We start from the raw sequence: 144,179 nt of genomic DNA on the forward strand, positions 1-144,179 counted from the left end.
CCTCTGCAGAAACCCATCAGGCTGCTGTGCAGAGCACTGCACACCCTGCTCTCCCTCTGCATAGTTTATTGCTTTCTTAAAGAGAAAAAGTAAATGGGCCAGATCTGCAGCTGACGTAAATCAGCATCTCCCTCCTGAAGTCAATGAAGCTACACCAGCGGGCACTAGCTAAAGATCTGGCCCAGTGAGTTTAGTGCCGTGAGGTTATGAATCACTGTTATTATGTGGCGCTGCATGTAATTGCCTGATCCCTTCTCCCCATCTCCCCAAGGGGTCCAGAGCAGCCCTCCTCTTAATGCTGCCAGCAGCAGGGGGAGATGAGAGTGTAATGTTCAATTATCTTTTGCATGTTTTTCAATAGTAAATCACAGCAGGGGATGTGACCCCCTGCTAATTGGAAGTCATGTCCTGTGGGGTTCTCTTCTTCCCTTTTGCTCCAATGTATGTATTTGTATTAAACACTGATAAATGCAGAGGTGGTAAATTCTGTGCAGTTGTGGCTCTAATGAAGATTTCTCTCACAGATCTCTTTTACTCTAGTTTTAGAAATGTTCAATCCCATTCATGTTAAGTTTTAGCATTAGAAGCTAAAGCTGACAGAGATTCCTTAAGCGAAATCTAACTTAAATCAGCTGAGCTGTTCCTGTGTTATAGGAGGATAATGTTTCTTTCACTACAAACTACCACAAGGTCTGAAACCCCTCCATGACCGCTTTGTGTTTCAGAAAGGGTGAAACCTGGAGATGGTAATGCAGTAGACAGGAAGTATTTCTGTGTAGCTCATCAGCAACCCAGTTTAGGTTTTCAAAGGGATTTAATCCAGGTGAAATTCAACCCTGTGGTCAATGGAGCACTTACATTCCTCCCGAAGCTCAGCAATAAGGCATAGGCACAGAGGGGTGAGACTGACAGTCAGAGATTTCCGGGGGTGGGATATACAGGCTGTAACACCCTGTGCCACTGCAGGGTGATGGGTGTGCTCTCTCGTGTCACTCAGGCTTGACAACACATCTCCCACTGCTTTGGTCGAGGTCTTCTAGTGGTGTGTCCCAGGGTGGAGCTGCTGCTTCAGGCACTGTGCAGAGAGACCACTGCTCTCCCTGTGCTCCCTTCACCCCTTTGGTCTCTGTCCCTTACAGCCTTGTAAGCCCATGGGACAGAAGTACCCAGTCAACGTGTTCTGCACCCTGTCCCCAGCAGTGAAAAGGCTACTTTGGAAAGAGCACTGGACCATAACCAAGCATGACCTCCCAGCAACATTACCACTAACCTCTTCCTCCACCCAGTGCCAACATATCAAATATGCTTTCATCCCATAAACCAACCCAGCCCTGTCTAATGCATGGAAGGATGATACCTGAGAAGCCTGTTACATCACGATGCTGTGAGACACAATTACGCACCTTTGAAATGTACCCAGCACCTATTGCATCATGAGAGATGTACCAAGAATATGATTAGAGAAGGATAAAAGGTGTTTCTTTAATAACGCATTAGCCAACATGCTTAATGAACGTATTTTAAATGCCAACTGCAGACAGAACAAGGTGTATTTCGACACACATTAGCTGATCAAGGGAAACCTCAGGAGGAAGTCTAAAGGCAACAAATGAACTTGGCAAACTGGAGAATCCAGCCAACAGAGAATTTAATGGGAATTAAGGCCCTAATTCAGCAACATATTTAAAGACAGATTTTTAAAGGTACTTAGTGAGTTAAACATTTAAATGCATTTTAAAATCTCACCAGCATGTAATGATCTCTAAGTCGGTGTTCAGATCCATCCCTGTTCATTTCAGCAAAGTAAGCAGCACTAAAAGGCTCTGCTGAGTCAGGACCTAAATCAAATTTAACAGGGTAATCCAGAAATTATCTAAATCCTATGCAAGCTACTAATGGAAGATTTCTCCCCCCATTTTCAGGTTCTGGAGCTCTCCTGTGAAAACACTTCTCAATATTTTATTAAATTCTGTGGGTTAGTTACAAAAAAGCAATCTGTAGCTAAGTAATCATTTTGTGTCAAATTCTGTCAGACCTGAGGAGAACAAAGGTTTGAATTTCAAACAGCAGAATCAATAATCAACCGCTGTCCAATAATCTGGAGCTCCGCAACACAGAATTATCCATGTGACACATAGAAACCAGGTTTTATAAACAGCTCTTCTCCCATTTTATGGCTTATCAGGAAAACCAGGGACTGTTGCCTCTGACCGCTAACTCAGCAGGAATCTTACAGGAAGAGGCAGTGAGAGGTAGCTCAGATACTACAGGGATGGGCAGTGTAAGAGCACAAATCAAATGTAGTAAGTCCTATCCTCAGTGAGTGAAAGTGACAGATAATTAAGGCAAGTCAGAGGCTTAAACATCTGTCTCAACTGGATGGGCAAAGAGTGAAGGAGACCCTGCACTGGGATTTCCCCACTCCAACTGGCTGCTCATAAGAGAAGTTTGTGTTTTAAGGACTGTGAGGGACTGATAAGGTGAATAAGAGATCCTTGACACTCTCTACTTCCTCCATGCCTGCAGTGAAAGCAAAAGCAATCTTGGACAGATGATGAGAGAGTGAGAAGATCAGATGCTGGTGATACGACTTTAAAGTGTCTCCAGACAAAGTGGCTGACACCCCATTCTGCAGTGAAAACCTGATAAGCATCAACTACTTGAGAAAGCTTCAGACATGAAAGCTTGAAGTGCAATGTGCTTCTTTTCACCCCAAGGAGCCTCTGCCCACATCTCCAGACCATGAAGTGCCCTGGCTGCTGCTCATGCTGCACAAGCATCACAGCTTTGCCAGGTCCTGGATCCACTCTCAGGAGAAAGACTCTGTGTGTACACAGCTACTGCAGCAAGAAGGTGTGATGGCATCCTGTTCCTGTCACCTTGCTAGCAAGCTCCACTGCTGACCTGTCCCCCTTTGCAGCCCTCACCCTGTCACAGGCAAGTGTTACCCTCAAAACTGAGAGCACTTCTTCAATAGAACAATACAGGAAATGCTTTGGTGTGTACTGAAAAAATAACCACTTTGCAAAGAAGAGCCCCCTCGTGCTTTTCAATTGGCCCAAAGGCGCTACTCTCAGTATGCTCAAGCGTAAGAAATCAGACTACACATGGTTTTTACACACATTATTGTGGTGTGGAAGTTCTGGGGAGTGGTAGGGTTTTAGTGAAGATACTACTGCTTTTGAAAAGGTATTCTAAACTACTTTTATTTCTTAGGGCAAATTTCCCTGTGCTTTGGGCTCAACCTGGACTACAGTCAACAAGTACAGCTATTTGATCAGATGTGTGAAGACATCATGCTCCTGAACAAAATGTGCTGCTAAAATGAACCTGCAGTAGTGTGAATTATGCTGACAAAACCCACTTACCAGCTAGAAGGAGGGCTGTTGGTGTGATTTTGCTCCTGGTTTTTTCACAGAACAGTGGCTGATATTGGTGGTATAATGGGTATTACAAAACATTTCAGGCTGAGGTGAGATCAGTGGCTCACGAAATGACTGCAGCACCATAAGATGCAGTTTAAATGCCATTGCCTTTACACAACACATTCCTGGCCAGCAGGTCCCCTGGCAGAATGCTTTCTGTGCTCGCATATACTGCCTAATTCCCTTCAAGAGAAAACAGCCACTCCTGCAGTGGGCCAGAGTGTGGAGTAGGGGAAATTGGACACAGGATGCTCAGCTGCAAGATCAGTAACATCCTGATGGGCAAGACAATCTCTTCAGCCCACTCAGCTGCCCCTGGAAGAAGGCAATTACTTGTAACTTCTTTTAGAACTTAGCTTGGACCAGGAAAACTTTGCTTTTGCTGCCCAGCCTTTCTCACCAGCCAAGCAAAATCAGGCAGGCATCACCTGAGTTTTCATCATATCCCTTATCATATTTTCAGCCACCATGACAAATGTCTGGAGTGTGTTTGTGCTCTCATTCTGCATTCATATGGGGAGTTCTATAATATTATATATATATGAGCATAATTTTTAATGTGAATTTTACTGTGCAGGCAGCAAAGTTTGAGGTTTGTGTCTACACTGTTGTCTCAACAGATTTCTTGTGGCTTAACTCCACTATCCTTCGCGGTGGCAAGAAATCCAATGTAGCCAAGACTGCCAGTGACATCCATGCCCTATAGAATCACAGAAAGGTTAGGGTTGGAAAGAACATCATGCTCATCTAATTCCAACCCCCCTGCCAAGGGCAGGGATGCCTCACACTAAATCATGTCACCAAGGCTCTGTCAAACCTGGCCTTGAACACTGGGATGGAGCATGTGTGCAGCATGACATGGACTGCCTGCTGATAGTCCTTCATGGAATCTGGCTCTGCTGATGTCTCTTGATCGAGAGCTTCAGGTGACTATTCCTCAGCTCCACTGCTGTAGCAGAGCACATTAATTCTCCCTTTTGCAATTCAAGACCATCAGCAGGTCTGTTTCAAACCAAGCATTTAGACTGTTTTGAATAAACTGGTACAAACCAGACAGCATCTTTCCTATAGACCCCTCCACCAGCAGTCCTTGCTCAAGGTTGTATGGCAGAGGGTTAATAACAAACAGGCAGAGGGCATTCATGAGTTAAACCAGGTACTTGCAGACAGCAACTGCTGTAGCTGGAAGGATGCTGGCAGCTCCCCTCTGTGCTTAGTGGCAACATGGAAAATCTGTGGAAAATCATTAAAGCAGCACTTGCCCTGGTCTTCACTTCAGTGATCAGCATCAGAGGTCTCTCCCCTGCACTGCCTACTGGGACTGTTTCCAAATGGGTATGAGTAAAATAACAGTAAGGGCAGAAATGTTAGTAGCTTAGCTGGTCAGGGTCCAGTGGTACAGTTACAGTGGGCTCAGACCTAATAAAATCTGGGGAAATCTCAAAATTTCAGGGAATCAATCACAAAGTTCCATTTCAGAAGAGAAGTGAAAAACTAAAAAATGTACTTGGGGCACAGAAATGGGGGAAGAAAAAGAGGAAACACTGAAATAAGTAAATGTTTGAGTATTGCCACTACAGTGGGTGCCAGTGCTTCTCCATATAGCAGTTCTATGATCTTTGAAGGCTTGACCAAATCCAGACTTTCAGCATTTGAGCAAAGCAGCTGCTGACTTCTGAGAGCCTGGAAGAGAAGCCTGGAAGTGGTCATACCCCAGCATAAGCTGAGATGGTCAGATTTTCCAGATTCCCAAGAGTATAGTGGTGGGATAAGCAGTGGCTCTAAAGCCCTGTGGCACATCAACTCCTTCACATTGCATCTGTGGTGGTGTAGAAGCATGGTGTCAAAGACTTTATAGGTTCTAGAAACCACAGCCCTTTAGACTGCCTGTATATGTGTTCTAGGACTGTATTTTCTGGAAGCCTGGGCTCCTCACTGCCATTCAGCAAGCAGAGAAGAGACTGCACAGGTTTTTATAGAAGCTTCCTTGATCAAAGCCTGTCAAGCGAGTACCTAACTGCAGCTGACCATTTTCCTGAGTTTCTTCCTGAGGAGCCTGTTAAGACCTGGAGGGAGGAAGGAGTCCCACATTGTAACACATTTGATAAGTCCAAAGGAAACCCCAGGCCCATGCTGGGAATACCAGGGTCAAACCCTGCCTCCCCTATTGACTTTCCCTACGGTTTTGAGCTGATAATACCACTGAGTGCCTAAGTTTCTGCACAGCATGAGTTAGAGTTTCTAAAGCTCTTAGGTGGTATAAACTACCGCATAAGGAGTTACTCCCACAAGTAAAGCTTTGCAGAGCTGGGCTTACAGGTGATAGATTGTTGCCAACTTCATTTGTTAAGTGAGTTTCATGTGTATACTTTGCCACATGTATGTTTTAGTGGCTACGTGTGAATCAAGATCGTCAGGTTTGATTTCATGTATTGCGCAGAAAGTAACAGTAGGTTGCGTGAGGTCTACAAATCTTACACGGGATCTCCACAACTGCCCATTGGCAAAGTGTATGAAATTGCATACACTAGATTGGGCATTTCTTCTGGTTTTCTATTGAGAAACTGGGAGGAAAATACCTTTTGTGCTCTGTCAAGGGTTTAATTAACATGTTAATGTTCTTCGGGCTTCATGTGAATGGGAAACCAAATATGGTGAGAGGAAAAAAACCAACAGACCCTCTCCTTCCCCCCTCCCCCCCCAAAAAAAACCCAATATAAAATACCTGCTGGCACATAAAAGAAACATGAACTTTGATTTTTATCAATATATCTCACAGTTCTGAGATTTTCAGCAGCACGTATTTGATAAAATATCTCAGCAAAGGGGAATTAAAAAGCAAATGAAATAAAGCAAGCAGGTCACAAAAATACACTGCAACTAGAACAAGCCTGCAGGAAGGATTGAAAAACAGAGTCACTAGTATGGGCCTAAAGGTTTGTAAGTAACTACTAATTTTGGTTCATTAGGAGGAGATGCCTGAAAGGCTTTCATTTCCAGAAAGCAGTAAATTGTAAAGAATTTCTGGAAGATGAGCCACTTTCAAAGGCAGATATGCAGGAAAGCAAAAGGTAAGCTAAAGCCCATGGCAATTATTTACGTAAATAATATTGAGGATTTAAGTGCTCCGGCTCTCAGTGTCCCAGTGCTTTGGGGACAAAACTTCGACCTGCTTCCCACAGAAAAGGTTTCTGGAAGTACAGCCAGGGGGCTCTGGGTGCATCATGACACTTCTGTCACTGGAACAAATATCTGGGAGTGGATGGATGTTCTCTTCAGTACCAAGATGATTTAAAAAACAATTGTTGTGGTTTAAGTCCAGTTGTCAACTAAATATCACACAGCCACTTGCTCATTCCTCTTCCCTCTGCTGCCCTGTGGGATAGGATGGAGAAATGGAAAAAAGTAAAACCTGTGGGTTGAGACAAGTTTAATAATTTAAATAAAGCAATATGTAATAGTAACAGTAGTAATGAAAAGGAAGATAACAAAAAGAGAAAGAGGAACGGAACCCTAGAAAATTAGATGATGCACAATACAACCGCTCACCATAGACTGACCAATGCCTAGCCTGACCTGAGCAGTGATCTGCTTTTCTGGGTGACTCCCCCCAGTTTATATACTGGGCATGACTTGGTGTGGTATAGAATACCCTTTTGGCTAGTTCGGGTCAGGTGTCCTGTCTTTGCTCCCTTCCATCTTCTTGTGCCTCTCCTCAGTGGCAGAGCTTGTGAGACTGAAGAGTCCTTGATCAGGACTGTGCTACTGAGCAACAGCTAAAACATTGGTGTGTTATCAGCATTGTTCCCAGACTAAAGCCAAAACACAGCACAGCACCAGCTACTAGGGAGAAAATTAACTCTATCCCAGCCAAAACCAGGATGACAATCCAAGCTTTGTTGTAGTGAATAAAAATTCCTAGTTAATGAATCTCAGCAGATATTTGTTACATTTTGAGCCTCTTGAGTTAATGATTTATTTGCCATATGATGGCTTTAACAGCTGTGAATTGTGTTTTTTTCTATAAAGTTTTCATGCAATCTGAGAATGAATTTTACTTGCTTTCAAAGCTAATAAAAAAATAGGAAATTAACATTTTCAAACCTTCCATGCTTAAAATCCTTAGCAACCCTAGGTCACTTGTTTCTCACCAATCCTTGCCTTGGTTAAAGGCCATCTAATATCTATATATTTGTGTGCATCAGAGCTGCATGTGTCAAGCATACATTTGCTACACTAACATTGACTAAGGTAGTGGAAAGGCTGACCATGGCCCCATGTCTTCCTCTGTGTGAGCAACAACCTTGGAGTCCAGTCAGTGGAAAGAGTAATTTGTGGGTAGGTTTCAAGATTTTAGATCTCATTTTTTCCTCTAGTATCCCCTCCTTATCAGTGTGGTTGCAAAGAGGGCAGGCTTTCTTGCAGCTACTGCCATGTGTGTCTATAAGAAACAGGGCGTGCTTGATTCCCTTAATTTAGTATTTCGGGATCATTTCTAGGGTTTTGGCCCTTTTAGGCATCCTTTGTGTCTTGTATCCTGTGGCAGGCACAATGAAGCAGTAAACTTGGGAGATGATAAAAAGTTAAATACGCAGGGATGCAACATCACATTACACGTACCCCAATGACAGAGCAAGCAGCCACTAAAAGATGCCTGGGTCTAGCCTGTTCCCACCCACGGCCTCCCCTTCTATCAGATCTAACAATCACCTTGAAGACACGGGTTTGTTTGCTAAATCAGGAGAAAACAAATCGTTTTCTTCATGTTTGTGGTTAGTTTCCATGTCAACTCATCTCACCCTTGCATTATCAGCAGATGCTATGTGAGGCAAGGGCAGAAATGTGTGAGTTGGGGCAGAGAGGGGAAAGGAGGTTACATGAGATTAAATTGAACATAAAACTGCACCCAAATCCCCAGTGGCACATTTAAATCTACCAATGTGGTCATCAGAAGTAGGAATGGGATGCTGAACTATATGAGAAACCACGAAGGCTTTTCACCATATGAAGAGAAACCTGAAGGTTTGAGGAGTTTTAGCTTAAAGTTTCAAACTGTATCAGACACCAGGCTAGAAGAACAATGTGAAAATAACATCTTGTGGTTTATTTTACTGTAACAAAGATCATTTATTTCCAAGAATAACAGCAATTAACCTGCACTATATTAATGTTTAAAGACTGAAACTGTATTCAAATGGTGAGTAAGGATGTTTTATCATCAGTGGTCCTTGTAAGTTATCCCTATCATTAGGATTCGGTTTTCATTAAAGTTGTAAAGTTAACGCTTGGCAACTCCATGATACTGTAATAAAGTCCTATTTTTACCAGCTACATGAAAGGTGCCAAATGTTACATAGGGTACTTACTTAGCTTATAGGCGTATTTCATGCAGCACATATAATTTGGATGATTTGGGGATTTCGAAGAAAATTAATATTTTTTTTTTTCTGTTAGAGGAAAATTTTTTAAAAAATCTTTAAAAACTGTTATTAAAGATCTTGCTTTTCATTGTATGATAATAAACTCTTAAAATCTCCATGTATGAAGATTGAAGTGAAGAGTAATTAATGGTGTTTATCGTGTAACTTGTCTTTTGTGCTAGATAAGCAAACAATACTTTTACAGTCATCTGAAAACCTTTTATACAATTGCAGAAAGCTGATCCTTATTAAAGAATGTGTTTTTAAATGGCTTAGATTTAGTCTCATCTCCATGTAAAGTAGAACTTGAAAAGTATTTTAGTAATATATACAGTATTACTGATAACTTCGTTATAATATAAGGTCCAGTCATCATAAGCATTTTCCAAACAGATTTTGGTAAATGTAAGTTCAGAGAATAGGTGAGAGGATAATGTGCTTTATCAGCTAGATCTGTCAGGAACACAGTTGTAGCATACACAGAGAATTTGAACTAATTTTAGCAATCAGTTCAGGTATTGATGTTGAAGCTTTACTGAAACATGCTACTAAAGACAGCTTGAGTGTCTCTGCAGATACCCACAGCTGTGCTCTAGACTAAGCCAGAATGACTTTTGAAGCCAAGGTGAGGAAGAGATCCAGAAGCATGACCTCAGCTCAATAGTAAACACTGAAAACGCTGAATTGAATGGGATGGGAACAAAAGTGCAAAGTTAAAGATGGTTTTTGCAGAATCACAACCCACAGCACTATCAAAGGCCCCACAGACAACTGGAAGACCATCAATATTTTTGGCAATTGACTGTTGAGCCTCAACCTGCATTTGCAGCTTCATGGCCAAAGAATGTCCAGTCACATCATACATTTTTTGAGTTTTGCATCTGCCAGGAGGGAATCACATTGCCCCAAATGTTTGTATTACAAAACTACTTTCCCTTTCCCAGACACTCACACTGATGTCAGACATAAGCTCACCATACTTATGCCATTAGTCAGACAGGACCTTGATGTCTGAACCAAGAGTTCCCTTACTGAAAACTGGGCTACTTTTGCTGAATCTGAACAATAAATTATTTATGAAAGGTGTGAGAAGCTCATTTGTTAAGATATGACTGGTGTTAGCAGAGCGTCTCTGACTGACATGAGTAATTAATTAGAAATGCACTGAACTGCCTCAGACAGAATACAGATTTAAGGGGGGAGGTCCATGCTAAACCCATGTATCTCCTACCAGCAGATGGTACTGGAATCCTGTTGTTGGAAGACCCTATTCCCTCCCCACTAATTCTCAGCCTTGGTAGCTCTGCTCTGGGAAACGCAGAACTGCCATGGTATGAAAAAAAAGAAGCATTTATCCTTTGGCAATAGACTCATTATGAAGTGCTGGCTCAGCAGAGCAGGAGAAGAAACAGAGGACCTGACTACAGCTACACAGTATTCCCTCCTGGTTTTCCAGTAAAAGTTTGACATTAGAAACCATTACCCACCTAGTGTAGTTGTTTAATTTAGCTGAACTATGAATGTGTAAAAGAGAAAACATTTATCAAAGCTTCTAAAAGTTAAGGAATTCCAATGAGGATAAAAAGCTGTCTATAAACTGCGTATTTGTCTGTGTTTAGAGCAACGATGAGGTCCATAGCTGTCCTTCTTGTCACAGTTGCATCTGCTGACCTTGAGGGTGTTTATAGCCTTTATTCAATAAGTCTACCAAAGGAATGGAGAGATTAAGAGATTTGGCTGGGGGAAATAAGATTTTGGCAGCTGTGCTGACCTGTAGGTGAAGTCTACACAAGAGACCTGCACTGTTCCATGCTAACTAGCAGTACAACTCTTTGTTACCAGCCCTATGCTCTACATCAGCATGTACACCCTTTCCCTATCCCAGTTTCCCCTATCGACTAAGCTTATTTCTTTGGTGTGAAAAAAAGCACACTTTGAAACCTGCCAACAACATCTCTAGTGGGAGAAGCTACTCCTGTATCCAGTCCAAAAATCCTGTCTACATTATAGGGATATTTTGGTGTGAATCTCAACAAGTATTTATAATCTTGACTGCTTTTAGGCATAATTCCCACCAAGTTCTGAGGATTTGGTTCTATGCACCTTAGCTTACCGACACGTAAAGCAGAAATCACAGCCTTTTCCTTCCTTACTTGAGCACTACAATTTGTTCCTTACTGTGACATTATTAATAATGTAGCACCAAGAACTCACTGGGAAATTTTCATGGAATACTTGTTCCAATAAGATAATGCCAGACTCATTCCCAGGCAAGGGAGCTTGATCATCTCTACTGCTGATGGTCCCTACCACAGTTTGTGTCTGTGCCAGGTAGCATTCTCCAAAATAATATCCCCAAGCAGAATTTAGAAGCTTGCACAGACCAAAGACCATTCCCAACAGGCGGTTTGGGTGCAGCCAGCCCATCTGGTATGATAAAACAGATTAGCTATAGGAGATGGGGCATTTGGGCCCAGTGCCAGAGAATGGCTCTGGGTACAATTACTTTCCTGGACATATATATTCAAGTCATGAGAGAGAGAAGAACAAAGCAATTTGTCAGTGGTTTTAAAACCATATTTATCATTGTCATAGGCAGACACATAAATAAATGCACAGGATGTTGCTATCATTAGGTATCCTGGGTTCCAAATCTCGGTGGTTATGTCTGTACTAAGTAAAAAAGGCCAAAGCATGTGCCTGTATGGGACTGCTGATGCCCAAACAAACTGCCCCTTCCCTCTTTGGTCAGATTTCCAGTTGCTGAGCCATCACCCCAGGCTGCCCCCAGACCATGATATAAAACTGTGCAGGAGAGCTATCCATGGACAGTGGTGTGACTGAGCTTTATGCCTTGCTCTGACCCTCGTGTTGCCAGCTTATATGTAGCTTTGTGCTCTGGAGCCCTTTGCACATATAGACAGTACAGCAGGATGAGCACTTCCTGAATACTTATAGCAGTCTACATTTTTCCCTATTTTCTTTACCCTCAAGCCATCAGTTCAGTGATGTCCCTTGAGGTCCTTACATCTCCACCTCATCTTGAAACTCCTCAGCCAGCGAATGATGCAGGAGGAAGCAGTCCAGGGCTCCAAAAGGAAAATCCTTTTTGTGGGAAGCAGGAGGCAGATGTCCATAGCCAGGGACTGGTTTTATGCTTATTCATCACTGTGAAAACAATTTCTGCCCTCATTCAAGAGGCACAGAAATCTTTTTAACATCTTTAGGTGCAGAGCTGGAAAGTAGGTCAGGTAGAATAAGTGTGACAAGACAGGCCACTCTCGGGAAAGTGGGAAGTTCAGCTATTATAAGTACAGTTGTGACAAGTTTAGGTTTGGCATTCGCTGATCAGGATGTCTCAAATGTCTAACAGCTTCAACCTTCTCCTGAAAGGACAGTGTGCCTGTGTTTGTCCTTAAAACAGTTTGTGAACGTAATAGTAGAAAATGAAGGATTTATTTTAGGGGCTGAATATTTCATTAACTAAGCAGTTCCAAAGTACTTAGGATAACATAATACAGTAGTTTCAAAAATTACACTTAACATTACATAGCCAGTTTTAGGGCACTTCATTTTTAACTACAGTGTGTTAATGAGAAAGATCTGATTAACAATAAAGCTAACAACTGTTTGCAACATGATCCATGCCTATTAAGAAGTATCATTGTAATGTAATGAAACATTTTCAAATCATAACATTATTTATTATGTATGAACTACCAGAACTTAATTTTGTACAGAAATGAGCAGTAGTGGTGTTATTTGTTATTTTACTTATAAAATAGCCCCCAGCTTTCAGAAAGATCTCAATAAAAAATAATTATATCCACAATTTTATAAGCAGCTCCTTAATATCCATACCAGTAAAGCTGGAAATCTTGTATAATCTGTAATACAAGAATATCTACAAAAGCCAAGTAAAACTCCAAATTCCAATCAAGGCAATTGCCAGCCTGATCACTTACAAGCTAACCAATGTTAATGTGCAGGTCATACATTTCTGCAGTCTTTGTATCAGACCCTGTCACACATGCACAGAGCCACACGCATCCAGTTCAGCTATTGCTCACCTCATTGGTCATCTCCAAGAAGGCAGACCCAATCTGATGTTCCCATTGCGTTAGAGATTTGTAGCTCCGTTGTCATTAATATTGACAATAAGAAGAAGGTTGATTCAGCAGAACACTAACACAGGATTTTAGAGTTGTCAGTTCTAGCTCCTATCGCTCGCAGGCTTTGTATCATGAATCATCTATGTTTAAAAAACCCAAAAGTTTATTGTTCCACTTCCCATTGGGGTGTAAAAGAAGGAGCAAGTGATGGTCCACAGTGTGCAGGTACACAGTGATGAGGGTTAAGCAAGCACCCTCAGTGATTCAGTACTTTCTGTTCTTCTCAACACAAGTCCCTTTTATAATTCACACACTTAAGATTTACCCCAGTGCTAAGAAGAGTGTTCATCTACAAGTCTGGGTGGCCTCAGGGTAATCTGAAAATTCATTTGAAAAGCATTAATTTTCATACTTTATGTACTAGAAGTCTAGCAGCTCCCAACAATTCCTGTTTTCCTCTTTCCCAGAAATGTCAAAAGCCTGGTGTGGTTAATGAAGATCACACCACATGCTCAGAGATTTTCTTCCTTAACATGTGGACTCTCTGCTAGTGCTCCCATACCACAGAATACTCTTCTCCAGCTTCCTACTGTTAGGCCCAGCTCTAACATTGAAACTCTTGCTTCCCTGAAGCACAAAGGCATCATAGGACCAGCAACACTTTGTTTTGGTCATGCCCAGGCCAGGCTGAGCTTCAGAGATCTAACAGACTTTCAATCTCATATGCCCACAGGCAGCTTGCTGTGATTCTCAGAGCCATGAGTCTCTCTTGGGAATAGACTTCTGGTATCAATTTCCCCATGTGTGCGCTGCTTACAGGAAACACAGGATTACGGTAAATGTGTAATTAAAAAATACTTTTTAATAAAATAAAGAGAAATATATTTAATAACATAAAAAAAGAAAACAAACGATTCTACAAATCATCAGTTTGCAGAGGTTTTGACCAAGGCAAGTAATTGATAACTGAGTAAAGTGCATATAAAATACTTTTCATATTAGAAAAGCTACATTTTGCACTTCACAATCACTTTCTTGCACTTCATATTCTTCATATTTTATGGTGTACATTAATAGCAATAATTACATATTCTGAGTTACTTTTTACAAGGAAAAACTGATATATCTCTCCTACAGCCATGAAAACTTTTGTGCTATATCGTAACTTCTGGGGTTTCCTAGCTTCTCAATGCTTCATCTCACATCCATCAGACTGTGAAAGTGCTGCAGAATTTTAAGGGTGATAGGAGGTGAGGGGGTTCTGGGTTTGTTTTTTTCTCATGATTTGGGGATTTGTTAATTCTCATTTTGCATGTAATTTCATGAGTATTTTTAAACACAAAATAAGGAAACAGGAAAATTTGGTGCAATGCTTAAATTTTACCTATTCTCAGACTTTTCAAAATCTTTATTCCATACCCACTCTGTGGGTAACTTTGTTGCTGTGAGTCTCCTCAGCTGACATCACTTGTACATAGTGTATTTCTTCCCTTAAAGCTATATGTATCTCACAGCCTATAATCTTATTTGACTCTCCCAGAGTTTGGCTCCTCTTTGAAATGACCAGAATATCCATTAGTCATGCACACAAGGTGCTACAGACATATTGTAGGTTTAGTGAGGTTCTTCTATGAAATACAGGTAAAGCTCACGTGATATGAATATGCAACACACTCTAATTCAGTGGGGCATCACATGCACAGGTCATTTATCCATCTAAGCATGTGTTTAAGCATCACATAATACCTGGTTCTTTCCCAGCAAAATGGAAATACTTCCTTTTTCTGTTTACTGTCACTTAATTACCATTCCTTCATCCATCAGTTCTTCAGAAGGCACCATTTGAATGGGCCAGGCTTGAACATGAGTGAAAACAGAGCTAAGGCAGAGCGAAGTGAAGGTCTATAAAGAGACTTCAGAAATGTCAAGGGTCTTGTGGCTAGTTCCTGGCTCCCACATTTTGGTATCTAATGGTGGGAATGATTTTATAAAGAACCTGCCATTCCTTGCCACATTCACAAAATGAGTTGAGCAACAATACAGAGACACCTGAACTAGTAAAGACACCATGCATTATTTACCTATTTGTAGATAAAATCAGTTCCCAAGAACTGGCTTGATATAGAAGGCATTTGCAACCAGAACTAGAGGTATTTATGTTTAATCCATTCTTGGGCTGCTGAGGCCACCACAGAGTTGTACCTCACTAAGCGGATACACTAGTTTAATCTGCACACATTCTCTTCTCACCCCAAGGGCAAACATATCCAGGGGCATATGACCATAGCTTGCCAAAGTAAGTTTACTACTGGTGGGTTGTGAATTATTTTGAGATGCCACAAGCAGCATCATATACACCAGGCAGCAGGAGTTTGGAAACCTCTCGCTTACAAATCATAGAATCATAAATGGTTTGGGTGGGAAAGGACCTTACGATCATCTGCTTCCAGCCCCCAAATACTGTCATTAAGCTCATCTTCTGGTCAAGATAATTTCCCATCCCAGTAAATTTTATTTCCAGAGAGAAATATCCTGGGTAGCTGCATGCTCACAAACAGAAGAGAACCTTTCTGAAGCATCTCTCAGTAGTGTCTTGAGCAGCTGTTTAAACCTGTTCTTTTAAGCAAGATTGTGGGTTGGGTTTGCTTTTATTGTTTGAGCCACTGACAGCACGTGATTTCATTAGACATTTGAGTAAAATTGTGAGTTTTGTGTCTTCCTTGGGTGAAATCCCCTCCCACCTACCCCGTTGCTTCCGAGAAAGAGAAGCTGGAAATGGCTGTTCAAGATTTTCCTTTCTGTCGAACTGAAAATGAGAGCAAAGAGAAGACTTTTCTGAGCTCAGCTGTACTTTCCCAATCAATAAAAGCTGATCGAGAGCCCAAAATGCTCTGCACACACACAGCCCTGCATTTACTGTCACTGCCTGAGGTGAAACCTTCCATTGCCTGCTGCGATGATGATTCATTTCCAAAATTTCAGTTAAGTTATCACAACGGCAGGTAACCTCTGATTTTCACCAGTGTCTTTTCCCCACCCTTGCTTTCTTTTATTCTTTTTCAATTAAAATGTGACTCACTGTGATAGAAATTTGTCAGAGTCCATCAACCCTGATGCTCTTCCTCCCAAAACCCCGCTCCTAATGCACCCATCACAGATTTCATTTTCAACCTTGATATTTGGCGCTGTCATTTCACTGGATATGCCTTCAGCTTCCAGCAACTGAATTCAGAAGGTCTCTGTTGAGCCACGTGCTGTACAAACATAATGAGACCTTTGCCCAGGAGCTACACTTTAAAAAGGTCTCTCAGTCCTTTAGAGATACTCTATCTTATGTTTCTCTTACTGGTGCTCTCTCATCAAAGCAGTAGCCTGGCTGCAAATTTGCCTTTTGCTACCTTCGCAGCAAACTGGCTTCTCTTACTAGAGAACTACTGTGGATTTATACTTAGGGTCACTGACAGCTGGATATCCTCCCCTCTTCCACTCATTAAAAAATTAGTTGTGATGAAATGCAGTGATAGGTGCAATAAAAAAATCCTGTGAGGTTAGAGATCCAATAAACCTTCCTCCTTTGTGTGATACTACCTGCTTTAAGGGACTTTAATTACTAATTAGCTATGCTGTGCATTTGTTTTGTTATATTTGTCCCTGCTTTCTGCTGGGATTTCAGCATCTGCTGGGGAGGAAACTTTGGAAGAAAGCCAAAAAGCTGTAGTAAGAGGTGTCAGCAATGCTCTTTTTAAGGCAGAACCGGAACACTGCTACCATTTGATGGTAGTTACCCCACTGTGATACTGCCTTGGACCACATCCTGGGAATGTGACATCCCATGTAGTCATCAGAGCTTGGAAGTCCTAACAATGAACTGCAGAATTAAGCAAAATTTCAACAGCGTAATGAAACCAAAACGTTTTTATTTAAAAAAAAATAAAAAATAAACCTTCTTATAAATTGCTTTATCTGATTAAGAGACTACCAAGGAGCCCTTAACTTGAGCACCCTTGGGTGAATTCTTTCTCATAAGCAAAAGCACGCCTCTTTCCCTATCAAAAGTGATATTTACTTTAAGAGATAGTAGGCAACAGCCTAGCTTGCAGGCAGCCACATACTGGTGATGGAACTAATTGATGCAAATGGCTCCAGGGTATCTTGCAGAGGATGTCCCAAGGATCTTCACTGCCCTCATCATCCACATTGCAGCATAGCTTTGTTAAAGAAATAGGTTACCTTACAAGATTTTCCTTAAGGAGAGCTTAAAGACTAAGAAGTCAGCACCAAACTCTAGTGCTCAATATTTGAAAGCTGAAGTTAGTATCTTAAAGGTTTCAGTCAAGCTCTAATAATAGGTTTTCCCACATAAAAGGATAAATGATACTGTGTGTCAGAGATTATGTCTTCACTTCAGAATTAACTCAGCTGAAGCTGTTGTCTCTTCATCCTTCTGGTTCATAGACAAAAAACAAATCAGGTGGTATGTTTTCCATTCAGAGTGGGATTACAAATTAAAGCTCAGGATGTGTTTTCACAAGGGCTGACACCCTCAGTGTTGAAGATGTGGCCACAGTATTTGAATGCTGAGTTCCCCAGTGTTTTCCCACACCTTTCTGTGCCCAGAAAATCACTCCAATTTACATACACTCACATGGATGGGGCTATGTCTACACCACCATCTCACTCCCTGTGTCACCCATGATCTTGATTCACTGATCCTCTGTGTCACATGAACATTGGTTCACTCCCATGCCATTTTTGGTAAGATCTAGGTAACTCCTTTGAAGGAAAAAGCAAAGTATTTTGTCTTAGATATTCTACTGTGGGAATATCTCCCAGCAGACACTATGGGCAAGAATGCATCTGTCTTGTTTTCTTCTGTTCTGCAGAGTCCTCTAGCATCTTCCCTGCACACTTTGCAAACTCAAGCACCCCATTCTTGACATATCATGCATACAAGACCCAAATGTAGAATCTTAGGTTCATTCCATGAAAATATAAAGCAGCAAGACTACAGCACAACTCACATTTTGAACTGAAAGGAACAGACCAAAAATGACAGCTATGTCTTAGGGGGAAAAGGACATAGGGCTAAGTGTAGTAAGGAGAGGAGAGAGCTACCTTGCTGTCAAGGAAGCCAGCCTGCCTAGTGTGGATGCTGCCACTACTGGATGCATCAGGGTAGATATAGCCGGAGCAACACCATTTAATGCAGTAAAAAGAATTACATGATATTATTTTGATTGGTTCTGAGATGGACACAGGTGCATGCAATCCTTCTGTCAAAATAATGAGTATGGAATATGGCCACAGTCTGGTAACTTGAGTTTAGACACACATGGAATTCAACCACATTTTTACAACAAAGATCTTCCTATGTGACTGAAAGTGGTCCTCTTAAAGGATTCAAATGCTCCCAGATTGGAACTTCGTCATGAATAAAAATATGACAGATTCCTTAGATAATGATTTTCCTTAGGGGAAAGGCCATTGGTACCCCCACATGAATCAGAGCTTTTGTGACACTGTTCTTCACCTGTGAAGTTTTTTTCTGGTCCATTATATAGACCATCAATCTTGCAGACAGAAGAAGCCAGGGAGGTCTGTTATGTGGAGAAGTGACTCTAGTCTTGTTTTGAATGTGAGTTTTCTTCCATGGTGGTCTAATATTCAGGAAGGAGTATATGCATTGTGGCTCAATCAACTTTGAAAAATTAACCTTAATTTGATGCCTCCTACCTGCACTGAAAACATAAACAACAACAGTTGTCAATCTACCTACAGCTAACATGTAGGTTAACAGCATGTGATAACCAGCTTCCATACACAGGAGCTCCTCAGCTGCTGCTGAGGACCTGACTCAAGAAGAACCATGAGATTCAAATCTGGGTAAAATATGATTAGTTGGCTGCATGTCATGAGAGAGGGCAAGCAATCTGCTGCAAGCTAAGATAAAGATGTTGTAGTCACTGCACTTGCTTAAGAGTGCAGAGTAGTCTTGTGTATGTCTACAGAGGTGGGAAGGAGTGAAAGAACTTCTTCATGCTCATCCCAGTTGAGGATTATGTAGGCAGAAGGTGTGCACATTCAGTGCAAGACAGTTACAGTGGCTGCACCATTTCTGAGGACTTTCTACAGTCTGGGTTTTGTCTGTGGACACATTGGAGGGATAAGATGGGAAAGTTTCTCAAGATTTGAGTAAAAGAACTCACCGTACTTATAACTGCTTAATCTGAACCCCTTAGATCTGCACATTTGGCTTGGATGTATCAGAAGGACAAACATTTGCATGAGATTTCTTCTGATTTTTACTTCCAGAAGAGCCAGAAATAGTATGAGAATGTCAAGAATGACCTCTTTACTTCTGCTTTGGGTTCCCTGTAGGAGGAAGTACAAATCTCCCAATATGCTCAGTTCGACTTCAGTTTTTTCTGAGTCTCTGTCAAAGCAGTTTCTCCCACTTTAACTGTGGAGAAGCTACAAACCCTGAAATGGAACAGCAAAGACAGCAGAAGTGTTGGGTAGAAGAAGAATAATTCAACTATCCCACCATAATGCAGAGGGAGCATGATAATGGTGGAAGATTCAAGACTTCCTTGAACTCTGGAGTCACTGCATCGTAATAATGCACAGAACTATTCACTACATGGTTTGTATTCCTGGAGACAGAAAAGAGGTATGAAGAATCTTTTCCTAAGCATTCCCAGAGCCTTGTTCAATAACAAAATGTTGACAGTTTTTCAATCTATGCAATCATCTTGTAAAGGTTCTTCTAGACCGCTTCAAGTGATGTGGAACAAAATATCAATGTAATTGGCAGCTCTAACCTCCACTGTGCCTGACCCACCAGCATGTTCCCTGACTGAGCACACACAGAAGAGCAGTCAGGCATCTTCATTTAGGACAAAGAAACATTTACAGCTGCTTTCCTCGGTAGTGTGGTTCTGCTCTCTGATGTCAGTGGCATCTTGACTGAGTTTTCTCTGTCTTTTCATCAGGAAAGCAGTTAAATCTGCCTCAGGAACAGCATTACAGGAATGTGACTTTTCAGTGTCAGAGGTGTTGTAACACGAGTAGCTGGAAGTCTGCACAGCAAATAGGATGAGAGATAAGGAACTTCTTCACATCTGGGGTGGCCTGCATATCTCCTTCACACTGGCAAAGTAAGCAAACGGCTTTGCTAAATGGCAGCTGTTGGATCCAACAAACCATTGGCTCTGCCCCCTTTCACATACTGTAAATATCCATATCAGAAGGCCCACAACTAACCCATACTGAAACCCTGGCAGATAAAAATCAAAGGAGAGATACTGATGTCTGATGTCTTCATTCAAAGCTGATTGAAGTAAATCTCTTAAATGATTTGACATATACAGCTATCCCTAAATTACCCTTTCATTCTTGGGGATGTTAGCAGAGACAGAAATCTCTCCAAAGGATGTTTGAGGAGCATTAGTATGACACTGTATAAAGCTGGTGTTGCCTTTCTCAGACTTCGCCCACAGAATACAAGGACAAGCTGAAACTTAGGCATCCTTTGTCATCCCTAAAAATACAGGCTTTTTATAAAATTAATAAATAGAAATAAAAGCCTCCTTAGATAAATGGCCCCTTTCAAATTCACACTGGTGACAGAAACCTTATTACCAACCACTAAGCATGCTGATGTGAGCACTGCAGATCATTTCTAACATGAGTTACTGCCCATTTTCAATGGCTTGTACAATCAGTGGGTTTCTAATTGCTTTGGGGATTAATAACACAATAGGAGGCCATTTCACATTGGTTGACAATTATTTTATCCAACTGTATAAAGAACAGGTGATAAATTAATAAATTATAATCCGTCAGTTATTAAAGCTTAATGACAGATGGCTGTAACAAGAATAAAGAGAGCCTGAGCTTCGCAAAATGGTATTTTGATAGTATTTTTCAATGCATTTTTAATGAGAGGCATATAAAATGCATAAAACTTATAAATCATTTATAGAAGAACAAACTAGAGAGTTGAATGGTCCAGTTATAATGCTATCATTATATTATTAATATCACAAGATCACACAGCAGCTTGCAAATCTGACTGCAGCTTATTGTGTCAAGTGCTGTACAAACAGTGATTGCTGACCTGGCGCCAAGGAGCTGCATGGCCACGGCCGGGTGCTGGGGGCTGTACACTTGGAAGATGACCTGCCAGTGTCATGGGAAGGTCCCAGGGTTAAAGCTCACTCATAAGCACAAGCTCTGCACTCCAGTCCTCACTGACTTGAATGCAGTCTAGGGCTTGAGGATTTTAACCCAGATATGCATTTATTTCTTATGCATTTTGGTGTTATGAGACCGAAAAGCACTCCAAATGCAGGTGTGAGAACGAATCTGCAGTGCCTTTGTTTGTTTGTTTGTAGATGCAAGGTATTTCACAGCACAAGTGCATGCGCATGTATGTATTTTCTGACTGCCTTTTTTTTGCTATAATAGTCTGAAAGCATAGTCAATCAGATCAGTCTATGAAACCTATTGTTTTCCTGCCTCCTTTTGATTCCTCTGAGGCACTGAATAGCCTATTGTACGTATTTTATTCATTCTGTATACTTAGATGAAGTTCTCACCCTTTTTAGGCCACTAGTAAAATTCTTTTTGACTATCACTGTGCCAGAATGTCAAAGTTTGTCTTTATTTTCCAAGTTATAGGTCTACAGAACACTATTTCTTCCCTCATACAGCACCCAGCCAAATAACACCTTGGAGTCCTAGTCCAAATGCAGAACAGCTAATTAAGACCTAGTTTCTGAAGCCTTTTGCTGGTTGCTGACTGGCTCAAACTGACTTCGGTCAATTATAAGTTAAAGTTTTCCCCATGGGCAATTTGGTGTTAGAAGGACACTGCTCAGGGGCATTGATACACATCTGTCAGCGCACACAAAAATTCAAGTTCCTCCACCTCAAAACTCACCTCAGACAAAGCTTTCCTTAATTCCTCCCTGCTGAAGGTTAGGCAGTGATTTAGGCAAAATGAATTGAATATTCCAGTTCCCTAAATCCATATGCGCTCCTCACGAAACAGTCACCATGGGTAATATCTTCTCTGGCTGTACTAAGCCAGAGATCAAGAGCTGAATAACCTCTGGAAGCTACACTATGCTTCTTATCCCAGAGGTAAATGCTTTGACAAGGTAAGACTTTAAAAACATATTTGATAGCCAAAATAGTCATCCCCAAACAAGGTCTGTCGCTGTGAACAGCATGGTCTCTTAGTTTCCCCCCTCTTCTCCCTCCCTAACATCGCTGGTTGCTTGCTTCTATCTTCATCCCACATCAGAGGCTCCGTAGGAGGAGTGTCTTTGTTTTCAGTGCTTGCACAGCCCTTAGAGTCATGGGGAGAGGCTGGTTCTTGAAATAGAGACCTTCCTACAGCACAGATCAGAAAACAAGGACAAATACTCAGGAAATGCCATGGAAGCATCTTCCTTTCACTGCATTTGCTATAGCTAGTCTGTGGCTGAACATGGGAACACCAGTCTGGCACCTTTTGCAAGCAGTGACACTCATGCTGTCTTTTCTTCGGGCAAAGATGAAAAAGAGTGTCTCTTCTACACAGATGGTTCTGGGGAGTAGCAGAGCAGAGAGAAGCTGTTACCAGGTCTTGAGGGGCAGGGGAAGCCCCCAGGGATGTGCGCCCAGTGTCATGCCCAATTGCAAAGGAGTGTCATTGACAGAGGCATGTAGGTGAGACTCTCCCAAAACTCTTAAAACTTCATAGGTATTAAAAGAAGCACAAGGATTTCCCCATTTCCTTCCCCTCTAACACCTGCTTTCCTTCTTATAATAAAGGTCCCTGTGCTCAACAGGGAACAAAACCTTCCCTGAGTCACAGGACTGTTTCTCAACCCCCTCATATGAGCTTTCATGGTCCAGTTGTTTCTTGCAACCACAAGAAAGTATCTGACTTTTACAGGAAATCAACAGGGAACGGCAGGTTATGTAGAAAATCAAGGGGATTGTTCTTTTGCAAACTCTGAAGAGTTCATTTACGTCAAAACCATGCAGTTTCCCTAGCTCCGAAGGAATATCTATGTGGTGGAAATCTTATGAGGACAGCATCCATCCTCCCAACGGATGGGCATGTAACAGGGTTCAAAGGGATTACAAGTGTATAGTGCTGCACTCAGCTGGTTCTGCATCCCTTGGGATGGTCAAGTAGCCAGGTGGGTGGCCAAACTGGTCCCATACCCCGAATGAGAGGAGCTCCAGGAACTTCTGTGCCTCCACATTCCCACCAACCTCAGCCTCACATCCCAGCTATACTCTCCCTCCACCATGTCCTCTTGCTCTCCTGCGACTACAAGCCCCATTTCTGCTGCACGGAGCAGGTTCATATGAAACTTTACTTTTCCCCAGTCAAAATGTGCCTTTTTGAGTCTCTTATCTCTCTCAAGGGTAACTTGAAGAATTTTAGATTCCGTTTCTGCAAAGATCTGGGGAAACTGCATCTCTCTCAATTCCCACATTAAAGATGGCAATATACAGAGAAACTGTATATTCCATCCACCCCATCTTTTCCCTCTCCTGATTCTAGGGCTTTTGGCTTATTATCATGATGCTACATTTATTTGACCTCTATTGGATATGCCATCTGCCATGCTAGAAACTTTAAACAGCATTTAATTCTGTCTGAACCTAATTGCAATTTTCCGCATTGCCCTCCAAATTTAGCACAATATCATCTGGAAACTGTGCCTTTTGATTTAGCTGAATCACAAAAGCCAATTATATTAATAATAATATTTTTATATTTTTTAAGAAAATATTAAAGGCAAGAACGTACCAAGGATTTCAAGAACTAAGAAATAGTTCCACTCCCTGCAGGTTTAAATACCGGTTAATTTCGTATTATATCTTTACCCACTCTATAACGTAGGTATCAGCTCCAGACTTTCCTGACTGTGTTTCATTCTTCTCCAGCCCACCAAGGTACACAATGCTCACAGTGAGTTGCCTTTTTTCCTGGTCTCCCTCAGCAGCAATATCCTCAAAGAATTCCAGCCAGTTAATGAGGCATGCCCTTCCCTTCCTGAAACCATATTAGATATCCTTAATTAGGCCATGCTTTTCTAACTGTTCCTCCCTTAGTATCTCAAAAGAGGAGCTGAAGACTTTCAACTGCACAGATCTGTAGCTTCCCAGTGCATCCCCAGGCCCTTTATAAAAATAGAAAAAGAGATCACATTACCTCCCCCTCAGCCCTAAGATATCTCTCCCCTGAAGGAAGCAAACCTGTAAAAATAGCAACTACGGCTTCTCCAGTTTCTCAATCAGAGCAATAGCTGCCTAAATAGATGTGTATTTTTCTTTCCTGAGCAAGGATGAGCCTCAGAAAGACTGGAAATGTGTTGCAGATGAGCATGAGAAAGAAAGCGAGCGCATTCCCCTGCTCATCCTGAGCTCGAGTTTCCATTGTTTATTCTGTTCACCTGAAACTTTACAAGACAATTTTATGGTTTTCTAAGATAGAATTTTCTTCTCTTTTTCTTGGTTAGGGTTCTCAGTGCTGACCAGATCCGAAACATACCCTTTCAGGTCATGCAAAACTGTGGTCTTGTACTGGAAATACCAGAAGCTTCTGGAATTTCTCCTTTCCATTTTTCTAAAGATAAGCCTAACACAGATGCTTGAAATTATCTTGATCTGGAGAAGCTGAATTAAGAACTGAGGTTTGCAAATCATTGCCTAGCTGTTAAATTCTACCAAAACAAAACCATCACAATTTACTCTCTCAATCCTCCCCCGGAATAAACCCAAATACGGCCCTTCTCTACCTGCATTTACAGTACTGCTTGATCCCTCCCATCACTTCTGAAAACAAAATAAAACAAAACAACCTTGATTTTCATGTTTAATTTAGGGAGAAAATGTTTCCTATAAAGATGATTTTCTTGCCTCACCCCACCACTACACATTTTAATAGTAAGGGGCAACTTTTTCAACAGACATAGTTATCTCCTCTTATTTACTTGATGCAGGTATATATTATTCTCACTTGGTGGGACTAAAGATGAATATAACATTGATTCCATACACGACAGCCCAAAAGGGAGAAAAGGCTGAGCTCCAAAATCAGGCAACAAGTGGTAGATGTCTGTGGGTCCTAAACAGAGCCCAAGTCTCTCACAGATGTCAGACACAGGATGAGCTCAATGTCCCCTAAGTTGTGAGAGCTATTTCATCTGATTGCAAAGCCTTTTGGGCTCCTCAGCAGTTGCAGAAATGAACATCTGGTACCCAGAGAAGGCCACACAGATGTGTGGGACTGGGGATTAGGAGGTGTGAAAGCGATATCAACTTGAACAAGGTGCTGCAGATAGGGAAAGCTAAACTCAATTCTGAGACTGATACTCAGAGGAGAGGTGGAAGCAGGACAGTGGCTTCAGGGGCAGGGCAGGGTTTCTGCCAAAATTAACTTCCTGTTTACTGATGACTAACATTGCCTTATGCAAATTACACCAGTAAGGCCGAAAGAGTAGTATCTTTGACCAATATCTGCACCATAATAATTATTGTCCCAGAGGGCTCCAGATTTTACCATCCCTCAATATATGGGTGACAATATTGATCTGGGAAAAATCTTGGATATGGGATTGTTAGATCTCAGGGAGAGAAGTTACTTCCAGTACCCTGAAAAATGTAAAAAAGAACTGATTTACCCTAAAAAAAACCTTGCAAATACCCTTGATCTCATTCAGCACTAGTGATTGTCCTGATTCAAGTGGGAGGTGAGGTGGGAAATATCCAGAGGTTTCAGCCTTTCAGCATTTCTGTGAACATCTGAAGTACACACGGATATCTAAAATCCCAGAGAATCACTGGGTACTCTTAAAACATATTTAAAATAATAGTTAGCAATGGATAATATAAGATAGTCCACTGAAAAAGACATTATTTGTAACCTTTGAGAAATAGTGTGTCAAAAGCACTGAATACACATTACAGTTAAAGACAGTCAAAACCGTAGTGACTACTTTTACGGGAGACATTCACATTTAATCTTATTTCTTGCAAGGATTGCCATCAAAAGTGTCTTTCAACTATGTCTGCACATCAAGAATAATGCTTTCCCCCGCTTCTCAGATTTTCAGATGAGTGTGAGAGAAATTTAACACTTATCTCTAAACAAAACATAGCTCTTGTCTCAAACACGCTCATTTATATGTTGTTTCTTTTGTTGAGGACAACACTTAGCTTCTTATCTCTGTGGCTAATAAGAATTTGTGCTTTTCTTTAGGGAAACAAAGACAATGCATCCTGATGTAAAAACACAGCACAGTCAAAGCATTTCAGTTTTACCTCAAGGTAAATTCATAAAGGTCAACATCAAATGTGGGTATGAACCTCACCCTGGGTAAGTCAATCTTATACTTAAGGTGAAGTGCCTTTAATGTGCATACATCTTGCGTGCATGACTGGTGCAGGGTACGCATCTCTGCCGTTCTGTCTGCTCTCCAGCTCATTATTCAATACAATGAACCCTTTGCAAAGGAATTTCCCCATGTTGCATGTCAAAGAAAGGCCCCCTGCCAATGTCTGGAGGTTTTAGGTACGTGCACACAGTTGAGGGTAAAACTTGGCCCCAGCAGCTGTATTCCCACCTGTCTTGGTGGGGTTTCACCACTGTTTCTAGGTGGATGAGTGCAAACAGCCACCTCTTTACTGCTCGGGTTTGGTTGTGTTTTGGGGGAGGTTTTTCACTCACATTTCCTGTGCTATACCTTAACTTTTGTCATTGTTCATTCTCTTTTCATTACCATGGAAGGACACTTCTTTCAGTTCAGCATTTGGTCACATCAGAAGCAGATAACGCTGTGGGAGGTGGCGGGAAGCGTGACTCATCCTCGAGGTCACCCCGTTTTGCAGAGAGGGGGCATTATTGTCTCACCTTCCTCCTTGAATTCAGCATTCCTGCTGTGCTGAGTAGTGCTGCCTGTCAGTCCTGCCTGCCCTTCCCCTCTTCTCCCTGCCATTGCTGCTCTTGCTCCTTGCTTTCCTCCTCCTGAGGAGGACATCAGAGGTCAAAGGGACCTTCAAGCCCAAATTCAAAGCATGGCTCACTTTGGTGCATCACCATTGGGTTAGCTACCCATCCCTGTGCTTGCTACAGGCATAAAGCCTGATGACCCTGTCCATTCACATATTAAGTCAAAGCACCTGGAGCTCCCTCATCATCTCAGTACCTGTGGATTTACCATCACAAGACTTCACAACATTAAGGAAAAACTGTATCCCCTTTTTCACTGATGAAAACTGAGAGTAACAGTTAAAACACCTCAAAAATTGTTGGGTTTACCATATCCTACTGAATTTCTGTACGCTATCAAATGGGAAACCCCAAAGACACATGCACCGAATTGACACTTTCTGGATATGGCCCTCGTCTGGTTTACCAAATTATAATTTAATACATAGAAGAGCACAAATAGGAGTCAAATCTCCACACCACTTCCTTCCCATTCCACTCTTCCTCTTCACCTCAACTGTTGAAAATGTTGCAATAGCAGAAGTAAAAATTAACCAACTTTGAAGAGTCACTGTGGCATGTAACAGGCAGGCACTCTGTGCTGGAGCCCTGAAAAGCCTTTAAGCCATTCATTAGGTAGGAGTGAAGATATTCTAGTGACAAGCCTTTATGGAAAACCCATCCTCAGAATCACGTTGGGAAAAGCTTTATGCTTCCCTTCCGCTGTGTGAATGTCTCTTTTGATATGTCACAGGAATTTCCTTGGAAAAATTTATCTAGGAGTGAGGAATTCCCAAGAATATTTCAATTCAGACCAAAAATGCACAAGAATAATTTTCTAAAGGCAATTTACATCATGAAACAGACTTGAATTTCTATACCATAGAGCCATTGAATATTGGATCAAATCTGTCTCTATTCTCAGAGTTTACTGGTGATTCAGGAACTCAAACAAGTACTCAAACAAGTATGAAAAATGTTTGTTTTTAAAAAAAAGATAAACTCTTCACATGCAATGTTACTAATATTATATTTAAAAGATGATGCAAAGTATTAACAACAAGATGTATCCTTCTAAGAAATTACCCAACAGAAGTAATTCCATACAAATTCAATAACCAAGTGTTGGAATAGAAGTTGGGGTTGAAGTGAAAGTTTCTCTTTCTCATTGATGTCAAGCCTTCTATGTTGTGAAGACATCAGTTTGAGACATCTAAACATGCAAACACATCCCGTAAGAGTTCAGACTGTCATATCCAGCCACAGTATAGCACTGCTGTAAGGACCTAAGGATGCAGGATGCTTGTGAAACAGTCTGACTAAAGAGACAACTCTACATGATTTAAGTCACACTGTTGCACAACTGGCCCTTATACCTCTAAAAGACATCCTTCTAGGGGAGAAGGGACACAAAATGAAACAAAAACTACACTAAAGCAGACAGTCTACCCCAAAAAACCAATACTTACAAAACAATGCAAAAGCAACTTTTTGCAAAAACAATGGCTGCAAAAACAATGCAAACAATGGCTGCAAAAACAATGCAAACAATGGCTGCAAAAACAATGTCTGAAGCTTAAAGTATGGCTGAGGAGTGCTCTTCCTTGCAGCAGAGCCCCTTTTGCTCCTGCTGGGGCTCAGCTCTGGCTGGGGTCACAGTTATTTTTGCAGCCTGAGCCTCACTATTGATAGACTGTGGTTGTCGAGACTCACAAAACAACAAGAGACACTGAACCAAATGGCAACTGCCTCCCCTATGAATCTGCAGCATTTGCAGCATACAGATTCCCCAGCTTCAGATACTATAAAGTCATTTCTTCAACAGATGGAATCACAAAGACACAAAATCAGAGTAACGAAATGGTAAAACCAGATCCTGTGGTTTTATATTTTCTTATAAAATTATTTGGCTAGCATACAAAATATGGGCCAAATTTTCCTTTCTGTGGAGAAGTTTGAAATTCCTGGGACTCCACATGCAGAAGTAACATAAAAAGATAATTCTGTAGATTAATTAAAAATAAACCTCCTGAAACTTTCTTGTTTTAACTGTAGAGCTTTCCATATAGATTATATCCAGCCACAGTATAGCTAATCTTGTGATGTTATTTTAATTCTAAAACCAAAACAACAACAGTTACGCTGTCTCCCTTGGTATGAAATACGAAGAGCAAAAGAAACAAGACATTGAAGTAATCCTTTTTCCTGTTTGGTGTCTGAAACATCCTCCAACTACACACATGGTGGACAAAGGAATTGCCTCTCATTTGAACTTTTTCTCTCTGCAAACCATAAACGGCTTTTTAATTGACTCAAAAGGTGGGTAGGGATTAGCAGAATCAAAGTCACACAGACGAGGGGAGGTTTTTAAGACTTCCAGTGGCAAATACAGACAAAGGGGTAATGCAAACACAATTAAGCTCTTTTGATGCAAAGGAAGCACATGCTCATATTGTGACTTGCAACAGAATGAGTCAAGAAATTAAGACAATCAAGCTATGTCATGTTTTAGCTCACAGTCACTGTAAAGACTGGGGTTATAAACTCTTTCCTTTCAGACAAGCAAACAGTGAGAGCTCTGTTCTGTTTTCAAGGGATGGATGCTATCACTTAGACAAGATCCTAACTCCCAGTGGGTGATAAAAGCTTATCACCCCCATGAACAACACAACTCAGTAACTGGTGGGTGCCTCTATCTCACAGCTCCAGCTGCTGGCTTCCTCTGCCTTGAAGTAAGGGAAACATAAATAAAACAATCACCATATGGATATTGCATTATGTAAATGGCAGTGGTTGTAAGAAATGCAGTTTCATACGGTGTTGGCAGAATGCATCACCAGCAGTTAGAGGCTGGTTGAGCCAAGAGAAATGTTTCTCAGGCACGTTCCTCCAGCAGCAAGGGACAGATGAGCATTATCTCCAGAACACAGTCTTCCTGGCTAGCTGACACAGGGAGAGTGTTAGAAATTAATAATCGGGGAATGGATGACTCAAACAAACTGCCTGAAATGAGCAAGACTTGGTACCAGTGGAAGAATCTGCTGCATCTTGCTTCTAGCTGCACTTCCATGCAGCATCAGCTTCCAATACGATCACGCAGCAAAAAGCTGGCTTGGGACAAACAGCTTCAGGAAACATCAGCCTGATTGTCTTAGTTAAAATCAACAATAATAGCACTAAAAGATGGAAGACAATGATGCACTATGACTCTCGGGCTGCAACAGGAGGGACTTTTATATTGTGTTTTAGCATAGAAAACAGCCTTCTTAAGCCTTCCTCCACCTCAGACCACATTGTGCTGGGTCTGATTTGTTGCTCATGTCCGTTTCCAGCCAAAGTCTGTTATTCAGTTAAACCAATGCAAATCAGGAGCAGCCCCAGATGAAGCTAGTGAGTTTTCTCCTGACTTGTAAGGGTGTACGAACCAGCAGATTTTAGTCCTCTGTGGTCAATGCGTATTACTGTAAGCAGGGAGTTGTTCAGGACCAGGCTGATTTACAACTTAGTCACTATGAGCAACCTCCCCTGAAGGACAGCCAAGGACAAAAGTTTAGACCTCGTACAATCTGTAATGGTTTCAGCCTTGAATCATCCCTGACCACCTAGATGCAGCTCAGGATTTAGGAATCTAACATGTGACTGAAGCTGATCTTCGGCGCTTAAATCCCAAATGGAGAGCAGCAACCCTGCACCCTCCTTTCTCTAAGTTTCTTCGAAAGGTCTATGGGCACACACATACACTTGCTTTTCTGCACACACCCAGCCCTTGTGCACTGCAGGGTGCAGTCCCCAGCCTGCGTCTCCGGTCCACAGGGTACGTTCAAAGGGTGCCCAACACATCCTGAGAGGTAAATGGCTAAGCAGTTTTAAAAGCCAATCCAGAATGTACAACCAAGGAACTGCAGAGACCTACACGTGCAATGGGACCTGATCTCTCATCTCTGTGCCCAACACAGGTGTGAATTTCAGCCTTAAACAACACGAGAGACTTCATTTAAATAAGTCACCAGTTTGAGTTTCCTTTAATCTCTGAGATAGGGTATTTTTTATCTTGTATGTGCTGTGGTTGTAAGAATGAAAAATGAGTGGTCAAACTGGTAGTTTGCAGTTATATTGGCTGTTTCCTTTTCCAGAGATAATTATATATTTTTTTACTCAATGAGTTGGTTTTCTTAATGACTTGCAGTAAAGTTTTTTTTTCTTGATTTTTTTTTAACTTTCATTGTTAATAATAGCTCTGAAGTAGTCTTAACGCAGCATACATGCGGTTTTACAGAAGTGTGAATGCTCTGCTGTGAACCCTATGCAAAGAGATCACAGCCCCTAAGAGAGACACGCAAGTCTTAAAACTGACAGAGCAAAATGAGTAAACCCACTTACACAAACCACCACATAATCTAAGAGGCAATGATTGCTCATTATCCTTTTAATACACTTAAGCAGAAGAAAAGCAGTAGACTCATGAAAGCTCCTACAAGCTGGGAGTCTCTGAGAAAGCCATCCCCATCATTCAGTACAAGAAGTTAATCCTACAGCCAAGGGAAATTATCTTCTGATAATGTTAAGAAGTACATAGCAATAGCTGCAACCATTCAGCGCTTTTAGAAACAAACAAATTACTGAGGTCCTTCCCATATGTTGCAAGACAATGCTACTGAAAATAGTAATTTTGCCTATTATGAGTGATTTATGAATATTTACTTTCCTTTTTTCTCCAAGCAAAGTCATTTACTAAAAACCTTGACGTCAGAGGCAGAAACAGGGCCTCAATTCTTAGGATCTTTTTTTTTGTTTTTGTGGTAGATAAATTGTCCTGAAAACTGGGAATAGAAGGAAAAAGATTTCTGTGATCTTCAGGATACTCCTAGCAGCAGTAAAACAGTGTTTCCTTTAATAAATCTATAAAAGATATGGAGCTTTGCCCATCAAAGTCTTTTTAGGGAAGCTCAACACAGGAGAGAGACAGGCATCTGAGATCAGGTTATTGCATTGTACCTGTTCAGGGATGCTCAGGATGGAACTTCCATAAATGAAAAGATGAACTCAGATAAACTTTCCATACTTGAAAGTATTTTGTGGTTGTCAGGACTGATTTTTCCAGTGTTCATATTTTCAACATTCCCTTTTTGTTCATAGAAGACAGAAACAACTTTTGGAGAGGAGATTGAATCTTTGTATTCAACAAAGGCTGACTGGATCTTCATGTCTGTAGCTGACCAGAGATAGGGGCTCACCTAGCTGTGTAAAAAGATCAGGTTTTTTGATACTATTACATCCTCCTCTGTCCCATGGATCACCTCTATTTTCAGCTCAATCAGACCAGTATCTTCTTTGCCTCCGGTCCTGATGTAGGTCATTACCTTGGAATATCACCTTGTCCTTAAGGTTAAAATTTGCTTACATCATTTACTGCAATACCCATAGGCGCTTTGAGATGATGCCTATCCAGGGATTTAACAATTTAACATTCATCTGTCACACCCACAAGAAACAATTCTTCTTCCACAGGCCTCTTTTAGTCCTGCCAACGCTTGTACTTTCTCTTCCATAAGCAAGAACATGGTTCCTGGATTGCTCATAAGTTATGTCTCATAGCACAGATAGAAAGCATGGACTTAATTCCAGGATTCAGACTATTCTGAGCAGAACATATACCCAAGCAATTAGTCTGCACAAAGACCCTTGTTGCATACCTTATTAGAGAGATCCGTAGGGTTTGGGTGCTTTTGGGTTAGATACAATAAGCCCATCAGATTTTTACTTCTCACGTTTGCATCACAGGGAAAAACACCGTGACCACACTAAGCGTGACGTTCACCACTGTGACCTCTGAAAAGAGCCATAACTCCCTACCTTTCTATTTAACATTATTTCAAGTTCTGAACCTTGTAGCAGTTGCAGTGTTTCTGCCTGCATTTCTAAAGTGAGGAGAATTTCCATAAAACTTGATAATCTGTCTGTCTTCTTTACTGCCACAAGCTGCTGAGCATACAAAACCCTGGAGAGACTAATTCAGAGTCTGCTAAGGGATCTTTTACTTTCATCCACTGGCAGAAGGATGAATTAAAGCAACCAGTGAATTTCTTCCCATGTATAGATCTCAACACTGACTGAATATTTTTAGTTCTTTGTGTGATTAGGCTAGGGTATGAAACCTTGGGCGGCTAACAGCAGATGATTAAGGAATGATTACTCATTCTATTCATCCTTTCCCCTAAAACCAGAACTAGAAGTCACGCAATGAATTATCAGGTAGAGGATTAAAAACAAATGGAAGTACATTTTCATGCAATGCATACCTAAACAAATGGAAGCCATTGCTACAGGATGTTGTAGGTAGCAGTTTAGATGGATTAAAGATATGAATTTAATTTTAGATGAATTAAAAAAGCAAGTAGACAAATGTATTGAATGAAAACCCATTAGCAGCTATGAAATAAATAAATATACACCTCCTTTACCAGAAGTTGCTAGAAGAAGATGCTGGGGGGAAGTGAAACTGGAGGCTTGACTCATTTTTATACCTCGCCTTTAAACATTTACAGCAAATCAATGTCAGAGACAGAAATCCTGGGATAGCTGCATCTAAACTGTAGAGCTGCCCTTGCATCTCTGTGTTTAAAAGGCATTACCTTTCCTCAGCTGCTGTAAATACCCATTTCTTTGGGGTGCAATTCTGCTAACACCTGTCTTTAAAACAAGGAATTAAGTATTTACTAGGTAATGGTTTCCATTTTTTTAATGTGCTAAATCCTTAGTCACTATCAACCTCCTCTTTGCCAGAAGTGGCTGCCAGTTTTGTTTTGATATTAATAGCCATTTTACAAAGGGCACACTTGTCCTCCACCATTTCCCATTTTTACATTTTCACCTAACAGAAATTGAAAGTTTGAATGAAAATACATGGTCAAAACCCCATGCATCATGCCAGTACCTATGGAATATAGCTAATTATACACAATATTTAGAAGTCACTTGGTTTCATACTTCCACTCACAAGACAAGATAGTTCCAGGGAAATTCAAATGATCAGCTGTGTTTTGAGTTTCCTTTTCAGTGTAGCACCCCTTACAAAAAAGTATTTCTAAAAGGTATTCCCACAATATACCTCTGCCTGCATCCTGCTGTTAAAATGCCTTTTACACTGGTTGAAGAATACCAGGCTATCCACTCTTGCAGTTTCTCCTAATTGGTCTTGTGAGAACACCTCATGAAACCACTTCATGCAAAAGACCGACAGGCAGCCTTGTGTGTTTTAACATTTCATGTTGCTTTGGGCCATCACTCAAGGAGTAAAAGCTGCCCATGACATGGAACCCCTAACTGGGAATCTCTCCTCAAAGGGGGTTGTCTTTTCTCTTTATTTTCCCAATCTGTTTCATCTGTACCTGGGTGGGATGGCAAGATGCACTGGCAAAGATAAATATGTGATAATTGCAGCTACAAATTCCCAGCTTCTGGTCAATATAAAGGAAGATGTAAATTCCTTTCAGTATATCCTCAGAAATGCTGCTGCTCATTTAGGGAACCCTCCTGGAAAAATCTCCTTCTGAGTTTTCTTCTGTTCAAAAAGCAGTCATAATTTGAAAGCAAACATCAGATTCAGAGGTCTACCTTGTAAAAGCACATATAGTTGATAATTAGACCAAGAGAGGGGATGGACTGCACAGATACAGAGCACAGCTACAAATTGACTGCAAATTAAGGTATGTTTTTTTCTTAAAGGAGGAAATATTAAGAACAAAAGATCCACACATTTTAGACCGCAGGCTTCAGCCTGCAGTTACATCCCTTTTCCAGGCAGGGTAACCTTCCTTTGGGATATTCTCTTGAGAGCTGTGTACAAGTCAGCAGGGCCCAAAGTCACTTGGAGCAGCCCATAAATGCTGATTTAACTCTGGAGCTGGCTGTTCTGCACAGGTGCAAATTTTGCCCTTGACAAATACAAGCAACATAAGTGACACAGAAGCAATGATTTCTGCAACCTTGCTCTGATGATTTGCATCTGAAAAGAGCCGTTTTTGGAAATAGAATTGTTTTGTCTCAATGTCTCCAAAATAAAATGATTTGACTCTTTGATTCAAATTAGCTTTTAATTCTGAAACCTCCTTCAGTGCTCAGCTATTAAAGTCATGGGCCTTTTTAAAGGTTAGACTCCAGAAGGATCTTTTGATTTTGACCCAACTCTGACTTAAGAGGGAATTGCCAGAAGGGAATCAATCAAACTCAGTTATCAACAGTTGTGTTGAAGTGAAACAAGGACAAGCTTAGCATAGAAGGTGTTGTCACAAAATTTCCAGAGCTTTGCTTAAAATGTGGGGTCATTTTTACCATTTTGGAGCTATTCTTTAAATGTGTGGACAGCAATACTGACATGTAAAGAATTAGCAGCTAAGGCTACAAAGAGAGCTTGTGTGCCTGCAGAATTCTGTCCTAGGGGCCTCACTGTAGTACTGGGCCTTTGATATCCATGGAAATGTGGATTCCCAGGAATTGTGAGTAACCATGTGGGCAAATTTATCTTATAAAAGGCAACCAGAGTAAGGTCATCAGTTCCTACTGGGGGAACAATTGACAAGATGTGGTTTAAAGAGGCAGAATTCACTTGAAATCCCTCTACATCTGGAGCTTACTTCTCATGTTACAGGAGTCCCAAATGTTCAAAACACTGAACCATTAGCGACTGAAGGAGCAGCAAAACATCTGTATAATGCATGAAATGTCTGGAAGTGTCTGACTCTCTGGGAATCAGCTGAAGCTTTCAATTGATGCTTTAATGGTGGTAATTGAAGTTTGCAGCACTGGCACATCCTAGCTCAGTAATTAGGTGGATTACAATCTTTCTTGTTTGGCAGCATTCTTTAAACAAGCTTCAGCTTTTCATATAGTCAACACTCTTGCAGAGATAAATGTCACATCAGCTCAGAGTGAAAAGTAATTTAAGGAAAGACTCAAATTTATCTTCACTCAGTACCAAACAGGAGATATTTCAAATACAGGACAATGGCCCTTTCTATCTTAAAAGAATGGCCCATTTCTTAGATATAAAGGCTAGCTTGTGAGGGGGAATCTATGGGTGTGCCTTCCCTGAAATCACTGAAGCTAAACCTGCTTATAATATTTCAGGATCCAGTCTGTGTATTAATGAACGTATGAAATTCTGGTAAATAGAAGTGTGTAGGGAAAGAAGAAAGGAAGAATTCCAAGGGAGAAAAATATATTGCCTATCACTTAGCAAGATAGGATTTGTCACTGTGATTTGTAACTGTATGGCCGATGGGGAAAGAAAAAAATGAAGCCAAGAAAAAAAGCTCTATGCTGGGATTATTTGAAGTGAAATTAAATAAAGGCAGTAGAGATCAGGAGCCAGTCTGCATCTATAGAGCAATGGAAGTTGATGCTTTTCAGTCACATTCAAACCTTGCTTCGGTAAATCATTTTCACTCTAAGCCTTAAAATGGCAACATCTAGCTTGTGCTTGTTTTAAAGCTACTGATAAATGTGTTACATTTACCTTTTTTACTTTATTTGTGCCCTTGGCAGTTTCAAAAACTGTTATGAAACTAGCTTTTTTCTAGTGTTTATGTCTAGATTTTCTCCTATCTGGATGTTTTAGATGAGTGATAAGAAAACTTCTAAGCATCAGTGGATTAGTTTACCTAAAGAACTGAGCACCCTGAGGATTTCAGTGAGCAAATCCTCTTCCCTATGTCCTGGGAACCAGAACACATGGTTGTGTTATGAACTGTGGTGGAAGCAGATCTCTAAAGCAGAACAGACAGATATGGTTGTCTTGTGGTCACACTATTGCCTCAGTTTCCTCTACATCGTCTCCCATCCTTCACCTCTTTCCTTTTTGCTATCCCACCAGTCAAATATTTCACATCTAGGGTGAATCAGGCTGGCATAATTCCAATGGCCAAAATAGGATTGAGAAAAAAAACTCTGCATCCTCTTCCGGTTTTTATCCATGATCTTCCAATCATGCACTTCATCTGGAGGAAACTTAGCAGCTGTCAACATCATTATTCCCTTGTTACAGATTTTGCACCATGCGTGGTTCCCCCACAACTGAGCAGAGTTTTACAGTACAACATTCCCTAGCACTTTTTGCATTAGTACTTTGAAACAAGAAGAGGCTGCAATCTCCTTGTGTGAGATAGTGGGTCCCATTTCAGTGAAATTTATGAAGCACGTAGATATTGAAATCTGAATCACTGAAGCCTTGACCTAGTATCCATTGCCATCAGTGCAGGACCATACTGACAGTAACAGCCAGGATCTCACTCAGTGTTTAGCAAAGGTTCCAAAGGAAAAAACATCCCACAGGACATGCTTAATTTCTCTGTAATTTTGCATGCGTTCAGGCATTTAAATGATCAGAATAAATAAACAGGACAAGAATGAAAAACACAGAGACAGACAGAAGATGACTGATAGACTCTCACTGCAGTGAATGACTCAGAACACCTGGGTTATGCTTCCAACTTTGCCACAAGCTCCTGTATGATCTTGGGAAAGTCCTTTGAAGGCCTTTTCCATTCTGAAAACCATCTACCTGAGAATGACAATACCTTACTCTGCAGATCTACTTTCCTGAGCAGTCACAGTCATAATGCATTAATTTCATGGAAAAAAAAAAGAATTAATTTTTAAGAGGGGCTGTTGCTTTTCTCTTTTCCAAAGAGCTGAGCTCGGCTGGAGGCTGCCTTCTGCTTTCTCAACAGAAAAAAACAGTTGTATCCCTGCAACCTCAACATCACAGGCTGTTCAAGAAAGGTCCCTATGGATTTACTGCCTTGCACAATGTCCGGTGCAAAATATGCTTGTGTTTCCAAGAATGAATGAGTGTAAACTCATTTTGATGAAAGACTACAACACCTCAAAACATCAGGGGAGTAGTTTACCAGAAAAAGCTTCAAGTAGGAATATTTGGGAATAAAACTTATTAACTACTTTTAAGACTGAGTTTAATCAGTTCATAAAAGGGATTATATAATGTGATCGCCTGCACACAAGAGACTCCTTTCAGGCCTGCACAGCTTAACTGCAGAATATATCTTAAGACTAAGAGATCAATCGATGATAAGGACCCTTCAGAGATTTGACAGTGTATGGGAGGCATAGTTTAAATGAAAGTGCTTTAGCTTTACATCCCTTCCTGTCCTACAACACATTCAGTAATGTAGCATTTAGGAGGATTATGATAAATTGGTAATGTAATGATAGGGCAGGGATATCCTGGTTGATAGAAAACCCTGGATAATGCTGCTGGCAGGACCGATCTGAGTGCCACAATCTTTACACATTTGGTGGTCTCCAATGCAATATGGTGCAAAAGAGCACCTTCAGTGGAGGGACAGCATGAAGCACTGAACCAAAACAAGCTGCTCCCTGAGAAACAAGCAGTGGGGATGATGGATAAAACCATCCATGATGGCCTGGTAGGATCACACCCATGTTCAGCATAAAGACTGATTGACACATGATGCTTTCCACATACCTCTGCCACTTACGAACCAGGGCTAAAGAGGGATCTCAAGAGCTAATTTAAAGCAATGGGGCTTAGCAACTTGTATTCAGTGCCTTGTAAGTTGTTAAGTATAGCTATACTATTTTAAGACCAGCATTGACTCTGGGAGCAGCATAGACACATGCATTTGGCACTGTTCCTGCCCTAATAAATGATGACTTGGGTGGTTCATTTCTGGATCTCTCATCACCTACTGCATGGTTTATAGGCAAAATCCACCCATGGATAATGCTGAATTGACTGTACTGCTAAATAACTTCCGCTCCCACATGCACTGTGTTAAACCAATGGCCACGCATACATACAGAAACTGAAATCTCCATGTGGAGGTGAGATAGAATTGCAGCTGCTACAGAAATCACCACTGTCTGATGTAGAAGAATTGCTAACAGCTGCCATTCACCCATCCATATTCATCTGCTGCTAAGCTTTACAAAAAGGATGTCCTCGCTATTCTCTGTGAGGTCACTCAGACAGCAAACTAATCACTTTGGGTAGAACTTATTTTATCTGAGATTGGCCATATAAGAAGCAAATATCTAATCTAAGGCAGTTTTCTAGGCTCCGTACTCAATGGAAAGAGAAGGCAACACCCAGTACAGGCAGGATCAATGACCCTCTGAAGACAACTCTTTCTGCTGACTACAAAGGGAGTTCAAATTACTAGTTTATTTAAAAATGTTTGGCTTTTATGCAGTACAGGTCTTAAATGGCAAAACTTTCTCCAAATATTTAGTGCCTGCAATATTCAAAAGTTATTTGTAGTATTGCTACTCTTCTTGGGTTCCCCTCCCATTTCTGCCAAGGTTAGAATATACCAGATCTTAGAATCATAGAATAGTTAGGGTTGGAAAGGACCTTAAGGTCATCTTAAAGGAATAAAAAGCATCACCTTTGTGGCTCTCTGAATAACACACAGGTTGGGTGCCTTTTCCCTTCATTTGTAAGAAAATTATAGGTTATTAATGCATTCAAGAGAGGAAACCAGTCCTGAATTTCAACAGGATGTTCATCTATACCTGGCACGGCAATGGCTGAGAAATGTCTATTGTTTGGTATAAGCCTTGCTCAACAGACTAAGGATAAGAACCATAAAGCAAGCAGACACTCAGATTTTTGTATCCTCAGAAGTGTGATTGAAAAGCAGTGACTGGTTCACTGCACTATTGTTCAAAGATTAAGACAAACAGAACAAAGAAGCAGCAAGGTCATCCACTCCATCAGAGAAGACACACTTTCCACAGTGTGTTTCTGAGTGTTTTGTCTGACCTCAACTAAAAAGACTCATGCTGTGGGGGCTATGCTAGGTTTTTTGTGAGTTTGTACTACTCTAATAAAGATCTTCCTCCTGGGAAAAGTTCCTTGGTATTTACCCTGTTATTCTTTGCATGGTATTATTATGTTGATGCATCCACCTCTTAGATAAGTCCAATAATCTTACCTTCAAATTTGGGCTCTTCATACACACAAGCTTCACATCGCCATGTTATAGTTAATATTTCAAACCTTTCCTGCTTAAAAGACTGCAAAGATGAAAAAGTCTTGATGCAAAGCTGAGGATGTAAATTCAAGCTCAAGTGAATATGATGGCTACATGGTTTTATGTTCTCGACAAGTATCAAAGGTTTTTTCACATCCACCAAGCTACACACTGACATTAGCTGAGGGAGTAAAAGGCGCTTCCAGCTTCAGAAACCTCATATGATTTATCTGACCATGCAAATGCTTTGCACTGAGGATGTTTTTTTCTTGACTTGGCCTCACACTTTTTTGAAGCCGTTTCTCTTTGCCAGTACTGTTTTGACATAACAAGTGTCCAGCACTGAGTATTTTTGTCATAGAGATGGTTATGAAAAACAGAACCCTCTGTTCCCATGAACATCACTAATGTTTCTGTAGCACCTAGAGGCTCTGATTCCATTGTGCAATGTGTGAAAAACATGGTCCCTGTCTCATAATTAAATGATTAATTTGTTCAACAGATCCTAAAGCAGCATATCATGCTCATTTTCATTAACCCATTGATGACTCCTTCAATCTGGCTGCACTTTCTCATCTCAATATGTTCCATTGAAAAGCACCCAAGATTTGATTCATATTTTCAATGCTAATTTTAAAGGAAACAGGGAGTCATAACACTTGCTATAGCAAAACAAACAGAATGTTCCATGAGTGGTGAAAGTTTTTGTTTAAACTACACCGACAGTTAAAATATCAGAGGCAATAGTTTAGGTGTGGAAAAAAGCTGTTTTTCATTAATAAAACCAAATTAGATTTAAGTGGAAACAGTGGAAATCAAGCTTTCTAAGTGTCAAAATACAATGAAAGAAATTGAAATCTAAGTGGAGAAATCAAAACAATCTGAGGCTTGTGCTACTGTGAATGTATTTAATGCAATTCTTGCCACCCTGAAAGTTCTAACAAAAAAATTTGCCACCAGTAGGAAAAATAACCATAGGAGGAAGTATATGGTAGATTTAGAAATTTACACACCCACATGTCCTTCCTTTGTTCTTCCACACCAATTGTGTCTGTCATTTTTCTCATAGAACTTAGTTTATTTTGCTTTCTCAGTCTGCAACTGGCCATGATCTTGGATGGAATAAATTTCATGTTTTGGCTTCATACACCTATGTTCAGAGTGTATATGTCCCACTCAGAAGCTCATTAGGATGAAACTCCGAGCACTGGGACAAACCACCATATCTTGCTTTCCATTTCCACCACAGGACCTTAGTTTTTTGCTCTTCCTTATTCTCACATCTCTGAACAGGCTTTCATGCAGTCAAAGTGGCTGTGTCTTTCTTGAATACTGCTTTTATTGACAATTGAGCCTGGTGCCACTCTTCTTGTGATATGGGAGAGATAAAGCTCTTGATGCCAATCAGTTAATCTACATAGGAGATACAACATTCCTCTGACAAATATTTGACTAACCTTTCTCCCAGCCGTATATATCTCAGTGAACCACTATAAAATCCTGTGGCCTACCAGATACATGTGACATTTTAGGGAGAGGACTTACTGGAAATTTTAAGGGGCGAGGGCCAGGGGGGATGGGCAGGAAAGGAAAAAAAAAAAGAAGAAAACCAAATTACAAGCTAAAATTTCAGCTGGTCTGAATTAAAAAAGCTTCACTGAAATCCAGAGCTGTATCATTTTACTTTGGTTAAGAATTAGGTCACAGAAGTTTATATTCCCAGAACCTCTCCTGGTATAAATTTTAGTATTGAGAACTGTTTCAATCAGGCAGTGATTTGGCATCAAGTTCAGCCACTTAGTGGGTTCAGCATAGAAAAAGCTGTGTGCAAAAGGCCAGATGAAGTCAATGCACACCAATATTTCCAGTGGGTTTAGTGCAACTCTTTCATCTTTGGGGAAGACCTGAGTTTTAAATAGACCAGCTCTTTACTGACTTCATATGAATGTCTTAATCTCAGCTTGATGGGCAATCTTTTGTAAAGAGATCACTCTTGGAGGGTGAAAGCAATAGGAAAATTTCTTCAGAAACCAAAAGAGGTGGGCAGGAAGCCAGCTGGTGGTGAAGTCTGAAAACACAAATTAAATGGATATTGCTTCAATGGGGACCACTGAGCAGCCCAAAGCGACCAGAGTCTAGAGTGACGTACCAATTGGGGATAGTGCTACTGAGTATAAACCCAATTAAAACTCTGACTGGGATGAAGATCTTTGGCATATACCCTGACTATTAATGTTGAGGTAGGGAGCAAGGCTTGAGATTTAGGTTATCAAGTACCCAGGTCTGCAAGCTGTGTGCAGGGCTTGCTTCTAAGGACTGTCTGGAAAACACCAAACACATATAGATGTGCCTCAGAAACCAACTGCACTCATAGCACTTTGGCTGTGACATGTTCCAGTGTCTGGGACATGGTGACAGTGCAGATCCAAAATGAGAGGCACTATACAAAATTGAGAAGGAACTGACTAACAGGGAGATGACAATGCTGTGCTCAAAGGGGAACTGTCGGGCTGCAGAGAATATTTTTGGAGTTCCTCAAGAATCAGTCTCAGAACTGCTGTGACAATAATTTAATTAGCATTATCACCAAAAAAAAAGCCTGCTGCAAGTGAAATTTGCTGATGAGAAGTTTAAAATATCTAGTATTATCAATGCAGAGAAGGATGAGTAAATCATACAGAAAGCTTCAGATAATGTCAGTGATGAGAGTAAGAGAATGACTTCCAACAGGGAGAACAAGTTTGTCACTTCCAAGTCTATTAGAAAAGAATATGTGGATTGATAGTGCAAGTATACTAATGCAAATGTGCAATAACATGGATCCTGCTAAGTTTCTTGCTTGACAGTTTGAAGGAATAAATGATCAGCTCAGGTAGGCTGGCCTTAGCACCAACACCTCAGTTAAGGGCTGTCCTGACTTGCAGTCACCAATATGATAAATAGTTGGCGATAACTGTGCCCTCTGTGTATCCGAATATTTCTGAACCAACTTTTTCCATTTTATATGGAGAAATTTCTCAGTGATATAATGCATAAATCATTACCTTGGAGAGATTGCCATGTAACTAAACAAGGACTGTGGCTCATCACTCTTGTGCTGATGACTTTTTGGCCTTAATCACTTTGTGCAATATTTGATTCCTTTTTCAGTATCACCTCAGTGAAAAGCAGGCAATAGGTACAGGGCAGGATCTGGCTCTTAGGCATTTAGGAGGGACCCAGGAGACACTGCAGCCTCCACTCTTCAGACAGTCTGGGACAGGCTGATGGCTACAGAAGGGACTCATCACCTGGGATAGACAGAGGACCCTCCTTGACCTATGATGTCTGATGGTCCCAGCACAGTAATACTGCACAGCCAGTGAGTCAGAAAGGAGAAAATGATGCTCCAGAGCTGGGGATGCAAATCAGACTGCCTGTGAGGGTGGCTCTGAACACCTCTGCTAGGGCTGCCGAGAAACACCACCCAGGTGTCCATTGCTAATCCCCACAGTTTGTACTGTCAAACCCACTGGTAGTCTGACAGGGGTCAAGACTCAGAAATTTGGCTGAGAAGCAGTCAAATCCCAAGGCACTCACTTGGCCAATTTATCTTGAGAGCCTGACACAAACGCTGCAGGGATGAGCATCTAGGAATTGCTTGCTGATATCATCCAACACATTCATTTGGGATGCAAGAGACACACACTCAGATGGATGCACTATCTGGGAGAAGCACAGCTCTGCCAGGTGTACAGAAGCCTCCATCCTGGGACAGACACAAAGCCACACCTGCAGTCTCCCATCAGGCAGAATGAATTGCAGTTTTGGATGTCAGCCCTTGGGCATTGGTACAAGCTGGCAGATCCAACTGTGGAGTGTTTCTGCTTAAGGTTATAAAACACAGAGGGGTTGTTTTCATTCTACAGACTGTTTTCTGGCACCAGGATTGGTGGGGTTTTTTAGGCAAATAATTTAATATGTGATTTTTTAGGGGTGATTCTCACCAGGCTCTTCAGAGACTTTGTACCAATATGCCCTAAGTAAGAAACTGCAGGCACCAAGATCTGCTGGCTGAATTTTGCAGAAGTAAAGGGGGAGAGGGGGAGGAATCAAGACTATCATTTAAACTCCAGGGAAATTAAACCAAGGTCCATAGATTCCTACTTGCCACTGCTTCTTGTGAACAAGACAAATAAGTCTGAGCAGTTAACAGCTCAGTACTTGAGTAAGTGAAATTACCCCTTATAAGACTGAAGTTTCAACTAAGAAAGAGCGAAAGTGAAATAAAGAACATTTAAAACTATTGCTAGGAACAAACACTAGGACTTGTTTGGTTCAGGAGTTTCAGTTTATCCATTAAATCAACAAAGACACACTTGCAAGTTCCCATTTAGCCATACACCCTCAAATTTAAGGTATTAAAACCTAAAAACTTGGTTCAGGTCATTCCCAGTAAAGATATTATCGAAGCTCAAAATGTCTTACACTGATGGTAAATCTGTTACTCAGAGAGTCTACTCGTCTGGTTTCTTGTCAGCCTACAGAGTTTTTTTGTTGGGTTTTTTTGACACCCTAGTAGTATTTTCTTTCTTCAATGCTTCATTAGTTTCTCTTACTCATGTGATTTTCCCCATTTTATTTCATGTAACTCAAACTACTCATCAGCTCTCTAGTGCCATCAGTGTACAAAGAGGCTTCTATAAAATAAAGGAAAATCACATAGTAAAAAACCCCAAACTGATGCTTATGCAGGTAGTATAATTTGATGGAGAACTCTTCATAAAAGGTACATAAAATTAAATGCTCTTATGAGAATAGGACTTGGGAGGAATTTTAACAGGATTAGATTTGCTAGTATGTGGCTGAGGTAAGGTGGTCGGGAAATACTTTTCAATTCAGGGATTTTTGCCCTATCCTTCCTTCCCTCCTTCCTTCCTTCCTTCCTTCCTTCCTTCCTTCCTTCCTTCCTTCCTTCCTTCCTTCCTTCCTTCCTTCCTTCCTTCCTTCCTTCCTTCCTTCCTTCCTTCCTTCCTTCCTTCCTTCCTTCCTTCTTTCTTTCTTTCTCTTTCCTTTTTTCTTTCCTTCTTTCCTTCTTTCCTTCAGCAAGTGTGGTTAATAGTACTCATGCTTCAGTGCCTTAGTTCATCTGAGAAGTATTCCCCTCTTGAAAGAATATGCCATAAGCAGAATATTCTGTTTATTCACCAGAATAGGCAGGTGAATTGCAAGCAGTTTACAACTCTGCATGCAAGTGTTTTCTTATCCCCTGCAAGACCAAAAATGAGAGGTTTTGGGGAAAGTTTTACACTTACTTCCAGCCATGGGCAATGAAGATGCACAGGTCAGGTGATAAAGGGGGTGAAAGCCCAGAAGCAGCATGCTAGGACAAAACTTGAGGATCCCTGTCAGAGATCCCTCTCATGGCCTAGGTATCTCCATACTTCCTGTTACTGAGGACAAGCTCCTCCTTATATGTATATGGTGCAGGGCAGAGAGGTGGAAAGCAGAGGGAGGGGGTTGTGAGGATCAGTGCATTAAACACCCTTGTAAATCACAGCTACATGGTCTGAAAAAAGCAGCTCAGCTAGAAAAAAAAATTTTTTCAGTAACCAATCCTGCTATACATCAGGGAACTGATATTCAGATGCATAGATATAGGTTCATATGAAAACAGTTCATTCTTTTTAAACGTCTCATTTTGCCCCTGCTTTTTATCCTAACATTAAGGTACAGTCAAATACTAAACACAAACCATTACAATAAACAACATTAAAGCAGTAAGAAAGCAAATGACTGAATGCTGGATGTGCAAACAAGAGAAAGCAGTGTAAATTATACCTAGCAAACCCTCAGGGGACTTTGCCAACCATGATCAATAACTGGTTAGTCTTCAGAGCAGAATAAATTTATTCTAGACCAGATAGGCAGCAACAGCTGAGATTTGTCTCTCATACACAGGGTATATAGGAAAAGGTTTCCAAATGTCACTATATAACCAGCAAAACTGGTAACTCGTAGGATTGTCTCATATATACTGAAAGTGATGAGAGAGGTGTCTTACAATGTGAAGGCAAACCAAGAGAGCAAGCATTGAAGTGGTGTCATTGTGATGAGACATAGGAAGGAACATCTTTGAGAAATTAAAAGAAAATAGACAAAAAAGCTGATCAAAATCTCAGGGAGAAACTTGGTCCCAATTTCATTAAAAAGGAGCTTTCACCTGCAGCTAATGCCCTTGCTTGCAAAGGCTTTTTGGTTTTAAAGGAGAAAGAAAGATGGACTTTGAAAAGATCACTGCTCATGGCAGGGAGAGCACTAATTAACCAGCGGGGACCTTGGGAAGTAGATCTGTGTATGGTTGGGAAGCTCAACATTTTTTGTCAGTCTAAGTGAGGGAGGATGTGTCACCAGAAGCAGTCTTTTCTCACAGTATCACTGCTTCAACCCTGTCTGAAGCTGGGAAGTGTAGCAGTTTGTGAGAGATTAAAATTTATCTTCCTGTTTTTCACCACACAGTTCAGTTTTCTCTCTCATTCCAGACCACATTTCCAACAATTAAACCAGTAATGAAGGCAGCAGCAGGTAACATCCTAGCTGGGGATAGTAAACCTTCAGCAGTGTTCATTCTCCAGCCTCCACACCCAAGGATTTCAATGAGCCAGTTCAAGGAAAAAAACATGGGAAGATTGCAATATCTACCCCAGTTCTTGCCTGTGGTTTGTCTTTGAAACACACACACTAGCAAAGCAGCAATCCAGAGCCAAGCACCTGAAATATCTTTAATTAGCATTGTTCTTGCAGTTTTACATTGTATTTTTCCCCTGTGAAATCATTCTTTCTGAGTCAGAACACTCGTTGCATCTTAAAGCTGTTTCTGCTGCAATTGTTCAGGATTATTTGTCTCTACCTGATCACATCTAAACATCTTTGTAAGGGGTGGTAGCAGCTATTCTTTCAGGCCAGAGGAAACCTTCAGATAACCAGGCATTTACTGCAAAATGTTGACCTTCATTCAACTTACTCATTCTTTTCCATGATTACAGCTGACTGGGGTGGAAATCTGCAGAAGGTAAATGCTGAGCAAAGCTGTCTCCTTGCATTAACCTCATTTTCACAAGAGAAATCTTTCTGAACCTCCAGCAGACCTACTTTATGGTATGATGTTGTCCTTCCACCTCTTCTTACCCAAACACGTCTGAACCTCACCTGTAAGAACCAGATCCTGGATCATATTGGCTTCTGGGAATCATAGCCACCCCAGGAGCCCCATTTCTAGTGGGAATGGGACATAACGGAGCTGTTGTGTCCAACAGCTAGGTGAAATATGAGTACTTAACAAGGAGTCATTCTTGTTGAGGACACATTCCCCCTATTAACACTGGAACTCCCCCTGGAGTACTTTACAAGGAGACATTCCCCCTGTTAACAAGAGGTTTTGGAGCTCTAGCAGTTCCACAGTCTTCACACACAGGGAGCCCTGGAAAAGGTGTCACAGGAGAGATAGGTTCAGGTAGTCTTGCTAGCTCAGCACCAGTCTGGGAAGAAAGTGGAGACACAGGAAGAGATGAAGACATGGCCAATATGCTCAAGACAGACTTGGCTGTAAAAAAGTCAGGAGCTGCCCATACTGATACACTGATGCGATGCCCTGCTCTGCTCCTGGTACAGGAAAAAAGTCCATTTGTACCTATCAACCCTCAATTAAAACAGGGTTTTTTTTTACCTGGACAACAAGTGTCTGTCCACAAGTAGAGAGGTGAAAAGAGTGCTCTTGTTGAGCTATCATAGAATCATAGAATGGTTAGAGTTGGAAAAGACCTTAAGACCATCTAGTTCTAACACCCCTGCCATGGGCAGGAAGCTTATATTAGGGCTGAGAGAACCCCATTTGAGCCTCACTGTTAAGTTATGCTCAAAGCCTGGTTTAGAGGTAGGACAGCAGGAACTTGCAGAGCAGGCTGCCTTCCTGCATCACCTATATTGGTGGTTGGTGTGTAATCCGGACAAAGTCGGGGTCCTACAGGGACTGCAGGTCTTTACGGAGTCAATAGAAGAAAATGAAGGAAAATAAACCCATTTCCTCTAGGATTTAACTTCTTACATGGAGGTTCTCAGTTCTTGACAAAGTAAGAGGAATCATCATGCAGAAATGGACTGAAACCTATAAACACATTGCAACATGAGATGTAGGACAGAGAATTTTCTGTTTTCCATGCATGCTCCTCTGAGAGGACACAGTATTTTCGATCTCTTACGCAGTCTCAACTAGAGTTTCACTCTTGCCTTCCACTTGTTATGTCTTTCCACCCCCCCTTGACACTACCTCCAGCTGTGTCTGCTGCACTTCCCTTGCCACCCGTTGCACAGATAACAGCCAGACAAAGGAAGCCAGAGGGCCAAAGGCGGCATCTCTTTCTGAATACAGATTACACGGCTGAAGTCACAGGGTGAAGTTTACACAGGCAATCCTCCTGTGTCAGGAAAAGCAGGAGCTTGCACTGGCCTCAGGAAGCTCAAGAGGCTGACGCTTGTCCTAAGATAGTGTCAATTTGGCTTTGTGCAAGTGTGGCTAATAAAGCACTTAGGAAATAAGTAGCACGGGGCTGTTGCACAAGGACTCACAGTCCTTTCTTGACAGACTTCCTTCTGCCTCCTTCTGCCCCTCCATATTCTTTTGGGTTGCAGAATAGGAATAGGGCCTGAGAACATCATAGACCAAGTTTTCAGCTGTGCTTTTGCAACTGCCAGGTGCACTTTGTTGAGACTTCCCTGTAGCAGAACATCCAATATTGCACCATCCCAAATGATCCCTAGCTCCAGGAATGCATTGGGAATATGCCCTGAACAAACCCATACCCTGTTGCAGCAACAGCTCCATGAGGATCACTGAAATGAGATTATTCTGATTTGTTGCAGTGAGTCAAATAATCCATCTGGTGTAGGAATCTGGAAAACATGACTTGTGAGTTTCAATAAACTATTAAGTCTTCATGAATATTGTCCTAAGTGAAGTATCTGAATCCTGAAGTCCTGTAGGTATTATAAAGAATATTTCAAACTCTCCTTGAATTCGGTATAGGAGAGGAAGATGATGAGATTTGCTCCCCTTTTTGTTGGAGGTCTGCAGACTGTGACCATGGAGGGCAGGAAAGCTCCCTTCTGCAAAGAACAGGGAAACCAGGGGTGGTTTTCCCCCCAGCCTCTCTTACCTCGCCCTGCCATCAAATTTTCTCAGTGCTTTGCCTTCAGTAGAGATACACCCTCAGGTTTGCCCTCACTGACAACTACTTCATACTTACCCTCCCCAGTGGGAGTTTCAGCCAATATTGGTCTCCCTGTAATAACTCAATGAGGCATGTGAGTGAAGCTTAGAAGAGAGAACACACTCCTTTCTCTGCTCAGCTTCAGTGGCTTTTGAAGCAGCCTAGGCAGAAAATGTTCCCCAAAGGCGAATGAGACACAAACACACACAAAATGAAAAGTACTGGGTTCCCATAATACCCCAAATACACAATTTGGGCTATACAAGCTATTTCATGCCTTCTATATCTTTTTATATGAAGTCTGAAGTAATAACAGAATAGTAATTTAATTATTCCACAAGATCATCCAGCTTCCAAAGCACTAGCAAGAGGTTTAAGTGTTTCTTTACACAAGTGCAGTACAGCTGTAAACAAAATTAAATGTACTTGGAACTGGAAACATCAGAGGCAGCTACAGGACTATGTCTCCAGCTCTTTGCATCAGCAGACAGAGCAATCTGAAAGCTTTAGATGCTCTGTAAGGCAAGCACTAAAAGAGAGCTTTGACACCAGTGTTATAGGTCATTTTCCCCTGACAGTCTCCTGTGCCTGTGGTGTGAATCTGCAGCCATTCTAAAATAGGTGATTTTTAAGCTTCATGAAGACTTGATGATTAAATTGTCATCTGTGAAACAAATTAAAAATAGATAAGAAGTATTAGATCAGCCCATACATTCCTTTTCTACAGCAGGGGCTTTCCCTACATCATACAATGGTCTCCTCAGCTGAGTTTTAAAGGACAAATAAAACATCTGTTGATCTTTAGATGGCTCTGACATTCTCACTGCATTTGTCACCTTCCTGCCATTTACCCCCTGTCACTTTCCTTACACTTACCCCTGCATAATATGTGGCTAAGATACCCCCATTTAATACCCCTGCCTTCAGCACAGGCCACTCTGTTTGATAAGTTAAAAGACTGATAAAGGGGTTGTAGACAGAAATAACTTCAACATCCACATAGTCCACAACAGTCAACTTTGATAGGAATTTTAATTATTCACATAATTCAGTTTCTTTGACGCAGATAACACATTTTTTGGCATTGTGAGTCTCAGAACAGCATGATACTTGCTAGACTCAGGTTCACCTTTGCCAGGCAGAGATGGCCTGTCAAGTCTATAAGCTCTGCCAAAGTGGCTGCAGAGTCACAAGGTTATTAGCAAGAGTTTGCCAGCATGCCACACAGTGAGTCACATTTAATAGCCCATCTGCTGTCACACTTCATAAAATATCTTCCTATCATTTCTTCTTCCTATTCTATTCTTAAGGAATAAAGCAACCCTTGGCAGATGTGTAACCGCCAGAACCCATTTTTGCAAATAAGAGCAGAAACATGGTTCTTGCCTTTCCCACTACCCCCAAATGTCTGATATCTCTTATCATTCTTGCTGACATTTTAACAATGCTGACTGCTGTTAGGGATCAACATTAGGATTCCTAGTCACAAGCAAGGGCCTTATTTTACTAGGCACTGTAAAGACACGGTACAAAAGCTACAGCCCAAATGGCTGCACACTAAGTACATTACAGGGCAATTCCCTTCTCACTCAGCTCAGGTTCCCCTTTGGGATGAACCTCCCAGTTGTTACCAATTACTTTAACTAGTCTTTTTGGGGACTTGCTCTTTCTGAATATCTATCTAATTTCACATTCTTCTTCTTTATTTGCATGCTCAAATCTAAGTTAAAGTAATGACATTTCAGCAGCTGGCTTATTTTATGTCTGTTTCTGTCTCTACCATCTTTTCTTTTTTAATGAATAAATTGTGCAGCACTGTTGAAGCCATCTAAGCAGCAACATCCTTTACAGAAATTCTGTCTTCATCCTGCCATTTTGTGCTATGTAAGTCTCATTAGTCACCTTGAAATTTAGTAGCTCCACTTTGTTGTCTGTTGGGATTTTTTTCCTACAGGATCTGAAGGAAGAAGGCAGAAGAGATTATTGTGAATGAACTGATCATTTACTGAACTCATTAAATATGCCAGCAATTATTAATAATTAATGGCAACAGAGGTACATTCTCCTCCTCCCCAAGAAGCCAAGAATGCTTTTTAATAGCTGTACAGAAACCCTTTGAAAATAGATGAATCTGCTCCTTGGGGGTGACACTAAATGATCTGGATTCATGCCTTCCATTCCTCTTCCACCGCAGTTTGCATTTAACAGGAGCTTTAAAGAGAAAGGATTTGCTTTCTATTCAGCTAGTATTATGCTTACTTCACCTCTGCAAATGTCTCAAAGTCTAAGCAGCAGATGTCACAGAAGATCCTTTCTAGAAACCTTTTTGCTCACTTCAGCTCTGTACTGAAGCTGCATTGCAAATGCCAACAGCTTTTCCTTAAAGAAGTTTTAGGAGACATCAGCTCCTGACACCTCACACCATGTCCTCTCAACAAACAAGACACCCTTCTCCTGCTGTGAAGGAGAAAGGTGGACCAGAAAGAGACATACAGGAGGCTTGCAAGAGTCAAAGACAGAGGACAAGAATGCGGGCAACCTGATTCCTAACACCTTGGATATCCTGATGTTCAGGCAGCACCAATCCCAATGGCAATGTCACATACTCCACACCTCCTCCTTCCACTCTGGACCAAATCAGTTTCTCACATTCAATTTTTATTCACTAGTGGGTGACACAGCCACAGCAAAGAAGGAATCTGAAGTGCAGGGTGAAGCAATCTCACTTTGAATGCATGAGACTCAGAAGGTCTGCTTATACTTTCATTGTAATGAATATTGCTTATTTCAGTCTTATTCAACTTAGCTGTTGAACCACAGGCAAAGGGCTAAAGTCTCCTGGTCACAACTGAGAGAAGAAAACAGAAGGAAAAAAATAGTTAATGATCAATGTCGTTTTCAAGGGAAGACAGAGTTTTGTGTCAGGATTAGTTTGTCTTTATGTCAGATGGAGAATTTAGATTGCAGGTAAATAATACTAGTGAAATGTAACAGGTTTTTAATTAATACAGATAGAGGCTGTTCGTCCTTCCAGATCCAGTAACAGGATGAGTTTATGCAAAACTGTAAGGATATGGACCAGAATACGGTAGCCAATAACTGCAAAATCTTTCTAGTGACTAATGAAAAACAGGAGGTTTGGTTTTTTTTTCCTATGTATTTTTCAGGAGATAGATTAGTGCAATTGCCTCTGTGTGTCCATTAAAAGATGCATTGCCCATTCTAACAGCAATTTCATTCTATTGCGTAAGCTGGCAAAGAGGAAGGAAATGTTCTTCTAGAGCAGTAACAGAAACAAAAGAAAAGATGGAGATTCTGTCTTAAGTTTACAACATGGAGAAATAAATAGAGCTTGTTCTAAAAAGACAGGGTAAAGGTTATGATCCTTCATACTAAGGCAAATTACACTTGGAAGTTGGACTGATACTTATGAAGGAGCAGAAGAGACCCATGCTGTTCTAAGGGATGAACAAGAGGGAGAAGCACTCAGCAATTTTTGGTGTCTATGCTCAGGACCAAAGGGAACAAATTAGGGAAAAAATCTCACACTGTAAGTAGTCCTGAAGTCCATGAGGAGGTTGAAATTAGCAGCAAACCATCCCAATCTCCACATTGTGATGACTTGCACAAAGCGAAGATACAAGCCCCATGGCAGCCATGTGGGAAATGGTTTTCCCAAACCACTTCCACATTTGAGATTTCACCCATTTCACACAAGGACAAATCTGTGACCTCTAGAAGATTTCCTTAGACCTCTGAGAGCCACCCGTCTCCAAAAGCTCAATAATCTGGTGGGCAGGGGCTCCATGCTGGACAAAGATGACCAAAGTTCAGGTCCCTTGTTGATCCCCATCAAGGGCTGCATCTCAGGTTTTCCAAGTGCTAGGCAAGTCCCATAAATTACAAACTGTTGGCTGTCCTGAGCAGGGCAAGATTAGTTAGCTAAAAGAGTACAACCTCAAATCTATACTTTCTGTGAAAAGCACAGAAGATGGAAACCTTAGGGAGCTAGTAGGAAAACAAGCAGAGCTAAGAGAGATTTCAGTCTTGGAAGACCTTCTTTTATGGACTGATGAAACAAATTGCATTTGTACACCCCACATGAGCCTCAGGGACAAGAAATGTTATATGTGTACAAAGAAAACCCCACCAAGCTGACTGGGAGAAAAGAAAGACAACCATTTCTGTAGGAGGTAAACCCAGGAAACATGGAGAAAAAAGAAAACAATATGAGTTATACACAGAAAAACTCCAGAGAGTAAAGGGAAATAACATGGAAAGAAAAAAAAAAAACAAACCACCAAATAATGTGAAGCTTTAAAATTAATGGAAAAAGTAAACTTATGAAAGAAGTCTCCACCGGAAAATGAGCAGAGGTGGTGACTTAGGGGAAGTTCAGAGGATTTCATCTGTAAACAAATGTAAGAGATTTCAGAAAGCAAATAAGGAACTAATAGTAGCAGCAGGAGATGCACAGAGAGGAGTGTTTCAACATCACGGGCATAACCAAATCAGAGCAAGGAAGTGAAAGTCCGAGAGGACGGGTGATCAGGGAGGGGAACCATGTAGCAGATGATAACACACAAACTTGCATACTTTAACCTGGCAATATTGATATACGAGGTCTTGCAGACACTTTTGAGATCATCCACATGACAGACCTGCACCACGGTAAGCATCACCTCACCTTCATTGTCACCAAAATTTTGCTCCCAACTTCCTAGGGTTGGCCCTGTGTATGTTCGCATGTCCTGTATGGGAAAACTAGTATCACATTACAGGATCAGTTTACCACTGTAAACAGAGTTGGAAGGGGTCTTAGGAGATCTCCTAGGTCGTTGTCCTGCTCAAGACAAAGTTATCTGCTCCTTCTTCACTCCTGACAGAAGCTTGTCTGGTCCACATAAGTTCCCTTACGTATTTGCATCCAATTAAGTTATTGTTGTAGTGTGACTTCATCAATTTTTTATAAATAGACTTGTTCAAAACCCATATGTAGCTCTGTCCAGAAAGTTGTCATCTCTGCAGGCTGAGTGAGGAGTCAAGTCCCTGTCCTGGGTTCAGCACTAGCAGTCATTTTTCTCCTTAGTAGCTGGTGCAGTGCTGTGTTTTTGACTTTCAGCCTGGGAACAGCACTGATAACACCAATGTTTTTAGTTGGTGCTCAGTAATGTTTACTCTGACCAAGGACTTTCTGACTCTCATGCTCTGACAGGGAGGAAGGGAAGCAGGGAGGAAGCAGAGACAGGACACCTGACCCAAACTAACCAAAGAGGTATTCCATACCATAGCATGTCATGCCCACTATATAAACTGGGGGCAGTTACACAGAAGGGCTAGGTCACTGCTCAGTCGGGCTGGGTATCAGTCGGTGGGTGGTGAGCGGTTGTATTCTCTTCCCTTGTTATTTCCCTTATCATTATCATTATTGGTGGTAGCAGTAGTGGTTTGTGTTATACCTTAGTTACTGGACTGTTCTTATCTCAACTGGTGGGAGTTACATTCTTTTGATTCTCCTCCCCATCCCTCCAGGAACAGGGGAAGGAAGAGGGGGGAGTGAACAAACTGCTATGTGATACTGGATTACCGACTGGCCTTAAATCAGACAGTCCCCCACTGTACTGCAGGAGGCTAACCCTATTTCTTTGTGGATGGAAACGAAGCTGTACATACAGAACAGTCTTGTGTTAAATCCATCTTTACTCCTTGCAGCAGGTATTTAATTCACTCACAGAGCATACAAAGAGCAATCTGAAGGTCTCTGTGCTGTAAAAATAAGTTTTGTTTTGTTTTGTATTTTTAAAGTAAATACTAGCTTAAAAGTGTTCCAGTTTAATTCGAATGTGGTGGCATGTTGCTCACTGCTGGAGAGCAACCAGCAGCTATGCACTACAAGCTTAGGCAGTGGGAACAGCCATGGTATCATGCAGGTTCCAGCCTCCACCAGATGCACTATTCACACCTCACCTGCTCTGTTCCACTGGCATTGTTTAACCTCTCCAAATCCTCTACTACCCACTTGCTGGTACTGTGGGACAGATTTCCATAGGATGCCACAGCAAAGAGTCTGGACAGTGTCAGCATGGAGTCAGGCAAAGCTCCACGGCATGAGTCAGCCTCACTGGTGTGGCTACACCCGGCTCACCACACTTTCACCAGCACTGTCCCACAGCAGCAGCTATTGAACTGACCCAGAGCAAGGTCTTGTGTAACCAGCCGCAGAACAGAAAGTTCACACTGAGCAGCACCATGCTGCCAGTTGCCAAATGTTTATTGTACAAGCTCGGGCTAACCATAACAGGAACCCAGCTTGGCCAAAGCTGAAAGAAAAAAGATGCTTAGCTTGGGATGGAAGCCAAGTCAATTATTTTGTAAACAAGCTTGGTTCTCTTCCTAAAAATTGAAGTCTGATCCTCATTTGGTGTAAACGTGTATGGCTTAATCTGATTTCATAGCGGACGTCAGGAGAAGCAACCAAGCACTGAAAGTCACTTTATAATGGCTGTCCCAGCTGTTTAGTGCTGTCCAAAAGGCCAATCACAACCTCCCCATCCTCTTCACCTCTACTGACTGCAGGACCAGTCCTGTACCAGAACACTTGCCTTTCCATTACTGACACTGACTTTAACAACAAGCTATTAATGGCTAGATTTTAGCAGCTTAATAGCAAAATGCCTTCAGAAAGCTCAAGATTTCTGCCATGGGAGGAATGACCCAAAAGACTGTCAATACCTCTCTGTGTAGTTTGCTGCTTTACCCACACCAGTAGAGAGCCTACACAGGACGATCACCTACATCAGATGACATGATTTTCCCTTAGGTTTTTCCTACAGGTGACCAGGGAGGTGGCAGAAGCTGGAAAGAACCTCAAGTGCCTGGTGGATTGACAGGCGGGGGAAGGAATCCATGGAAGAAGAGCCAAACTGTTCTTCTGATGTGACTAATTCATTTTCCACTTGAGTTTGTGACTGTTCTTACAGAAAAGCATAAAATAAATAATAAAATACCAAGACTACTTTGAACCCTTATTTTATTTTTATTTTTTTCTGACACAAATAGAGCTTTTCTTCATCTTTTCTGTTCTTCACCTGGTGTTTAACTTCTTAATATGGGGGAGCTGATGTTTCTTCCCTGGTTTTGCACCATCTGATAACTACAGACGATGTGGCAACATTTGTTCACATTTATACAAAACATAATGACCCAAGACACAATGATTTTTATTCTTATTATGCCACAAATCTGGAATTTAAGCTAAACCACACTCTGGATGGAAGACATTATCTCAAAGACTTGCTTTTCTAACTCACATATGCAGGATGTGAGTACATTTACTAGCATTTAAATAGTTTGTTTTAAGCCCCCTATGCTTTTTACTTTAATAATATCAATGTGATATAAAGTATGCATTATGTTAAGGAAAAAAAGCAGACACTCCAGTGATCTGCTTTTACTGAGCTCTTTCACATTTCTTTAGACTTTTATTTAGTTATCAGGTGAAATGTCACACTGAAGCCCTTTTTTATTTTCTCTGTACAGTCTAATATTTTATATACCTTTATTATATCCATTCATCTTCATCTCCTTTTAAAGCCAAGCAGCACTGTTCTGCTGACTCTCTCTCCTCTCTCTGAGAGGACTTGCCTGACTTTCAGACTTTCCCATTTCCCTCTATGGAGCCGTTCTCTTTCTGCAACACTTGAGAGAGTCCCTGGCAAATGCTTGTTCCTTTTATTAAATTCTCACTCCTTTCTAACTAAAGATTTCTATGGCTTTTTGCCCCATACATACAACACAGCCTTTTATATGTGTTTTTCTCAAACACAAGGAAAAAGACTATGTTTCTTTCTTTAAATGGATATCTGAATCTCTATCACAGGGAAAAATAGCAAAGAATCACACCCACTACACACAGACACACACAGCCAACGGATTAATTTTAGCAAGAGCACAGGGAAAACCTGGCAGATGGAGTTTTCCTCCCTCTGAGGCATTTTGGCTAATTTACATCCTCGTTTCAGAGCTAAAGGCTCCCACTGAAAGGCAGCCATGTGTTCCTTTTAAACAGGTAGATTTGATTAAAGGCTGGACTTCTGGGGCATGATCCTGCCTCCTCTGTACAATCAGTCCTACCAAGGATAATGAGATTACTCGCAGGAGTAAAGCACTGCAGAACCAAACCCTGGAGTCTCACCAATTAATAGGAGAATTTTCTCCTCTTTTCCCCTCCACCCCTTCTTTATTGCCCTTAAAATGCCAGGGGAGCTTCAGAGTTATAGCAATTATTGTTATGGAGAACAGGGTATAAAATGAACTGTTATTGCCTTTAAAAGAGCTGGAACCTCTTTACCTTTCAAAAGTAGGGCATAAAAATCTCTATGCAAATGAATAAATATAAATGCAAATATAATCTACACCAGGAAAAGATGCTTTTCCCTGAGCTAAGGAAGCATAACGATAATCAGGCTCCCAACTGTAAACGGTGCTCAATGTTTTGTAAGGGCTGTGGAAAAATAAGGTGAGGGTTTAATCCACTTTCTCCTCCACTTGCAGGAAGCAGGTGTAGCTCCATTTGTAGGTAGCTTATAATTTTTCATGAATATATTACAGGTACTCTTTGCATATTCCAAGTGGTAGCAAATTTTGCTGTTCCTTCTCAGGAATACCAGAACAACTAAGAAGGAGGTTGAGCTGTGATGCTTTGCTCAACTTTTATGATTTATGTGAATTTGAAAAGGCAGTAAAACATCCTTTGGTAAACAAAGACTTCCAAGTGGATGGAAGATGAGTACATCCTTTGTTTACCAATAGACAGACAAAAGGGGAATTAAAAGGTAGAATTCCTTCTCAAAGGCCCCACCTTGCAACAGATATTCAGGAGACACTTCACCAGCCCACATGAAGCAACTGGGATTCATACTACTGGGACCTTGTTAGCATTGGAGATCCCTGAAGAAACATTTGCATCAATTCACAACTCAGCACTGAGATGAATAGTGAATGATCTATAAGAACATGAGTATGTAGCTGGGCTGAGGCACGTGAGCAAAAACACAGGCACACAAGTAAATGTTGGACTAATAAGAGCCATGTTAGTCCAGAATAACTGAATAAGTGTTGGTATGAGAACTGCATTTTTGCATGCTCTTTATTTCCATGACCCAGAGTAATTGTGTTGAAGCAAAACCAATGAATACCACTAACCACTGTGAGTTCAACACTGGGGGAAAAGAAATGAGGTACAGTGTGCTGTGGTTTCAGTGAGAAGGGGAACACATGGAGCAGCTTGGGAGAAACTTGATGATCCCAAGGAAAAAAAGAAAGAAAAAGGAGGGAAGCACTAAGTGACCCCCAAGTGTGTGTTGTATACCAAAGTTCAGTTTGATACCTGTGACAAGAAAGTAAAGAAAGCGAGAGCTGTGAAAAGATAAAGGCAATAGGTCATGGGGAAGGAAAGGAATTAAAATTACTCAGAAGACACCAAGCTTCTGAAAATGCTAAATGAAAAGACCAGTAAAATTCAGTTGTAGACAGCACTCTATGACAAACTAAGAATTCAGCAAAGGAGACAGGTTTAAATCCTCCCAGGATGTAACACAATTTGTTGGCACAACAGAGAAGACGTTAAAGTCCCTTGTGAAACTAAAATTAAAGGGGATTATTTTGCTGCAATGTTCACAAAAGGACAACAGGGAAACAAACGTACATTTCCCATGAGGTGCAAAGGTCAGAAAAGAGACATGAACAGATGAACAAGAAATCAAAACTGCTAGAGATTTGATTGTAGCCATGGGATTGTTGCCAACATTGGGAAGAACAGAAAACTTCTAACGAAAATTTGGCAACAAACTAATGAGTCAGGAGAGAGCAATGAAAGTAGGACACAGTGATGACCTTGATTTCAGTATTAGGGGGGAAAGAAATGCAAGGCACAAGGTATTTTAATCTGGCATAGAATAATGTGCCATCAGGTCAATACTTAATACAAGAATAAAAGAAAACATTAAACAAAATTAGGAGTCAAGAAAACCCAGTAAATTTATGCAAATTTCATGGAAACTTTGTCAGAGCCATATTTTCATAGAATCACGGAATGATTTGGGTTAGAAGGGACCTTCAAAGCTCATCCACTTCCAGCCCCCTGCCACGTTCAGGGACACCTTCCACTAGACCACGTTGCTCCAAGCCCTGTCCAACCTGGCCTTGAACACTGACAGGAATGGGGCAGCCACAGCTCCTCTGGGCACCCTGTGCCAGCGCCTCAGCACCCTCATCACAAAAAAATTCTTTCTTATGTCCAATCTAAATTAGCCTCTTTTAGTTTAAAACTGTTGTACCTTGTCCTGTCACTACAGGCCCTGGTAAAAAGTGTTGCTTTGTCTTTCTTCCCTTCATAGGGAAGATGGTGAGGGAAGATGGCTGTTGAATGACAGCAAATATTGCTGATGCCAGCTGGCTGTACCTCATCCCAGGTGAAAGGATGGCAGGGAACCAGCAGGGTGACAGCCAGGAAAAAACATGGGATCAGGGAGACAGCGAGACCAAGATATGAAAATGGACCCTAATGCTGTGAGCTGTTCTGTCTGGGCAGGCCCTTAAATTTGCTTAAAATGCTGCTGATTTCAGTGATGCTCCATATCTCTCTTGCAATCAGTTTGAAATAAGCAGGATGAGCCTGAAAGTATTTACACACTTCAGCACCTCACTTTTCCGTGCTGTGGACCAAGATCCAAAATAGGAAGAGCAGCCTCTCCATGGGCCTTCTTTTGATATCCTGTCTAGGGTAGAAATGAATGGTTGGGGATGGGGGAAATCATAGTGAAAGCCCCAAAATGATCAGCAGAGTTTTCAACAGTTGTTGGAGATATTACTCACTGGTGATTCACAGATTCTATGGTCAGAAAGGGCTGGTGATCATCCCCTCTGACTTCCTGCAAAATAGACAACTAAAGCCTCACTTTACATCAATCTCTTCATTACTTGCTGGTCTAGGGCATGTCATTTAGCCTGAATTCTAAGCCTTTGGAGACAGAAATAATTCACCTGAATGAAAGTGTGTGCAAAGTTGTCTTGTGGTCCTTTTATCATCAGTGAGGATATGGTGAATATAGCAGAAGAAGATTCATTTGCTTCTTCCTAAATTAAGTATCAGCTTTTGGTTGGGTGAATCACACTCTAAACTTCATTAACTCTGCTGACTGGATCCTCTCCAAAAGGAAACAAGACACAGAGTTCTGAGAAGTACATGCAGATGCATTGTATGCACCCAAATTGAGTGAGATAAATCCCACTCCAAGAATCCAATGGTCCAAAGCACAACTGTTAATCTAATTTATTCTGAGTGTGTAGATAAATCACAGTATAAATAAGCTGAGCAACCTGATCCTGTTGAAGATAGATTTGTTCATTGCAGTGGGGTTGGTGTAGCTGACCTTGGAAGGTCCCTTGCATCCTAAACTATTCTATGACTCTATAAGGTATGATTTTTCTGTCTTCAGCTTCCAACCATTGACTTTGTAATGTCATTACCTACTTAACTGATTAGTTGTTCACAATTAAATTACTCTGCTCTTATACTCTTCTTTTCTCTGGATCAACAGATCTCATTGTGGGCTAGATCTGTTATCACTGAAGACTACATAACAGTTCTGGATCAGATCAAATAGTTTCATTAACGAGGAAAGGACCTAAAAGAATCTGTGAACAAATTGCTCTATAAAGGGGGGTTGGTTTTCCTCTTCTCAAACTTTTAACCCTCTCAAAAGAAAAAAAAGAACAAAACCATCCCCCACAACCCTCCCAAATCTTGTCTGTTTCCAAAGCAATTATAAAAACAGATAAATGTTGATATTGATAGATAAAACAGCAGCTCCTGTTACAGAGAAGAAATATCTAAGGAGCAAAGAACGTATCCTACTTGTTTACACTGGTAGATAACGTAATAGGTGTAGTGCTCACTGTGCAGTGCAATATGGCTCAAAAAATGCAGCAGCCAAAGGGAGCAAAAATAGCCTCAGGTACTATTTTTCTCTCACTCTCAGAACCCAGTTTCTTCCTAAAGGCCAAAGATAAACCTTTAAATGAGCCAAACCCATTGCATCTGGATCATAGAAGAAAACTGAGAAAACTACGTGTAAAAGCTGCCATTCCAGTATCACACAAACTTACTGCATGTTTGAGAAGAAAACTGACACTCTGAATGTTGTATTCATGCATAACGTATCTGGAAAGGAGCAGCTTTCTTTTTTATTCATGTGTAACCTTCCTTTTTTGCTAAAACTATTTTTAATCCAGAACTATTTTTTCTCTCTCTCTTTTTTTTTTTTCTGTTTCACAAGCAGAACCCTGAGCCAGAGGGGAAAAAGTCCCCATATGCTGCCAGGAAAGCGATACATCATGTTTCACACTGGTGAAGGATAAAATGAGCAGTTTAGAAAACACAAGGTTAGAAGCGACGCATCTGCACAGTTTGCTTAATAAAAACTGATGTCTGCTTTGCAGCTTCTCTTTCCTGATTCCAGCTAGCTGGAGCGCAGGCCAGCTTTTATCAGAGCAGGATCCTGCTGTTAATGATAACTACTGAAATGCAGCATTGGCAAAGACTTCAATAGACCATCCATCTCAGTCCCTGGGAAGATCAGGAATACCTAAACCATCTCTGATGCATTCTGATAGTAGATGCCTCAAAGGTTTTTTGATGCTGCCTTGAAGGCTGTAGTAGGGCTATAGAATGACAGCCCTAAGGAGACAGCTGGAGACTGGAAGATGCATCAGCCCTGAGGACTCTGGGAACTGTGAATTATCCTGCGTAGCCTAAGGGCTTCGCTTGTTTCCACCAGCTGATCACCCCAGGAGCTCCAAGGGAAAGGGAAGCTGACCACATCTCCCCAGATGGGTTTCCCAGAGTGTACAAGGCCTTACATGGATAGAAAGGGAACCCAAGCAGCTCTGCTGACCTCCCCAGAGCTGGAAGATGGTAAGGATGGAGTGAAGGATGTAAGTCTGAGGTGCCACTGCCTGATAAACATTTCTTTTTAGCTCTTTTGTTTCCTCAGCATTTGCTGTGGCTCCTCTACTGCTTCAGGCCCAGAGGGAAATTTGGTCATTATGAAATCAAAGCAAGAATCCAAAGCCTTCAAAACTGTGCCTCAGAGGCCCAAAACATCCCTGATGCCTTCTTTCTTTTCTTCCTGGCAAATCCCTTCTACATAAAACACCTATTTTCAGGTATGCCCAGGATGAAAAAAAAAGTTGGAAACAAAAACTTTCTCTTAATATTAACAGTATTCTAGGATGGTTTTGTTCCATGACAATTCCACAAAAATTGCTCCCATAAGAGGTAAAAAGCATATTGATGTTTTTGCACTTCAGGTCTGAATTCCACTGGCTAGATTTAAAACAAAACAAAACGACCAAAACCTCATCAAAAACAAACTTGGGATAAAATCTGGATAAAAATAGTTTCTAATTAATGTATTTATGTGCAATATTTGGATGGATATATTTGGATGGATTTAAGTGCAATACTACAATGAGTTATGTCTTGCAGTCTTTTTTTTCTGAATTAATAATTTTCTTGGTTTTCTTTTTTTTCTGAATTAACCTTTTTTTTTTTTTCTTCTTTGTTTCTGAATTATTCATTCATGCAGAGGGATGAGCTCTCTTCTTCAGTTCTCTGCTCCCTTCTCGTGGAATAGCAATCTATTCAACTTCCTCTGAAAGCCGCTCTGACCCACTCTTCTCAGTTCTTTCTCAGAACCAAACTGAGTTCTTGAACAGCAAGATTAAGACAGCATTTCTGCACCAGGCTTCCACTAAAATATCTTTTAGATACCATGTATAAGTAATTCCTGACCTACTTTCATTTCAATAGTTCAAGTGCTCTACTCAAGCTCTGGCATTCTGTGAGTTATTCTTGTCTCTGTAAAATGCTCTTACCCATTTATAGTTCCTCTTTATCCCAATATACTACTTTAATTGTTGCCATCATCTCCCTTTAGCTCAACAAGAGAAGTTGCAGATATGCGAGTATGGAGGTTTGCAAAGCAGACAGGCATCCAATTTACATGTGAGCAGGTAGGATTACCTTTCTGCTCAGTGATATCTCAAACTTCCGAAGCGACACAGGGCCTTCCTCTGATTATAAGCCAACGTTATTTTAATTTGGTTGTTTGTATTCAGCTATAGCCTTTGTTCTGGGAACACAGCCAACTGAAGTACTGAATACTTAGTGAGTATAATTAGAAAGGTAAGCAGCTCCAAAAGGAATGAAATCAACACACACACAGAGTCATTATACAGGATGCATGAGGAGAAAGTTGAGGAGTGGAGGGCAAAGACTTGGACACACACAATAAAACCCCCACACCCTAAGCGATCTGTCTCTACAAAATTGACATCCCTGTTAAATGAACTCCATTCCCCCGATAATTTGGAGAAATGTTTGTTTGTGGAGTGGGTGGGTTGGACTCATGACCTGTTTGCTGAAGCAACAAAAGCTCTTGAAAAAGAGCCTTCCTAAGATCTGACAGGCTTTGGCCTTCAGCAAACAGCATGTTCAAAATAAGCAAATAATGAGCAACCTTTGTCGATGAACTGCCAGCACAGAATGCCTTCAGATCTTGCACAGCAGTTCTTGCTTGGCTGTCCTTCAGGCCTTTTCTCATAGACCCAAATAATCACGTGGCTTTTTTTCTGTCCAGCTTTCCTTTCAGCATTTGACTCATTGCTATGTTTAACATTCAGTGCTGCTTCATAAAGAAGCCAGTTTATCTTTGGTCAGATTGTTGCAGGTATTTACATGCTACCCAGATCATGAGAAAATCAATAGGAATCAGTACCAAAATATCTTTGAGGATACAGACCATTGTTCCTCCTGAAATGCCCATCCATCTCCTGTCCCTCCAGTAGAGTAAAAGCACTACTTTTCTACTAGCAACATGACACAGCCTTCCTCTTCACCCAGAAAGGTCTGCTTTGAGAGCCAGAAGTTTTGCACTTAACTGGAACAAGCTGCAGTGACTAAAACTGGGAAAATATGGTCAAAGATACAAGTGGTTGTAACCACCCAAATGCTCCTGGGTGGTTTACGTAAATTGGCTTATTCAGATTAGTTTGTTAGTTTCTGCCTGAGAACATCAGTCCTGACACTAAAACATCAGACCATCATCCACAGAGCTACTTACCAATTACCAGGAAGAAATACAGTTAAAGTCTGGTGCAGAGCCCACTTGAGGCTCTGCAAAGATTTCCACTAGCTTAAACTTCTAATTTGTTTCTAATTAACTTGTTGCCCATCTTAGTGGGGAAATCAAGCAGTAGGCAAGCAGGGTGGGTTAAACAAAGTCCCTCTCCCATCAAAAGTCAGGGTTCAAACCTGCTGGGTAAGGATTGCAGTATGAAGGTATTCACATTACCGTTTCCCACCCTTTAGCGTAAAAGGGACCCAAGAGTGTAGTCTCCAGACCCTATCAGTGTCAGACACACTCATGAGCTTCAACCCGCTCAGGTCTGGGAGAAGCTGTTTCACAGTGCACCCCAATAAACCCTCCTATCTAAGCAGCAAAATCTGCGATTTTCAGAGGGGAAATTCTGGAACCAGCCTTTGTTCTCATTACAAACCTCACATCTGACTTTACAGCTGGAGGCTTCAGCTCCCTAGAAAGTCAAGGATAAGAGTGGCATAATCTGAGGCCAGGATAAAGCTACTAATTTTCACTGGATTTGGACTGACATAGCTGCACTAACTGCAGCAGAATGGAAGATGCGCCATTCAAACAGTGGTCTTGATAGCATGATTTGTTTTGCTGATGATCACTGGAAGAAAAGGAGAAGGCTAAATCATGAGTCAAAGCAGAGCTGGACCAGAATAAGCTGTGTTCTCAGCAGGAGAGCTCTGCAATGCATACCATACCTGACAACATCTTCCAGCCTGGATCTAGTCCTTGCATTTCAGAGGAATCAAGATGTTGGTTTTACCTGCGCTGAGGTTTTGCTTTCCCTGCCTCAGAGCTTGCTCCCTAGAACTGTCTCTGATCTTAAACCAGAGCCTGTGCCACAGCATCCCTGTTGCTTTTCTCATTGGTTTTCATGTCCATCCACAAACAGTTTTGCACAAACTGAAATCCCCCCACCCCACATTTAGTGTTAGCTTTTGTATTGTCTGATACCCATGAGAACCCATTAACCCAAGCCTGAAATGAAGCATTAAAACTGGACCAAACTCCAGCAAACCCAAGGTTGTCTCATTAAGCATGGTGACCTTTACCCTGCTAGGTAAGGATCAGATGCAGGAATGACTCCTTCGGCTTCACAAACATGGCTACGGCCAAGCTATTCCCTGACAGTTATGCACTTTCAATATTCCTGCCTTCATTTAAGCCTTCCTTTCAAATCCACTGTGTTGAAAGTGGAACATGTTCCACCTCACAATGGGGCTACAGGACAGGTACAAGATACGTAACCAGCACACTCAGGATAAAGATCCCCATGCAAACACATAATCAATACACTTGTAGCATTTTAAGCCTCACAGAGATCCCTTTCACTCCCAGCCTTTCCATTTGGTTGATCTGAACCAGGGGATGCTCTCAAAGTCATTATACTGCTGTCATCTTACTGCATCAAAACATTTAAAGTAAAATCAACCAAATGCCCAACTTTCAGAGGGACATTTCATTACTGCTGACTTGTATCAGGTATTTTCAATTGTATCCAGTGTTCATGTATTTAATACACGACATGGAAAATGCAGTTTTGTTACATCAGTCTTTTGGCTGGTATTTAAATCACTCAACTCCCTTCAGTTGGAAGGGGAAGTCTTCACTTCCTGGCCTGGTGCTTCTGCAGATTTCTAGTTTTTGCTTCATTTTGATTCCAGAGAGGGTAATTTTTCAGCTGTGGACAAAATGCCCTTTAAATATCTGTCTACAAAGAGATTTGAGATCTTTCTGGTTGAAAGTGACAGTGCCTACCTAACATTGCTACCCAGTGCTCTGGTTTATATCAGGATTTAACTTTACTACCAAGATTAAAAAAAAAGGAAGAAAATAAAAAAGGAAAAAATCATGACAGTACTTACACTGTGTCCAGAAATAATGTCCAGATCATACAGAACAGTAGATCTGAACTCACTATACCCTTGTCACACGGCAAGATCAACACTATTCATTGCTATTTTGTGTGGTCCATCATATCCTCCTGGCTAATTATGATTTTCTATGGTATTTTTCTACTTATGAAGATATTTTTTCTTGAGCTAAGCTCAGGGTATCATCTCTTTCAGTAAATCAGTTTTGACTGAAGAGCACAGTTTGTGTTGGCCTCCTTAGACAACACCTCCCTGATGTAAAGCAAGTCTCCCAATAACTTACTCCCAGTTTTGGCCCTCTCTATGTTGCCTGGAAAGTATGATTTTCACACAAGGATTAATTAAGGCACATTAGTCAACTCCTGAGAGCTAACAACAGGACAATACAACGCTAACGCAATAGGTCTTCCCAACTGCATGGCAGAGCTGTACTTAAAACTGTGACTGTCACTTGCTTCTTATGGAAACTTGTGGGTTCTTGCTGCACATTTCCTTTCTGTTTCAGAAAGACTCCTTTTGTGAACAATGAAGATACAGCCTCATTTTTTTCTATTTTTCCAGTGAGTAGGTGGGAAGGTGGCAAAACATGAGTGTACAGTGCAGGCAACACATTCCAAAGTATTTTACATCATTAGCTTGATATATGATTTGAGATGATGCTAAAGTGCTAATCCAACAACAGATGATGCAGCAGTCCTGCTAGTGGATAGATAGGTTCTGGTCTGAGCCATTGCGATTGCTCTCTCTCAAATCTGTCTCTAGGTTTGCTCCTAGTTAAAAGCTAAAAACAATAAAGCTGGACTATAATGATCTCTATTACACTTCTGGAGAGGCAGTCTTGATAAATAAATTCATCAACAGCACTTTCTCCTTACTGGAAGGAATGACCAGAAAGAAATGAATAGCTGCTTGGTTACCACTGAAACCTAGATTTCATCAGGATTTAGGTACTGATGCTCAGTTTGACACTGAGTATTCCATGCTATTGGAGTTTGCATGTGTGAGTAGATGCGGATGAAAGAGATTTGTAAGACAGCTTGGGACATCTGACTGTGGTGGTTTGTTGAATACCACTAAAATTATCCAAAATGCTCAACACAGGGTAAACCCATTGGCCATCAGGGCCTTTAGCAGGTCAGAGCCTTTCTCCTGTAAAAAAGTGAAACAAAACAAAGGAGAAGTAATTTCTTTATGACAGGGCTCTTCCTTAAGGGTAGGCAAGAAAAGCAAGTCCTTGAATAGGAAAAAGCTCCCGATACAGAAGAAGGAAGGGCTGAAAAGTAGAAAAGTCCCCAAGCAGAAAAACACAGACCTGAACCTGTGAAGGAAGGGTACTCTGCACCAAAGGAAGTTTGGGAAGTAGAGAGGAACCAGATGACTCAATCACTTAATGGAAGACAGCCTGTGAGACCAGGCAAGAAAGACAAAAGTCTGCTTGGTAAAGAGACAACCTTTGTGATTTGGATCAGACTCCATATATAGGAAAAGAGGATGTTTTCCTTGGAGGACACTATCTTCTACATATTAAGGGGAATATTCAAAGAAATATGTCCTGAGCACTGGAAAATGTGAGGAGCTCATGCTAATTTCTGCATTGCCTGTGGGAACCACAGCCTGTTGCAAGAGTCTTTAAAGATCTAACTTCCTTATCTGTTGCATTTTAGAGTGCTCCTTCAAATGCTAAATATTGTGTGAAGACAAGAGCATGGAAGGGGAGAAGTCTGCATGTAGATAAGACATGGAATGACACAGGAAAGGGACAAACCATCAGGCTTAAAGAAAATAAAAACAAATCCAGTAATTTAAAAGAGAAAAGCTTTAGCTGCTTGAAATATATTTTTTCAGCTTCAGCCCTGCCCCCGCTTCCTCTAGAAAGGGTATTCTGTGGATTTACTGCAAGTGCCTGATTGTCTTGGAATCAGAACCCTTGGAAGCTGAGCAGCTACTTGCCATGTCAAATGCGCAACACTCGCTAGCTTATAACTATGCAAAACTAACATAACACAGACATGGTGCTCTGTTGCTGTCTGAAAGCTGTACTGAAGCGTGGTTCAATCTGCATTCATTGCTTCTGCGGGAATAATCCATTTGTCGGATGTTTTCCATGTTCATGATAGCCCCTGAGAAACTGAAAATGAATTGCTATCGAACAGAGATGACTTCTCAGGAAGGTTTGCCAGTTTAGGTGTAATCATATAAGCAAAGCAGAATCATTGACCCTCCAAGAATCAATACAGTTATGCTAGTGCAAAATTATTTATAATAGTCCCATTTAAGCCATGTCTATAATACAGATTTTGAAAAGCATTAGTCATGGATGTGCTAAGCAATATGTGACAGACATAACTAAGCTGACAAGAGTACTCAGCATAAACTGATTTCCAAATGGCTGTGCTTTAACCCACGCAGAGTACTGCACTAAGATATGTAGGTGAAAGAGTTTTCCCCATACAAACTGCACCTGTTTTCTATGACAGAAATATGCAGAGACCTGATACTATTGTGATGTAAAACATTTTTTTACCAGTACAGGTCTCATTTGTGTTGAAAAAAACCCTTATGCTACAACATTATAGAGCTGTGTCCTTTTAGCTTCCCCCTGTGCAGGGCAATGACTTGTGTTTCAGCTCCCTCCCTCCACCATCTCACATCAGCTAGAGATGAGCTTAGCAGGCAGATGTGCAGGCCCGATACCTTCAAACAGGGTGAGTGCTAAGCAGGGCATTCCCAAAAACATCTGCTGATATTCTACCAGCACTGTTGTATATGCATAAAGTAGGGTCCACCACAGTAAGGTTATAAAACAACCTTAAAACTGTGTCTAGATTGATCCAGATGATTTTAAAAGAAATAATTTTGCCTGACATCAGTAAATACCAGCAAGAAACCATGACAAATACCTCAGAAAAGTAGCCTATTCTACAGATACAACTGATCCAGAAGGACATCTGTCCAGTCATCACCAGGTTTTCCTTTCTCTTTCCATGTCAGATAAATACATTATCATTGCTGGTGTTTTCTTTTAGCCTTCTTTCCCAAGAACATGAGGCTTGTGCAATCACACTGTAAAACTGTACATGGATGCTGATCTTCTCTTCCCAGCAATAACTTTAACCCATTATCAGTTTAAATGTCAGTAAACATACTGATAGAGAGGTGAAAGACTCATAGACACAGAAGTTATGCAAATAGAAGGATAAGGAAGAAGAATAAAAATCCCACAAAGATAAACACTATATTATGCCTTGTTTTGGGACCACCATCCCGTTGTAAGAGGTGGATAACTGGAAGGCATTCAAGCAAAGAACACTAAGATGGTGAAGGCACTGAAGCTCATAATGTACAAGGAGAGGCTAAGACAGTCAGCTTTGTTCAACCAGGAAGGCAGAAAGCTAAGGGATGAAGATGCTGGTTTCTACAGCCTGATGGAAAGAAACAAGGCAAAATGGAGCTAGCCCCTTCTGAAAGATGTACAATGAAAGACATGATGAAACAATTGCAACATGCAATGGGGGCTATTCCAGCTGGACAATAGAATGTAATTTCATCTTCAGAGGAGCTCAGGTCTGGAATCAGACTCCTGATAGAGTAGGCATTGTCTGACCTTGTAGGTTTGCAAACCTGGCTGAATGAGACACTGAGGAACCTGATCTAAGTCCAGAGTTAGTCCTGCTCTGACCATGATGCTGGATAAGACACCTCAGGGGGTCCAATCACCCTGTGATTCAACTATCATTAGACACCAGAGGGACGCACAAAAATTCAGTCTCAAGATACAAATCTATAGGAAATGAAACTTTTTTGGCTCTGCTGCTCACTTAACTGAGCTTTTCAGTAGTGGCTTGCTCTTGGTTTGCCTTTATTAAGAGGAAGTTGCCTCAAAGCAGAAGTGTGGAAAATAAAGAATGGAAATACCTGTTCAGCTTTCCCTTCAATAGGAAGAAAAAGAAAAAGCATCTTTAATCATAGTGAAAATCTGCTGCTTAAAAGATGAAAGGAATTTTGTTGCACAGCTTTGAGTCCTGAAGACAATAAGCAAAATTATGGAAAATAAGTATATCCCTTCATTTCCAGCACATGAAAGGAAACATTATAACAGCATGGTAGTAGACATTGCTAGTGCTCCATACCCGGCGTGTTTTTTCTCTATCTCATCAGATGGGCCCAATTGCCTCAATTTTCCCTCTAAAATCATTGTCCTTGGCTTTAGGAGATCCGAAATGTGATGCCATAACTGGCCCTGGAAAAACTGTGTGATACTGCTTGCCCCAGGAAGAAGGGTTGCTGAACAGAAACAGTAAGCAAAACCCCTAACATGACCTTTCCCCTCATAGATAGACCTTTACACAGTAGGATATCAGGCCCCAAGCCGCTGAGGCTGAGAATAGAAATGGGGCAACTCCATGGCCCTCTCTTGGCACTTCTGTGAAAACAGTTGTGCTCAGCACCTAATGAGCTCTCGTGGAGTATCCAAAATCTCATCTATCTAGAAAGAACAGGGTACTATTACCCTCCGTTCTAGGAGGCTAACTGGATAAAGCCCTGAGCAGCCCAGACTTGGAGCTGGCCCCACTTTGGGCAAGAGCGAGGACCAGAGACCTCCTGAGGTCCCTTCCAACTCAATTCATCCTATGATCCAGATATTTACTTAAGATCTTTAGCACTGAACTGATGCCAATCCAGTTGTGTTGCACATCTCCATTCCCTTGCATTAACCAACCTCAGGAAAAAAAAAAAAAGATAAATAAAATTTTCAACCAAATGTGGTTTTGGGGTGGGTTTTTTTGACCAGCAAAAAATATAATTGGGGTTGGCAACTCCCTTTTTACAAGTTTTTATCTAACCCACTGAATTGCTTTAGTTTAAAAAGACACCCCCCACTCTGGAACCATTTCACTTAGGGATTTTTATTCAGAAAACACATCATCTTTAGGGAGGATTTTTAACAACCTTTAATTAATTTTAATTGAGAATGATTCAAAATTGCTTTGGTTCCTTTGTTTGGACCTAACAAGGTGTTTTCAGCCTTCTCCCAAAGTTTGTTTATATAGAGAGGAGGACTCCAGTCTTGACTTTTTAAAGTGTGTGTTGGGGCTGCTCATTAGCTCACCAAAAATATAGATTAGCATAATTTTGTCGGTGTGAAACAAATGTTGGTTGTGGTCTTTCAAAGAGCAGTCAGACCAAGAAGTGGTTCCTACTGTGCCCTGGGCAGCTTGGTTCTTCTTATGTCTCCTGACCATTCCCAGCTGATCACGGGTCTTTGTCTCCACCTTGGCCATTACATCAGAGCAATGCTCCCAAGACTGTATGTTTTCCCAGGTTTCTGACAAAGCTGTCCTAAGTAATTATCTGGAACAACCAAACAATACCTGCTATGGCTCCAGATTTGCTCTACCATAAAGCCTCCTCACTAGACTCTTGATGGGGAAAATGAGGCTGCTGCTATTGCACATCATACCCCATCTCCTACATGGAGCTAACAGCAGGACCAGAGCATGCTGGGTCTATTATTCCCCTGGAAGGGGCCAAACCCTGAGATCCTGCCACAATCCCAGGGGAATGGCGAAGAAGAGGTGGTTCCACAACACGCAAACTTACCAGCAGACCTCTAGGACATTATCTGCGTTGCCAACACTTTCATTCCATCCCCACAAAAAGTAACATTTGTCAGTCTGGAAAAGGGAGAGGCCAAGTGTCCCTGAGACAGGAAGACCAAAGAAAGTCTGTGTCGGCAGCTAAGATGGGAATGTGCTCAAATGTCCCTCATGTCAATTTTCATGCGCTGAGATGTTTGCGTTAGGTGAGCACTGACCATAGCTATGCAGCTTGCAAGGGACAACTCCTAGGCAAGACATCTGACTCCTGGAAATTTCGTTGAAAAAGCCACACGTTGAAACCCAGTCAGCTGGTGTGCGCCTTCCCACCTAGAAAATAAACGTGAGCAATGTTATGTAATTATAATAATTAGCATTTGTAGTATGATGATGCTTTGATGCAAGCCATTTTATGTGGCTTTTTATCATCGTTCTTTAATTAAAAAGATCTCCAGCTATTGAGATCAGCATGAGCACGTCACACCCAAACAAGTGAGAAAGCAACTTTACCCCAGGTCCTAAAAATAAAGGTTATTCAGAATTTGGATACCCCTGAAGATGACAGTGCTTGTAGCTAGGGCTTTGGCTCACACTTGTTTCTCTAGGTATGAACCTATGCTTGGCAGATAAAGAAAAGGAGAAGAGCCAGTAAGTTTCCTATAGCTGCAGCTGGAGCTGGGATCCACCATGCTGGGTCTCAGTGCTCTGCCAGATCCAAAAGACTTCCAAAGTTTCCTACTGTAAAAATTGCGCCTGTGAAAAGCAGATGATGGTACAAGCCAGGATTGTTTTTCCTTAACCTGTTTAAAAAAGAGAATCCATTAAAGGAATCACTATGTGGTATATTCAAAATGTATAGATTTTTGGCAGCTTGTGAAGTACAGTCATGGGACTGAAGCACGCAACAAGTGTTTGAAGGTGCTTAACGTTCATTCCATCTTTGTTCTGATTTAATTAGTAAACATCTTCAAAGGGAACTGGCTGATTGCTCAGGCAAAGGGCACAAGCAGTCCGGCACCGCAACAAGAAAAGAAATGTTTAAAGGAAGGTATTTGGAACATACAAGAGCCTGGGGTTTGTCCATGCAAAAATGAGAACCCAAACCTTTCTGTGACTCACAGCTCTAGTTAAAGACAAGGCAAAGCTGTGCCTATTCTGCAGTCTGCTATGGAAATGGAGCATTCACTTACAAAGAACTGTGTCTATATGCAGATTTGCACTGAAATGCACTTGGGATTTGCAACTACATTAGGTACATCAATACTGTTTTCCATGTAAACAGGGTTTTTTTGTCACTGGTTATCATAGCCATCTAAGATATATTGACCTATTGGAAAATAGTGCCCCCAGGCTCACAGTAAGCAATGAGCTGATTCCAGGCTTCTGCAGAGTATTCTGTGCTCATTTCAGCATTAGGCTGGCTGCAGAAAGGGCTGGAGAAAACCATGATTGTGCAAACCGGAGACTTCTTGAAACCAAAAGGTTTCCAAATAGACAGAAATGTCTGCTTACAGGCAGACAGCACCAGGCTTTGATCTTTAAAGTTAAAAAGCAGTCTGCTCTCCTCCTCAGTGCCTAAATGTCCTGAGAAGTCTGGTTTGCAGGTTTGGTGACCAGGCCTTAGTTGTTTGCAGAGACAGATGGAAGTCAGGCACATAAGCATCCCTATGGAACCCATTGGTGACCTTTCCTGGCAGAGCCATACAGTGCAACTCTTCCTCCAAGCTGGCATGGGCACTGGTGAAGAAGCTGCTGTGTGGCTGGGATGGAGAAGGGAAGCTGGGTTATGAAATGAAGGGGCAGGATGGCAGGCATCTACTTCCCTGTGCTGCTCTGCTGGGGCTGGAGATGGACTGGGTAGCAATTACTTAAACTACCCCAGAAACCTTCAGCAGAGGTTTTTTCATGGCCTCACCAAAAAAGAGCAAAGGGCACTGCCCAAAGAGTCATTGCCAAAACGAGGTAAAAGCTTTTCCCCAAAATGCCACAGTTTGACAAAACATATGAAGAGAACATAGTGGAAAGGAGAAAACAAAGAGGGCTGTTATTACATCGTCTGACTGTCACAGTAAATTCAGTTCTGGATAACCACAAACTTTCCCTGGGCTTTTAAAACCTTTCAGTGCAATCTGGATTCACCCTGCAATTCACATTCTATAATCCTTCCTCTCTGCCACCTGTCAATCACTTCTGGTTTGCATGTGAGTTCTTTTTGGCAAAGACACTTTTACTGCATAGAAAAGTGCAGACTGCCACCAGAGAGTTACTGCCTAGCTGGAACGTCTATATACCCTTGAAACACGTTTTTAAAATCAATGGGTTTGTAAATCCTTAAAAACGAATATTTAAGCAACCACAAGACATTTTAGGACTCTTAGGTACTGATGACTCAAGAATTAATCACTGCTGACAAGAGCATTTTGGAAGACGAAATAAAGGAGTAATAAAAATCCAAAGATTCTTTAAAGTAATTATTCTGTAGCCTTATTTTATGATTATATTAACATAGAGCACAGAACCTGTACAGAATTTGAGAGGGGGGCTCATGTCTGTAATGAATTAACATGAGAGAAAGTTAGTCAGGAAGTTTTGTGTCTTAAAATGAAAAGGCATGAATAGTTGTAGGGGATTTTTCAATACCTCCTCCCCTGAGATAGATCCATAGCAAAATGAAAGTTTTCAAATATTAAAAATGTGAAAAAACATGGGGAATTTTCTTTGTTAGGCTTTGTTGTTGTTGTTAATGGAATTTTCCCATGATTAAAGGAGAAACAGAACTGTTGCAAATGTTTCCATAGGAAGTACTTATCATTTCCCAAACAGCTCTCATCTTCTTTCTCTTGATTCATACTTTAGATTGAAGCTGACTAAACTCTTGAGTCCCAAAATGGTACTTAAGCACGGTAAAATAAAGGGAATAATAAAATAGTGCTTGGTGGACTACATAAAACAACACTGTGTGACTTACCAGCTAATACCTGTCCTGTTATTATTTCTCTGCTGTGGTTAAGCAGATGACCTCAGGACAGAAGGGAATTCACTAAAATAATCCTTTCCTCTCCAAGAGTTAAAAACACACTTCTTGAACATACGAACCAGAAACAAAATCAACCTTTGCAGCTTTCTCTTTGCCATAAAAGGACTCCCCTCTCAGCAGCCACCAGAGTCCATTAGCTGGGAAACCAGGCAGGTGTAAAAGAAGTTCATGTTTAACCTCACTGGGTTTGAAAGCCAGCACTGAAGTTTATCAGCTCACAAGCCCGTGAAGGGAGGAGGAAAGGCAGAGAATGGGATTTAGTCAAAGACTTACTCAGAGTTAACACAGGCCACTGGCGCTAATAAACAAACATTGCCAGACATCAAAAGGAAGTAAGTAAATCTGGGAAGGTTTAGTCCAAACAATGGAAGGGCAAGCTAAGCCTGTTGCAGAGTGGGCAGTGGAGCGGGTGACTGAGATGTTAACCCTTGCCTGTGCCACAGTGCCATTGTAAAGGGAGAGTTGGACCCCAAATTTTTTCTAGGAAGCAAAAAATCATTCCCTAAAAATCTGAAAAAACCCTACAGCCTGAACCTCAAATTTCTTTGGTTCTTTATCTTAAATTAATCAGTTCGCATAAGCTCAGAAGTCATTATAGTGCATACAAGATGTTACTCAACCAGCAATTTGCCAAAAGATTTGCAAAGATTGATGAATCAAGCCTGATTTCCAGAGCTGAAACCTGGCAAGTTTCACACAGTGCCCTATAAGTGGTGTGTGATGGCCTTAGAGCAGAACCTGTGGCTGCTCAGCACACCAAAGCATACAGGTTTTCTGTATGTGGGAGACAATCCACTACCAACAGGCAGTGGGACTGCAGCCTATGGAGCTTGGCAATGGAGAAGCAGTGAAGATGTACCAGCACACCTTTTGAAAACATGTCTCTGAGGTCTCCAATAGATTTTTGAAGAGCACACAGACTAGCGCAGGCCCCAGGTCTTCCTCATTTACAGGGCATCTCTTTACCCTAGGTGGTAGTGTCTCTACCCTAGATAGCGTTGATTCAATACAACCAGATCACACAGCTATACACAAAATTCAGTGGAGGGATAAAAGAGACATTTGATCATCTAGGGCTTCCTGATCTGCATAACTCCCTTCGTCTTCTTTTCTTCTTTCAGTTTCTATTTGAGTATCAGTTTTGCTCTGTCCATGGCATAGTGCTTTATGAGCGCAGCTCCAATGGTGGCTCCGTGGAGGACATTATGTACTCAGAAACAAACTCACCCTGAAGGGAAAGGCTTTGAGGATGCAGCCGGGACCTGGAAGAAACAAAATTTCTTCAGGTGACAGCACTCAGAGCTGGGAGTCTCAGAACTATGAGTGGTCTCTGAGCCATCCGTGCTCAGCAGCATCTCCTGAACCATCAGTGTTCAAGATGGGCTTAACCAGGCGGATCCCTTTCCAGGCCCAAGGACCAGGAGCTGCCGCATTGCACAGGATGCACCGAGACTGCTTGTCTTTCTGCAGAGCTGAATCTCCTCTTGTGTACTTGCAAAAGCTGGAAGATGTTGCTTCTCACCAAGGCACAATCTCAGTCTTTTGGAGGCATCATCTCCTGCTGAGGGGGAACAGGAGGCATTGGGGTGAGTAGAGCATTGATTGCGGAGGGCAGAACCCACCTCCACAGCTCTGGCTACAGAAGCCTCATCAGAGGTAGATCTTTCATGGGTTCCTGCTGTGCATCTCCCCAAGGGCTTTTTGAATCACCTTGTTCCTGAAAGAAAGAGCCACACAGGGACAAAAGCACTGTAAGAAATGGAAACGTGTCCCTCAGCTCAGTATTTCAAATGGGCAGATAAAGAGCTGAACCAGAGGTTTTCTTGACTTGTCTCCCTTTGCCTAGATAAAGGAAAGGGAAAATCCAGAGCTCCTTTTTATCACCTGGATGCCTTCAATGCATGCTTTTCCTCCCAAAGGGGGTTTCTCTGTCTGGAAGTACAAGCACTACCTCCCACTGGCTCCCTTGCAACTTATCCCTCAGGAAAGTGCAAGCATGTGAAAGGGAGAACAGAGGAGAGAGCTTGAAAGATCCAGAGAGCACAAACAGAGGCTGCAAGGAGGATGAACAGCCAGACCTAATCAGGTAGGTTTTGTTGATCACTGAGACATAGATGCTGAAGGGCTTAGGGCTCCTCTCCCGTAGCTCCCTCTGCCCTTTCGCCTGAGCAGTGAGGACAGCTGAGCCAGCAGTGTCTTGATCTCAAAGGCAGGTGATACATTAAAAAAACCCAACAAAAAATAGCCCCATAGAAACCACGATCAACACAGAGGTTTAAATAACATCATGAATTATACATTGCGAACTCCCACCTCTGAGCGAGGGAGAGATGGCTGAAAAGGAGTGTAAACTGAGCCAAAAAGAAAGCAAGGCTTTTTCCAAAGGACAAGGGCTGGCAAATCTGTAAAAGCCTGCAATCTGCTGTAGCACAGGTTGTTTCAAGGCTGGGATGGAGACTAGCAAGCCAAAAGGGCCCCAGTGCCTAAGGATTATTAACCTTTTCTTCTTTCTTTTTTTTGTTTTCCTTTTTCTCTGTTATTTCTGCTCAGTCAAGGCTCAGTTTGGCACCTCACAAACTCCCATCTGCTGCTGGGAGTGCAGACCCGGACCACCCAACACAAAGCAACAATGAGCACTCCAGGTGGTTCCAGCCTTGCTCCCTTCCCGCACTCCCCACCGACCGGATCTCTTCCCATCAGCTGGGATGCCTTGTCAGGCACTGTGTCACCTCGGATCTCTTCAGACCATGGCGTGATGCCTTTCGTTGTCAGGCAAGGTAATGCAATGACAGGATGATGTGCAACTGGTCCATGTTTCTTTTATTAGGACTGTGTACCTGCTGTCACTTCTGATAAGGACTATCTATTTCAAGTGGTTTCCTGTGAAGTCAACAGGGCTGAGTTTCTCCAAGAGGTCATGACAATTATGTGGAACCTCCAGCTGTGTATCCAGACCTGTATCCTCTTCTGTAGCATGGCCAGCTTCATTATTTCAAGATCACATTAGGTACATAAGTATTCGAATCAGCCTTAAGAAGCCTAGAGAACATAAGCACATATTTAACTTTGAGCTAAAAGATTCCTCTAGACTTCAGTTTTATTACCCCTGTGCTTAAAGCTAGGCACACGTCTTTTGTGGATCCTAACAGCATCAATAATTTACACTGTGGAAGCAGCTAGAGGCCCCATTTAAGCTGAGATTGTTGAACAAACAAAATAATTGACAGTCTCTGCCCTAAAAATCTTTCAGACTGGAAAGTGAATCTGCAATTCCCTTTGTAGCTTGCTTTTCCCCGATTTATTTTTCCCTCATATTTAATCCGACTTAAACACTTTCGTGCAGCAACATCAGCATGTTATTTTTAAATACAGCTCTTATTGACTCATAGGAAGAATTGACCCTCGTCTTTATAGTTAGAAAAGGGCACAGGCTGCTGGGCTCAAATGCTGAAAGATTTACTACAGAGCAACCGGTTCTGCTGAAGCACTGAGATATGAGCCGTGAATTAAGATGCTTCTGAAATACTTCTGTAAGCTTTCAGCACTAGCACAGGCTTCCTCTCAAATCAGCTGTTTGCCAGGCAAGACAATAAAGATGTACCCTCCAGATTAACTCTTCCTCAAGAATTAGGGTTTAATCTACTCAAGATGCTTTCCTGACTGTATTTGGCTATGCAGGAATTGGTGTCAGTCCTCTTGTAATGTGGATCACATGCAAAAGGAAAGCAACAGAACCAAATAGTTGGGTCACCATTTTCTGATTGATACGGACTCAAGTATTTGATGTATTTTTAGTTGTTTGTTTTTCTTGTTATTTAATGTATTATGTAGTTCTAATCCCATAACGAGCAGGGTTCTGGAGACAGGGCACCTCTGGCAATGAGGCACTTTGCTGCAGTCTATTTCTGTGGTGGTTGTCATGAACTGTCATTGCTCACTTCTCTTCCTATCGGGCCAGCACCCCTCGTCTGCACAAATCCTGATTCTTAGTTTCCACAACTGCTGCAGTCTGCTCTCCAGGCTGCCGCTTGTCCTCTTCTATAACATGAAGCCCCAGACGGAACCCCGTGATCCAGCCACTGCTGAGGAAAGCAGATGATCAAGTGTCTGGGTACTTTTTATTTGGCTTTTGAAATACACCCCACACTGCCTGTAGCCCTGTAGAGCAGGTTCCTTTAGCACCATGTTGACACACTGACTCATACTCAACTTGTCATCCTCTAAAATCCCCCCATCCTGTTCCATGATAGGAAAATACTGATTATAAAACAGCAAGTTCCCTCTTTTTTAGCAGACTGACAGAACTATTTAAAGGCTTTTACAAGAGGCATTGTTTCTATAACATAGTGTCCACAAAGTTGAACACATCCAATATTCTTCTTAACTGATAACTCTGTAGCTGCAATACAGTAAGAGCTAAGAAAGTGAGCCAAGGAGAAACAATAAATAAATGAACATTTTTATTAGATTTCAGGGCAAGAGCATCCACAGCTTTGTTATAGATTCACTCCAGTGCTCTCCAAGCAGACACAGATGCCATCCTGTTAAATTAACAACCACACAGCTCACATGTAACCCCTCTGCCAAGCCTTGAAGTGATCAGGTTTAGTCTCTAAAGGTTCTTGCTGAAGAGCAGCAGTAAAATCAGCATCAGTCCCAGCCCAGATGCCTAGGAGGACGGCTGAGATGTTCTCTGGCACAAGCAATATTCATTGTAGCAAGTACTGAATTAGACAGATTCAAGGGTAAGATTTGAAGCCCATTTCCTTAATGGCCACACATTTTCCAGCACTGATTCAAACTCTTGGCCCATTAAATGGTGAAAGCTGATTAGCTTTATAGGTCTTTTATTACAACAAGAATGATTAAAGTAGGGGTGTAAGAAGTTGGTCCAGTGGAATTTGTCTGTGGGGCAGAGGAAGCAAACGACATACTAAAGTTTGCTTTGTCTTCAGTGGTTTTATACTGAACTGTACTTAACAGAAAATATTAGAAATCATAATACATCCTGGAGAAAATCCTTCCTTTGTTATCTCTGTCTTTGGATGAGCAACCTTGTGACAGATCTGTTTCAAGCAGAGCATTCAGGTGGTACACTGAAGTTATTTGATTCCTGCCTTCCCGAGATCAGCTGTTAAATGTGTGTCTTCTGATTTCTGAAAGGGTACAAGTGAGACAGACAATCCAAAGCCAGCTGACAGCATGGAAAGACTCCTCTCAAACTGAATGAGTTTTTGATCAGACCCAAAGCCACTTGTTCTGAAGAAAGAGAAGCAGAATTTGAGTATTCCCCAAGTGTCAGACACATAAGAAAGGCTGCATGCAATGGAAATAAGGTAAGGCTGGCTGATAAAGATAGAGCAGCAGTTTCCTCACAAGCTTTTATTTGTTCCTATGATTTAGGACAAGCCAGTTTCTGACAGATCAGTCAAGTATCCATTTTCCTTCCAGGAGAAACTGCGGCGAGCATCAGTAAAGGCTGAACATACCACACTACAGAACAACGCTGCTGTTTGAGGTAACAGCCTTCAGCAAGGAGACCAGCCAGCTGGTCTGAACAAGAGGCAGCACACAGGCAGCGTGCTGCCAGACACGCAGCTGTATTTGCAGTACACAGTTACTTGCAGCACCAAACAAGAGGTACAATGGAATTTCTCTCACCCAAATACTGATCAAAGGACACTGAGATATTCCAGGCCAAGGTAATGATAATCCAGAAACATATTCCCACTGTTGGTACAGAAACAATAATCCCAGCACGTTCCAAAGGTGACATTACTGCTGGTGCTCAACCTGTGCAGACCCTTCAGAAAAGTCCCATAGATCCTTTACAAGAACGAACAGAAAGTTCTGATAAAACTCCATGATTTTTATAATTACATGCTGCCTACCTTACATCTTCCCATTGCTATTGCCTGCAAAAAAAACAAGACAGACCTATCATCCTTGGTGGTGGTTGCAATTTGTGTGGAAGGAGAGCATCAATGAATTACTGTTTTGAAAATGCTTCTGACTCCTGAAAGACTGTAAGTCCCTCTGTAAACATAGCACACTACCATAAGCTTTCCACTGGCCTCTAATGATTAATGAACTTTCAGGCCAGAAATTACATTTTGATCAACTAAGTCAACCCTAGGCAGAAGAGAGTCCAGAGAATTTCCTGCAGCAGGTTTTATAATCAGATTAAAACCTGTGTTTATAGCTTAGAATCATAGAATTGTTTAGGTTGGAAAAGACCTCTAAGATCATCAAGTCCAACTACAAACCTAACACAGCCAAGTCCACCATGAAACCATGTCCTGAAGCACCACATCTACATGTCTTTTAAACACCTCCAGGGGTGATGACTCCACCTCTGCCCTGGGCAGCCTGTTCCAACACTTGAAAACCCCTTTGGTAAAAAGTTGCTCCTAATATCCAACCTAAACCTCCCCTGGTGGAGCTTGAGGCTGTTTCTTCTTGTCCTGTCACTTGTTACTTGGGAGAAGAGACTTACCCCACCTCACTACAACCTCCTCTCAGGTAGTTATAAAGAGCGATAAGGTCCCCCCTGAGCCTCCTCTTCTCCAGACTAAACCCCCCAGATCCCTCAGCCATTCCCCATCACACTTGTGCTCCAGGCCCTGCACCAGCTACATTGCCCTTCTCTGGCCCCACTCCAGCACCTCAATGTCTCTCTTGTAGTGAGGAGCACAGAACTGAACACAGGGTCTGAGGTGCATCCTCACCAGTGCTGAGTACAGGGCAATGATCACAGCCCTGGCCCTGCTGCTACATTACTGCTGATACAAGCCAAGATGCCATTGGCCTCCTTGGCTGCTGGGCACAAGCTGGGTCATGTTCAGGTCTGTCAATCAGCATCCTCAGGTCATTTTCTGCTGTGCAGTTTTCCAGCCAATGTTCCCCAGGCCTGTAGCATTGCATGGGGTTGTTGTGACCCAAGTGCAGGACCTGGCACTTTGCCTTGTTGAGCCTCATTCCATTGGCCATAGCCCATCGATCCAACCTATCCAGATCCCTTTGCAGAGCCTCCTATCCTCCAGCAGATCAACACTCCCAACCAACTTGGTGTTGTCTTCAAACTTAGGGAAGGTGCACTCAATCCATTCAAGCAGATCATTGATAAAGATAGGAAACAGTCCCTGAGCCCTAGGAAACTCTACTTGTGACCAGCCATCAACTGGATTTAACTTAACTTGCTTTTGGCAACAGAGGTATCAAACAAACAGAAGTGTTTCTGTTTTTCCCTGAGAAAGAATAAGTGATAACTGAGTTTTAGCATTAATCTCTCAGTGATTTTAATCCTGAAAAACATTTCAGGAGCTTTGCACTAGGTTTTCATTTAGGGAACATAGATCTGTACTGCATGTTGCAACTGTTTCTGTTTAGGGTAGAAGGTTTTTATCCTTCTTCTTCTTCCCTGGCCCAAGAACCACAAAATGTCTTTTCCTGGAATTGCTCAATTGCGTGTAACTATAAATTAAAGATGAGCTATGCCTATACTGAAGCTCTGTTCAAGACCCACATCAAAATATGTCTGTGCCCCGCATTTACAAAATGCATATTTGCTTCAAGCTAAGAAAAACTGACATTTGCAAGCTGTGTGCTTTGTGTTTCACTGAAAAAACAACTTTTAGCTGTGGTTTGTGAAAGGTGGGCTTCTCTCACCAGAGGCACATACTTTCCCAGGGAAAGGGACGACCAGGCTCATTAAGATCCAGTTGAGAACAAATTGACCTGCTAAGACGAATGCTTTGCAAATTGAGTTTCTAAATTACAAAGAAAAACACAGAACACTCAAAATAATAAGACCTGTCATTCATGCATGAGTTTAACCTGGAAAGCTGAAGCAAGACAGGTAGGAAAAAGCAAAAAGCTTTTCAAAGTGTCAGGCAAAACTCTAAATATGTCTTCCCACAATGACAACTGCTCACCCATTGCCATACCGGTAAGGGTGTCTCAATCATATCACTGTTTTCCATAAGCTCTCCATGCCTACATGCCAAAAATAAAGGAAAAAGTATAGTAATAAAGTAATGCAAATAAATATACTGGGGATCAAATTCAGATCTCTTAAAATCAATGGCAATTTTTCACTGGTTTCAGCAGAGCCAGATTTTATGTACAACTCATCAGCCTGCTGGTCACTGATGTCCACATCAGACCACTTCCAGATTCCATGCATGGAAGTTCTTCTTGGCAAAGAGGGCTTTCACCTATATCTCTAAAGTCCTAATGGTACTTAAAGCCCTAGAGAGAGAGATTATTTACAGCTTTACAGCAAGTCCTTATCTTTTCCAGTTGTGGCCTAAGATCATATATTCAAGGAAATTACACAAGCGAAAAGGAAGGGATGTGTCCTCTCTAGGAGGACAAGTCTGAGTTCCCCCTAACCCTTGCTCTCAAGCATACATTTCTTTCTGGTATTTGAGTGACTGAAAAAAATATTTTTCATTATTACCCAGTTTGGGTAAAAGTGGTATTCCTGGATCCTAGACAATGGGGGGAAATGAAGAAGGAAATATCTCAAGGAACTCTGCTGAGTGTCATATTTGTATTAGTCATGGCAAGTGTAAAGTTTGGCAGTTCAGTCTTTGGGAGTCCCAAAGACCAGGAAAATCCTCTGAAACCAGAGGTTAGCTAGGTACAACCAGAGGCCAAGGTGAGGTTCTGAGTGGATTCTTCCAGTCTTGTCAACTCTTTCTACTCTGAAGCCGCCATCACCTACTCAGTCTCAGAGGTCACCTAACTTCACTGTCCATGGGAGATTTGAAACCTGCCCTCTCCATTATTTCCTTCCCTTCACAAAAACATTCTTTCGGTTGAAATCACCTTGCTGCATAAGACAGTACATATTGCATCTTTTGAGATCAGGTGGCATAGAAAAGGTCAACCAACACCCAACAGATGAACAAGCTGTTCTTTTCCAGTGTTTCCAGTTTTAGAAAGCCCGAGTCGGTCCTCTGGATAGAGCACATTTTTAAAGAAAATGGGCCAGAAAGTCCTCTACAGATGAGTCACACTGAATATCAGAGCAGAAAAACGGAGCTGTTGTCTTATCAGGGCTGAGCCAAAAATAGTTGTTTTCATAAGCCTTTTACGTGATTCTGATTCTCATCTGCACTCAAATCCAGTGGGGACAGGAGAACCAGTTTTACTTCAACTCTAAACTCTTTCAAGATGTGTAGCAGAAATGTATGACTGAAAGGGATGTAGCAAACGAGATTGTTGGCAGATGACTCAAATGTTGGCAGAAGAGGCGGAAAGCAGGACATGGCATCACTCTGGGTTTCAACCTACCTAATAAATTTTTTTGATGTCCATCATAAGCATTCCCTCTTTGCATGTAAATACCCCAATACATGCTTATTAGCACATATGAAAAGCAGGCCCTTTCTGGGTGTTATTACTGACCCCAGCAGTCACTTGCTCCTGAAATACAAATCCATAATAACTGCGGAATTGCCCTCAGCTCTCTTTTTATTTCCAGTATTTCATGCTTGCACAGGTCTTTCATAAGGAGCAGAACCCACTGACTAGGAGGAGCACATGAGCATGCTACAGATAATGTACACAGGGCAAGACTTTGTTATATCCTGTAAACTATATCCTGTTATATCCTGTAAAACTATGTACCATCCCATCTTCTTATCACTCTCACCTCCATACTCATCTGTGCTGAGTTAGGTTTTGTGCTCAACCAAGAGAAAACTGTGTCATGCCATGGCAGGGATTTTTGGTCTAAATTCAAAGTGGGCCATGGCTTTAGATATCTGAATTAAGACATGGTAAAAGGAGTAAGTTTTCAGAAGTCTTAAATGCATATCCATAAAGAGAGAAAAGAGAAAAAAACCCAGACCCTAGCATTCTTTTTCAATTTGAATAGAAAAAAAATCACTAAAACCTACATTAAATCCCCAACATGAAAAGCCCTTCAATAAGCCACACAACACTAAAAGATGTCAGATAAATAGTACACTATTACAGATCAACTGGCTGGCATAGAGAAATCAAATGATTTCTTCAAAACTGCTGTGGACAGGAGGGCAGAGCCCAGACGTTAGATATTTCAGACAGTTACCACATATTCCGCCCGTGGAAGCTGGCAGCTAATCCCATATGCATTTTTTAGAAACCATTATGGAAATTGTCATGTTCTGTGACATGTTGATCAAGGTTCCCACCAAGGAAAGGGCTTTACTTAACCTCAGACCTGCTTCTGAGTTGTGCACACATCCAAGCAAAAACATACAAGCACAAGTCAACAGACCCACAGTGTCATGGAGCCAAACGATACTCTTTCAAAGCATCAGGCTGCGAGAGGGGGCCAGAAACCTTTGGCAGCCCTCAGACCTCCCAGCCTGAGAAGAGAGGCTCCCAGGTTGCTCTGTGGCTGTGCACATTTTGTCAACTGATTTCAGACATTGGGAACAGGACAAGAGTTTTGTAGCCCCCTCGATATATTGATTCCCTTTACCCACCTTGGTGAGCATAATCAAAGGATGAGATGTGAGAGGATGCAGGACAAGAAGAGGGGGCATTTGTTTCTCATTGCCTCAGTTCAACCCAAAGTATTTGCTTTCAGAACTTTAGGGCTATTAATTTATTCACATGGTTCTTCACTTTAGCATAAACATGTTGTAAACCCCTGTGCAGCTCCACTAGCTACAGCAGTTCAGCTCCAGTGAGATGCCTGAATCAAGTCCCACATCTTTTCCTTCAAGGCTAATTTTGTTAAAAAGCAGAAGGTACAAACGAATGGATGAATACATAACCATGTACAAGGAACACTCAGGACTGAGGAAGGACCATCCTTTAGCCTCAGCCTTACGAGATCAAAGACAAATCACTACTGCCTTTAGATCTTGTCACATGCTTGCTCTTGACCATGCACCCTATGCCCATGGGACTCTATTCAAACAGGTCATGCAGATACACAAGCAACAACAAACAGGACAAGACCCACCTTCTGCATTTCAAGTCTGCATTCAGTCAGCCTTAGTGCCTTAGCCAAAGACATGCTAACTCCTGAAAGTAACCTATTAGGGGTCAGTGTGGAAAAGCAGATTACTGTAGATGTCCTGGCTGATCAACTAGGCTACTGTCTATGAGACAACTGTGTAAGTTGAAAGAAGTCATAATTCCCATCTATCTGACATTTGTGAGATTGCATCTGGAGCACTGTGTCCAGTTTGGCATTCCCAGTACAAGCACTGCATTGATATATTTGACCAAAATACATTCCAGCTCTAATTCAGCTGTACCAGGCTCCAGAACTAGTGATTTATACAAGATGAGCTTTGCAGCATTGACTCAGATCACAATACAGGTTTTTCTCCGGGAACATCATTCCATAAAGGCAAGACTACTTATTTATTTGTATCAATTTCAGCTGGGATTTTAAGGTCAAAAGAAGAGTAATTTTTTTTTTTACAAGAACAACAAAACTGACCAGTTTGACTGCAATGGATGCTTTTTACTGCAAGTTTATGCCTAATAAAGAGTAGGCACTGGTACAGATGTGTAGAGACAAAGCCTGGACATTATAATGTGACAAATGAGACCCTGTATATCAGATTGCCTACTATTTCTGTTTGGTTTTTCCATGGTTTTGAGCTGTCTTTCCTTCTGCTTCTTATTCCTCTTCTCACAAATAGGGAGCTACACCATGCTTCTTAACTGCATCAGCAGCTATCTACGAATTTCCTATGGATTCTCTATAGACTAGAATAAAACTCCTCCCCAGTCATTTCACATTATTTTATGTCTGCTACCTGAAGATGAAAGGTTTCTTCCTTTCCTTGTCATATGGGAGCAATAACAGGTATTCATCAAGTGCAGGGTTTTCCAGAGAGACAGTATGTGAAAGCAGTACCTGAAAGTTCAACAGAACTATGTATTTCAAAGCTGCATCCAGAACTGCAAAATTCATGTATATAGTATCTCACCACTGGCCTCCTGTATCCCCAAACCTTCATCTTGTCCACGCATGAAAGGAAGACAAGCCAGGGACTGTTGCTTGGCACTGGAACCAACTGCCCAGCAGCTCATATCCAGACAGCTAAGCCCTTTCAGCTCTCTAGAGCAAGGTGCCTCAAGACAAATTCTGTCTGGGGATGGCCTCTGGCCAGTGTGAGTCCCCAGATGGTGCCCAGGCATTGTCTGGAAAAGCATGAGCTGGTATGGGCTGGAAGTGTACTAAAAACTGTGTGGGCAGGTATAAGCCAGTGCTAAGGGCTATGTCTTGTCCCTGTTTAACCTATTAGGATAAACCTAACCACAACCACCTACAGCTCTTGTATTTATGGGCTTTTCCACTCTCTCTTGGTCATTGCAGATGAATGGCCTCTTTAAGACAAAGCTCAACTGCAGTTCAAGAATCATGTTAGCAAGGGCTGGAAAATAGCATGCCAGTATATAAATTTCTATTATTTATCAAAAGTGACTGTTTAAGATGTCTTTTAAGGGCTCAGATGCTCGTTGGTTTTCAGGAAGCAGATTGGTATTAACACAGGGAGAATTGTCGGTAAACCTGACAGTATCTGTCAAATTCTGGAGATACAATATTAGACAAGAGGTGACAGATCAAATACTTGACATGTCACTTATAGCCCAGTCTCTAAAGCTCGAAAAGACACAGCTCTATTTTAAGGCCATGTTTCCACACCCTTCTTCTACAGGATCCTTGCATAACTTGATGGAGACACATCCCTGTGGGGCCACCTTATATGCAATGTCCCTGCCTGCCATTTATCATGCGCTGGAAGTGCTCATGAATTACTCTTCACGTATACTAGTTTATTTAGAGATCATTCAAGTTACCACATGTGTGAACAGGGCCTTTCATTGAAAACCTGGGAGCAGCCAGGCGGAGGGAGAGCTGGTGGGGAGCCATCATAAAGTGTTTCAAGCAAATGACACCCTGAACAGTTCTACCTCTGCAGTGCCAGCAGGGAGCCCACAGCACAGGGGAAACACCAGTGCAAAGAGCTGGCACTTTCTGCTCAGCCAAAACCAGGAGTTCTGTATGTTTATTTAAACTCAGCTGACTATTACAGTGTACACATGTAATACGGACCATGGGTGCGGCAATAACATGTTTCAGTGGGGCCTTTATCTACTGACCATTTACAGGCAGACCAGAAATGGGTAATGTTAGCAAAAAGAAAAAGAACTAAAAAAGGTTGGAAAATTGGAGAAAAAAACCCCACACTTTTCTTCTTACCATCTTGAAATAACTTGGGGTTTGCCTTAACTTGGGCTCTGGGTGGATGCTAGGTTTCCACCCTCCTAGAGGGAAGGATTGAGGACATGCTTCATTAGTAAAGATATAAGAAGGCTAATACAGTACATAGCTACCTGCTCTGTGACTATTAATAATAGTGTTAAGCAATGTCATGTCAATTAAATTACAATTACAATAATAATTACAATTACACCTTAAAATTTGAATCCATAGGTGTGGAAGAGAATACCCATGTGCATTGGGTACCACAGCTGTGCATTGGCAAATTCCTGACTAGGAGGGTAGTCTTGTTCAAAACCCCCACGTGAACCTCCCTGATCTTTCTGGAATTTCCCATTCAGCCCTTGCTGTTCTCCTCTTGCTCTTCTCAGAAGCCAGGCTGTGAGCCACCAACTGCCGATATATGAAGGATATGGTCACTTGATAAGCTGAATAAGAAAAACCCATCTTTTGGCAGTGGAGAGCACATATTCCCTAGTCTTAGTCAATGTGGTGGCTATTAATAAAAATGCAAAAATAGCAGTTCCAATGCAACTACTATGGTATCATTGGATAACTATTTCAAAGCTGTAAAGTCTGGGCTAACGATGTGTAGCTTGTTTTGCAGCATGAAATAAACATGTGGGCCTGAGGGTGTATGTTACTGGTGTAATTGTGCCAACTAACTGCATTGATTAAACAAATATTGATATATATAATTATTGATAACAACATAAGTCTAAAACAAGGCCACTTACTACACTGGCCTGGGTGAACTTTACACAGACCTTTCAGCTAATGAGAGACCTCTAAAAGAACTCTAGATCCCTCTCAGGATATTGCAACTCCATCTAATGAACCCCATCATAGTACCAGACAGCAGCACTGAATATCACAATAATCCCATGAAATGAAGCTCACTCTTTTGTGGAGATACCTGGCTTTCAGGTACTGGCAGGGAGGATAAAATCTTGACTGCTGAATGCATGATAGGCCAAAGACCTTGTTAAATAGAACTTGCAAGAATAATAATAACAATAGCTCATGCCACACAGAACTGCTCTTCACCTAGATCTGCAGACAGGATTAGTCCACCATCAACAAGAGCATCTCCAGAATTAAGGTCATGACTAGATGCCACTATGAACCATTGTCATTTTCAGCTCAGAATTTGTCCTGTCTAATTAATTTGGACTGGCATTAATACACACAAGGACCTTCTGTTCTTTGCATGTTGTCATCCATAGTGCTTTAAATAACTTTTCTGGTGTCAACAGTATTCCCCATGTAGGGGAAGTGAAACACAAAGAGTAAACACTTTTATGTAGAGAGACATCTTCTAGTCTGAAGGCTGGTGAAGAGCCAATGCTATGCCCACCTATGAAAAGGGAAAAAAGGAAGATCCAGGAAATCACAGACTAATCAGCCTTGTTTCAATCCCCAAGAAAACTGTGGACAGGTCCTTACAAAAGCTATTTCCAGGCACACAAATGACAAGAAACCCACTGTGAAAAGCCAACGTGGATAGACTGGAGGGTCAATCATGCCTGACAAAGCAACTTGCTCAGCAGATGAGTGGAAAGTTTTGGATATAATATACCTTGATTTTAGCAAGGTCTTTGACACAGCCTTTCTCAAAATCCTTTTTGATGAGGCAGGCATTAGGATACGGACATGGACAGATGAAACTAAATCGTTGAGAAGCTGACTAAACTGTTGAGCTCAGGGGGTGGTGGTTAAAGGCTCAAAGTCATGCTGGCAGCTGAGCACAAATTAATTTCTTCTGGAGTCAATGCAATTCAGCCTTATGGATGATCTGTAAAGCAGGACTGAATGCACTGTCACCAAATGTGAGGATAAGCCTAAGCTGGGAGAGGAGGTAGATGCGCTGGAAGGAAAAGCCTCCGTATAGAGATCTCAAGAGGCTGTTGAGATTTGGCCAGCAAGAATGAGATTTAACATGAGCTTCAGCAGAGATAAATGTCAAGTCCTGAACCAGGGATGGAATAATCCCAAGCAGTAGCACCAGCTGGGCACTAGCTGGGTGGGCAGTTGCTCTATTGAAAAGGCAGAGGGTGTCTTGGCAGGTGGCAAACTGAAAACGAGCCAGCCTTGCATCCTGGCAGCAATGAAGGCCAACAGCATCCTGGGATGTATTAGTAAGACTTTTGTTGGTAGTAGATGAAAGGATGTTATTTTCCTACTCTGCTCAGCACCTGTTAAGCCACACCTGGAACACATTGTCCAGTTCCTCTCTCCCCATTTCAAGAGAGACAGTGAAAGCCTGGACATGGTCCAGCACAGAGGGGACCAACAAGATGAGCTGGCCGGAGAAGTCACAGTGGAATGAGTGGTGCTTGCTCATACTTGAGCAGGAAAGGCTTAGGATGGGGAACTCAAATCACTGCCTTCCAATCCCTAAATGCATTTGTGGAGAAGATGCACTATGGCAGGAGAAGAAGCAATGGGCACAAGTAGCTTCAAAGGAAGCTCCACTTTAGTGTTAAAAAAAGAAATCTTTGCTGTGAGAGCAACTAAAGAGCAGGATCAGTTTTCTGAATAGAATGGAATCTTCCTCACTAGAAATATTAAAGATGTGGCTTGACTGAGCTTTGAAAACCTAATCTAAGGCACTGCTTTCATCAAAAAGTTGGACGAGTTGGTTTCAGGTCTCTTCCAACCTAGACTTGTCTGAGTTTCTGTGTTTCTTTTCCAGTTCTTCTTAATATATGCTTTGCTATTTATTTATGTTGGGGGACAAAACTATCCTGAGCTTTTCAGTTTGGAGAAGAAGTAATGATGCAACAATATTTATTTTCCATGAGTGTCCAAGATACAAAGAGTTAAAGATCTCTTGCTAGCTCAGACAGCAGCTCCAGCTCCCACATACCCAGACTTTTAATGGCCTAGGTTGCACCCTAATCTGGACACCTGGCAGACATCCTCCCTGCCAGGTTTCTGCCCAGTCTAACCCTGCCCAGAGGGGCAGTGAGTCTCATACTTCTTGCTGGCCATGCTTCCCCTGACTATGGACTTGTTTCATGCTCCACATTATGTGCCAGCCCAAAGCAGAAGCCCTGCCCTTCCACCTCCTGGACATGAGCTGGCACGTATGGCCTAGCCTCCAAGTGGGTGCAGCAACCTCCCATGAAAGATGTAAAGACAAAACTGGCTGTAGCCAAAGGTCTCAGCCTACCAGAAATCTCTGTCATGGCCTGAGCTATGAGCCCAAGAGATGAACACAGCCTCACTCACAGTGTCAACAAACTGTAGTAGCAATAACAAGGCAAAGGATGGAGCTGTGGAATTTTTGGCTGGGCACCTTCAAACTTGCCATCCCACCTACTGTTGCCCTGAGGATCCATACCAAGATGGACATGACAAGAAGGGTGGATTTATTACTCACACCAGCACTCTCCTGCCCCTCCTTACATGGGCAGGACAAAAGGAAGGCCAGCTTTGGAAGGAGACAGCCAACAAGACAGGAAGCAACAGGGATGGCAGTGAGCTGGAGCAGCACCAGCAGCATGCACCAGGGCCAAGTGCTGTGGCACACATTTGGGGTGGCTTCCACCTGTGTGAAATCATCTCCATCGCAGAAACCACACCTGAAATAGTTTTTCTCCAGAACTGCTTCAGATAGAAACACCTCTCCAAATTGCTTCAGATGATAAGCAGTGATTCCTACCCTGAGGAGCTGGAGACATATCTTAATTCCACACTCCTCCCTTTCCTGGCCCCAGCTCCTAGCTTGCCATAAATGAGAGCAATACAGACACCTCTGTCTCTATTAAGCACAATGAGATGTCTGAGACAATGGGGACCTGCTCAGAGTCCTTGAGGTACTTGGGGAGATGCCCAGTTGTGTTGTGCTTGGCCTCATCCGCAGGCTTCCAGGAGACCCTACGTCACTGCTCCCCATCCCAGCGACACATCGCAGCAGCCACGCAAGCCAGGGAGGAAAGCAGGAACATTAGCAGCAGGGCGGGCAGAAGCCAAGCAGCCACAGTGGAGCCACCTGGAAATTAGAAAATAGACAGAGTAGGCACATACTTTTGTGAAAATGATCTGCAATTAAATTGATGTTAACTGTTTGAGACCGTGCACAGGAAGACAACGTGGGTTTGAAAACAGGCATGAAGCACAACTTCACAAAGGCAGGAAACTGAGGTGTTCTTGTATTTATACCCATTTCCCACATAACAAGGTCCAGTTCACTGTCTGTCCATCCTCCCTCTGCTGAATACATCAGCTGAAAGGAGCCAAGTATGTCAGAGAATGGAAAGATGACGAGATTTTGATCCATTGCGTGAAAACAGCTGAGTAAAGGAGAGAAAGTTTTAAGCTGCCAGCCCAGCATGGGGATGAGTTCAGGCACTATCAGAGATCAGAAGCCTTGGATGGGGACAAGCTGTGATCCCAGGGCTGTGAGTGCAGGGAAGACCCAGATACTGTCCAGAGATATGAAATGGTAGTGGGCAGGTGACTGACTTGAGTGGAGATGGGACATGGACCTGTCATGTTAAAGAGGAACTGCTGCTCAGTGCTGGTCTCTGCAAGCTCTTATGTATGCTCAGTAGAACACAGGAAAAGCAGGCACACTCAAAGAAACAGTGAAGGTTAGTGAAAGTAGCACTGCCCAGAGCTCTGCTCTTCTCCTTTCAACCACAGAGGTGGCCATGTGCAGTAGGGTAGACCTTGGGCTGCCTGAGGAGAGGGCAGCCCCAGCTCCTGCTTCCTCCCTTCCCTGAATGAAAGCAGCTCTATCTGCTGAATCACCTGCAGCAGAAGCATTTTGGGATAAATCCCATCCTGATGTACATAACTCTGCACAAAAGGAGATATCGACTTAGGAGGACCAAGTGTGCATGACAGGCGTGACGGTGAGGATAACAAACATTGCAGTCCTTGTTATAAAGAAAATGTATTGGGCAGCGTATGTTTGAGGCCTCTCAACTGGTTCAAGCATAACACCCAAAGTATGATGGAGATACAAAATAACAAAGACAAACTGTGATGATGTGGGAATGACAAGAAGTGGCAGGGATTCTTTCTCTTATCCAGGCAAATCCTCCTGTGTCTTGTCTCAGGCAACTATTTCAAATATCTCACCAACGATAAAAGGGGCACATCCTAATTAAGGGTTAAAAATGGGAAATCCTCTGGCCGACAGAAGGAACATCCATCACAAGGAGGTATGCAGGAGATGGCACCTCCACAAGCAGAGAAACAGTAACAGTTTCACAAGAGCTGCAGACTACTCAGAAAGTGCTATGTTTTAAAGCTTTTCTGATCCTGAGATGCTCAGTCCTTAACTCAGCAGACAGTGAGGTCCTTATCAACACTGGAAGTTTAGGTGACTTGGCAACCATCCTCAACATTTTCTTTACAATGAATAAACCCCACAAGCATAATGTGAGTTACAAACTGCCTTGACTTCCAGGAACAAGGGGATGGTTCAAAGAATGCAACCCTGGAGTCCCCAGTGGAAAAAGACTGCATCTCAAGACAGAGCCTTCCCATCCCCACCCGCATTTTTTCAGTCAATTTTCTACCCCCTGCATTTTCACTATGAGGCAGTCGGGATGTCTGTGCAGCAAGACTCATTCCAACTGGCAGCTCTGGATCAAAGAGCGCTGGAAACATTAATCAGTGTGCCTAATCATTTCCAATCGCAAGAAACTTTTCTCTGTGACCTGGCATATAAACACCGAGTCATTTCATTCACTGGTTGACGGACCAGAAACCAAACAATCCTTATCGTACCTAATTCATCTTACTCCTCCGGGTTATAGATGGATCAGCCTGCAATCCTCCAGCAGTAGTGGCAAACTTTAGGCGCTTTACTTAATCAAACTGATTAGCAACCTGTCTGTAGCGCCTTTTATCTGTTGGTGCCAAAGAAGTTTACAAGCATTAAGTGCATCTAATTTTGTGATAGCAGAGCGAGATGTGGTTACTATATTCCAAAGTGCCTTCAGTAATGAGGGAGGGCTCTGGTTTTAAGGGGGTGGGGAGGTTCAAGGCAGCAAGTTTTGCTGATGCATGAAAACCGATTTGATGAGCGAAGGGTGAAGTCAGGGAGGGAGCCCAGGAATTCTGATAGCCAGCTATCTGTGCTGCCTGTGCTACCATATGGTCCATAACAAAAGGAAAGGAATAATCAAACCAGACATCTGTACCCAGAGCCTTATCTACTTGGGCAACATCCTCTGGACAGCCGCACTCTGAGCACAAACAAAGGGTGATGAGATATCCTCTCCCCTTGGTGGGTCTGCAGGGGGACGGGGTGCCTCGTGCACTGGTTCAGGTTAATATGTGTGTGATCACCACCTGTTTGGGAGTTTGCTCGCACGGTAACACTGATTTCTTACCCAATAGCCAAGAGCAGAACAACAGCCACTGTGTAAGGAAAGCTGACAGAAAGCTGAGGTTGTTGTAGCTTTCCTCAGTTTTCATGTGGGTGTCCCCGACTTGGGGGAAAAAAGAAGGAATTAAGCCAAAGGTCAGCATGTTCCAGGGTAGCTTGTTCCTGCTTTGAAGGAGAGAGAAGTGAGGGGTGGCACAGAAACCTGCTGCTACACCTGCCAGGCTCTCACAGATAAGAGCTGGTGATGGAGCCCTGCGGGAGCAGTTAGCAAACCTGCACGACCTGCCTTGAACCTTGCCCAAAACTGTCCCATTCTTTCCTCTGGTGCATAGAGCCAGAGGCAATCCAGCTCGTTTTTGCCTCTGTCCTGGGCACAGAGTAATATTTCATTGCCTTGCCTTGGGGAAGAGGTGAAGAAGGGCTGGAAGAGATGCACGAGCACATGGAGACTTCCTTCCTACATCAATGTAACCCCATCTGCCATGGTCAAAAGTTAAACAAAGGATTTCCTGGTGGAAAGGCTGCCAACCCAAAGCTTGGGAGAGCTGGATTTCAGCACCTGCTCAGCCACAGCCTTGCTGCCTGGCCATGTACAGGTCACTCAAAAGCCACATGCATAATGGTACTGACATATCTGGCTCCTGGAAGGAAGTCCATGACACCGAGCTGGTTGGCTGCAGAGGATTAAGCAGCTATGAATAGGTTTGGCATAAGGCAACACATCCCATAATGGCTGCCAACCAGAGTAAGAGGAGGTGCCAACAGGAGCAGATCTCCCCCAGATCTCTGCTGTTTGAATCAAACAGCTCTGCAGGAGCCTGCTGTTGGTGTGGGCAGCAAGGGGCTGCTTCACCCTCCGCTCATCCAGCACCTGCAGTGGCTTAGCACATTATTCTTGCTCCCATCTCCCTGCCCCAGGTTCCTGCAACCGTTCATAGACCCCAAACTGTGCTTTATCCCTTTGATTCCCAGTCCCAATCTGCTGCAGAGGCTAATAAACCCAATTGGACAGGCAGGGCACAGGCAGGATAGCTGGAAGCAGTAATACTTTCATCAGCTTCAAGAAGCAATGCCAGGACCGGTCCCTGGGTACCTCTTCTCTCTCTGCAGATGGCTGGGGACATGGATTTTGTACCTCTACTTGTCACCTGGTGGTCAGGCACCAGGAGGAGTGAGCAGAGGCTTTAGATATGGAGTTATGCACTAACTCCAGGCAGCATTAAAACAGCAAAACAGAGCCGTATCTCCCTCCAGTTATGAGAATAGAAGGCCGTTTGCATCACGTTTTGGTAGCATCTCAGTACCCTGTGGTACAGGGTCCCACGCAGGCAGAAAACACCCACTCAAATAGTGTCATTGTCACAGTAGTCTCAGGCTGGGCACTCTCAGCAGCACCACTCCAGGCACTGAAGAGCTCTCCTGGCACCCTACATGCATCTTGGGTTTGCTGCCCAAGACCTTTCCCATAGCTACTTGGCTGGTCTGTTTCCTACCACCAAAATGGGGATAAGGACAGAAGACAGAGACAATGTCCCAATCTCACAGTGAGAAAAGCAGAGATAGACAGAAGCTGGAATATTCCCCATATCAACCATTCAAAAATCCCTCATTTTCCATAGATAACAAGCCCAGGTTGCACCTTTCATAGGCACTGGGTGAGAATCCCTGTGAAGATCTCAGGAGCTCTAACACGAAGATCACTGTCCTCTGCACTTGACAAGTGCTCAAAAAAATTAAGGATTCATGGAAGAAAAGTGCTGCTGCTTCTGCTGTAAGACCAAAACTGGGAATGCCAAAGCCATCAGGAAATGATTGTTCTGATAATGATGAGAAAAAGGCCACTAAACCCTCCTGAACCAAACATGAATCGAACATGAACCACACACACCTGTGTGTGCTAGGAATAGGCTTTAACAGAAAAAGAAAGAAGAGTTGGCTTCTTGGATAACACAAACCACCCCAAATCCATCCTTAAGTAAATAAAACATAGTTCTGGTGCTTCTGTAAAGCAGTAACTGTGAGGCTGACTTTTCCAAACGCAGTGGAAGCTGCTGGCATGACTTCCCTGCAAGCCAACAAGACAGACCCTCTGTGGAGAAGAGCAGCTTAGCAAGATCTTAATGAATCACAGCCAAAAGTCCATCTTCCCACAGGCCAAGCAAGCTACTGGCAAGTTAGCTCTGCCCTGGGAGCACTGCAACTGTGCTCCCATGCTGCTGACTGGAGCTGTTGTACCCTTCCTCTGAGCAAGGCTTTTTGAGTTCAGCCTTGGCACTAATGGCAGGCTCCAGAGTTCAGGGACCAGAGCAAGCACCTGTCTGTCCATCTGAGCTTATCTCACTGATAGGCCCTACATAAAACAAAGCATTTGATACAGCCATGGTGACTGTGAGATGCACATTGCTGTCATCCTAAAGGGAACTAAGGAAAATAGAGAGAAGAGTGCTGGTGGCTTCTATTTCTTCATCCTCTTCCACTCGCTGGGAATCCAAGTTGTGAAACAATGGTAAGATACACTAAACCACCCAATTCTAGGCATACCATCAGAGCAGGATTGCTGCTAGTCTCTCCTGTCCTGACCTGTTGCATTTTTCAAGTTCACATGATCACACCTCCCATTCCGTACTTATTTGCTGATGTGATTTGAAAGTGGGTCAAAATTAACTGCTTGCCATTTTGCTGAAATTTAAATTAAAATGAAAAAAATGGAGATAACCAAACCCCAACGCTTAGCTGCTCCTGACCCTGACTCTCCTTTTGTTATCAACTTGCTTATCAGAAACCATTTAACATACAAATGTGTGTAAACATTTTGATAAAGAAAAAAGCAAAATAAAGCAAACACCCCCCTCCCCCCACAACACTGCACGAGAAAATGGTAACAATCCCAGCTTTTTCATGCCCATGGTTTGATTCTTTCAAAATGGAGAATGACATTCAGGCATTAAAAACATTATTCCACAACCACCACCATTCTCACATCTTCTGTGAGAGCTCACATTTTTCAGATGGCTCAAAAATCATAGAATCACAGAATGATTTGAGTTGGAAGGGACCTTAAAGACCATCTAGTTCTAACACTCTGCCATGGGCAGGGACACCTTCCACTAGACCAGGTTGCTCCAAGCCCCATCCAACCTGGCCTGAAACACTGCCAGGGATGGCGCAGCCACAACTTCTTTGGGCACCTTGCGCCAAGTGCCTCACTATCCTCATAGTGAAGAATTTCTTCTTAATATCTAATCTAAATCTGCCCTCTGTCAGTTTGGGTATTAAGTATCTACCAAGTGAAAGCTTGGAACTCATTTTGCAGTCCAGCAGCCCTTCTGAGGAACATGAGGGAATCATTTTTCCAGCAACATCATCCTGGAACGGGATATGGGCTATGGTTTGCTGTGAATAGTCCACTGCTATCATCTTCTCAAAGCCGAGAATTTGGATTTATTTTTTACCAGTTGTTGCTTTGTCCACTTAGATGCCCTCCAATCTGAAGCTGTGGCAAAGTGGCCACATTTCCTTTAGAGAGCTTAGGCATGTCAGCCTGGGCTCATCAGGAGCCTCTACTGCAGGCACTCCTGCCAGCAAGCAGGGACATTGACTGAACAGTCATGTTGCTACACACTGGTGGCAAGAGCCCTCCCTCCATCCCCACTAGGTGGGTTACAGCCTGGGATGGGAGCAGCCCTTGATACCAGTTATGGTGCTGGAGCTCAGCCCCAAGGACATGCTCACAGCCGCTTCCCAAACATGGCAAGGCTGGAAAGACTGGGATGTGTCAGGCAGGCATTCAGGGAAGGAACTGGGAAACCATTTGATCAGGTTGAAAACAGATCACTCCAAACACCTCCGTCCTTTCTGAGAGGAAATAAGTGCTGCAGAAAGTGGGTGTAGATTTAACAACAAAATAACCCAATTTGTTCTTAATAAAGTCTTAACCACTCACTGCCCTTCCATGTGCTTCCTCATCTCTTTTTAGATCACTGTCCTTACATTCCTGCAAAGGCACTTGGAGGAGCACCTGGTGCCGCACTGCTGGGGCCCAGCAAGTGGGTCAGGCTCAGTACAGGACCTCCAGGGACCACTCAGTATCAGAGAGCTGATTAAAGTTTCCGTATTATTTTTGTCTCGGATGGCATTAGATGGCTTTTCATTAGGTGCTTTGTTCTAGCAGCTCCTTCTCATACAGGCGGTGAGAGGGAGGTTCATCTTGTGCAGATTCACACATCCAATGTTCAGGAGTCCACATCTCAGCCACCTGTCTGGCTTCCTCCCATACTTGCTGGAGGCCAAGTAGTCATTACCAGGGGGAAACCCATCTATTTTAGATACCTGCCTTCAGATGAGATGGCTCCAAAGCATTTTGACCTGATGGTTTAAACTATGCCCAGTGTTGCGGGAGAACTGCCATACCCCCATGAACTGAGGGAGGAAGGTGCTGGGGAGCATCAGATCTCTGAGCATAAAGGCAGAAAAAACCAAATGATCCATCCTGCTGTTAGTACAATGCAGATCAGTCCCTTCCACCCCAGATGTCAACATAATAAGCCCAATATTTTAGACTAAAGCTACAATTCTAGAGAGACATTGCGATTTCATCTAAAACCTGGGAAAAGGCATAAAACTTCCAAGAGTTCCTTCTGCAGCCCAAAACTGCTGACTGAAACTTTCTTCCACTAGATGTGGCACTCAAGTCACCCTCTTCTATCCTTCATCTAAATTAGCCAAACAAACTGAGCTCCTTAAGCCTGGAGTTCTGCATTAGCAATCCCAAACCATTTGTGGCTCTCCTCTGAATTCTTCCTGGCATTTTCCCACCCTTTTTCAAGTGCAGACACCAGCCAGTGTCCCCTGTTTAAAGGGAGACACACACACCCTGCTCCTACTCTCCCTCCAGTGCTGCAGAGAACTTTTCTATCCCACTGCTCCATCGAGCACTCACTTTCACATGATTACACATGACGACCCCTTTAATTCCCTCCCTGACATGGTGGTCCCCATACAGACTCATTTAGGCTTTAGACAGAACCCAAACTTTGTTCCAAACCACACTGCAATACATTCAACTGCCATAAATTTTAAGTTTTTTGCATTAGAGCTATTTAATCAGATACCAGCCTACAAGGACTGATTACATCCTTACTGCCAAACAGTGTGAGGAGATATTCCCAACACTGGAACTCGAATCATTCCAACACTGCTCCTTTGTACCTTCTTGGTTCATGACAACTAGCACCTTCCTGAACAAAAACTAGGAGCAAATGTGGACCATTTCCAATACCAGCCAGTTACACTCCCCAGCATGGAAAGATGGAGAGTTTATGCCCTACGGATAGATGCTGTGGCATGCCATTTGGCAAACTGACAGAAAGCAGCCTTGGGTGCATCAAACCATCTCATCATTCTAGACTAGTCTAAAACCCTGTCTGAAATCCCTGTTGAGGTCTGAGTAGAAGCCTTGCTGTAGGACAGGAAGGGAAGTGGGTCCAAGTCACTGCAAAGACAGGTCAAGCCTGGGGCATGCAACAGGGATGTCCACTGAACCACCAAAACCTCTGAGTGCAGGGTGGCACCATGTCACAAGCCTCATTTGGCAGGAAGGAGAGGGCTGCAGTCAGCAAGTGTTCTGCTCGTGCCTGTGTTTTCATCCCAGCTGCATACTGGAAAAGAAAGCAACATTATTTCACATCATTTCAATTTTCATTATGTTCCTGCCACTTGACTTCCCTCTTCTCCAGTTATTGCATTGCTCTGGGCTTTCCCAAATTTCCCTGTTTTCACAAAGTGCTGTGTAGGACTGGAGTCCAGGGACTCTTCCACAACCAGGCAACTAAGGTGTGTGTCCCTTTGCTGCCAGCTCCCACAGTCCTGGGTTTGGTGTTTTGCAGGAGTAACTGGACACTAACAAAAGCACATAAGCTGCTCTTCCTCCCATTTTTGCCTTGTTGCAGTATCCCATGGTGCTCAATTCCCATGGGGAACAGAGAAGAAACAGTTGTTGGCTATGCTGTGGTGATGAGCCAGTCCTCAGATGTTTGTTAAATCAGGGCTGGCATTAAGCATCATTCATTCCTGTGGTTATTACAGGCCATAATAATCAACGCAGAGTTGCTTTTTCCACCCATACTGAAATTTAAGTAACAAGCCCAATTTAATTCTCCTTCTAGGACAATTTCAAAGCGACACAGTATGATGAAAGCATGAGAGAACAGATGGGTTTTGTTGTCTGCATGCTACCGAGGCTTTTCATGGAAACTCATAAAAACCCCAACACTGACTATGTGATTCATAAATTCTAAAAGCCAAGAGAAACCAGCTAAATGATTTTGTCTGACCTCCTGCCTAATGAAGACCACAGAATTTCATCCAGTGATTTCTGCCTGAAGCCCAGTAATTTGTGGTTCAAACAGAGCATCTCGACCAGCCTACTGTCCAGCTTTGATGTGAGGACATCGAATGAGGTGCTAACCACTTCCCATGCAGTCAAAAACTGACTCTTCTACAGGTTGTCATCATCTCTTCACCACTGCATAACTTGCCATAGCCTTCACAAGGACATGACCGGTTTTGTGTGCTTTTGCCCTTTCTGTCAAAACTCTCAAGCCGTCAAAAAAGAGGGAAAATGGAGATTCTGAAGCACAAAATACCAAGCAAGGACACACCAAGAGAAGGGCAGCAGAGCATCTCAAAATAACCTTTTACTGTGGTCAAATGGATGAAATATATGTTAAAATGCAGCTCAAGGTCCACACATTTTCCTACTCTACATGACACAGTGGGAAAATTATTTTGGTTCAAACCAAAGGTTTTCCAAACTTACACCTATCTGTGTAACCTGTAAAGAAAACACATTTATTTGGTTACAAAAATAGTTCTTTCTGCCACTTCTAAAGCTTGCTACAGTTTCACGGCAATAAATATTTCCACAGCTGAGACCTTTAGTGGCCAGAACAAAATCCACTTCAAACCCATCCCTTGCAAGACAGGCCCAGTAAAAAGACAGCTCGCTGCTGACTACACCTTCCAGCTTTTTGTTTCCAAATTTCTGTGGTTGGAAGCACTGATGGGGTAAAGAAAACTTTTCTTTTTTTCTTTGTTTTTATTCAGGAAACAAACCCAAAATGGCAAACAGCCCAGGAGGCTACAAGACCAGACTCCTCTTAGGTGAAAAATATTTACATTGAGCACTGTATTAACACCAGCTTCTCCTTCTTTGTATCCTGTAAATGCAGCATTTGATGCCAGCCCAGGTGATCAAAGTTCCTCCATCCACAGACCTTCAACAGCCCAGGTGACAGCCTTGAGACTTCTCTATAGCATCACGGGTGCTCGAGGATGGGAAGGGGCTTTAGGCACCATATGTTAAATGCACTCCTGTTCCTGTGCATCACTAAATAACCATAGTCACTGTTAATAAAACCAAGCCAGAGGGTTCATTCAGTGTCTTTCTCACTGCTGCTTTCAAGGAGATGCTTTCTCACTCTCTGCATCTCACCCTCTGCCTGCACACATGCTATGGCCAAAGCCAGGTGGCAAAGGAAGTTCTCAGGGGCAGTTGTCTATGGCCCCATGGCTCAGCCTCTGCTGGGATGAGGGATTAGTTTTATCTGCAGAGCAGGTAAAGGTGCAGCTCCACCTCATAGACGTGCTGAGTTGGCTGCAGTCAGCATGGTGCTGCTGATGAAGGTACTGAGTGTTTGTGTAGGATGCCACAGGGGTGTTTGAGGTCTACACTTAATTACATGCTGCTATAGCCATACTCTTTGTGGTACCCATGCTAGAAAAGCGATGGCAATAAAGCCTCTGGCTTTCTCAACCATCTATGAGCTCTTGCTATGTATGTACATGGCACACAGGACTATGGCAAAAGGAGAAGCACATGTCTAGAGGAACAGGACATGTAGGCTTATGAATCAGATACTCAAATAACAGGCCAGGTCTACACAAACCATCTAGAGCTTTACCGCATATGAAACTTCAAGCTGTTTCAAGGCTCAGTTAAGGTTTAAGGCATCATCGTTTTGTGCACGCTACTTTTGTGTTGAAGTGTACAGGTGCAATCCAAACTGATGCAGCCTGCTTGAAACCAAAAGAACATCTGAAGCAGGAGTAGCTGCATCCCATTTCTGTAACCCTATATCTGCAGAAATGAGTGCTGCTGTCATAATGCAAAGATGCTGTATGCCGACATAACTGTACTGACACCAAAGCGATTCATGCTTAACAGTGGTTCAGCTGAAAAGGTACTGCTGAAAAAAAAAAACCTAAAGCACTGTTTTCTGAGGTTCTGGTAACCAATAGTTAAAGGTCTGCTTTCAAATCATCCATCCTGAAGCAGTCATAGTAGGCAAAAGCAATGATCCAAACAGCACAGCAGTGTAGATGATGGGGTGAAGCTCCACCGCCAGTTTAGGCATAAGTCTCACAGTTTCCATTACTGCTACTGTAATGATTTTGCAACTCTCGTTTATTTTGCACCATTTCAGCTGCTAGTTTGTGTCAACTATTTTGAAATTTAAAGTTAAAAAAAAAACCAACCCAAAACCCCAGAAACTGCCCATCCTTGACAGGAACAGTCCTGGCATGCCTGGAATGTGTAAAACCACAAAAGAGCCATTTCTGTTCATATTACTTCTTATGAAATCCCCTTTTAAAGACAACTCAGCACTGGAGGTTTCAGCCACTCTGCAGAGCCCCATCAGGATTGCCTTTCTCTTTGGAATGGGACTTATCTGTGGAAGCCCAGGCGGGTTTGGGTATCTGACTGTTGCATCCTTTGCTTTGAAGCTCAGGACCGTTACACACACGGCAGCCAAACTGGTCAAGCCATTTTCCTCTCCTCCTTTGTTCCCAGGTTCAGGGTAGATAAAAGCCGCACCAGGCTCCCTGCCCTACCAACACCAATTTGACTGTTAGTTTTACATTGAAGAAAAACCAAATAACAAACCCCAACACCACACACAATGATTATCACTGTTACCCACACAAAGGCCAGAGCAACCACAGTATGATTCAACAAGACCAGGGCTGCAGCAGGTATCTCTAGACACACATGGGAATATTCCCCAGGCCATGCAGTTGTGCAGCTCTCTCCTGCTCTGACATGCCCTTTTCTTGCACTGCTTCTACAAGGCTCTTTTTTCACCCTCACAACTTGTTGTAGCATCAGTGTGATGCTGCTGCTGGCAGCCGGGTGGGAGTCTGGTATGAGCAAGGCTTTGATCAGCCCCATGCACTTATACCATACCTACAGGGCACAAACTGGGCAGGTTTAAGTTTGTTTTGCTGGAGCAAGGAGATGATCAACTTGTGTCACTGCATCAGTGCAGTGCTGAGCATGACATCTCTTGTGGTGCCTCAGGATGGCCAAATACTGCTCCTGTTAAGTTACTAGCTATTATCTGCTGTCTTCTTTTTGTTTTCTACCTCTCTCATTTCCTGAGCCCCCTGAGGGTTTCTGGGCTCACCTTCCCATGTAAATCATCACTACAGGCACATGGCATTCTTAGAGGTTCATGTTTAGCTTGAACACCAGAAAGCACCAGAGCAGAGCTGGAACACAGGGACTGTTAACCCTGATTTCCAGCACTTACCATCTTTTACTCATGCACTGACAAAGAGCCCTGCAAAATGGAAGCAGCACTGTAGCTCAGGAGCAAGAGGTCTGGCAGGGCAAACATTAAAGACTGTAAGAAAGAGCAAGCAAAGAAGCATCTTGTACAGAACTGAAAACAGAAAAGACAAAAAATGATAAGCAGGAATTCCCCGGTGATCTGAGGTTATTGGTGTGACTGCTTTCAGGACTCCTTTTTTGTTGTACCACCTTGATTTGCATACAAAGCATCTCTAACAGGAAGCATCAGCTGTCCTGGAAAAAAAAAACTACACAAGAAGGATAAGGATTTTTTTTCTGCCAAGAACAGAATGGTTTTCAGCACTATATGGCATGCTGAAAGCCTCCCTCCTCATGAAAGCAATTGGTAGCAGCACATTGCAGTTCCTTCTCGCTCCCAGCTCTGTGTCCCATCTCAAGGTCAGCAGCACACGATGCAGCTCCTCAGGAGAGCTTCCATAGTTAGAAAACCTAAAAATGAAAGGAAAACAAGCAGGTGAGTTGATTTGCATTCGGGATTCACAATTAACACAGCGCCAAATTAGCGCCTAGGAAATGGAAGGGTAAAACAGGAAAACCGCCAACTTGAAAATGCAAATCTTCACCATACTACAATTGCAAGCCACAGCCAGGATCCATACGGGCTAGGAAGGCTCTAGTAAGAACACTTTTTTCACTACTCTTTCAACCTGGTCACTTCATGAACTCAAGAGTGGCTTGTGATATGTGGTTTCATTCCTATCCCATATATACTTAGTCTTATTCCCTGAAAATAACATGAACAGAAAAGCAGAAACCCTTTAAAATGACAGTCTGGATCTTTCTGTCTTTCTCCTTTTTTCTTGTCTTATTTCTACCATGCTGCAGTACAAAAGACACCATTTTTTTAAATTAGTACAGCATAAAATATGGATCTTTTCCCCAAGGCGCTTGGATCTTAAAGAATATAGGTTGCTGGTTCAAAACTCACACACTAACTGTTGGCAGCACAGAATGAAACTGCAGCATTTTGCTTCAATATGGTACACATACATATATACATACAACTTCTCTACACATGGCTACCAGGAATTATGCGTTGTCCCCAGCAGCAAGCACAGCAAGTGAGATTTGTTCAACCACCCTTTGCCAGTGGTATGGTAGACCTCAGCTCTCCATGGCCATCAACAGTCACAGCCCCACTGAAACCACAGTAGTGAGTAAAAACTTGCTTTACAGATGAGTAAGTGAGACAGTGTTAATTATAACAACTGGTTTTTTCTGCAGAACTCAACACGTTGCCTTATCTATCTGGGCTTGGTACCTCTACCTGCAGAAGCCCATGTCATTAGCAGTGACAAGAGGTCTTTGTCTCCCGAGGGCATCTCCATGCTCGTTTTCCCTCCTGGCTGCTGCTAAGCACTCAGGTTTTCCAAGCACAGTGACAGGTCTTATTCAAGAGATCATCTAAGCACAGCCCAGCATCCCAGCTGAGCACCTTTGCTACTGCTCAAGAGCTGGGCTGACAGTTGTTGGGACCACAAGCCAACTGGGATCTTAGCAAAGAAATTGCAGCAAAGACCAACAGCATACTGGGCTGTAGGAGCACAATAATGTTACCAGTAGCACAGGGCCACAGAGTTCTCCACAATGGTGTCTGGCAGAGAAATGAGAGACAACACGCATCATTTGAAACAAGAGTGGCTCAGACTGGATGTTAGTGAAAGCTTTTTCCATGTGACAACAGTCAGGCCATGGAGCTGGATGCACACTCTCATCATTAGATGTCTTAAAGACTTCAATGAATAAAGTTAAAAGCAACCTGGGCTGATCTCACAGTTGACCCACCTGAGATCCTTTTCAGCCTGAATTATCCTACAGTCCTACAAGTCATCTTTTAACTGCCACCAGCTCAGAGGCTTCAGAGGAAAGGGTGAGAATCATTCAATGCTCAGGTACTGTGATATCCCCCACGTGAGAGAGGTGAGAGAAACAATCAAATCCGAACACCGTGAAGGCCCAGAAGGTACCCCATGACAACATACCTTATGTTCCGCCCAGAACACGACAAACCCCACTTCTGCATGCAGTACCATGCAATTGTCCATCTCAGTTTGGGCATCAGGGCCCACATCCCATCTGCAGCACACACAAGAGCAGTGTTAGAGGGCAGTAAAATGTCCCCCTTCTCCTGTACGTACACACATTTACAGAACAAGCAGGATTTCCTAAGCTCCATGTATAGTGCTGACTATAAAAAGGCTATCAGTACTGCCCCAGGCTGGAGCCTCTATTCCACAGGATGCAAATGCTCAGGATGCCTTCCCCATCCCCTGGTTAACTGCAATGCTTTGGTACAAGATGAGCAACCTACAGTCAGCACAGCCTTCTCCACCTCTCCATCCCTTGTGTTGCAAAGGGTGCTGGAGCAATGTCTTGCTTCCAGTCAAAATAACTTATGTGGCTAAGAGACAGGAAATGTCACAACTGAGAAGATGAAAAGGGACCTTACAGACAGCACTGCTGAGCTCTGGCTTCTCAGAAGGATCCATACAAACCATGATGCAACTGTCATGTGCTGGGTGGGCAGGAGAGGAGGAGATGGAAGAGGAAAGGTTCATCTTCTCACCCCAGGTCACCCAGGAGGTCAGTGGCAGAGCTATGAACCAACTCTTCCTCTTTACACCAGGGTCTTGATGCTCCCTGCCCTCTTCATGACTCTGCTTGACAGCCAAGCCATGCTGGGGGTAAAGCTGCCCACCTCACACTGCACGCAACCACATTTGGTTTTGGAGACCAAAGCCTACGAGATGCCAGCTCCCCACTGGAAGTCAGTCCTGACCAAATAGCATCCTTTAAAAATGCAAAGTTGCATCTGCATTAAGAAATCTGTACAGCTTTGAAGATGTGCTCTCCAACACATTTTGAGATGCGGTCTGCTCTCACAGGGCCTTAGAGGGCTCTAAGGGTTTATCCACATGGGGTTTTTTGTACTTGGGAGGTGAGACCAGTAAGCATTTTTATACCTACCTATTCACAGGTTTTTATTTTCAGTGTATCAGATCACTCAGTTTCAACTTCTGCTGAAACTGCTCTGTGACCAAAGATAGCTGCTCTGAGCCCCTGTAGTATCTTGTGTGGGTCTATATTTCTGTACCTGCACCCATACAAGGTCTGTACAAATCAGCCCAAGAAACCACAGCTTCAGTCAAAATTAGTACCTTGGTATACAAATAAAGATTAAAAACCCCATCTCCTCCTCCATGTTGATAGGTGAGGTCTTGAAGCCAGACAGGCTTTCAGAAACAGCCTCCCTCTCTTCCCTCCATCCTCCCATTCCTCCATCCTTTGAGCAAGCTCTCAGGGGAACACTTTCCAGCCTTGTTTGCTGGAGGAAAAGGATGCTTTCTCTCTGGGAAGCCAGGAAGACTATGTCAGAGCAGAGCAGACCCCGGGCATGCAATTACCCAGGCAGCAGCAACAATATGTTAATTCACTGGATCCCTCTGAAATGAAGCACAGTGCAAGTCCCTGGAAAAAGTGAAAAGGAGACTGTTAAGGAAGCTGTGTGAAAGCCTTGTGCACAGCAGCCCCTTGGAGTCCAGACAAGGATGGACTCTGCACAGACTTCGTTTTTAGAGCTGAACTGCCAGCCAGCAGGACTCCTTTTTCTGCCACGGGGCATCCAAAGAGCAAGGGGAACCACCTTCAATGAGAACAGGTCACTCCTGTTGACATCCTTATTTTAAAGGGCTGCAGATACATGGAAGAGCCCCTGCAAGGGATGCCTCATCTGCAGCAAGTTCACCTTGGACAGATCACGGATTAAGGCCATGATGCCATGCCAAACCCTCTCTGTGTCCAGAGCTTTCTCACACTTTCAGGAATGCAGTGTCCTCCTTGGGGTCCTCAGCTGCAAAGTTCACCTCTCCTCTATTCACATGCCCACAGCTCCTTAGGTACAACAAAAAACAAAGCCAATGCAGTAAGGAGAGGAGAAGTCTTAAACGGTCCCTTGGTGAGTTTACTGTGAGAAGTCAATGCCCTCAGAAGGTCTGCACTGACTATCTAACCATCCAGAGGGACCTTGACATGCTTCTGAGATGGGCTGATGCCAGCCTCATGAAGTTTAACCATGACAAGTGCAAGGTCCTGCACCTGGGTCAGAGCAATCCCAGGCACAGCTACAGGCTGGGCAGAGAAGAGATTCAGAGCAGCCCTGCGGAGAAGGACTTGGGGGTGTTGGTCAATGAGAAAATTAACATGAGCTGGCTTCAGTGTGTGCTTGCAGCTCAGAAAACCAACCATATCCTGGGCTGCATCAAAAGGAGCGTGACCAACAGGTTGAAGGAGGTGATCCTGCCCCTCTACTCTGCTCTTGTGAAACCTCACTTGGAGTATTGTGTGCAGTTCTGGTGTCCTCAACATAAAAAGGACATGGAACTGTTAGAACAAATCCAGAGGAGGCCACGAGGATGATCAGGGGACTGGAGCACCTCCTGTATGAGGACAGGCTGAGAAAGTTGGGGCTGTTCAGCCTGGAGAAGAGAAGGCTGCATGGAGACCTCATAGCAGCCTTCCAGTATCTGAAGGGGGCCTACAGGGATGCTGGTGAGGGACTATTCATTAGGGACTGTAGTGACAGGACAAGGGCTAACGGGTTGAAACTTAAACAGGGGAGGTTTAGACTGGATATAAGGAAGAAATTCTTTCCTGTTAGGGTGGTGAGGCACTGGAATGGGTTGCCCAAGGAGGCTGTGTATGCTCCATCCCTGGCAGTGTTCAAGGCCAGCTTGGACAGAGCCTTGGGTGATATGGTTTAGTGTGAGGTGTCCCTGGCCATCGCAGGGGGGTTGGAACTAGATGATCTTAAGAACCTTTACAACCCTAACTATTCTATGATTCTATGATCTCTTGGTGCATCACCCTTATGACTACTCACTAATTCCTCTAACACCCAACTAGGAACTGGCTCTGCACTGGTACCATGATAGAAGTAGTCTCCCTCTTCTAAACAAGAAGCCTTGTTGCAGACAGGAAAACCTGCCTCACTCCACAGGAAAAGAGGCAGAGGAAGGGTCAAGAAGATCTCCACTACCTCTTTATCCTGGATAGACTGCCCACTCACATGCTTTTAGTGGCAGCTTTCAGATGACTACAAACCTTCTTGAGAAGCATGCAATGACTTCCATCAAAGGCAAGTGCAGCTTTAAAGCTGCACAGACTTTTGTAGAGAGCTTTCTGTTGTAACTCATGCAAAGATCAAATTCTGCCAAGTGGAAGAGTTGCACACCAAAGCTCTTTCTGCAAAAGGGTGTTGACCACTGAGCTGATCTATTGAGGTCAGAAGCTCATCTATGCCAACACACTTCTCCAGGAACATAAGCATAGCATGCAACCGCTGCCCTGAGGAGCAGAAGGAAACCAGTTTAACTACAACAAGTTTAAATTTGCCCTTAGGTTCCACCAAAACTCCTGGTTCCTGCAGAAACAGAATCAACAGCAGCAAGGATGCAACAGTGTTTTAGAATCATAGAATGGTTTGGGTTAGAAAGGACCTTAAGATCATTTAGTTTCAATCCTCTGCTATGGGCAGAGATGCGTCAGACTAGACAATGTCATCCAAGGCTCTGTCCAACCTGGCTTTCCAGCCTCTGCCATGCACTGGCTTTTTTGGAGACATTTTATTTCTGAGTGCAGCACTAAGACAAATCACACTGTTGGCTTTTGTTTAAAACCGCATCTGTGAGCAAGGACTGAGTTTTGCTCTCCAAGGAGAAGATGCGGTAAGCAAAGTGCAACAATGAGGTGCAAAGATACCAGTGCCTAGCCATGAGCCCTGCCCTTTGCAGAGCTCCTGGTGGCTGTCCCTAAATCAGAGCATTTCATTACTGGACGATGCATCGCAGGCAAGATGAGTTTCCTAAAAAGCACTGACAACACGCGGTTAAAAGCTCAGTTCAGACAAGCAGTGAAACAAGTCTGCTGCTGGGGTTTGAGCTGAATATTCAACTCTTTCCATGTTTGCTCACTTACAGGGCTGCACAATCAGCAAAACTCCTGCAAAAAACACTTGATGGGCCTCGGCTGTAATGGAAGTCTGTAATGGAGCCCTCTCAGAGAAACAGAAGTGTTATCGTGCATGGCTGTCCCAGTACAATTAGTCATACCTGATGGAGAGATATGCATCCTCACAGGGCTCTTACTGCCTTGTCAACAGATGAAGTCAAAATGAAAACATCCTAACTATCAACAACCAACTCGAAAGCTGAATCATGAATCCTGAAAGCAGCCTCCACGCTACAAAGAGATGTCTTCTCCACAGAGACAGCTGGGTTCATTCCATCTGTCTTCAGTTTCTTCTGCCCATACAATTTCCTGATGTTACTCAGTGAAATAACATGTATTCTTTCATAACCCCACTTGCAACCCTTTTCTGCTCTGTCTGAGGGGTGCTGTGGGGTCAGGAGAAGAACCCACAATCAAGGCAGGGATTGGAAAAAGGCAAGAGTTTCAGTGGTGGAGGACATAATCCCGGTTGTCTCCTCAGACATGTTCCCCAATGCTGCTTTCCCTCATTTCCTCACTGAAATAGCAAGTTCCCCATCCTGCTGGACGACTATCACTAGGACCTGTGCCATAGGCCTGGTATTACCAACATGGGATTAACACTGATAATAATAAAGGAGACTGATGGTGTGTCTAACTTTCCCTCCCACGTCAGCGCCTTGTTCAACACAACCTAGGCCATGCATGGTTTCACACAGCACTTCTGTACTTGTGTACTTTGCAAATGTCTCTTTTGTTGTCTTCTAGCTCCAAAGGTCTTGGCAAACATTCCCTCCTGCAGGAGCACCACTGTCAGTCTGGTGGCTCGGGAAAACTACCTTCTCTCATGACACATAGTTCCACAGGACATTTTGTTGCACTGACAGTAATAAGCACTGAAGAAGACTGTCAAATGAATAGGAAGAGTTTGGCTCGTGGCTGGTACAGAAGGCAGAACATCAGGATGCAACTCAGCTGCTGAACTTCTCCATTACCTGGGGGGTTACCTGGCCAGGAAGGCACCACACCAACTTCACAGAGATCCAGTGGTCACTGCCTGCAGGGAGGACCCTGGCAGAATCTATACACACAGACATGCACAATGGTGGCTCTGGGAGCAGACACGCAGTGGTTCCTCTTGATAACTGCCATGAAATTCATTTGGAAACATATTTCTTTTTCAGAAGCCTCCTCCCCAGTGCTGACAACGCTTTCGAGATGCAATCTGCATTGCTTGGGCTCGCAGCATAGTGCACGGAAGCACACCCTGCTTCAAGGGGTGGACGCAAAGGCCAGGAACTGCCCAGTGGCTCCACATCCATGGCAGAGCTCGTAACCAAAGCCAAGCTTTCCAGATCTGGGTAATTCCCCGGCAAGTCTCAGCCAAAACCACACATCTGTGCTCACACCAAAGAACAGAGATACATCAAGAGTGAAGAGCAGTTGCTGTAGGTTGCCATGGCAGTGTGCATGGGTGATTTTATCACTCTTATCAGCTACAACAGCATTTAGACCATTACCACAGAATATTGGAGTATTTTTTAAGGTGGGAGAAGCAGAAAATCAGCATCAGACAGAAGCCAGCAGTCATCAGACCAAGCAGGAGACCCTGCTTTAAGCAAGCTACCTCCTATGGGCACATGAACATTTATCCAGCCCTGAGCTCATGTTGGGGAGTCCATGCAGGGCTCCCCAGCAGCCCCCCAGCCCAGGAGAGTTCTCCTCTGCATGGAGAGATGTGCAGCCCTCCAGGGAGCACAGCAACAGCGAGCGAAGGGCGTTTTGCCTGTACTCCCTGCGGAGCTGATGGAAGTAGGTCAATCCTTCTGCTTTGCTGAACCTTTTGGCAGGTCTGTGCTGCGCTGCCGCTGCCGCTCGCAGCTCGTTATTTGCAGCCACATCATTCAGAAGTTAACGAATTCAATACATCCAATTAAATCAACCTTGGCATCCGTTCAAAACACATCTTGCTGCCTTTTTTTTCCTTTTCATTTCTTACTGTTGGTGGTGAAGACACGAGAGGAGAGATGCAAGAGAGGGTTGCTAAGGGGCAAGCTGGTTTTCATCTCTTGGCTATTTCCCTGCTGCTCTCCTGTTGTCACAGAGATGCATTGTTTTCCTTGAGGGAACACGACAAACTCACGTGGCATCACTCCTTATACCCCTTCCCTCCTCCCCGACCCCAGATGAAATTACTTTTTCTGTCCTCTTGCAGGCTTTGCAGGCAGAGTACTACACTCACCAGTGATCCTTTGGCTCCACTGTTAACACTCACCACACTGAACATGCCAAGCAAACCAAGCTGGCATAGCTGGCAAAGGGAATGCACATCAAATCATGGCCTGCAGTACCTGGGCTGCGCTGGACATTCTACAAGGTGTGAGCACCATCTCCACCATTAGACATAGCTAAGATAAAAAGCAGTGGAGAGGCCACCAGAGATGCTCACCCCAACCAGGGTCTCCTCTGGCTGCGATCTTTTGCAGCTTCCAAACTCCTCTGTATGCCGGTGCTGCCTGATGGATGTGGTCATGAACATGGACTCACACCAGAGAAACCATTCCAGATGTGCTACACCTCAGGATGTGGAGCTTCAACTGGGACGACATTCTCAGTGACATGGGGACACATTGCTGACGCATTTGCCTTCTTCCACAGCTTGATATGGATACTGGGACCACTGTGTCCAACCTCTCACAACTCTTCTGTGGCAGATCCTTCCATTTCCACCAGCTCTTCCACTTCTGTCACATCCTCCCTGCCTTTTGACCACCAGCTGGAAGGCAGGACAGTGGCACAGCCTGATGCCTTTCTGTGTCTTTCAGATGCCAGCAAAGCTGTGGGAATTTAAAGGCACTTGGTTCATCCTAGAAGAACAAATCTTTGATCCCTGGAGCAATTTTTTTTTCTTTTCCATAGCCTTCAGGTCTTCTATAGACTTGCTGAGCTGGAGAACCAGGACTAGAGAATATTCCAGGTGCCACCATACCCCGGCTATTATGTTTCCTCTAACAAAGTGTTGTTTCCCCTTTTAGTTTGATATGAAAGATTTCTCTGGCAAAGACAGAAGAGTGTTATATCTGGATGACAACACTTTGCACAACAAATTCACCTGCAGTCTATTCTCTCTTATCACCTCAAAGCCCTCCTTGCCCTCCTTGCTCAAAAACCAGTTGTTTTACTTCCCAAATCTGTGCTATTTCCTCTCCTTTAACACACCCTCCCCCAATTCCTAAAATACTCACAACAGTCGTGGGCAGCTCTTCCTCCAGACTCCATAAACGACATTGTGCTGTGGTGTTGCTTTACTTTGCTTTGCTTGCCAGCAGGAGTGGGTGCATTTGAAGAGTTCTGGCTCCCGGCATCACAGCTGCAGTGGTTAGGTGCTGCTCTCCTGGCAGGGAAGGACGTTTCATGCAAAACCCATTGCTCATCCCTTTCTCAGATCTATGAAGCAGTCTAAAAAGCACTTTGAACTCCTCTGGGATGAAAGGCACCACAAGACTGAAAAATACCCCTCTCCCTCATGGCAGTGGATGTTCCATGAGTCTCTTTGAGCACAGAAGTCAATCTCTGCACTTCCCCTCCTCACATAGCAATGACGATGTGCAATGCTCTGCCAGGCTCGTGAACAGCTCTCCCCTCTGCCCACCTCCTCACCTTTCACATGTGTGCCATGCACACCCCAGGCTGCACACCAGAAGAAAGAAATAGGAGTGGAAGACACCAGTTCAGGACAATTAGTTTGGCTGCTGTGAATCAGCACACCTTCCCTGACACCATCACTGCCAGAGCTGACCTGCTCTGTGGAAAAGTCATTTACATTTTTATTTACATTTCCTTAATATTGATGAGATATGAGCAGGGCACTTATGTACCCTGTGTACTACAGATGCCTGTCCAAGCCATGTCAGTGGCACTGGGTGCTGCATGCATACAGAATAAGAAGAGGCAGACTTGGAGGAGATGCTGGTGAGTCTAAGAGCCGACAGGGGCCCAAAAGACCAAATGCCACTTGGCAATGGGTTTCAGGAAGTGGTCCCTCACACTGCTGAATTAAGCTTAAGTACTTTGAACAGCAAACAGTATGAAAGAATCTTGTGGGTTTAGCAGCAGGGTTGATGGGAGCTGCTGTGTATTCAAACTCAGAAAGAAATAGGGGTGGTTTGTTGAGGGGTACAAAAGTTCACACAAGCCTTGCCTTCTATGAAGAGATGGACGTCTTCCATGCACCCCCTCACTCAGGCCAAATCTGGAGGGAGCCTGCAGTTATGGAGGTGAGCTTGTAGATTTTGGCTTGCCTGCTTCTCCCCACCCTGCCAAAGGGCTGCAATAACCAACTTCTGGTGTATGCTGCAGCTCCTTGTGAGATGGCCCAGCAGGAGACATACCCATGGTCCTCCCTGCTGGGCCACATGCCTTTGGTGGGACCATAATAGAGATACCAGTTTCCTACTGCAAGCTCCTGACACACCAGGTCAAGTGCTGCCTCCATCAAGCCATGTGGCCAAAACCATGACAGAAAGGATGGAGAGAGGAAGGAGCTACAGCTCCTATTACAAAAAAGGAGAAGGAGCAAACTCCAGGTGCTTTACATGCAGACAATAACCTTCTCTGTGTTCTCCTCTGTCCCTCTACTTGCCACTACCTCTGGCAGCAAAAGGATTGTTGAGCTGCTCTTTTGCTGAGCTATGAGATGGCTAAACACTAAGCACAGAGCAAACACTGTGGCTGATGGGCTTCTGGCCTCTTTGCAGTGGGTTTTGTAGTTGTCTTTCTCCAGAGATTGAGGTGGTGTAGGAAAGTCCTATCTCCGTGATGCACAAAATTGATCCTATCAGAAAGGACAGAGGTTACAATGATGTCATCTGGATTGCTGAAACACATCAGGTTTAAACCCGCCTGGACCTAGGAGCTGCTGAAGCACACATTGAAGAGCAGTGATTTGCACTTCCAGGGTGAGAAGGAAACCAGAAGCTGTCTTTGGCGCTAGCAAACACATGCTGTGAAATAGTGTCCTCAGAGGAAAAGCCATCAGCAGCTCAGCATCTCCTCTGCACTCAGCTGTTTTCTCCTTTCATGAACTTCTCGTGCAAGCAAGCCAAAAAAGATAAACTAATTTGCTTTTTTATAACATCTAGTTACACAAGGGACCAGAGTAGGACACATGAACGATCTCTGTGCCCTTGGAACAAACAGCACCAGCTAGGGAGCTTCACCATCCCTTCTGCAGCAATTCTTCCCCCTTGCATTATTCTCTTGCCCAGTCCTAGATGGCAGGTCTAAAGCAATTTATCAGCAGAGATGGAGAGAAAATCCACAGGATTGATGTTCCCAGTGTCCTCACACCCTGTGCACTCTTTCAGCTCTTTCAGATACCACAAAACAAGAAACACAAGCCTGCTTCAGTTCTAGCCTGCATCTCACCATGGCTGCTTCCAACCCCAACTCAGCCAGGACTACCCTACATAGGGTTCTTACCCTTCCATCCATGCTAAAACTGGGATCCTTGAGCCCAGCCTACCCACCTCTACAAAGCACTCAGATAGCTGAGCAGCACAGGGCAGCCTGCAAGTGATTCAGTCAACCCGAGGCCGATGGCTGGGAGTTTCACACCACTGCTGTCAATGCCACCAACGTCCCCATAGCCAGTGAAGCCCAGCAGGGCTGCGACAGGAAATCAAGTCTTAATCACAGTCTCACTTTTCATTCCTCACTTCAGTTCTGCTATTTTAGCAGCTGCTGCGAGCTGGATCCATGCTTTCAGATGAGCAACCACTGAGGCACAGGGTTTAGCTTGAGTGTTTTCAGGCTGCAACTCCAAACACAAATTGAAATGTGAAGTTGGGGAAGGGTGAGGGGTAGAAACCAGGCAGTGATCAAGGCTCTAAGACACAATCAAGCAAGCACCAGCCTCCTGCTCTGGTTGACATTGCCTGGGATAGGCAGACAGGCTGGCAAGTCCATGCAGGCAAGACACTGGCACTGCACAGACCTACTGGCAGAGGTTGCTGCCCACTTGGGACAGTTGTGTGACATGGTTGATGCAGATGTGTCTCCAGGTGCTTCCCCTTCTCCTTGTTCATCATATATCTATAGATCTGTTACAACACCAGGGATGGGCTTTATCAGCCTCTGCCACAGCCAGTAGAAATCCCCTTGCAGGGGGAAGTCTGCTGTCACTGCAACCTGTGCAGATGGCAGAGCAAAGCCCTGTACACCTGCACCAGGGACCTGCTAAAAGGGAGACTGAGTGCTAAGACCCAGCCAGACCTCACTGGCAAACCATCCCATGTGTCAGCACTAGACCTTTCACCAAGTGCCCATCCGCCCATGCTCCATCACCTTTGCTGCCCCTGAAGGACTTCATTTGCTTATTTTTTCCTCTTCTGACACCCCCGATCCCAGCCTTCCCTTTGCTATCAGCCCTTGCAGTGAGAAGAGATCAATATGGACAAATAGACTAAAGCAAAGGAGCCCTTTCCCTCACATTTCAAGCTGGCAGCATTAAGTGTCATCCTGTGGGACTCCCACACAGTTTTGTTGTGGAAGAACCATGAATACACAGAATTGCCATCCAAATAAAATGACAGCATTGGCCCAGCATATGAAGGGACCTGGCTTCCCAGGAAGGGATGAACAAAGTGGCTTACAGGGATGCTAATACAAAAGCCAATCCAGCCAGCACAGATGTTTTCCTTCTCCCTGCTCCCTACGTTGGGAAACTACCCCATGACAAAATGAAAATCACAGAATCACAGACTGGTTTGGTTTGGAAGGGACCTTAAAGATGATCTAGTTCCAACCCTCCTGCCAATGGCAGGGACAGTGCTGTCTATGTCTATGTCTACTTCAGAATCCAAGGTGTTTCTGCCCCACCCCAGTGTGCTTCCATCAGTTAAACCTCATCCCTCAAGCAGGCAGAGCAGAACACATATGCCATATTCTGGCTTCCCCAATTTGTGTTCCACCTCTCCCAGTAAGCAAAGAAGGGTTTGTGCTCACACAAAACAATAGATAAGGTGCGGATGCACATGTAGCCTGTCCCATAGCCCTGATTCTGTGGGTAGCAGCTTTGGGCAACAGGGCAGGTGGGAACCAATAGCAGCAACAGCTCAAATAGCTCCATTGGGATGCATTTCACCTGAGAATGGTTATCAGAGCGTGCAGATTTGAGTGGTACATTCAGCCCAGTTGTATTAACACATCTAAGTAAAATACCCTGAGACTCCAAGACAGAAAACACCGCATGGGCACCTAATTTCTTCCTAATAGAGAATTTACCTCTGACAGAAGTTAGAGACTGCAAGTGTTTCATGAGCCACTCTCAGGAACATTTTTAGGCATTACTGAGTAACTCAGGAACTTAATTATCTCTTTTAAAATGACCTGTGTGATTAAAAAACCTGTTTGGATATCAGGTGCCCTGGGATCTGTAATCCCCGATCTAGTTGTTCAGCTGACACAATCCTGAAGTTAACCATGCAGGTCACTCATGTTGTTCTAAATTGTTCTACTTACCCTCCAAACCCACAAATATGCCCTGAAATCCAGCTTCCCAAATAGACAGAGAAGCAAAACCCCAGCAACCACCTCACTATCCGCTACCTGCTCAAGCTTCCAAAGGGACAAGAGTACACATTCCCTCTACTGGGAAACTGTCAGCTCAGACTCATGCCTGAGCATCTTTAGACATAAAATATATTTAGGGAAGTAATTAAGCTTCTCGGAAACTTTTTGCAACATTATTTACAAGGCTCAGCAGCAGTTTTTAGAGTCCACTGCAGTTCAGAGCTTGAACCAAAAGCTAAACCACACATGAACCCTCTTACTAATATTGTCCTGCAGGGCTGGAAAGCCCCTGGCAGCGCTCAGCCCCACGCTGAAGCGAGGTGACATGCTTGGGTGCTCAATTTGAATACGTATGGTTGAGGCCACCCATGGGGAAGCACCAGATCCTGCCTCTGAGCTGCAGCCCTGACCCCAGAGATGCAAGGTGAGAGGGGCAGCGTTTTCATTTCTCTATCCCAAAAAGTATTTCCACCAAGCAATGGTTAAGAGCATTCATCAGAGGTTGGTTTTGGGTTTTTTGAGGGGTATGGAGTTCTTAGTCATGTCATTGTAGGACGACATGCTGAAAGTGGAAGAATATGACAGTAAAATTCCTGATGGCCCCGCACTTGCATTCATTGTCTGATCATACACGATCCCTGAGAGCCAAACCCCCATCCCTTCCCCAAATAGTGATGCTAGATTATTACTTGGAACAATTTAGTCCTGAGATCAGTTCATGGCAAGTATCTTATACAGTCTAAAGGGAGAATGTCTTAAAGGCATTTTCTGCTTTACTAGGTAGGGACCTGAGCTTACGTTATAAGCCATCACAGACGGGCTTCTGCTATAACAGTTCCTAGAGCTAACTCCAGTGTTTCTATATCACAAGCAGGTCACAACTCTACTCCAGAGCAGCACAACAGCCTGAAGAATGGAAACTCCCATATAGACCTGAGCACAAAACACCTTGCAAAGTGGATCCCACACCAGTTCTTGCAACAAGCGTAGCAAAGCATGAAATTATAGAACCACAGATGGTTTGGGTTGGAAGGGACCTTCAAAGATCATCCAGTTCCAACCTCCCTACGACAGGTAGGGAAATCTTTCACTAGATCAGGTTCCTCAAAGCCCAGACCAACCTTGCCTTGAACACTTCCAAGGATGGGGCATCCATAGCTTTTCTGAGCAACCTGTTCCAGTGTCTAACCACCCTCACAGTAAATGCAGAGACCCAAATCATATGACTGGGACACAAGCATGAATCCTCAAGTCATGTTTCTCTTATGCACTGGGGCTCTGGTTCCTGTTCATTGATAAAATCAAGTGCAGCACCTAACACACCTCCACTGACCACTGGAATCTGCTGCCCCAGGATGGTGCTGGTGAAAGGGATGTGCTACTCATGCCACAGATGTTCAGCCTCATTGTCCAGCACTTTAGTGGAAACCAAACAACTTCAGCAGCTTAAGCCATGGCATGAACCACAGATGATACCCAAGTATGTGGTCCAGGAAGGGTATCAGCCATCCGCAGTCCTGTACATACACCCCACCTTCATAGCTCAGCTCCTTACGCATCTACGTCAAGGACAGGCTCCTCCTTAGTTGTAACTTATTAAATCTCATTACCTATTACGCTCACAGCCTTAATGGCAGTGGCTGTGGAAGCAAATAGAAGTTCAGGCTTCCAGGTAGCCTGCAAATTCATCCCCCACTATAGTTATTTCAGGTGTTTTCATGGAGCTGAGCACATTGGGTACAACTCTCACTGCTGCTGAGCTGGTTTTTCACTTTACTACAGCCAGCATTTCACCCTTAATGACTCAAAATTAACACGCTGCAACAGCAGTTGCCTTACCTGTTTGTGCACCTCCTGGTTTGTTGTGCTGAAGAAGGGGGGTAATGGCTCTGGGAAGAAAACAAAAACAAAAACCACAAAGAATCGAGGAAAGCCACTAACGGAATCTATTAAAAAGACAAAAATTGCATGTTGTCCTAGAGAATAACAACAAAGATGCTGCCTTTCAACAACAGCTTTCATTTCAAGGTGACAGCTTGAAGTGGGGCTTGAAATGGCACGAGCTACCTCATACAAGGTACCCCAACAAGGGAAGCAAAACCACTTCCGTGAACCCTTTAGATGAATAAATCAAAGTGGAAAAGGTGCCAGAGACAAAGCATATTAATGGACAAGCATGGATGGTGAAATTAAGGTTCCTGTCTCTTGGCATCATGCTACAGCTGTTATAAAACAGCATATTTATCTCAGTCACACAGCTATCAATCCTCTAGCATGAGTCATCTGTAATACTTATCTAATGGTGAGTAAGCTGCTCCCGCCAGTCATAGTTTCCAGATAAATCTGTAGAGAAAACAAGAGGGGAAAAAACCTATCAGAATGTGTTATCAAAGAAGTAAAAGTAAGGGGATGGTACCTAGGCAGCACCTGAAGTGGCAGAGAGAATGTTGGCTTGGGAGTCATTGGATGAAACATGCACATCAAGAGGAGCAGGACAGCTCTAGGGGTCAATTCAGAGTCACATATGAAACATATACCACTAAGCCAGCCATAATATGACCCTTCCACTAGTGGATGCTGCAGCAAACACTGATGGCAGATGAGGCATACGACACAGCTTTTGGGATTGGGACTCTAATTTACAGAACGTACGGAAGTTTGGGAGTTTGTGCTCATTACTTCCTTGCCACAAGAAGGTCTTGGCAGTGAGTGTGGGTCCAAGGAAGGACCTAGTGCCCAGCAAAGAGCTGCTTGGTGTTGGTGTCTGTAAAACCTGTAACAGCAGGGAAAGCCCAACCCAACCAGGTATGAAGCCATCCTGAACATGGGGGATGCTTCCTCACCCAACCCTACTTTTACTAAAGTTTGGCATTTAAATTGTGAATGACAATGGTGCAATGAACGAAAGTAAAAGACAAAGCTGCCTTGTTTCAAATCTTTGATGAAAGCAACCCTGAGTGACCGTGCTTGCCCTTTCACACCCAGCCATATACGACCTCTGCATCCGCTGCCTCGGCAGGCTCTGGTGAGCCGCAACAGCCAAGGCCAAGCCTTAGAGGACTTTCTCACAGGAGAAATTGCTGCTGTGGAGGTGGGGGCAATACCCCAAGGGTCTCCCAAGGGGGCTGAGTCACCACTGGTGTGTCTCACATTGATATTGGAGGGTTGGCTGGGAAGCAGAGTTGCAGAGGTGAGAAAACTCCAAACACCTCCCCAGCTTCACACAGCAGAAAGGGTGAGAAAACCCCAGGTATGAATCACCCCACTCTGACATCTGAGCCAGCAAAGCGTTTCACACGGGCTGACATGAAGGAGACCAACCCAGACCCACCAAACCCTGAGACCCTCACACCTAAGCATGAAGTCCAAGACGGTCACCTCCATCTCCTCCTGCCTTGGAGGGACTGGAAAACAAAACTTTTGTCATAACTAGGACAGCATTTCATAGAACCATAGAATGGTTTGGGTTGGAAGGGACCTTCAAAGATCATCTAGTCCAACCTCCCAGCCATAGGCAGGGAAATCTTTCACTAGACCAGGTTGCTCAAAGCTCCGTTCAACCTGTCCTTGAACACAGCCAGGGACAGGGCATCCACAGCTTTTCTGGGCAGCCTGTGCCAGTGTCTCACCACTTTCATCATAAAAAATGTCCCTCCTCATCTTCCTTATAAGCTTTCTTTATATATTGAAAGGCTGCAATATTGTCTTCCTGGAGCCTTCTCTAGGCTGAACAACAACTCTCTCATGTTTTCCTCATAGGAGAGGTGCTCCAGTCCTCTCATCATTTTCATGGCCCTCTTCTGGACCCACTGTTAACAGGTCCATGTCCATATACTGGGGACCCCACTGCTGGGGCAGCTTCACACTGCACCCCTTAGCACTGCTCAGGACTGCCTCCATTCAGCTGGGATTGACCCATCAATATCAAGCTTCACTGTGGGTTCTTTTCTGGGTTAAATTTTGTTCAAGTCAACCTTTTTGCCCAGGTCACTGCAGGGTCATGTTAACCCAAGCACCAATACCAGGGATGGGCAAGAAACCAGTCTGGGAGAGGAGAGTGCATGGGACCAGCCCCTTTGGCATCAGCACACTGAGGCTGGATGAAAAGAACCATGTAACCACAGCCTCAGACAGTCGCTCTTGGCACTTAACCATCAACCTCAGAATAAAACCGATTCCTTCATCTGAGCACAGGCTCTGAATGGGGACAGCCATATAGAAATAAAACCAGGCCAACTTATTCTTTTGTGAATCCTCAAAATAATTTTCATTATATACATTTTCTTGCCTTTTTTGTTCTTACATAGGATTGAGAAGGGCCTCCCTGGAGCATGAACTCTATCTGCATCTACCTCAGGCAAACACATCAACCTTTCCAGAAACATACCAAACTCCTCACTCCCACCACTTATTAAAAAGCTTCTCCAAAACCTGTCTTCTGACATGATCATCAACTTTCTTCTCAGTTTCAGCCTAAGCACAGTCATGCCAAGTGAGATCCATTTGGTCTTGAACCAACAGCATTCTTCTGCTTCTACCTTCCTGGTAGACCTGGACAGGGCTGAGCAAGTGGTTGCTGCTCCAGGCTCACCCCTCTCAGCCCTTTTTGTCCACTTCTTCCCATCTGAGTATGAAGAACTGAACCCAGTTAACAGCCTGTCTCATGAGAGTGTCCTGTCCTCTAGGAAACCTTCCCTGCTTCTCTAGGTACACATCTGCTCCTCCGAGACCTTTCTAATAGTCTTTAACTCTGGGTTTGGGGCTTTTTTTTTTTTGAGGGGAGCTGTATGATCAAAATTGCATATGTGTTTTAATGCCTAAATATACATTTCAATGGAAATGAGTATACAGGGGAAGAGGGGGGAAAACTGCCACATCTTACTGCCAAGATAGAAATAAAGTGCTGGGTAGGAACTGAACTGGCCACAGCTGTAATCTAGCCTTACCAGTGGTTTTGCAGCACGTGTGATACAAAATTAGACACAGATTAGAAGATCCCTACAAAAGAAAATACATTTACGCCAGCTATCATTTTTGATGGAAGAGAGGTCTTCAGACAAAATTCAATTGTAACCTAGCTCTAACACAGCATTTAGCCTAACCCGTTTTGCAGGAAAAACACCCAAAGAAATCAATGATTATCTTTATAGCAACCTATCACAGCTCCACACTTTTCTATCAGTAAATAAATGTAGTCATACTACAAGGACTGCCCATCTGTAGTATGATACAAAGGCAAACAAACACGCACTGCCAGCTTCAGAGCGAGGCACTGGAATTTACAGAAGCAGGGAAAAATCAACAGGGGCTTTGCCTGAATAAAGACCTCTGGTTTAAGCATACATGGCTTGTGCTGATGTTCAGTGAACCAGCTCGGCTTGCATGCGTGTGTGCACAGCTAAAGATAACCATCTCGATATATTTATATTAGAGGCAGAGAAAAAAAGTCCTGCATGCAAAACACGGTGACGTTCATATAGATCTTGCAGATCTGGAGGCAGCTGAGGGGTGATCTCACAAGAGGTCATGGCTCCGCAGTTGATAACCCCTCTGACGCGGACATCTGCTGAAAGATGAGCTCATTTGGCTGCCCCTACAACTGCTGCTCTACACACTGTTGGTGCAAAAGTCACATAGCAAGCACGTAATGAGGTGGCACGGCACTGTGGTCATCCAGCTCCTTGTTTTCTACAAGCTATAGAACATCTCTCGGTCCCTGATTTTATAGGCTTGGAAGCTTGGAGACTGGATTCTTAAAAAAAAATGTGTTAAAATAGCATGTTCCTCTTAACCACTAATGTGTCCATTTGCTTAGATAGCACCTTTACCCTGGAACTGGTGAAGCATTTGTGTTTTTTATGGAGCAAAATCGCATCCACCGGTGGCACGCAAGGGAACTGCAGCTCAGCATCACCTCTATAGCCAATCTACTTCTGGATTTGTACCTCGTTTGGTCACTCAGCTTTATCCAGTGCTCCAAGCGCACTTCCTACAGTAACTACTAATTCTGGTTGTACACCAGGATGTAAACAGAGCCGTCATCTAAGATGTTTGCAGCCATTAATTAAATTTCCGGCTCTAGGAACTAGGAGATGAGATCTCTCTTCGAAAGCAGCAGCCTTGACTCAGCACACAGTGCAAAGCAGAGACCGTGCTTCTTCACTTTCTTCAAAGGTCAGCGAGGCAACACCCAGGAAACCCTGAGTAGTAACACCTCATCCTTAACCAAAGTACAGGAGCTGTATTTAGGCAGCTGCCTGATCACAAGAGCTACAAGGACACGTGTCTGCTCAACAACAACCGGTTTGAAATACGGATGCCTTTTATTAGCCGCCCTTGTGTTTAGCTTTGCTCGGAAGAGCGTGCTGCTCCGCTGGTAGGACCTGCAGTGTATGGAGAGCAGTTATTAGTGAAGCTAATTACAAACAACGTGGTTACTTAAGAGGGCTAAAAATAGCGTCAGTGTGTGAATAGATGGAGAGCAAAACTGGGACACGGAAGATGAAGATTCTGATCTCAAGCGCAACAACGTCCTACATGATCTCGGGTAAATCTCTTTATCTCAGTATTTCATTTTCACGGTTTACAAAGCAGGCAGAAAACCACTTCTCGGAAAGGCTGCGAGGTGAATTCCTCAACATCCGGGAGCAAGGAGAGGTCCTCTCCTGCCTCTCCATGCAAGTGGAAAAGGTTCCTGTGTCAGCTAGGCTGGCTCCCTGACAATAATTTCACAGTGTTTGTGTGACAACTCAGGTGTCAGTTCCCAGAAAGCTGTAACATTTACTTAAATAGCTGAGTTCACTAATCAGTGATCAAAGGAACACAGGCTTTGGAAATGATGTCCAGTTGACCCAGAGCTGCTGGAGCAGAGCAGCAGGAGAAGCCTTCAGTGCACCACTCACACCCAGCTCTCAATTGCAGGCAGGCAGACCATGGCAAAGGGGGAAATGACTCATTTACTCCATGCAAACTTTAGCCGATTTAAAAAACTTAGTATTTGCATTTAGCTAATGACCATCAACACAAAGATTTGTAAAGACATTATAAAACCCTCTGCCTCCTCACCAGACAGCCACGGTCTCAGCCCAGTGCCTGAGAGCAGACATCAGAAATCAAGCCCTTCCTTCCCTCAGTCTGCATCCTTTCAGTCAAACTAATTACAAAACAAGCCTCTGACAGCCCTTCCAGGCTGGACGAACACCACGATCATGCTGAGGGACATCTCCTGATCATTGGCCTGGCAGCAGGAGACCACACCAGCCACCAGAAGAAGTAAAGGACATGAGGACACACAGCTCCTCTCTTCCAAATCCTTGATGTCCCAGCGAAACTCCAGTGGCCAAACCTTTGCACCACTCATGTTGCCGCTTCCAAGCTGGTTTTGAAACCTCACAGCACTGATGGCTACGTGCAGGGTAGCCATATGCATGCAACCTCTAGTCCACCCATGCAAGCTGCAGTTACGTGGATGCAATCTTGGCATTGCCCCAGGATGCTGAATAACCTCTCTACATCTGTCCCTCTGATGCAGTTGTTTGTACAGCAGCATTTAAAAAGTTGTCTTTAATGACGATGCAACTGCTGTGCTACCGTAGACCTGCCTCCTAATAACTATAATGCAACATACCTTAATGAGTAAGTAAAGGGAGTGGAAAATTAATGTGCTTCAGCATTTACAGAGGGCTTCATCTATTCGTTCATATATAGAGTCTGAAAATGAGACAATGTAATCCCACGGTACATGACAGTAGGTTATCCTACCTTTGCACTGATGTAGAAGAGATAAGACTCTGCCCTGGAGTGTTTTGTTACCTTCTGCTCAAGAGTTCAAGACGATAAAAACCCCCCAAACAAAACAGTAAAAAAACATAAAAGCCATAAAAGCCACAAACCATACCAGTTTCAATACAAACAAACAGGGATGTTTTCTTTAGCCATTTCTACCATGCAGGATTGAGATAAGCAGACCTTTCATATGAGAATTGTGAAAATAGCTGCAGGAAGATAACAAAAATTGAAATAGATGTTAAATGTAACTGTCAGTTACTGTCATCTCAGGCTGCAACTGTTCCCACGCTTAATCACTAAGATGAGCAAACAAAAACAGCATCGGCTGCACAACTGGCTTCCCAAGCAGGATGAGTGGCAAGAGCCCCTGGAGCAGAGGCTGAGTTCTGGAGGCAGAGCATTGAGCAGGAAGAGGAAGGATGGAGAGATGAAGAGGCAAAGGAAGAGACACAGGGAAGGAAGAACAGTCCCTTCCTCTTTGATGTTTCCCTTCCTTCTCACTTTTATGGTACCAAACTACTCTAGGCTTCTGCCATCCCCCATGTTTTCTAGTGGACGTAAAGTGCTTTACCACACTCAGCAGCAGGTGCTTGGAGAAACCTGAAGTAAAGTTCAAAGTAGCCCAAGTTCCCACTGAGCCCCATTGGTTCCAGAAGAAGACCCAGCTCAAGGCTGAGGTGCTGGGACATCCTCAGTCAGCAGTGCTTCGAGCTGCCCTGGCTTTACCATTCAGTAATCCTCCTTGAGTTTGGGTGAGGTGTTTGATCTCCTGTAGGACTCTGCAGCGGAAAGGCGGATGAACCCCCTCTTCTGCACTTTGCTCATCACAGTAATTCAGCTATAGGACTGCTGCAGACCAGGACCTTGGCAGTTGTAGGTCTTCCCTATTGATGTGAACTCAGGGGTGGTACTGTGCAAATCAATGGGAATGTGAAAAGAAGGTGGCAACAAGTTATGACCCTGTGAAGAAAGAAACACCTGGTGCACACCTCTTTCTTCTTTTTCAAACAGAACATTTTCAAACCCATGACCTAAATTTTTCTTAAGTACCCATTTATGCTGGGATAAAACAATAAATAAAGATGGGGTACTCTCCAAAGCCAAGATCCACTGCAACTTTGATGGAGCAAAGGATTTTATCTACTTAAAAAGTAAAACAAGAAGCTTCAAAGTGAAAAAAAATAACCCATAAACTGTCAAAAAAAGCTTTCTTTTTTTAATTATTTGATAAAATAATCACCCAACTCATAAGCAAAGTGAAATCAAATTAAGAATAGGGAAACTTCAGCAAGATATTGGGAATTATTTACCAATGTTCATGCATCTTCCTGTTGGGAAAAGCTTCCCATGGGAAGGCTGCCGGCGGGGGAGCACAGTCACCACCAGCCAGCCCAGGGCTGTGCTGCCTAATCCAGCGCTGGCAGCATCGGTAGCAGCGGATGCAGCGGGTCCCTCCCAGCTCGCCCGCTGCAGGATGGAGTTGGGCTGACTTCATCGGAAGCAAATCCCCCCATTTCCCTCCTCCCTCTCTGGCCCCCCATTCATGTTGGGAAGGAGTCTGGCAAACCCTGGGGAGATTACAAGGCAGGGGAAGCAGGAGGTTAAAACGCTCTGAGGCCCCTTTCAGTCTAGAGGACAAAGTAATCATGAAGCTAAAACAGATGCTTTGCTGAGCATAAAGAGTGGTTTACATGAGTCTCAGAGAGAAGCCAAAAACCAAAAATACCATAGAGTCCCAGGAAACCATGAGCATCCTGCTCTTATAAATAATTATAATGCTTGAGTCTACAATACAATTATTGCAATATTTTGAAATGGTGTAAAAGATTAAGCATGTTGTCTGAAAGATAAATTTGAGATGGCACAAACAGGAGGCTGTGTCTGATTGCAATGAAATCCCAGAGTTTATATATATATATATATATATATATATATATATATATATTTACAATTTACTTCTATGACTGACACTGGGAGGGCTGACAAGACCAGCCACCCAGACACAGGGACAAGCAGTCACACATTTAAATAAGCTTTCAGCAACCAAAGAGTTGCCAAGAGAAAGCCCATTGAGAAATAAACCAGCAAATGCCACTTTTTGATATGATTATGTTCAACTCCCACCCTATTTTGTGGTATTACCTGTTTCCCTGGAAACATGGAGAGGAGTGGTATTTTGAGAGACTATTTCTGATGGAGCTTTGAGCAACCTGATCTAGTGGAAGGTGTCCCTGCCCATGGCAGGGGGCTGGAACTGGATGAGTTTTAAGATCCCTTCAAACCCAAGTCATTCTATGATTCATCCATGGTCTTTTACGGTACATTGACCCAGATCATCTATACAAGTGAAGGGATGCTCAGGCTCTGGGCTCATCACTCTCCACCTTTCTGCTGAACCTGCTACCTCCAAACCACAGCAGCTGACATCAGTTTTTGTCGAAATGATCTGACACTGAATGGACTGAAACTGCCATGTTTCCTCCCTCTCAGTTAATGCAAATGTACAGCTGCAATAGGGGATCACAGCTTGCAGGGTCTGAAGAATCAGAAAACAGTTTGGGGCAGAAGGGACTTTAAAGATCATTTAAATCAACCCCTCTGCCATGGGCAGGGACACCTTCTACTACAGCAGGTTGCTCCAAGCCCCATCCAACCTGGCCTTGAACACTGCCAGGGACGGAGCAGCCACAGCTTCTCTGGGCACCCTGTGCCAGTGCCTCAGCACCCTTATTGTAAAAAGCTTCTTCCTTATGTCCAATATAAATCTATTCACTTTCAGTCTAAAACAGTTGTCCTGTCACTACAGGACCTAGCAAGAAGTCTGTCTCCATCTTTTTTGTAAGTCTTTTTACATATTGAAAGGCCACAATAAGGTCCTCCCAGAGCCTTTTCCAGGCTGAACAACCCCAACTCCCTCAGCCTTTCCTTACAGACAAGTCATTCCATCAGGAACTGGAGTAGATAAAGGCAGCTCTCCTCTAGGTGAGCCCACTCCTTGAGTCTGGGCTCTATATTTCATCTCTCTGATTAACACCTCTGGCTGCTACATTTGCTAAACCACCCTTCTGAATGGCAAAAGGACTCTGCATCATCTTGTCCCAATCTCTGGAACCCCAGGTGAGGAGCAAGTCTCCAAGTGCTGCAAGGGAACAGCACAACTAGCACGATGCAGCTGTACTTCATGCTGCTTTCCAGAAATCCTGAAGGACCTGTGCAAACATCCTGGGAACCGCTAGTTAAACTCTGCTGCAGCTTCATCACAGATACCCACACTAGAACATGCCTCATATCTTTTACATTCACTGGCTACTTACACACACTGAATGCAAAGAGGGAGAAAAATCTTCCTGCCTACTGCCACCTTGAGCTATGCCTCACCCCACTGCTAGCATGGCTTTCCACAGGCTTCCCTTCTGCATCGACAGGTGATTGTTCATCCCCAAGTTGAAATGGGACCAGTACAGAAGCAGTTCTTATGCAGCCAAAATATCCGCAGCTCAATTACAGCTAAAAGCTTCTACTGCCTGGCAAAGAGCTGTCAGTGTTTCACATGCAGAACATAGTGGTAAACAGTAGAGAAAAGGGAGAAAATGGAACAGGGAAAAGAAAGGAGGGATGAAAAAAAGGAGAAAAAGGAAAAGGCGAGGGGCATGAAGCCATGGAGAAAAGGATGAAAAGAACAAAACAGGGGGGGTGACTTTAGTAAGTCTCAGGCACCTATACCACACTTGCTCCCCTGGCATCCTGCCCATAAAGAAAGGCACTGCATTAGGTACCAGGTCTCCTGCATGCTGCCTGGCCCCAGGCTTCATCCTTCCTCCTGCACAGATGGCTCCAGGATCATGTTTCGATCCTGATAAATTATTTACATCAGATAGGAGGAAGCGGAGACATTAGAGATGGAAAAGATGCACCAGCTGATCCCCTGGGGAAGAGAGCTGGATCCTTCCCTGTGTCACACAAATGAAGCAATGATGCCCTGTGTCTCCTTGGGAAGCTGTTTTGCTGCTCAATGACCTCACCAGGCTGAATTTCTTCATATCTTTGCATAAATTGCATTTATTTTCACCTCTAAGTCTTTCCTCCTGGCATTAGCACCTGACTACATTCCATGCAGGCTTCTGCAGTTGTGCAGCATCACCAGGACACTTCCCTCTTTAAAACTGTCAGAAGAAATGAATCATTCTGCAGAGCCCAGTGAAAGATCCCTTAAAGAATAATCCAGGAATCAAGTAGTAAAAAAAACCCTAAAACATAAAAATCAGACTAATTTTGAAAGACCTTCAGCTAGAACTTCACTCTTCCTGCCTCACCTCCCGGAGGGGGAGGCCAAGCACTAGCTAGGGATGCAGTCACCAGAAAAACATTTCCTGAGCTATGGAAAGCTCTGCTTTGTAAGGTTACTCCTGCAGCACCAAAGGAAACGAGTGACTCCAGCAAAGCTTCATCCTGCATCCCACGATGCTCAGCCAGCAGGAGTTTGTGGCACAGGGCAGCAGCCACCCTCTGAACAGCTGGCAGAGTTCAGAAAGCACGGAAGAATCCAGCCCCATCCCTAACATCACATTTTAAGAGCTAACTCCTGACAACTGAGATAGAATACATAGAGGAGTGTGTCATGCTTTGAACTCCACAGTAATGCACCTCCTTGCCAGGATTCACACATTCTTGCTGCTGGCTCCAAGAGCTGTCAATGCTTCCTTCACTTATACAGAACTTCCTGCAGATGAAAGACTCCCGCTGCGAGTCACCAAGATTTACTGTAGCTTTGGTTCCGATCAGGAAAGCACTTACATGTGCGCTTAAATCACTGCCGAAGTCAAGGGCACCCGCTTGCGTGCTCCATATTCCAAAGCAATCGAAATGAACCCCTCTTTTCTTTTTCCCCTTTGGGATAAAAAGACATGGAGGGAGAATCATAATTAAAGCTAGATGGCAATTACTTAAATGAGCTGTTTGTTACTGTAACAAATCAGGTGGGAAGATGATCAAGCACAATTTGGATGCGAGGACAGAAACTGGATGGGGAAGAGCTGGCACTGAGAGTTTGCTCAAGCAAACACAGGGTGCAGGATACAACATTTGTCTTCAGCATCTTTTTCTGACCTGCTCAAAACAAGAGACCAAGTTCATCACTTCTTCCTTATGGTGTCATGGATTTCTGCTGCCTTGTCCTGCTTCACATGTATGAGTCCATGCTGGTACTAGGAAGCTCTAATCATGCAGCAGATGTTTTGGAGGCAATTCCAGACTCAAAGACTCCTACTTGGCTGGCAGTAGCACTGCTGAACAGATTTGGGGATTTGAATATTTGGGAATATTTAGTAGTTCAGCCCATGCAACCCCTATTCCTGCACTCCCAAAGCTATGCATAGGATGGCTGCCAGGTACAGTCAACCACAGACACCACAGGTTGCTCCACAGGTGTCTGCTGCAACGTCGCCTAAGGCTGTGCCACAGCAGGCCAAAACTGGGCACTGACAACATCCCAGCCACACAATGGAATCGCTTCAGCCTTCCCTTTTGAGTATGCAAGCTTAGTCCATAATATGGCTTTCAGGAAGAGCACTGCAGGTTCCAGGTTGACTGTACCCTGGTGGCTTCCATACAAAAATCACCTAAAAAACAAAATGACAAGTTTGCTTGGGATTTTTTTCCAGCTGCAGCCTCAGTCTGGAAACTGAAAGCAAAGATTTGAGCTCTCTTCATCACCTCAAGCACCTGGCATGTAATCTTGGCATGCTGGAGATGTATGTGCTACTGGTACACTGGGTGCATGCTGTGTGTATGTGGGGTACATGCTGTGATGCCATGGATATGTGGATTGCACACCGTGGGTATAAGTGGTGCAAGCCATGGGTATGCAGGGTGCACACTGTGAGTATATAGGTTGGGCACATACCATGGGTATATAAGGTGTACACCACTGGATATACAGGGTGCACACCGTGGGTATGCGCTAGGTCCCACTCAGCCAAGGTTACCTGCAACAGTTCAGAAGCCACAGTGAGACTCGATGCCTGAGAGAACAGACAGAGCACACAGGCAGCAGTTAGGGGTAAACCCCTCTCCTCTTTCTTTGAACAAATCCAACACGATGCTGCAGCAGGATGAGGAGCAGGCACCCAGCTGGACAAGCCAGGCTGACTCAGCTGGGAGTGACCTGGCTATGCTGGCTGAAGTCAGGTAACGGGGAAAAACCCGTGGTGTGATAACTATTCTATGATGTCATGTGGACCCTGCCAGGGAGCAAAGCCCAAGGGCCAGCTGGTCATGCACCGCCCCGAGACCTCCATTCCAGCGTGACTGCAGGGTATTCGGACACTGGTTGCTCAACCAGTGGCGCAGGGCCAAGGGCTCTGTAGCAAGGACAGGGTGACTCAGCATGACTTGCGGGAGGAAAATGGTGAAGAGAGAAAGTCTGAAGGAAGAGGGACCCAGCCCATGTCTGACAGCACCCAGAGGTTCTGGGACCCCCAGTGCTGAGAGCTGGGATGGTTGCTGGGCCACATGACATAAAGCAGGAGGCAGGACACAGGAAAAACTCAAAACCAGGCTGTTTCGGAAGCAGGAAGAAGGCTGCACATCCCCAGCCCTGTTCTCTGTCCCCACCACCCTGCGTGAGGGATGTCCCCTGCCATGGGGATGCTGCAAATGGCAGCAGAGTCTTCCCAAGGAGTCACTCACAGCACAGTCTTGGCCCTCCCCACACCACAGAGAGCTGTTGTCTCTGGGCATCATGCAGAAAGCAGTGCCGGTGGTTTGTCTCTTTGAAATGAAGCAGTCTCCTCCAGGCAGCATCACTTCAAAACCTGTCCCATACTCTTAAGAGCACGTCAGGGCTGAGCCGGTGAGGGTGCTCATGGTGTGACCCTCAGCCATAATATCCTCACCATACCCGGAGTGGTTGTCAACCTTACTCCAACCTAAAGAATGTCTTTTGTTAGACACTTGGGATTTGACCTCCTGCTGTGCATTACATGGCTTCCACAGGCTAGCTTGAAGACACTTGCAATTAAAGGGTGAGTGAAGTAACTTGCTATAGTCACAGAAAAACTCACATGATAACACTGAGCAGAAGAAACCCAAGGTGCACATTCACTCTCTGTGGAAGAGGTAATTTTACCAGATTCACTCTGAGCTGAGATATCCCTGCCCTGTCCCTAGTACAACACTGTAAGTGAGCACTGGATGTCAAAGACACCCTCTTGCAAGGAGAAAACGAAGATGCTAATTCAAAGCTGCCTTTTCCAGGAACCTCTTATGGAGAGTTGGACCATGCTTGGGTGCTGGATGGGTGGCGGCCTTGCTTTCTGCCCAGGAGGGCTCCTCAGGACAAACCTGCCCTTGTGAACAGAGCTCAGCTATAGGAAAGGACAATCCATCAACAGGTCCCTCCTCTCTCCATCGAGAGGTTTGCCCAGATGCACTGCAGAAGCTGAACACCCCATGCTGTCAGCTCTGTACTGCAAAGAGAAGGCAAAGGGAAGATGCTGTGTGAGAAGAAGCTATAATGAAGAGCAGTTGTTTTTCCCTGGTTCTCTCCTATGTAAACACCCAGAGAACACCTTGAATCATCAGCAGCTACCTGATAAACTCCAAAGCATGCAAGAGAGAATGAGAAATAGAGGAGGGAAAATAACCCATCCATTACAGAGGCGGGAGGATGGAGACACAAAGCTTTATGCAAGGTGTAGGTCTAGAAAAGCTATAGCTGCTGGTAGGAGGATGTGGTTATTCATACCACCTAATTTGAAGCAAAAGCCTTTGTGTGTAGTGGGAGAAGAGGGTCCCTGGCTTATAATGGCTGTGGAGCCTGAAGATATTAGTGATGCATACAAGGACCTTCCAAGCAAAGATGTGTTTGCACAGATGTAGGCCCTTCTGTTTTCGTTAAAAGAACATCCTCACTTCCCCTCCTCAATCCCATGTCCTCCCAGGCACATGCACAATTGTCAGAGCCTCCATCTGCAACAAAACCTTGACGCAAGCACCTCTGACCTACAGACACAAATCCATTTATTGCCAGGCCTGGAATCTGCACAAAGAGGAGCGGTGTCTCAGAGCTGGGTGCCAGGGCCACTCTCTGATTCAGCAAAGCCCTTGATAAGAAATGTCATCCTCCATTGAGTAATTTTAGCCCACAAGATAAGAATCTCTATCAGGCTCAAACATATGGCTGGCTGCAGAGCACGCAGCAAAATGAGACGGGTAATTTATTTGCTTGTGCTAAGAGCACTACCAGACTCAGAAAAGCTGATGCAATGAAATAATAAATGCCAAATTACACTCCATCCTTCTTTGGAGAGATACAAGGGCTTGCATGTCTCTCCTCCACACATCAAGCCACCAAGGAGACAATAACACTACACGATTAATGAAGATGGGGCTGTGTGAGATTTTCTAAGGTCTGTTCCTCTTAAATCCTACTTGCTACACAGGAACTTGTACCCACAGGTATGACTGGTGCTCTACAAAGTGCCAATAGATGCTTTCCAGGGAAGGAAAAGGAGGTATTAAGTGACAATATTACACAGGAACAATAGCTGAACTCCAGTCTCCTGAGAGAAGCCCTTGCTGATAGAGCAGGATCATCAGTCCACTCAGTGCTGTGATGTTCCTCTGCCAAATCCAACTCAGTACCTCTGATTTAGGTGACCTGGGCTAATCCATATAAACATGACACTGGGCAAGACAATGCCTGACTTAGCTTGCTCAGAGTAAGGAACTTGCTGACCTGAGCTTTGAAATGAGCATCTGACCCATAGGGATAACTCAAGGACACCTTCAGGTTCTTAGCATATTTAACCATTGCTACTGGCAGGATCTGCTGGGGAAGGCTCTCCCCTAGAGAGCTGTTTCTTACCATCTTTCCTCTCTTGGCTATCATCAAGGGAGATACCAAACTCCCACTGTACAGCTACTTCTATTCCCTCTCATCTTCAACATCATGGCTACTGTTCAATGTGCATCACAAGATCTCACACCATCCCTTTTCAATGGGAGAATTTCACTCTCAAACTGATTAACATCCAAATGTGCACTTTGAAACAGAAACTCACACTTAGCTTGCAAATATCTCAATTTGGTGCTTCCAAAGAACTGGGCCAAACCGAGATCTTGAAAGCATCCTTCCTCTCTTTGATTCAAACCCACTGTAGAGATGTAGTAGACACACACTTGGTCAGAGATAGTCTCTTCATTGATGTGAAATCAGTGTTGCTTCCTGGCCAGTAGTACCTTCCCATCACGAGATCTACTCATGTCATTGGCATTCTCACTGGAAATATCAGCAGTTAAACCAACAACTGAATGAGTAATAGAGATTATAAACTTCTTGCTAATACTAAGAGATGGTCCTTCCATCTGTGCTGAGACATGGGGTGACAGGGATGGGAAAACCTCTGATCTGCAAAATATCAGGGGATTTTAAACTCGCTGGAGTTGAATTCAGCATTTTCCATCACTGCCAGATTTATTAGGGAATGTTAACATGATGATACAGGTCTACATGAACATGCTGGCATGGCCTTCATCATTGCCATCATGACAACATCACATAGAAACCTCAGAGTCTGATGAGCCTTTTTCACTCTCACCACCATAAAGCCTTCACATGAACAAGCCACTCTGCACAACATGCAGCAGAGCAAAGCCACATGTCCCTCATGCCCATTGAGTTGTATTGCTAAAAGAGACCGAGCTTAAGACATCCCTCTGGCCAGCCTTCTCCTGGCCAGCCTTCTCTGAGGAATGCTTAGAGTGCTCCAGAGCCCAGGGCACAACAAGCAAAGAGCCACACATGTTTACGAGGAAAAGCATTTGCAGCAGGAGAAAAGCTAAAAGAGAAATCAAGCTTCAACTTTCTTTTCTGCAACCAACGCTTTTCAATTCTCCGAAGGTGATAAATTGAAAACAGGTAATTTCGCTGTTTTTTCCAGTTCCTGTCTCTCTCCTCTTGTGGCTTTGGATTGAGGCAGTGCAATATGCCCATTTATTTCAGCTCTCTTTGTGTATCATCACTTTGGAAAATACTACTGTGCTCTGGAGCTGCAAACAGTGCAGGTGAGTGTGAGACTTGTCATCCTCACTTCCAAAAATAAAGCAGCAAGTTCTTCTGGCATAAAGTAAGGCACAAAGATTTCTCCAGAAGCAATGTGTTTAATATGTATGTGGGTGACAAACAGATGCTTGAAAAGTTAAGTCTCAGATATGTGGACAAGTAAGACTGTAGAGATTCACTGATTGTTTTTACATGAAGCCTGCTCAAGTGTCTGCTGGCCTCCGCAATGGGCTCTACAGAGGCAGGGACAGGTGACAATAGGATACAGGAAGAGGACAGGGGAAAAGGATGGATGTTGGGAGCAAAAAGAGAAACTACTTGATCAAAAATCAATGCCTGGGCTCATCCCACTTTTTGCCTGATGGGTTTGACTGGGATAAGAAGGAGAGAAAATGTTTGGGTTCTTATTTTTACCTTGTTATGAAGCTGCAGTCCCATTCTGGAGGTCAGGAAGATGCCTTGTATCACCACCTCTCCTCCTTCCTCCTGTATCGTCCCTTCTGCATATTCCTCTTGGACAAAATCCTCTCTAAAATGAGAGCTAGACTCCAGTCTTTTCTCCTTCTGAGTGCTCCCAACAGCCACACAACATTGATTCTAGTTACTTGTGCGAAGCAGCCAAACTCCATTCTTTCTCCTTGTGTGATATTGGAGATACAAACTTAAGCTTCCCTGCCCTCAAGGGCTAGGGGAGGGCAAGTTCAGAAAGTCTTTTGAAATACTGTAATCCAAGTGAAACCACAGCTCGTCAGGCTCCATCAATCCAACTGTGGATGCGCCTGTAAGGAAAACACAATTTTAATATCTGGATAAAGATAGACTGACAAATGTTCAGGTTTTATACATTATTTCTGTTAGTATTATAAGAATAATGTCTGGTTCACCCTTCAAGGGATACCCTGACCCTGCAGTATGGATGGAAGAACACCTTGTTCATGCCTACAAATTCAGCCAACAGAAGGTAGTACTCAGAGATGAACAAGGGGTTGGACTAGATGACCTCTGAAGGTCCCTTCCAACCCAAACTCTATGATTCTATGTCAAAGCTGAAAAAACCCCAGTTCTATCATCCTTGGAGAATTTCAAGACCTTTTTTTCCCCATTATAAATGAGTAGGGGAAAAAAAGAAGATAAAACCTTGACATTTTGAAGATTGTTAAATTCAGACCAGCTTTGATCTGAAGCACTTTGTTTCCACAGTTGGAAATTTTCCCTTTGGTGTCATTAACTTTTACACTTTTCACTGTAACTTGCTTTCGAAACAAAGAGTCATTTCAAATACAAATGCAGATGGAAATTTTAAGTACTGTCAGAGGCAAACCCTCTCCAAAGTTTTACTCTGCTTTCCCCAGAAAGGAGGATTTATTGAAGCTGTCTCTCTCCTGAGAGTGAACTGAACTTCAGCATGGTGGAATATTGGTGACAAATTCCCAGTCAGTTCAAATGCCGACAAAGGAAACACCGAGCTATTTTAATCAAATTAAATGATTTTAATATGCAATGCAATTCACTTTTACATGTGAATTCTACCCTAAAACCATTTTAGTGCTCAACTAAAGATTCATATAGATTCACATAGACTAGTATGTCTAGATTCATATAGATTAGTATGTCTATTCATATAGACATTGTTCATATTAATACGTCTATTCATATAGTGCATTCATATAGACTAGTATGTCTAGATTCATACAGATCCATATAGACTAGATATAAGCTTCATATAGACTACTAAGATGACTACACTGCGTATTTATTAATACTAATGCAACACTGGTCCATGGATGCAAAAGACTGGTCCAGTGGCGAGACAGGAAAACATCCAAAAATCAGACCTAGATTAAGTTCTAAGTTTGTCAAAACTAGCAGTTTTCTGTGTACCATGACAAACAGAAACACAGTAGAAAGATGGGAACTGTAAGCCCTCAGTCATGAGGGTGGTAATACCATCCACAACTCCAGAGATGGGTTTTTCTGACCATCTCTTGCTGCTTTCTATATGTACATGTCAAGCGTTTATATGCTTCTCTTGCTCCAAGACCTGCTGTGCTGTTTCTGGGCCTGGCTCTCTAAATGTCTCACACAGACATACTGAGCCACTGTAGGCTCTTGTTAGGTCATACAACATTATTCATCACATCCATCTCCATCCTGTGAAGCACTTTCCCAGGCTTGCTCCCTGCCTGTAACCACAAATACTTGATGGCCCATCCTTGGCCAGGTCATGGTGCTGTGTGTGTCATGCATTGGAAGGGAAGAAACATGAACAGGATGAGATCTTCACCTTTGGGCCATTCATCTCACCTACCACATCAACGTCTCCTCTCCATTGAAGTCCTTTGTTACATCCCAACCACATGCTTCCACCTTCTTCCCTATTTTAACATGCACAACCTGCAACATCACCTCACCACCCCTGCAAGGAGATGACACACTAGCCCTAATTTGGGGTGGTGAGTTCCTTTTTTTTGTGGCTGCCAAGTACCTTTCAAGACGAGTTGTCCACATCATTGCTTTCCAGTGAGCAACACAAACTGCTCTGCTCTGAAGACATGTGCTCTGTGACATGCAGTAGTCATTGAGGAAGAGGGAGAAAGAGCAGTGTGTTGTGAGGAGCTGCAGCATGTTCTAGGGCTGGGGACATATTGGAAGGGCTGTGACCATAAATCAGGGGCTTGCAATGTGCAGCCTAGAAAGACTGCATGGCACAGGGCATCTGGAATTGCACTGTTACCTTCAGGCTGCCAACAACAGTCCCCCAGGCAGGGCACGATGCCGACACAGTGACATTAAAAGCACAGCTTCCAGTAGCATCCTGGCTGCCCAAAGCCCTGGCATGAGGCAGCGGAGCTGTCCCAAAGCTGACCCTTGCTGGGAGGAACACCGCATGCTGAGAATCCTGGCACGGGGATTAGCAAGGCACTGTTGAAGTGCTAAACATAGACACAACCGGGGAATGGAACAGCTTCTTTCAAATAAGGGGACAACCAGGAATATCTTTTTACACATCAGTCTCTGTACAAGCGGAACTTGTCCTGTTCTTGGCTGAAGTCAATGTTCAGATGGACAATGCTCTCGCCCACATGTCTGAGCTGCAGCAGCACACAGACAGTGACATGTAACCAGGTAAACCTGGGGCACAGTACTTACAACAACTACACGCTAGACTACCTCCAAACATCCTATCTGAATGGTAAAAGCAAGAATAACTTGGGTTACAGTCTGGAGTGCCTTCCTCTCCACAGCTCCTCAGCAGCTGGATGTCCCTGCTTCTGCTACTACCTGGTTCCTGCATCACTCATAAATTGGCATCACACATAGCAGCTGGCAGCAAAATGCAGCAGCAGCACTGCTGAAGGCACCGACTTCAACACTGGCTTAAGCAAATGTGCTAAGGAAACATCTGGATGTTATTACCAAAAGACTTTCCAGGTTGCCATTCAGATCAACACCTCTGTTTCCTCTGAGTCATTATACATATGTAAGAAACAACATAAAACTGATAGAAAAAGCACCCAAATTGGAAATACAGTCAACCCTCTGTGTCTAACATGTAGAAAGACACTGACCCAAACCCTCCAGAGGGGTACTCAACCCATGACTCTCAAGCAAAGGGTTTGCTGCTATGCTCAATAGCCAGCAACAACAGGTCTGGCTGGCACAGGACTTGCAGGTTAACCAACTCCATGGTTAATTTCCATGGGAGAAAGCAATCCATTAAGAGCTAAAGAGTTCAAAAAAAACCCTGCATGACTCTGGAGCCCAATGGCATGCAGTCTATCCTGTCCCACCAAACACTGGAGATACATCTCAGTGTTATTTCCCTGTTGGGAATCACTTGCCTTCCCCCCAGTTCTGTGGAATACATTCCTAGCAACTCTCAGCTATATCAAGATTTTTGACATGTGGCTGGTACAGTGAGAAACATTGAACTAAAACTCCTTTCAGAACACAAACCAAGGGAAAAATACATCAAAAAGACTAATGAGATGTTTGGCGCATTAAAAAAATGGCTACATGGAAACTTTTCAAACACACAAGACCTACAGGACTGGCTGAGGTAAGAGGCATAATTAGCCCAACATGAGCTTCAAGGCAGGTCCGCAATGCTTGGCCATACAAATAAAGGATGTCACGTACTAGCAGAGAGTCCCTGTTATCTTTGGGCCTTGGGCTGGCACGGCCAATGGGAGTGTGAGGTTTAATGCCTGTATCCACACTTCAAGAAAAATGCTGGAAAAACTGGAGTGAGTTCAGAGGACAGCCGCAAGAACAAACCCAGGCTTGTACCAAGGAGCTCAAGGAAGTCAATCAAAGAGAAAGTTAAAAGGTACCTCACAGCCTGTAAGTACCTGTCGGGAAGAGTGCTCTTCAGCCTACCAGACACAGGCATAACAAGACCAAAGGTTGAAAGTTGAAGCTCGGCAGAAGACAAACTAGAAACAAAGGTACCGTTTTCCAGCGCTGCAGGTAATTAACAGAGGGAAAGTGCCACAACTGGCATGGCCAGTGATCCAGCACTGGCAATTCTTAGAGTGAGATTGGATTCCACTCCCAAAACACACATCTGGGTCCATCCACAGCTGCTGAACCCAGAGTGGAAACTAATCCAAGGAATCTCTGTTATACAGCAGGTCAGACTAAACAAGCACCATGACCTTAAAACCTAAAAATTAATGTGGTACAAAGAACAAAGAGGCCAAATATCAGTGGTTGAGCCCTTACAGCCCCAGAGATCCCTGTCATATATGCAGGTCAATCTGCACCTCATCACTATCAAGATGTGGGTTTTGCTGAAGACCAACAAAAGCACCAGATTCCCACCATGAGCAGCAAAGTGAGATGTTGTTACAACAAGAAACCCACACTGATATTTTGTTTTCCAGCTAAAGAACTAAGAAAAATCAGAACCAGGCGAAAACAAGTAAATATTACACTGATGGGGTAAAACCAAAGCACAATATAGGAAATCAGCATTTTACAGTGAGAACAGTCCTACCCTGGAACAACCTCCCTGGGGAAGTGATGGAGTCCCCATCACTGGAGGTTTTCAAGTCGGACAAGGTGCTAGATAATCTCACCTAGGTTACCCCTCCCACAGCATGTTGGACCTGATGAATTTTCAAGATCCCTTCCAACCTGGGCTGGTCTATTACTATGAAAAGCACACAAAACTCTCCTGACTAGAGGCACTTGAGCTAAAGGAACAAAGCTCCCAACGCTGAAACACCCGCTGATGTTAATCATATTTAGGATTCCAGGTTTCCTTAGTGATACTCAACTTGAATTTACACATCTGCTGGGTTCTCCTAAGCCTCAAAAGCATGCCCCAGGATGCAGTCCCTTACTGCATCTTCTCTTAGACAGCTGAAAAGTTCTAAGGATGTAAATGCCCTGGTCTAGCCCTTCCTGCAAGCAGAAAGCAAATCGCAGTTCCTGGCTAGTTTGTATGAAGTTTTCAACATGACGATGTTGGTTTATGGTTGTGCATTTCCAATACCTTCCCTCACCCCTGTTTCTTCTCCCTTCAGAGCTTAATATGTGCAACCCCACCCACTGTCAGAGCAATAGCATTAAGAGAGTAAACTAACCTACTGCTCCCTAAGAAACCAGGAGACTGCAGTCAAACCCAGCCTCCTCCAGCCCTGGACCTGCACATAGCTTAAAAAGGCTGGGAGAGCTAGGGATGGGGATGAACTTTTGGGGCTGCAAAGCATGGCAATCAATTCCTAAGACTTTAAGGACCACTGAGTCACCCAGGCTGAATCTTGCATAAGGGAGGTCACAAGTTTCACTCATTTACCTTTGATTTGAGCTGCATTGCTAGTGTTTGCCTAAGCCCCACCTTCCAGGGAGGCATGCAGGCTCCATGCAAAGATCTCAAGATATGGAGATGGTAAGTCACCTTTTTGATGGCTGGCTCGAAATACTTAAAAGCCTTTGGTATTTAAAAAAGGCACTTTAACTCTGATTTATCTGCATTACATTTGTGGCTAGGGGCGCCTGTGATATAGCTGCTGGCTGCCGGAGGTGCTTTGCCTGGTGATTTCCTCAGCTGTTCACAAAACCCTTCTCCAGGAGAAACCCTGGGGCCCCTGAGCTCCCTTCCCTGCAGACAGCCTGTCTTCTGCCCCCACCCTTTTTATTTCTTTCTAATCACCAAAGGAGAAGAGGAGCTTTCAAAGGATTTAGCACAAGTGCCTGGCAGGGAATCCCTGCTGCAGGTGGCTGGGAGTGACATCGCTGTAGAAAGGAGAGGGGAAAATGTAAAGGAAGGGCAGAGCAAATACTTTCATCCCCATTGTTTCCATTCTAAGGTGAATCCACCCGTTTCTCCACACCCACTTCTTTCCATGGTTTTCAAACGCCTCCTGCTTTCTACCAGTTCTTCCATATACTCACACCATGTAAGGATGCCCTTCCCCAAACATCCTCTTCAAATGCCTCATGACCACAAACTCCTGTGACCCCATGTCATTCTCCCACAGCCTCATTAGGAATAATTATTACCCAAGTTACTAAACCTTCTCCTTGGTGCTCAGATCTCAAAGAGAAATTCTAATCTGGCTGGCTAAGGAATGCTCGTCACTGAGCAGGGAAACCTGGGCTGAAGAAGATGCTCATGGTCACACCAAGTACTTCCAGTAGAAACAGGGTTCTCATATCTAGCATCATTCCAGTATCCAGGGCACAAGTTTTGAAAGCCTTGTACCGATGCTCCCATAGAAGACTCCTTGGTACTCAAAAGGTTTATTTTTAAAATGCACTTGTTTATCTCTAAGCCCAGATCCATTTCCAATTTATGTCAGCAAAATAAAAACCAAAACGCAAAACAAACAAAGAAGAAAACAACCTGCCTGGCTCAGAAGCCTAAAAATAGACCTGCATATTGCAAACAGTGAACTGTCAGGTAAAGGCTGTGGATTGAAGGTTCAGATGAATAATGTGTTTGGTTTTCCTGCTTCAATACTTTCCTGCTGTTATCACTGTACAAATAAGTCAGCGCACGATAATTACTCTGATGGCAATTTCCTGGGAGCTGGAACTTAAGTATCAGGTCAAATTTATTCCCAAGCTTCACGGACTAGTCCTCCCTACACACTCCCAAACAAACAAACAGCCCAGCTGCCAAATCACCCTGTCCTTTCCTCCCTTGCTGCCCTGCCAATGTGGTCCCACTCCTGACTCCAACAGCGCCTGCAGGATCTGCCCCAAGCAACACATCATTCTTGACCAGCAAAATGAAAGCCAAGATGCTAATGCAGATGGCTCCAGCAGTGCCTAAACCCAGACCTATCTCCTTCAAGGTGTTCAATGTATGCACAAATTGTGGAACCCAACCTGTATTTGTGCAGCAAAACCTTGGGAGAGTACAAACACCTCTTCTGCAAAGCACACACGTTAAGACAGAAAGGATGGGAAGGGAAATGTCTGTGAAGTGTTTTTATAAGGCACCCAACAAACCAGTCTCAAGCCCCTTTTACCCCAAAACCATCCCACAAGGCTCACAGTTTATATTCATGGCTGAACTACATCAAAGAACTGCCTGAACAATGCCTGTGGTTTCTGCTGGGCTTTTTTTTCCCTCCCGCTTGGTATTTATACAGCCAAGGATTTGCACTGTAATTCGGTCAAACACATTAAAGCAAAGATGAAGGGAGGAGAGAGGAGAGGAAAAAAGTGCTGTTACCTGCACTACCTCCCAAATGGTACTGAATTTCAGTATAAAGCTTTGATGCAACCCCAACCCAAATTCAGGCTGTTTGCTGAACAATACAAACCCAGCATTCTACCTGTGGGATATTTTTCAGCCTTTCAAGGTCTTTTGGGGGGATGGCTGGCTCGCTCTGGATTTATTGTATTATCATTCCTTTCTGCTTTCACTGCAAAGGGTTAAGCGACCTTTTCAGATCCTCCCTGGATGCAACTCCATGCGTAGCAAGAAAGCTTCCACCCCAATGAAAACAACTTGAAAGAAGGGCAGTGACCCAGTCACAGGCTTAAGTTTCAGGTCACAACAGCCCTGCTCAAAACCATCCATCCTCCCCTGGCTACAAGTTTGCTGCAAGTCACCACCCATTAGAGTGATTTGTCTCCAGGATTTATATAAAACCACCTTTTTTTGGACCTAGCTGTTGTTAGCATCCCCTCTTGAACCTGGGATGAGAGCTGTGGGCTAGCAAAGGACATAGCAGGTACACATTGATGCAACATCCCATTGCATCCAGTAAGAAGTACAAAAGACACATGGATCATTAGGAAAAAATTAGAATTGCAATAATGAGCTTCGGTTTCATTTACTCTCAACTTCTGCAAGGGAATGGGTGTTTATAAACCCTCTAACCTGGACTCATGTACACTGCATTGCACTGCAGAATCAAAGCCGTTTGGCTAGCACAGGAGCAGCACGCCCCAGTTAAAAGCCCTCAGTCAAAGAAAAAAGGTTTGGTGTTAACTGCACAGTGCTGGGGGAAATGGTGCATCTCAGAAATTCCACATGCTGGAATTAGGCTGCTGAGGAGAAGGATGTATCCTGTCTCCCCTCTTTCCAAAAGGGGCTCCCTCACACCAGTTACAAACAATCACC

The sequence above is a fragment of the Melopsittacus undulatus genome, chromosome 1 (assembly GCF_012275295.1).
Source record: "Melopsittacus undulatus isolate bMelUnd1 chromosome 1, bMelUnd1.mat.Z, whole genome shotgun sequence".
Lineage (NCBI taxonomy): Eukaryota > Metazoa > Chordata > Aves > Psittaciformes > Psittaculidae > Melopsittacus > Melopsittacus undulatus.